Here is a 142,000-nt window from a genome sequence, read left to right on the forward strand (position 1 = left end):
AGATAGATGTAGGAGATAGATAGATAGATAGATAGATAGATAGATAGATAGATAGATAGATAGATAGATAGATAGATAGATAGATAGACAGACAGATAGACAGATAGATAGACAGATAGACAGATAGACAGATAATCAGACAGACAGACAGACAGACAGACAGACAGATAGACAGATAGATAGACAGATAGACAGATAGACAGATAATCAGACAGACAGACAGACAGACAGACAGACAGACAGACAGACAGACACGACAGACAGACAGACAGACAGACAGACAGACAGATAGATAGATAGATAGATAGATAGATAGATAGATAGATAGATATACAGATAGATATACAGATAGATAGATAGATAGATAGATAGATAGATAGATAGATAGATAGATAGATAGATAGATAGATAGATAGATAGATAGATAGATAGATAGATAGATAGATAGATAGATAGATAGATATAGGTAGGTAGGTAGGATAGATAGATAGATAGATAGATAGATGATAGATAGATAGATAGATAGATAGATAGATAGATAGATAGATAGATAGATAGATAGATAGACAGATAGACAGATAGATAGATAGACAGACAGACAGACAGACAGACAGACACAGACAGACAGACAGACAGACAGACAGACAGACAGACAGACACAGACAGACAGAGACAGACAGACAGACAGACAGACAGACAGACAACAGACAGACAGACAGACAGACAGACAGCCAGACAGACAGACAGACAGACAGACAGACAGACAGACAGACAGACAGACAGACAGACAGACAGACAGACAGACAGACAGACAGACAGACAGACAGACAGATAGATAGATAGATAGATAGATAGATAGATAGATAGATAGATAGATAGATAGATAGATAGATAGATAGATAGATAGATAGATAGATAGATAGATAGATAGACAGACAGACAGACAGACAGACAGACAGACAGACAGACAGATAGATAGATAGATAGATAGATAGATAGATAGATAGATAGATAGATAGATAGATAGATAGATAGATAGATAGATAGATAGATAGATAGATAGATAGATAGATAGATAGATAGATAGATAGATAGATATAGGTAGGTAGATAGATAGATAGATAGATAGATAGATAGATAGATAGATAGATAGATAGATAGATAGATAGATAGATAGATAGATAGATAGATAGACAGATAGACAGATAGATAGACAGATAGACAGATAGACAGATAATCAGACAGACAGACAGACAGACAGACAGACAGACAGACAGACAGACAGACAGACAGACAGACAGACAGACAGACAGACAGACAGACAGACAGACAGACAGACAGACAGACAGACAGACAGACAGACAGACAGATAGATAGATAGATAGATAGATAGATAGATAGATAGATAGATAGATAGATAGATAGATAGATAGATAGATATACAGATAGATATACAGATAGATATACAGATAGATAGATAGATAGATAGATAGATAGATAGATAGATAGATAGATAGATAGATAGATAGATAGATAGATAGATAGATAGATAGATAGATAGATAGATAGATAGATAGATAGATAGATAGATGTAGGTAGGTAGATAGATAGATAGATAGATGTAGGTAGGTAGGTAGATAGATAGATAGATAGATAGATAGATAGATAGATAGATAGATAGATAGATAGATAGATAGATAGATAGATAGATAGATAGATAGATAGATAGATAGATAGATAGATAGATAGACAGATAATCAGACAGACAGACAGACAGACAGACAGACAGACAGACAGACAGACAGACAGACAGACAGACAGACAGACAGACAGACAGACAGACAGACAGACAGACAGACAGACAGACAGACAGACAGACAGACAGACAGATAGATAGATAGATAGATAGATAGATAGACAGACAGACAGACAGACAGACAGACAGACAGACAGACAGACAGACAGACAGACAGACAGACAGACAGACAGACAGACAGACAGACAGATAGATAGATAGATAGATAGATAGATAGATAGATAGATAGATAGATAGATAGATAGATAGATAGATAGATAGATAGATAGATAGATAGATAGATAGATAGATAGATAGATAGATAGATAGATAGATATAGGTAGGTAGGTAGATAGATAGATAGATAGATAGATAGATAGATAGATAGATAGATAGATAGATAGATAGATAGATAGATAGATAGATAGATAGATAGATAGACAGATAGATAGACAGATAGACAGATAATCAGACAGACAGACAGACAGACAGACAGACAGACAGACAGACAGACAGACAGACAGACAGACAGACAGACAGACAGACAGACAGACAGACAGACAGACAGACAGACAGACAGACAGACAGACAGACAGACAGACAGACAGACAGACAGACAGATAGATAGATAGATAGATAGATAGATAGATAGATAGATAGATAGATAGATAGATAGATAGAGATAGATAGATAGATAGATAGATAGATAGATAGATAGATAGATAGATAGATAGATAGATAGATAGATAGATAGATAGATAGATAGATAGATAGAGTAGATAGATAGATAGATAGATAGATAGATAGACAGACAGACAGACAGACAGACAGACAGACAGACAGACAGACAGACAGACTGACTGACTGACTCTGTCTCCATGGTTTCTTCCCAGGCTTCTCTAAGCTCCAGAGTAAGGAGGTCATCCCGGTGGTGGTGGTGAGTTTGGTTCCTCCTGTCCTGGTGGCTCTGGTTGCCACCGCCACCTTCTACCTCTACCGCACCCGACGCTCCGGCAAACCTGGCCCTCCGGCACGACCCGACTGGCCTACCAAACGCACCCCGGGACACTACCAGGCGCTGGAACTACCGGGTGGAGGGGGGCTGGGGGTGGGAGGAGAGGGGGGCACTCTGACAGGACGGGGGCGGGGTGTGGATGAGTCAAATGCCAAGCTGCCGTCCCTCGGTGATGACATGATCGGAGACATGGCAGGGGGGCGGGGCCAAATGGCTGAACCGCTGTCCATCAAGTTGGAGACACTGGTGGGGAAGGGGCGCTTCGCTGAGGTCTGGATGGGGCGTGTGCTGCAGGGGGAGAGGGGCGGAGTCAGCAGCTATGAAACGGTGGCGGTGAAGGTGTTCCCTGCCGTGGAGTACGCCTCATGGAGAAACGAATGCTCCATCTTCTTGGACCCCAAACTAGAGCACAGTAACGTGGTTCAGTTCCTGTCTGCGGAGGAGAGGGGCCCGTTTGGCCACACCCACACCAAGTACTGGCTGGTGCTGGCCTATCACAGCCTGGGGAACCTGCAGGACTTCCTGTTGACCAACATTCTGAGTTGGGAGGAGATGCTTGCCATGGCTGGCAGTGTTGCTAGGGGCCTGGCTCATCTCCACAGCGACACCACGCCCAATGGGGTGCCAAAGGTCAACATATATGATACCTCTACCTAACCATGTCCATGTCATTTATTGCATTTTATCAATATTTTCTCTGTAATATGGAGCTGTTCTTAGCCAGTTCATAGGTACTATGGAAACTATTGCTGGATGCTCTAGGTGCCAGTGGCATGGTAAATGTGTTTCTGGCGCTCTAGGTGCCAGTGGCATGGTAAATGTGTGTGTTTCTGGTGCTCTAGGTGCCAGTGGCATGGTAAATGTGTGTGTTTCTGGAGCTCTAGGTGCCAGTGGCATGGTAAATGTGTTTGTTTCTGGTGCTCTAGGTGCCAGTGGCATGGTAAATGTGTTTGTTCCTGGTGCTCTAGGTGCCAGTGGCATGGTAAATGTGTTCATGGTGCTCTATGTGCCAGTGGCATGGTAAATGTGTTTCTGGTGCTCTAGGTGCCAGTGACATGGTAAATGTGTTCCTGGTGCTCTAGGTGCCAGTGTCATGGTAAATGTGTTCCTGGTGCTCTAGGTGCCAGTGGCATGGTAAATGTGTTTCTGGTGCTCTAGGTGCCAGTGGCATGGTAAATGTGTGTGTTTCTGGTGCTCTAGGTGCCAGTGGCATGGTAAATGTGTTCCTGGTGCTCTAGGTGCCAGTGGCATGGTAAATGTGTTCCTGGTGCTCTAGGTGCCAGTGGCATGGTAAATGTGTGTGTTTCTGGTGCTCTAGGTGCCAGTGGCATGGTAAATGTGTTTCTGGTGCTCTAGGTACCAGTGGCATGGTAAATGTGTTCCTGGTGCTCTAGGTGCAAGTGGCATGGTAAATGTGTTTCTGGTGCTCTAGGTGCCAGTGGCATGGTAAATGTGTGTGTTTCTGGTGCTCTAGGTGCCAGTGGCATGGTAAATGTGTTCCTGGTGCTCTAGGTGCCAGTGGCATGGTAAATGTGTTCCTGGTGCTCTAGGTGCCAGTGGCATGGTAAATGTGTTCCTGGTGCTCTAGGTGCCAGTGGCATGGTAAATGTGTTTCTGGTGCTCTAGGTAACAGTGGCATGGTAAATGTGTTCCTGGTGCTCTAGGTGCCAGTGGCATGGTAATGTGTGTGTTTCTGGTGCTCTAGGTGCCAGTGGCATGGTAAATGTGTGTGTTCCTGGTGCTCTAGGTGCCAGTGGCATGGTAAATGTGTTTCTGGTGCTCTAGGTGCCAGTGGCATGGTAAATGTGTGTGTTTCTGGTGCTCTAGATGCCAGTGGCATGGTAAATGTGTTTCTGGTGCTCTAGGTGCCAGTGGAATGGTAAATGTGTTTCTGGTGCTCTAGGTGCCAGTGGCATGGTACATGTGTGTGTTTCTGGTGCTCTAGGTGCCAGTGGCATGGTAAATGTGTTCCTGGTGCTCTAGGTGCCAGTGGCATGGTAAATGTGTTCATGGTGCTCTAGGTGCCAGTGGCATGGTAAATGTGTTCCTGGTGCTCTAGGTGCCAGTGGCATGGTAAATGTGTTCCTGGTGCTCTAGGTGCCAGTGGCATGGTAAATGTGTTCCTGGTGCTCTAGGTGCCAGTGGCATGGTAAATGTGTTCCTGGTGCTCTAGGTGCCAGTGGCATGGTAAATGTGTTCATGGTGCTCTAGGTGCCAGTGGCATGGTAAATGTGTTCCTGGTGCTCTAGGTGCCAGTGGCATGGTAAATGTGTTCCTGGTGCTCTAGGTGCCAGTGGCATGGTAAATGTGTGTGTTCCTGGTGCTCTAGGTGCCAGTGGCATGGTAAATGTGTGTGTTTCTGGTGCTCTAGGTGCCAGTGGCATGGTAAATGTGTTCCTGGTGCTCTAGGTGCCAGTGGCATGGTAAATGTGTGTGTTCCTGGTGCTCTAGGTGCCAGTGGCATGGTAAATGTGTTTCTGGTGCTCTAGGTGCCAGTGGCATGGTAAATGTGTTTCTGGTGCTCTAGGTGCCAGTGGCATGGTAAATGTGTTTCTGGTGCTCTAGGTGCCAGTGGCATGGTAAATGTGTGTTTCTGGTGCTCTAGGTGCCAGTGGCATGGTAAATGTGTGTGTTTCTGGTGCTCTAGATGCCAGTGGCATGGTAAATGTGTTTCTGGTGCTCTAGGTGCCAGTGGAATGGTAAATGTGTTTCTGGTGCTCTAGGTGCCAGTGGCATGGTAAATGTGTGTGTTTCTGGTGCTCTAGGTGCCAGTGGCATGGTAAATGTGTTCCTGGTGCTCTAGGTGCCAGTGGCATGGTAAATGTGTGTGTTCCTGGTGCTCTAGGTGCCAGTGGCATGGTACATGTGTGTGTTTCTGGTGCTCTAGGTGCCAGTGGCATGGTAAATGTGTTCCTGGTGCTCTAGGTGCCAGTGGCATGGTAAATGTGTGTTTCTGGTGCTCTAGGTGCCAGTGGCATGGTAAATGTGTTCCTGGTGCTCTAGGTGCCAGTGGCATGGTAAATGTGTTCCTGGTGCTCTAGGTGCCAGTGGCATGGTAAATGTGTGTGTTTCTGGTGCTCTAGGTGCCAGTGGCATGGTAAATGTGTGTGTTCCTGGTGCTCTAGGTGCCAGTGGCATGGTAAATGTGTGTGTTTCTGGTGCTCTAGATGCCAGTGGCATGGTAAATGTGTTTCTGGTGCTCTAGGTGCCAGTGGAATGGTAAATGTGTTTCTGGTGCTCTAGGTGCCAGTGGCATGGTAAATGTGTGTGTTTCTGGTGCTCTAGGTGCCAGTGGCATGGTAAATGTGTTCCTGGTGCTCTAGGTGCCAGTGGCATGGTAAATGTGTGTGTTCCTGGTGCTCTAGGTGCCAGTGGCATGGTAAATGTGTGTGTTTCTGGTGCTCTAGGTGCCAGTGGCATGGTAAATGTGTTCCTGGTGCTCTAGGTGCCAGTGGCATGGTAAATGTGTGTTTCTGGTGCTCTAGGTGCCAGTGGCATGGTAAATGTGTTCCTGGTGCTCTAGGTGCCAGTGGCATGGTAAATGTGTTCCTGGTGCTCTAGGTGCCAGTGGCATGGTAAATGTGTTCCTGGTGCTCTAGGTGCCAGTGGCATGGTAAATGTGTTCCTGGTGCTCTAGGTGCCAGTGGCATGGTAAATGTGTTTCTGGTGCTCTAGGTGCCAGTGGCATGGTAAATGTGTGTGTTTCTGGTGCTCTAGGTGCCAGTAGCATGGTAAATGTGTGTGTTTCTGGTGCTCTAGGTGCCAGTGGCATGGTAAATGTGTGTGTTCCTGGTGCTCTAGGTGCCAGTGGCATGGTAAATGTGTGTTTCTGGTGCTCTAGGTGCCAGTGGCATGGTAAATGTGTTTCTGGTGCTCTAGGTGCCAGTGGCATGGTAAATGTGTTCCTGGTGCTCTAGGTGCCAGTGGCATGGTAAATGTGTTGCTGGTGCTCTAGGTGCCAGTGGCATGGTAAATGTGTGTGTTCCTGGTGCTCTAGGTGCCAGTGGCATGGTAAATGTGTTTCTGGTGCTCTAGGTGCCAGTGGCATGGTAAATGTGTGTGTTTCTGGTGCTCTAGATGCCAGTGGCATGGTAAATGTGTTTCTGGTGCTCTAGGTGCCAGTGGCATGGTAAATGTGTTCCTGGTGCTCTAGGTGCCAGTGGCATGGTAAATGTGTGTGTTTCTGGTGCTCTAGGTGCCAGTGGCATGGTAAATGTGTGTGTTTCTGGTGCTCTAGGTGCCAGTGGCATGGTAAATGTGTGTGTTCCTGGTGCTCTAGGTGCCAGTGGCATGGTAAATGTGTGTTTCTGGTGCTCTAGGTGCCAGTGGCATGGTAAATGTGTGTGTTTCTGGTGCTCTAGGTGTCAGTGGCATGGTAAATGTGTTTCTGGTGCTCTAGGTGCCAGTGGCATGGTAAATGTGTTTCTGGTGCTCTAGGTGCCAGTGGCATGGTAAATGTGTTTCTGGCGCTCTAGGTGCCAGTGGCATGGTAAATGTGTTCCTGGTGCTCTAGGTGCCAGTGGCATGTAAATGTGTTTGTTTCTGGTGCTCTAGGTGCCAGTGGCATAGTAAATGTGTGTGTTCCTGGTGCTCTAGGTGCCAGTGGCATGGTAAATGTGTTCCTGGTGCTCTAGGTGCCAGTGGCATGGTAAATGTGTGTGTTTCTAGTGCACTAGGTGCCAGTGGCATGGTAAATGTTTTTCTGGTGCTCTAGGTGCCAGTGGCATGGTAAATGTGTTTCTGGCGCTCTAGGTGCCAGTGGCATGGTAAATGTGTGTGTTTCTGGTTCTCTAGGTGCCAGTGGCATGGTAAATGTGTTTCTGGTGCTCTAGGTGCCAGTGGCATGGTAAATGTGTGTGTTTCTGGTGCTCTAGGTGCCAGTGGCATGGTAAATGTGTTTGTTCCTGGTGCTAAGGTGCCAGTGGCATGGTAAATGTGTGTGTTTCTGGTGCTCTAGGTGCCAGTGGCATGGTAAATGTGTTTCTGGTGCTCTAGGTGCCAGTGGCATGGTAAATGTGTTTCTGGCGCTCTAGGTTCCAGTGGCATGGTAAATATGTTTCTGGTGCTCTAGGTGCCAGTGGCATGGTAAATGTGTTCCTGGTGCTCTAGGTGCCAGTGGCATGGTAAATGTGTTCCTGGTGCTCTAGGTGCCAGTGGCATGGTAAATGTGTTCCTGGTACTCTAGGTGCCAGTGGCATGGTAAATGTGTTTGTTTCTGGTGCTCTAGGTGCCAGTGGCATGGTAAATGTGTGTTCCTGGTGCTCTAGGTGCCAGTGGCATGGTAAATGTGTTCCTGGCGCTCTAGGTGCCAGTGGCATGGTAAATGTGTTTGTTTCTGGTGCTCTAGGTGCCAGTGGCATGGTAAATGTGTGTTCCTGGTGCTCTAGGTGCCAGTGGCATGGTAAATGTGTGTGTTCCTGGTGCTCTAGGTGCCAGTGGCATGGTAAATGTGTTTGTTTCTGGTGCTCTAGGTGCCAGTGGCATGGTAAATGTGTTTGTTTCTGGTGCTCTAGGTGCCAGTGGCATGGTACATTTGTTTGTTCCTGGTGCTCTAGGTGCCAGTGGCATGGTAAATGTGTTTCTGGTGCTCTAGGTGCCAGTGGCATGGTAAATGTGTGTTCCTGGTGCTCTATGTGCCAGTGGCATGGTAAATGTGTGTGTTTCTGGTGCTCTAGGTGCCAGTGGCATGGTAAATGTGTTTCTGGTGCTCTAGGTGCCAGTGGCATGGTAAATGTGTTCCTGGTGCTCTAGGTGCCATTGGCATGGTAAATGTGTTTCTGGTGCTCTAGGTGCCAGTGGCATGGTAAATGTGTGTGTTCCTGGTGCTCTAGGTGCCAGTGGCATGGTACATGTGTTTCTGGTGCTCTAGGTGCCAGTGGCATGGTAAATGTGTGTGTTTCTGGTGCTCTAGATGCCAGTGGCATGGTAAATGTGTTTCTGGTGCTCTAGGTGCCAGTGGCATGGTAAATGTGTTTCTGGTGCTCTAGGTGCCAGTGGCATGGTAAATGTGTGTGTTTCTGGTGCTCTAGGTGCCAGTGGCATGGTAAATGTGTTCCTGGTGCTCTAGGTGCCAGTGGCATGGTAAATGTGTGTGTTCCTGGTGCTCTAGGTGCCAGTGGCATGGTAAATGTGTGTGTTTCTGGTGCTCTAGGTGCCAGTGGCATGGTAAATGTGTTCCTGGTGCTCTAGGTGCCAGTGGCATGGTAAATGTGTGTTTCTGGTGCTCTAGGTGCCAGTGGCATGGTAAATGTGTTTCTGGTGCTCTAGGTGCCAGTGGCATGGTAAATGTGTTCCTGGTGCTCTAGGTGCCAGTGGCATGGTAAATGTGTTGCTGGTGCTCTAGGTGCCAGTGGCATGGTAAATGTGTGTGTTCCTGGTGCTCTAGGTGCCAGTGGCATGGTAAATGTGTTTCTGGTGCTCTAGGTGCCAGTGGCATGGTAAATGTGTGTGTTTCTGGTGCTCTAGATGCCAGTGGCATGGTAAATGTGTTTCTGGTGCTCTAGGTGCCAGTGGCATGGTAAATGTGTTCCTGGTGCTCTAGGTGCCAGTGGCATGGTAAATGTGTGTGTTTCTGGTGCTCTAGGTGCCAGTGGCATGGTACATGTGTGTGTTTCTGGTGCTCTAGGTGCCAGTGGCATGGTAAATGTGTGTGTTCCTGGTGCTCTAGGTGCCAGTGGCATGGTAAATGTGTGTTTCTGGTGCTCTAGGTGCCAGTGGCATGGTAAATGTGTGTGTTTCTGGTGCTCTAGGTGTCAGTGGCATGGTAAATGTGTTTCTGGTGCTCTAGGTGCCAGTGGCATGGTAAATGTGTTTCTGGTGCTATAGGTGCCAGTGGCATGGTAAATGTGTTTCTGGCGCTCTAGGTGCCAGTGGCATGGTAAATGTGTTCCTGGTGCTCTAGGTGCCAGTGGCATGTAAATGTGTTTGTTTCTGGTGCTCTAGGTGCCAGTGGCATAGTAAATGTGTGTGTTCCTGGTGCTCTAGGTGCCAGTGGCATGGTAAATGTGTTCCTGGTGCTCTAGGTGCCAGTGGCATGGTAAATGTGTGTGTTTCTAGTGCACTAGGTGCCAGTGGCATGGTAAATGTTTTTCTGGTGCTCTAGGTGCCAGTGGCATGGTAAATGTGTTTCTGGCGCTCTAGGTGCCAGTGGCATGGTAAATGTGTGTGTTTCTGGTTCTCTAGGTGCCAGTGGCATGGTAAATGTGTTTCTGGTGCTCTAGGTGCCAGTGGCATGGTAAATGTGTGTGTTTCTGGTGCTCTAGGTGCCAGTGGCATGGTAAATGTGTTTGTTCCTGGTGCTAAGGTGCCAGTGGCATGGTAAATGTGTGTGTTTCTGGTGCTCTAGGTGCCAGTGGCATGGTAAATGTGTTTCTGGTGCTCTAGGTGCCAGTGGCATGGTAAATGTGTTTCTGGCGCTCTAGGTTCCAGTGGCATGGTAAATATGTTTCTGGTGCTCTAGGTGCCAGTGGCATGGTAAATGTGTTCCTGGTGCTCTAGGTGCCAGTGGCATGGTAAATGTGTTCCTGGTGCTCTAGGTGCCAGTGGCATGGTAAATGTGTTCCTGGTACTCTAGGTGCCAGTGGCATGGTAAATGTGTTTGTTTCTGGTGCTCTAGGTGCCAGTGGCATGGTAAATGTGTGTTCCTGGTGCTCTAGGTGCCAGTGGCATGGTAAATGTGTTCCTGGCGCTCTAGGTGCCAGTGGCATGGTAAATGTGTTTGTTTCTGGTGCTCTAGGTGCCAGTGGCATGGTAAATGTGTGTTCCTGGTGCTCTAGGTGCCAGTGGCATGGTAAATGTGTGTGTTCCTGGTGCTCTAGGTGCCAGTGGCATGGTAAATGTGTTTGTTTCTGGTGCTCTAGGTGCCAGTGGCATGGTAAATGTGTTTGTTTCTGGTGCTCTAGGTGCCAGTGGCATGGTACATTTGTTTGTTCCTGGTGCTCTAGGTGCCAGTGGCATGGTAAATGTGTTTCTGGTGCTCTAGGTGCCAGTGGCATGGTAAATGTGTGTTCCTGGTGCTCTATGTGCCAGTGGCATGGTAAATGTGTGTGTTTCTGGTGCTCTAGGTGCCAGTGGCATGGTAAATGTGTTTCTGGTGCTCTAGGTGCCAGTGGCATGGTAAATGTGTTCCTGGTGCTCTAGGTGCCATTGGCATGGTAAATGTGTTTCTGGTGCTCTAGGTGCCAGTGGCATGGTAAATGTGTGTGTTCCTGGTGCTCTAGGTGCCAGTGGCATGGTAAATGTGTTTCTGGTGCTCTAGGTGCCAGTGGCATGGTAAATGTGTGTGTTTCTGGTGCTCTAGATGCCAGTGGCATGGTAAATGTGTTTCTGGTGCTCTAGGTGCCAGTGGCATGGTAAATGTGTTTCTGGTGCTCTAGGTGCCAGTGGCATGGTAAATGTGTGTGTTTCTGGTGCTCTAGGTGCCAGTGGCATGGTAAATGTGTTCCTGGTGCTCTAGGTGCCAGTGGCATGGTAAATGTGTGTGTTCCTGGTGCTCTAGGTGCCAGTGGCATGGTAAATGTGTGTGTTTCTGGTGCTCTAGGTGCCAGTGGCATGGTAAATGTGTTCCTGGTGCTCTAGGTGCCAGTGGCATGGTAAATGTGTGTTTCTGGTGCTCTAGGTGCCAGTGGCATGGTAAATGTGTTCCTGGTGCTCTAGGTGCCAGTGGCATGGTAAATGTGTTCCTGGTGCTCTAGGTGCCAGTGGCATGGTAAATGTGTTCCTGGTGCTCTAGGTGCCAGTGGCATGGTAAATGTGTTTCTGGTGCTCTAGGTGCCAGTGGCATGGTAAGCCAGTGGCATGGTAAATGTGTTCCTGGTGCTCTAGGTGCCAGTGGCATGGTAAATGTGTGTGTTTCTGGTGCTCTAGGTGCCAGTGGCATGGTAAATGTGTTCCTGGTGCTCTAGGTGCCAGTGGCATGGTAAATGTGTTCCTGGTGCTCTAGGTGCCAGTGGCATGGTAAATGTGTGTGTTTCTGGTGCTCTAGGTGCCAGTGGCATGGTAAATGTGTGTGTTTCTGGTGCTCTAGGTGCCAGTGGCATGGTAAATGTGTGTGTTCCTGGTGCTCTAGGTGCCAGTGGCATGGTAAATGTGTGTTTCTGGTGCTCTAGGTGCCAGTGGCATGGTGAATGTGTGTGTTTCTGGTGCTCTAGGTGCCAGTGGCATGGTAAATGTGTGTGTTTCTGGTGCTCTAGGTGCCAGTGGCATGGTAAATGTGTTTCTGGTGCTCTAGGTGCCAGTGGCATGGTAAATGTGTGTGTTTCTGGTGCTCTAGGTGCCAGTGGCATGGTAAATGTGTTTCTGGTAATCTAGGTGCCAGTGGCATGGTAAATGTGTTTCTGGTGCTCTAGGTGCCAGTGGCATGGTAAATGTGTTCCTGGTGCTCTAGGTGCCAGTGGCATGGTAAATGTGTTCCTGGTTCTCTAGGTGCCAGTGGCATGGTAAATGTGTGTGTTTCTGGTGCTCCAGGTGCCAGTGGCATGGTAAATGTGTTCCTGGTGCTCTAGGTGCCAGTGGCATGGTAAATGTGTGTGTTTCTGGTGCTCTAGGTGCCAGTGGCATGGTAAATGTGTTCCTGGTGCTCTAGGTGCCAGTGGCATGGTAAATGTGTGTGTTTCTGGTGCTCTAGGTGCCAGTTGCATGGTAAATGTGTTTCTGGTGCTCTAGGTGCCAGTGGCATGGTAAATGTGTTCCTGGTGCTCTAGGTGCCAGTGGCATGGTACATGTGTGTGTTCCTGGTGCTCTAGGTGCCAGTGGCATGGTAAATGTGTTCCTGGTGCTCTAGGTGCCAGTGGCATGGTAAATGTGTGTGTTTCTGGTGCTCTAGGTGCCAGTGGCATGGTAAATGTGTTTCTGGTGCTCTATGTGCCAGTGGCATAGTAAATGTGTTCCTGGTGCTCTAGGTGCCAGTGGCATGGTAAATGTGTTTCTGGTGCTCTAGGTGCCAGTGGCATGGTAAATGTGTTTCTGGTGCTCTAGGTGCCAGTGGCATGGTAAATGTGTTTCTGGTGCTCTAGGTTACAGTGGCATGGTAAATGTGTGTGTTTCTGGTGCTCTAGGTGCCAGTGGCATGGTAAATGTGTGTGTGTTTCTGGTGCTCTAGGTGCCAGTGGCATGGTAAATGTGTTCCTGGTGCTCTAGGTGCCAGTGGCATGGTAAATGTGTGTTTCTGGTGCTCTATGTGCCAGTGCTCTAGGTGCCAGTGGCATGGTAAATGTGTTCCTGGTGCTCTAGGTGCCAGTGGCATGGTAAATGTGTTCCTGGTGCTCTAGGTGCCAGTGGCATGGCAAATGTGTTCCTGGTGCTCTAGGTGCCAGTGGCATGGTAAATGTGTTTCTGGTGCTCTAGGTGCCAGTGGCATGGTAAATGTGTGTGTTCCTGGTGCTCTAGGTGCCAGTGGCATGGTAAATGTGCTCCTGGTGCTCTAGGTGCCAGTGGCATGGTAAATGTGTTCCTGGTGCTCTAGGTGCCAGTGGCATGGTAAATGTGTGTGTTTCTGGTGCTCTAGGTGCCAGTGGCATGGTAAATGTGTTTCTGGTGCTCTAGGTGCCAGTGGCATGGTAAATGTGTGTGTTTCTGGTGCTCTAGATGCCAGTGGCATGGTTAATGTGTTTCTGGTGCTCTAGGTGCCAGTGGCATGGTAAATGTGTTCCTGGTGCTCTAGGTGCCAGTGGCATGGTAAATGTGTGTGTTTCTGGTGCTCTAGGTGCCAGTGGCATGGTAAATGTGTGTTTCTGGTGCTCTAGGTGCCAGTGGCATGGTAAATGTGTTCCTGGTGCTCTAGGTGCCAGTGGCATGGTAAATGTGTGTTTCTGGTGCTCTAGGTGCCAGTGGCATGGTAAATGTGTTCCTGGTGCTCTAGGTGCCAGTGGCATGGTAAATGTGTTCCTGGTGCTCTAGGTGCCAGTGGCATGGTAAATGTGTTCCTGGTGCTCTAGGTGCCAGTGGCCTGGTAAATGTGTGTGTTTCTGGTGCTCTAGGTGCCAGTGGCATGGTAAATGTGTGTGTTCCTGGTGCTCTAGGTGCCAGTGGCATGGTAAATGTGTTTCTGGTGCTCTAGGTGCCAGTGGCATGGTAAATGTGTGTGTTTCTGGTGCTCTAGATGCCAGTGGCATGGTAAATGTGTTTCTGGTGCTCTAGGTGCCAGTGGAATGGTAAATGTGTTTCTGGTGCTCTAGGTGCCAGTGGCATGGTAAATGTGTGTGTTTCTGGTGCTCTAGATGCCAGTGGCATGGTAAATGTGTTCCTGGTGCTCTAGGTGCCAGTGGCATGGTAAATGTGTGTGTTCCTGGTGCTCTAGGTGCCAGTGGCATGGTAAATGTGTGTGTTTCTGGTGCTCTAGGTGCCAGTGGCATGGTAAATGTGTTCCTGGTGCTCTAGGTGCCAGTGGCATGGTAAATGTGTGTTTCTGGTGCTCTAGGTGCCAGTGGCATGGTAAATGTGTTCCTGGTGCTCTAGGTGCCAGTGGCATGGTAAATGTGTGTGTTTCTGGTGCTCTAGGTGCCAGTGGCATGGTAAATGTGTGTGTTTCTGGTGCTCTAGGTGCCAGTGGCATGGTAAATGTGTGTGTTCCTGGTGCTCTAGGTGCCAGTGGCATGGTAAATGTGTGTTTCTGGTGCTCTAGGTGCCAGTGGCATGGTAAATGTGTTTCTGGTGCTCTAGGTGCCAGTGGCATGGTAAATGTGTTCCTGGTGCTCTAGGTGCCAGTGGCATGGTAAATGTGTTGCTGGTGCTCTAGGTGCCAGTGGCATGGTAAATGTGTGTGTTCCTGGTGCTCTAGGTGCCAGTGGCATGGTAAATGTGTTTCTGGTGCTCTAGGTGCCAGTGGCATGGTAAATGTGTGTGTTTATGGTGCTCTAGATGCCAGTGGCATGGTAAATGTGTTTCTGGTGCTCTAGGTGCCAGTGGCATGGTAAATGTGTTCCTGGTGCTCTAGGTGCCAGTGGCATGGTAAATGTGTGTGTTTCTGGTGCTCTAGGTGCCAGTGGCATGGTAAATGTGTGTGTTTCTGGTGCTCTAGGTGCCAGTGGCATGGTAAATGTGTGTGTTCCTGGTGCTCTAGGTGCCAGTGGCATGGTAAATGTGTGTTTCTGGTGCTCTAGGTGCCAGTGGCATGGCAAATGTGTGTGTTTCTGGTGCTCTAGGTGCCAGTGGCATGGTAAATGTGTTTCTGGTGCTCTAGGTGCCAGTGGCATGGTAAATGTGTTTCTTGTGCTCTAGGTGCCAGTGGCATGGTAAATGTGTTTCTGGCGCTCTAGGTGCCAGTGGCATGGTAAATGTGTTCCTGGTGCTCTAGGTGCCAGTGGCATGTAAATGTGTTTGTTTCTGGTGCTCTAGGTGCCAGTGGCATAGTAAATGTGTGTGTTCCTGGTGCTCTAGGTGCCAGTGGCATGGTAAATGTGTGTGTTTCTGGTGATCTAGGTGCCAGTGGCATGGTAAATGTGTTCCTGGTGCTCTAGGTGCCAGTGGCATGGTAAATGTGTGTGTTTCTAGTGCACTAGGTGCCAGTGGCATGGTAAATGTTTTTCTGGTGCTCTAGGTGCCAGTGGCATGGGAAATGTGTTTCTGGCGCTCTAGGTGCCAGTGGCATGGTAAATGTGTGTGTTTCTGGTTCTCTAGGTGCCAGTGGCATGGTAAATGTGTTTCTGGTGCTCTAGGTGCCAGTGGCATGGTAAATGTGTGTGTTTCTGGTGCTCTAGGTGCCAGTGGCATGGTAAATGTGTTTGTTCCTGGTGCTCTAGGTGCCAGTGGCATGGTAAATGTGTTTCTGGTGCTCTAGGTGCCAGTGGCATGGTAAATGTGTGTGTTTCTGGTGCTCTAGATGCCAGTGGCATGGTAAATGTGTTTCTGGTGCTCTAGGTGCCAGTGGCATGGTAAATGTGTTCCTGGTGCTCTAGGTGCCAGTGGCATGGTAAATGTGTGTGTTTCTGGTGCTCTAGGTGCCAGTGGCATGGTAAATGTGTGTGTTTCTGGTGCTCTAGGTGCCAGTGGCATGGTAAATGTGTGTGTTCCTGGTGCTCTAGGTGCCAGTGGCATGGTAAATGTGTGTTTCTGGTGCTCTAGGTGCCAGTGGCATGGTAAATGTGTGTGTTTCTGGTGCTCTAGGTGTCAGTGGCATGGTAAATGTGTTTCTGGTGCTCTAGGTGCCAGTGGCATGGTAAATGTGTTTCTGGTGCTATAGGTGCCAGTGGCATGGTAAATGTGTTTCTGGCGCTCTAGGTGCCAGTGGCATGGTAAATGTGTTCCTGGTGCTCTAGGTGCCAGTGGCATGTAAATGTGTTTGTTTCTGGTGCTCTAGGTGCCAGTGGCATAGTAAATGTGTGTGTTCCTGGTGCTCTAGGTGCCAGTGGCATGGTAAATGTGTTCCTGGTGCTCTAGGTGCCAGTGGCATGGTAAATGTGTGTGTTTCTAGTGCACTAGGTGCCAGTGGCATGGTAAATGTTTTTCTGGTGCTCTAGGTGCCAGTGGCATGGTAAATGTGTTTCTGGCGCTCTAGGTGCCAGTGGCATGGTAAATGTGTGTGTTTCTGGTTCTCTAGGTGCCAGTGGCATGGTAAATGTGTTTCTGGTGCTCTAGGTGCCAGTGGCATGGTAAATGTGTGTGTTTCTGGTGCTCTAGGTGCCAGTGGCATGGTAAATGTGTTTGTTCCTGGTGCTAAGGTGCCAGTGGCATGGTAAATGTGTGTGTTTCTGGTGCTCTAGGTGCCAGTGGCATGGTAAATGTGTTTCTGGTGCTCTAGGTGCCAGTGGCATGGTAAATGTGTTTCTGGCGCTCTAGGTTCCAGTGGCATGGTAAATATGTTTCTGGTGCTCTAGGTGCCAGTGGCATGGTAAATGTGTTCCTGGTGCTCTAGGTGCCAGTGGCATGGTAAATGTGTTCCTGGTGCTCTAGGTGCCAGTGGCATGGTAAATGTGTTCCTGGTACTCTAGGTGCCAGTGGCATGGTAAATGTGTTTGTTTCTGGTGCTCTAGGTGCCAGTGGCATGGTAAATGTGTGTTCCTGGTGCTCTAGGTGCCAGTGGCATGGTAAATGTGTTCCTGGCGCTCTAGGTGCCAGTGGCATGGTAAATGTGTTTGTTTCTGGTGCTCTAGGTGCCAGTGGCATGGTAAATGTGTGTTCCTGGTGCTCTAGGTGCCAGTGGCATGGTAAATGTGTGTGTTCCTGGTGCTCTAGGTGCCAGTGGCATGGTAAATGTGTTTGTTTCTGGTGCTCTATGTGCCAGTGGCATGGTAAATGTGTTTGTTTCTGGTGCTCTAGGTGCCAGTGGCATGGTACATTTGTTTGTTCCTGGTGCTCTAGGTGCCAGTGGCATGGTAAATGTGTTTCTGGTGCTCTAGGTGCCAGTGGCATGGTAAATGTGTGTTCCTGGTGCTCTATGTGCCAGTGGCATGGTAAATGTGTGTGTTTCTGGTGCTCTAGGTGCCAGTGGCATGGTAAATGTGTTTCTGGTGCTCTAGGTGCCAGTGGCATGGTAAATGTGTTCCTGGTGCTCTAGGTGCCATTGGCATGGTAAATGTGTTTCTGGTGCTCTAGGTGCCAGTGGCATGGTAAATGTGTGTGTTCCTGGTGCTCTAGGTGCCAGTGGCATGGTAAATGTGTTTCTGGTGCTCTAGGTGCCAGTGGCATGGTAAATGTGTGTGTTTCTGGTGCTCTAGATGCCAGTGGCATGGTAAATGTGTTTCTGGTGCTCTAGGTGCCAGTGGCATGGTAAATGTGTTTCTGGTGCTCTAGGTGCCAGTGGCATGGTAAATGTGTGTGTTTCTGGTGCTCTAGGTGCCAGTGGCATGGTAAATGTGTTCCTGGTGCTCTAGGTGCCAGTGGCATGGTAAATGTGTGTGTTCCTGGTGCTCTAGGTGCCAGTGGCATGGTAAATGTGTGTGTTTCTGGTGCTCTAGGTGCCAGTGGCATGGTAAATGTGTTCCTGGTGCTCTAGGTGCCAGTGGCATGGTAAATGTGTGTTTCTGGTGCTCTAGGTGCCAGTGGCATGGTAAATGTGTTCCTGGTGCTCTAGGTGCCAGTGGCATGGTAAATGTGTTCCTGGTGCTCTAGGTGCCAGTGGCATGGTAAATGTGTTCCTGGTGCTCTAGGTGCCAGTGGCATGGTAAATGTGTTTCTGGTGCTCTAGGTGCCAGTGGCATGGTAAGCCAGTGGCATGGTAAATGTGTTCCTGGTGCTCTAGGTGCCAGTGGCATGGTAAATGTGTGTGTTTCTGGTGCTCTAGGTGCCAGTGGCATGGTAAATGTGTTCCTGGTGCTCTAGGTGCCAGTGGCATGGTAAATGTGTTCCTGGTGCTCTAGGTGCCAGTGGCATGGTAAATGTGTGTGTTTCTGGTGCTCTAGGTGCCAGTGGCATGGTAAATGTGTGTGTTTCTGGTGCTCTAGGTGCCAGTGGCATGGTAAATGTGTGTGTTCCTGGTGCTCTAGGTGCCAGTGGCATGGTAAATGTGTGTTTCTGGTGCTCTAGGTGCCAGTGGCATGGTGAATGTGTGTGTTTCTGGTGCTCTAGGTGCCAGTGGCATGGTAAATGTGTGTGTTTCTGGTGCTCTAGGTGCCAGTGGCATGGTAAATGTGTTTCTGGTGCTCTAGGTGCCAGTGGCATGGTAAATGTGTGTGTTTCTGGTGCTCTAGGTGCCAGTGGCATGGTAAATGTGTTTCTGGTAATCTAGGTGCCAGTGGCATGGTAAATGTGTTTCTGGTGCTCTAGGTGCCAGTGGCATGGTAAATGTGTTCCTGGTGCTCTAGGTGCCAGTGGCATGGTAAATGTGTTCGTGGTTCTCTAGGTGCCAGTGGCATGGTAAATGTGTGTGTTTCTGGTGCTCCAGGTGCCAGTGGCATGGTAAATGTGTTCCTGGTGCTCTAGGTGCCAGTGGCATGGTAAATGTGTGTGTTTCTGGTGCTCTAGGTGCCAGTGGCATGGTAAATGTGTTCCTGGTGCTCTAGGTGCCAGTGGCATGGTAAATGTGTGTGTTTCTGGTGCTCTAGGTGCCAGTTGCATGGTAAATGTGTTTCTGGTGCTCTAGGTGCCAGTGGCATGGTAAATGTGTTCCTGGTGCTCTAGGTGCCAGTGGCATGGTACATGTGTGTGTTCCTGGTGCTCTAGGTGCCAGTGGCATGGTAAATGTGTTCCTGGTGCTCTAGGTGCCAGTGGCATGGTAAATGTGTGTGTTTCTGGTGCTCTAGGTGCCAGTGGCATGGTAAATGTGTTTCTGGTGCTCTATGTGCCAGTGGCATAGTAAATGTGTTCCTGGTGCTCTAGGTGCCAGTGGCATGGTAAATGTGTTTCTGGTGCTCTAGGTGCCAGTGGCATGGTAAATGTGTTTCTGGTGCTCTAGGTGCCAGTGGCATGGTAAATGTGTTTCTGGTGCTCTAGGTTACAGTGGCATGGTAAATGTGTGTGTTTCTGGTGCTCTAGGTGCCAGTGGCATGGTAAATGTGTGTGTGTTTCTGGTGCTCTAGGTGCCAGTGGCATGGTAAATGTGTTCCTGGTGCTCTAGGTGCCAGTGGCATGGTAAATGTGTGTTTCTGGTGCTCTATGTGCCAGTGCTCTAGGTGCCAGTGGCATGGTAAATGTGTTCCTGGTGCTCTAGGTGCCAGTGGCATGGTAAATGTGTTCCTGGTGCTCTAGGTGCCAGTGGCATGGCAAATGTGTTCCTGGTGCTCTAGGTGCCAGTGGCATGGTAAATGTGTTTCTGGTGCTCTAGGTGCCAGTGGCATGGTAAATGTGTGTGTTCCTGGTGCTCTAGGTGCCAGTGGCATGGTAAATGTGCTCCTGGTGCTCTAGGTGCCAGTGGCATGGTAAATGTGTTCCTGGTGCTCTAGGTGCCAGTGGCATGGTAAATGTGTGTGTTTCTGGTGCTCTAGGTGCCAGTGGCATGGTAAATGTGTTTCTGGTGCTCTAGGTGCCAGTGGCATGGTAAATGTGTGTGTTTCTGGTGCTCTAGATGCCAGTGGCATGGTTAATGTGTTTCTGGTGCTCTAGGTGCCAGTGGCATGGTAAATGTGTTCCTGGTGCTCTAGGTGCCAGTGGCATGGTAAATGTGTGTGTTTCTGGTGCTCTAGGTGCCAGTGGCATGGTAAATGTGTGTTTCTGGTGCTCTAGGTGCCAGTGGCATGGTAAATGTGTTCCTGGTGCTCTAGGTGCCAGTGGCATGGTAAATGTGTGTTTCTGGTGCTCTAGGTGCCAGTGGCATGGTAAATGTGTTCCTGGTGCTCTAGGTGCCAGTGGCATGGTAAATGTGTTCCTGGTGCTCTAGGTGCCAGTGGCATGGTAAATGTGTTCCTGGTGCTCTAGGTGCCAGTGGCCTGGTAAATGTGTGTGTTTCTGGTGCTCTAGGTGCCAGTGGCATGGTAAATGTGTGTGTTCCTGGTGCTCTAGGTGCCAGTGGCATGGTAAATGTGTTTCTGGTGCTCTAGGTGCCAGTGGCATGGTAAATGTGTGTGTTTCTGGTGCTCTAGATGCCAGTGGCATGGTAAATGTGTTTCTGGTGCTCTAGGTGCCAGTGGAATGGTAAATGTGTTTCTGGTGCTCTAGGTGCCAGTGGCATGGTAAATGTGTGTGTTTCTGGTGCTCTAGATGCCAGTGGCATGGTAAATGTGTTCCTGGTGCTCTAGGTGCCAGTGGCATGGTAAATGTGTGTGTTCCTGGTGCTCTAGGTGCCAGTGGCATGGTAAATGTGTGTGTTTCTGGTGCTCTAGGTGCCAGTGGCATGGTAAATGTGTTCCTGGTGCTCTAGGTGCCAGTGGCATGGTAAATGTGTGTTTCTGGTGCTCTAGGTGCCAGTGGCATGGTAAATGTGTTCCTGGTGCTCTAGGTGCCAGTGGCATGGTAAATGTGTGTGTTTCTGGTGCTCTAGGTGCCAGTGGCATGGTAAATGTGTGTGTTTCTGGTGCTCTAGGTGCCAGTGGCATGGTAAATGTGTGTGTTCCTGGTGCTCTAGGTGCCAGTGGCATGGTAAATGTGTTTCTGGTGCTCTAGGTGCCAGTGGCATGGTAAATGTGTTCCTGGTGCTCTAGGTGCCAGTGGCATGGTAAATGTGTTGCTGGTGCTCTAGGTGCCAGTGGCATGGTAAATGTGTGTGTTCCTGGTGCTCTAGGTGCCAGTGGCATGGTAAATGTGTTTCTGGTGCTCTAGGTGCCAGTGGCATGGTAAATGTGTGTGTTTATGGTGCTCTAGATGCCAGTGGCATGGTAAATGTGTTTCTGGTGCTCTAGGTGCCAGTGGCATGGTAAATGTGTTCCTGGTGCTCTAGGTGCCAGTGGCATGGTAAATGTGTGTGTTTCTGGTGCTCTAGGTGCCAGTGGCATGGTAAATGTGTGTGTTTCTGGTGCTCTAGGTGCCAGTGGCATGGTAAATGTGTGTGTTCCTGGTGCTCTAGGTGCCAGTGGCATGGTAAATGTGTGTTTCTGGTGCTCTAGGTGCCAGTGGCATGGCAAATGTGTGTGTTTCTGGTGCTCTAGGTGCCAGTGGCATGGTAAATGTGTTTCTGGTGCTCTAGGTGCCAGTGGCATGGTAAATGTGTTTCTGGTGCTCTAGGTGCCAGTGGCATGGTAAATGTGTTTCTGGCGCTCTAGGTGCCAGTGGCATGGTAAATGTGTTCCTGGTGCTCTAGGTGCCAGTGGCATGTAAATGTGTTTGTTTCTGGTGCTCTAGGTGCCAGTGGCATAGTAAATGTGTGTGTTCCTGGTGCTCTAGGTGCCAGTGGCATGGTAAATGTGTGTGTTTCTGGTGATCTAGGTGCCAGTGGCATGGTAAATGTGTTCCTGGTGCTCTAGGTGCCAGTGGCATGGTAAATGTGTGTGTTTCTAGTGCACTAGGTGCCAGTGGCATGGTAAATGTTTTTCTGGTGCTCTAGGTGCCAGTGGCATGGGAAATGTGTTTCTGGCGCTCTAGGTGCCAGTGGCATGGTAAATGTGTGTGTTTCTGGTTCTCTAGGTGCCAGTGGCATGGTAAATGTGTTTCTGGTGCTCTAGGTGCCAGTGGCATGGTAAATGTGTGTGTTTCTGGTGCTCTAGGTGCCAGTGGCATGGTAAATGTGTTTGTTCCTGGTGCTAAGGTGCCAGTGGCATGGTAAATGTGTGTGTTTCTGGTGCTCTAGGTGCCAGTGGCATGGTAAATGTGTTCCTGGTGCTCTAGGTGCCAGTGGCATGGTAAATGTGTTTCTGGCGCTCTAGGTTCCAGTGGCATGGTAAATATGTTTCTGGTGCTCTAGGTGCCAGTGGCATGGTAAATGTGTTCCTGGTGCTCTAGGTGCCAGTGGCATGGTAAATGTGTTCCTGGTGCTCTAGGTGCCAGTGGCATGGTAAATGTGTTCCTGGTACTCTAGGTGCCAGTGGCATGGTAAATGTGTTTGTTTCTGGTGCTCTAGGTGCCAGTGGCATGGTAAATGTGTGTTCCTGGTGCTCTAGGTGCCAGTGGCATGGTAAATGTGTTTCTGGTGCTCTAGGTGCCAGTGGCATGGTAAATGTGTTTCTGGTGCTCTAGGTGCCAGTGGCATGGTAAATGTGTTTCTGGTGCTCTAGGTGCCAGTGGCATGGTAAATGTGTTCCTGGTGCTCTAGGTGCCAGTGGCATGGTATATGTGTGTGTTCCTGGTGCTCTAGGTGCCAGTGGCATGGTAAATGTGTGTGTTTCTGGTGCTCTAGGTGCCAGTGGCATGGTAAATGTGTTCCTGGTGCTCTAGGTGCCAGTGGCATGGTAAATGTGTGTGTTCCTGGTGCTCTAGGTGCCAGTGGCATGGTAAATGTGTTTCTGGTGCTCTAGGTGCCAGTGGCATGGTAAATGTGTGTGTTTTCTGGTGCTCTAGGTGCCAGTGGCATGGTAAATGTGTTCCTGGTGTTCTAGGTGCCAGTGGCATGGTAAATGTGTTCCTGGTGCTCTAGGTGCCAGTGGCATGGTAAATGTGTTCCTGGTGCTCTAGGTGCCAGTGGCATGGTAAATGTGTGTGTTTCTGGTGCTCTAGGTGCCAGTGGCATGGTAAATATGTGTGTTTCTGGTGCTCTAGGTGCCAGTGGCATGGTAAATGTGTTTCTGGTGCTCTAGGTGCCAGTGGCATGGTAAATGTGTTCATGGTGCTCTAGGTGCCAGTGGCATGGTAAATGTGTTCCTGGTGCTCTAGGTGCCAGTGGCATGGTAAATGTGTTTCTGGTGCTCTAGGTGCCAGTGGCATGGTAAATGTGTGTGTTTATGGTGCTCTAGATGCCAGTGGCATGGTAAATGTGTTTCTGGTGCTCTAGGTGCCAGTGGCATGGTAAATGTGTTCCTGGTGCTCTAGGTGCCAGTGGCATGGTAAATGTGTGTGTTTCTGGTGCTCTAGGTGCCAGTGGCATGGTAAATGTGTGTGTTTCTGGTGCTCTAGGTGCCAGTGGCATGGTAAATGTGTGTGTTCCTGGTGCTCTAGGTGCCAGTGGCATGGTAAATGTGTGTTTCTGGTGCTCTAGGTGCCAGTGGCATGGCAAATGTGTGTGTTTCTGGTGCTCTAGGTGCCAGTGGCATGGTAAATGTGTTTCTGGTGCTCTAGGTGCCAGTGGCATGGTAAATGTGTTTCTGGTGCTCTAGGTGCCAGTGGCATGGTAAATGTGTTTCTGGCGCTCTAGGTGCCAGTGGCATGGTAAATGTGTTCCTGGTGCTCTAGGTGCCAGTGGCATGTAAATGTGTTTGTTTCTGGTGCTCTAGGTGCCAGTGGCATAGTAAATGTGTGTGTTCCTGGTGCTCTAGGTGCCAGTGGCATGGTAAATGTGTGTGTTTCTGGTGATCTAGGTGCCAGTGGCATGGTAAATGTGTTCCTGGTGCTCTAGGTGCCAGTGGCATGGTAAATGTGTGTGTTTCTAGTGCACTAGGTGCCAGTGGCATGGTAAATGTTTTTCTGGTGCTCTAGGTGCCAGTGGCATGGGAAATGTGTTTCTGGCGCTCTAGGTGCCAGTGGCATGGTAAATGTGTGTGTTTCTGGTTCTCTAGGTGCCAGTGGCATGGTAAATGTGTTTCTGGTGCTCTAGGTGCCAGTGGCATGGTAAATGTGTGTGTTTCTGGTGCTCTAGGTGCCAGTGGCATGGTAAATGTGTTTGTTCCTGGTGCTAAGGTGCCAGTGGCATGGTAAATGTGTGTGTTTCTGGTGCTCTAGGTGCCAGTGGCATGGTAAATGTGTTCCTGGTGCTCTAGGTGCCAGTGGCATGGTAAATGTGTTTCTGGCGCTCTAGGTTCCAGTGGCATGGTAAATATGTTTCTGGTGCTCTAGGTGCCAGTGGCATGGTAAATGTGTTCCTGGTGCTCTAGGTGCCAGTGGCATGGTAAATGTGTTCCTGGTGCTCTAGGTGCCAGTGGCATGGTAAATGTGTTCCTGGTACTCTAGGTGCCAGTGGCATGGTAAATGTGTTTGTTTCTGGTGCTCTAGGTGCCAGTGGCATGGTAAATGTGTGTTCCTGGTGCTCTAGGTGCCAGTGGCATGGTAAATGTGTTTCTGGTGCTCTAGGTGCCAGTGGCATGGTAAATGTGTTTCTGGTGCTCTAGGTGCCAGTGGCATGGTAAATGTGTTTCTGGTGCTCTAGGTGCCAGTGGCATGGTAAATGTGTTCCTGGTGCTCTAGGTGCCAGTGGCATGGTATATGTGTGTGTTCCTGGTGCTCTAGGTGCCAGTGGCATGGTAAATGTGTGTGTTTCTGGTGCTCTAGGTGCCAGTGGCATGGTAAATGTGTTCCTGGTGCTCTAGGTGCCAGTGGCATGGTAAATGTGTGTGTTCCTGGTGCTCTAGGTGCCAGTGGCATGGTAAATGTGTTTCTGGTGCTCTAGGTGCCAGTGGCATGGTAAATGTGTGTGTTTTCTGGTGCTCTAGGTGCCAGTGGCATGGTAAATGTGTTCCTGGTGTTCTAGGTGCCAGTGGCATGGTAAATGTGTTCCTGGTGCTCTAGGTGCCAGTGGCATGGTAAATGTGTTCCTGGTGCTCTAGGTGCCAGTGGCATGGTAAATGTGTGTGTTTCTGGTGCTCTAGGTGCCAGTGGCATGGTAAATATGTGTGTTTCTGGTGCTCTAGGTGCCAGTGGCATGGTAAATGTGTTTCTGGTGCTCTAGGTGCCAGTGGCATGGTAAATGTGTTCATGGTGCTCTAGGTGCCAGTGGCATGGTAAATGTGTTCCTGGTGCTCTAGGTGCCAGTGGCATGGTAAATGTGTTCCTGGTGCTCTAGGTGCCAGTGGCATGGTAAATGTGTGTGTTTCTGGTGCTCTAGGTGCCAGTGGCATGGTAAATGTGTGTGTTTCTGGTGCTCTAGGTGCCAGTGGCATGGTAAATGTGTGTGTTCCTGGTGCTCTAGGTGCCAGTGGCATGGTAATGTGTGTTTCTGGTGCTCTATGTGCCAGTGGCATGGTAAATGTGTGTGTTTCTGGTGCTCTAGGTGCCAGTGGCATGGTAAATGTGTTTCTGGTGCTCTAGGTGCCAGTGGCATGGTAAATGTGTTTCTGGTGCTATAGGTGCCAGTGGCATGGTAAATGTGTTCCTGGTGCTCTAGGTGCCAGTGGCATGGTAAATGTGTTTGTTTCTGGTGCTCTAGGTGCCAGTGGCATAGTAAATGTGTGTGTTCCTGGTGCTCTAGGTGCCAGTGGCATGGTAAATGTGTGTGTTTCTGGTGATCTAGGTGCCAGTGGCATGGTAAATGTGTTCCTGGTGCTCTAGGTGCCAGTGGCATGGTAAATGTGTTTCTGGCGCTCTAGGTGCCAGTGGCATGGTAAATGTGTGTGTTTCTGGTTCTCTAGGTGCCAGTGGCATGGTAAATGTGTTTCTGGTGCTCTAGGTGCCAGTGGCATGGTAAATGTGTGTGTTTCTGGTGCTCTAGGTGCCAGTGGCATGGTAAATGTGTTTGTTCCTGGTGCTCTAGGTGCCAGTGGCATGGTAAATGTGTGTGTTTCTGGTGCTCTAGGTGCCAGTGGCATGGTAAATGTGTTTCTGGTGCTCTAGGTGCCAGTGGCATGGTAAATGTGTTTCTGGCGCTCTAGGTTCCAGTGGCATGGTAAATATGTTTCTGGTGCTCTAGGTGCCAGTGGCATGGTAAATGTGTTCCTGGTGCTCTAGGTGCCAGTGGCATGGTAAATGTGTTCCTGGTGCTCTAGGTGCCAGTGGCATGGTAAATGTGTTCCTGGTACTCTAGGTGCCAGTGGCATGGTAAATGTGTTTGTTTCTGGTGCTCTAGGTGCCAGTGGAATGGTAAATGTGTGTTCCTGGTGCTCTAGGTGCCAGTGGCATGGTAAATGTTTTCCTGGCGCTCTAGGTGCCAGTGGCATGGTAAATGTGTTTGTTTCTGGTGCTCTAGGTGCCAGTGGCATGGTAAATGTGTGTTCCTGGTGCTCTAGTTGCCAGTGGCATGGTAAATGTGTGTGTTCCTGGTGCTCTAGGTGCCAGTGGCATGGTAAATGTGTTTGTTTCTGGTGCTCTAGGTGCCAGTGGCATGGTAAATGTGTGTTCCTGGTGCTCTAGTTGCCAGTGGCATGGTAAATGTGTGTGTTCCTGGTGCTCTAGGTGCCAGTGGCATGGTAAATGTGTTTGTTTCTGGTGCTCTAGGTGCCAGTGGCATGGTAAATGTGTTTGTTTCTGGTGCTCAAGGTGCCAGTGGCATGGTAAATGTGTTTGTTCCTGGTGCTCTAGGTGCCAGTGGCATGGTAAATGTGTTTCTGGTGCTCTAGGTGCCAGTGGCATGGTAAATGTGTTCCTGGTGCTCTAGGTGCCAGTGGCATGGTAAATGTGTTTCTGGTGCTCTAGGTGCCAGTGGCATGGTAAATGTGTGTGTTCCTGGTGCTCTAGGTGCCAGTGGCATGGTAAATGTGTTTCTGGTGCTCTAGGTGCCAGTGGCATGGTAAATGTGTGTGTTTCTGGTGCTCTAGATGCCAGTGGCATGGCAAATGTGTTTCTGGTGCTCTAGGTGCCAGTGGCATGGTAAATGTGTTTCTGGTGCTCTAGGTGCCAGTGGCATGGTAAATGTGTGTGTTTCTGGTGCTCTAGGTGCCAGTGGCATGGTAAATGTGTTCCTGGTGCTCTAGGTGCCAGTGGCATGGTAAATGTGTGTGTTCCTGGTGCTCTAGGTGCCAGTGGCATGGTAAATGTGTGTGTTTCTGGTGCTCTAGGTGCCAGTGGCATGGTAAATGTGTTCCTGGTGCTCTAGGTGCCAGTGGCATGGTAAATGTGTGTTTCTGGTGCTCTAGGTGCCAGTGGCATGGTAAATGTGTTCCTGGTGCTCTAGGTGCCAGTGTCATGGTAAATGTGTTCCTGGTGCTCTAGGTGCCAGTGGCATGGTAAATGTGTTCCTGGTGCTCTAGGTGCCAGTGGCATGGTAAATGTGTTCCTGGTGCTCTAGGTGCCAGTGGCATGGTAAATGTGTTTCTGGTGCTCTAGGTGCCAGTGGCATGGTAAATGTGTGTGTTCCTTGTGCTCTAGGTGCCAGTGGCATGGTAAATGTGTTCCTGGTGCTCTAGGTGCCAGTGGCATGGTAAATGTGTTCCTGGTGCTCTAGGTGCCAGTGGCATGGTAAATGTGTGTGTTTCTGGTGCTCTAGGTGCCAGTGGCATGGTAAGTGTGTTTCTGGTGCTCTAGGTGCCAGTGGAATGGTAAATGTGTGTGTTTCTGGTGCTCTAGATGCCAGTGGCATGGTAAATGTGTTTCTGGTGCTCTAGGTGCCAGTGGCATGGTAAATGTGTGTGTTTCTGGTGCTCTAGGTGCCAGTGGCATGGTAAATGTGTGTGTTTCTGGTGCTCTAGGTGCCAGTGGCATGGTACATGTGTTTCTGGTGCTCTAGGTGCCAGTGGCATGGTACATGTGTTTCTGGTGCTCTAGGTGCCAGTGGCATGGTAAATGTGTTTCTGGTGCTCTAGGTGCCAGTGGCATGGTAAATGTGTTTCTGGTGCTCTAGGTGCCAGTGTTTCTGGTGCTCTAGGTGCCAGTGGCATGGTAAATGTGTTTCTGGTGCTCTAGGTGCCAGTGGCATGGTAAATGTGTGTGTTTCTGGTGCTCTAGGTGCCAGTGGCATGGTAAATGTGTTCCTGGTGCTCTAGGTGCCAGTGGCATGGTAAATGTGTTCCTGGTGCTCTAGGTGCCAGTGGCATGGTAAATGTGTGTGTTCCTGGTGCTCTAGGTGCCAGTGGCATGGTAAATGTGTTTCTGGTGCTCTAGGTGCCAGTGGCATGGTAAATGTGTGTGTTTTCTGGTGCTCTAGGTGCCAGTGGCATGGTAAATGTGTTCCTGGTGTTCTAGGTGCCAGTGGCATGGTAAATGTGTTCCTGGTGCTCTAGGTGCCAGTGGCATGGTAAATGTGTTCCTGGTGCTCTAGGTGCCAGTGGCATGGTAAATGTGTGTGTTTCTGGTGCTCTAGGTGCCAGTGGCATGGTAAATATGTGTGTTTCTGGTGCTCTAGGTGCCAGTGGCATGGTAAATGTGTTTCTGGTGCTCTAGGTGCCAGTGGCATGGTAAATGTGTTCATGGTGCTCTAGGTGCCAGTGGCATGGTAAATGTGTTCCTGGTGCTCTAGGTGCCAGTGGCATGGTAAATGTGTTCCTGGTGCTCTAGGTGCCAGTGGCATGGTAAATGTGTGTGTTTCTGGTGCTCTAGGTGCCAGTGGCATGGTAAATGTGTGTGTTTCTGGTGCTCTAGGTGCCAGTGGCATGGTAAATGTGTGTGTTCCTGGTGCTCTAGGTGCCAGTGGCATGGTAATGTGTGTTTCTGGTGCTCTATGTGCCAGTGGCATGGTAAATGTGTGTGTTTCTGGTGCTCTAGGTGCCAGTGGCATGGTAAATGTGTTTCTGGTGCTCTAGGTGCCAGTGGCATGGTAAATGTGTTTCTGGTGCTCTAGGTGCCAGTGGCATGGTAAATGTGTTCCTGGTGCTCTAGGTGCCAGTGGCATGGTAAATGTGTTTGTTTCTGGTGCTCTAGGTGCCAGTGGCATAGTAAATGTGTGTGTTCCTGGTGCTCTAGGTGCCAGTGGCATGGTAAATGTGTGTGTTTCTGGTGATCTAGGTGCCAGTGGCATGGTAAATGTGTTCCTGGTGCTCTAGGTGCCAGTGGCATGGTAAATGTGTTTCTGGCGCTCTAGGTGCCAGTGGCATGGTAAATGTGTGTGTTTCTGGTTCTCTAGGTGCCAGTGGCATGGTAAATGTGTTTCTGGTGCTCTAGGTGCCAGTGGCATGGTAAATGTGTGTGTTTCTGGTGCTCTAGGTGCCAGTGGCATGGTAAATGTGTTTGTTCCTGGTGCTCTAGGTGCCAGTGGCATGGTAAATGTGTGTGTTTCTGGTGCTCTAGGTGCCAGTGGCATGGTAAATGTGTTTCTGGTGCTCTAGGTGCCAGTGGCATGGTAAATGTGTTTCTGGCGCTCTAGGTTCCAGTGGCATGGTAAATATGTTTCTGGTGCTCTAGGTGCCAGTGGCATGGTAAATGTGTTCCTGGTGCTCTAGGTGCCAGTGGCATGGTAAATGTGTTCCTGGTGCTCTAGGTGCCAGTGGCATGGTAAATGTGTTCCTGGTACTCTAGGTGCCAGTGGCATGGTAAATGTGTTTGTTTCTGGTGCTCTAGGTGCCAGTGGAATGGTAAATGTGTGTTCCTGGTGCTCTAGGTGCCAGTGGCATGGTAAATGTTTTCCTGGCGCTCTAGGTGCCAGTGGCATGGTAAATGTGTTTGTTTCTGGTGCTCTAGGTGCCAGTGGCATGGTAAATGTGTGTTCCTGGTGCTCTAGTTGCCAGTGGCATGGTAAATGTGTGTGTTCCTGGTGCTCTAGGTGCCAGTGGCATGGTAAATGTGTTTGTTTCTGGTGCTCTAGGTGCCAGTGGCATGGTAAATGTGTGTTCCTGGTGCTCTAGTTGCCAGTGGCATGGTAAATGTGTGTGTTCCTGGTGCTCTAGGTGCCAGTGGCATGGTAAATGTGTTTGTTTCTGGTGCTCTAGGTGCCAGTGGCATGGTAAATGTGTTTGTTTCTGGTGCTCAAGGTGCCAGTGGCATGGTAAATGTGTTTGTTCCTGGTGCTCTAGGTGCCAGTGGCATGGTAAATGTGTTTCTGGTGCTCTAGGTGCCAGTGGCATGGTAAATGTGTTCCTGGTGCTCTAGGTGCCAGTGGCATGGTAAATGTGTTTCTGGTGCTCTAGGTGCCAGTGGCATGGTAAATGTGTGTGTTCCTGGTGCTCTAGGTGCCAGTGGCATGGTAAATGTGTTTCTGGTGCTCTAGGTGCCAGTGGCATGGTAAATGTGTGTGTTTCTGGTGCTCTAGATGCCAGTGGCATGGCAAATGTGTTTCTGGTGCTCTAGGTGCCAGTGGCATGGTAAATGTGTTTCTGGTGCTCTAGGTGCCAGTGGCATGGTAAATGTGTGTGTTTCTGGTGCTCTAGGTGCCAGTGGCATGGTAAATGTGTTCCTGGTGCTCTAGGTGCCAGTGGCATGGTAAATGTGTGTGTTCCTGGTGCTCTAGGTGCCAGTGGCATGGTAAATGTGTGTGTTTCTGGTGCTCTAGGTGCCAGTGGCATGGTAAATGTGTTCCTGGTGCTCTAGGTGCCAGTGGCATGGTAAATGTGTGTTTCTGGTGCTCTAGGTGCCAGTGGCATGGTAAATGTGTTCCTGGTGCTCTAGGTGCCAGTGTCATGGTAAATGTGTTCCTGGTGCTCTAGGTGCCAGTGGCATGGTAAATGTGTTCCTGGTGCTCTAGGTGCCAGTGGCATGGTAAATGTGTTCCTGGTGCTCTAGGTGCCAGTGGCATGGTAAATGTGTTTCTGGTGCTCTAGGTGCCAGTGGCATGGTAAATGTGTGTGTTCCTTGTGCTCTAGGTGCCAGTGGCATGGTAAATGTGTTCCTGGTGCTCTAGGTGCCAGTGGCATGGTAAATGTGTTCCTGGTGCTCTAGGTGCCAGTGGCATGGTAAATGTGTGTGTTTCTGGTGCTCTAGGTGCCAGTGGCATGGTAAGTGTGTTTCTGGTGCTCTAGGTGCCAGTGGAATGGTAAATGTGTGTGTTTCTGGTGCTCTAGATGCCAGTGGCATGGTAAATGTGTTTCTGGTGCTCTAGGTGCCAGTGGCATGGTAAATGTGTGTGTTTCTGGTGCTCTAGGTGCCAGTGGCATGGTAAATGTGTTCCTGGTGCTCAAGGTGCCAGTGGCATGGTATATGTGTGTGTTCCTGGTGCTCTAGGTGCCAGTGGCATGGTAAATGTGTGTGTTTCTGGTGCTCTAGGTGCCAGTGGCATGGTAAATGTGTTCCTGGTGCTCTAGGTGCCAGTGGCATGGTAAATGTGTGTGTTCCTGGTGCTCTAGGTGCCAGTGGCATGGTAAATGTGTTTCTGGTGCTCTAGGTGCCAGTGGCATGGTAAATGTGTGTGTTTGTGGTGCTCTAGGTACCAGTGGCATGGTAAATGTGTTTCTGGTGCTCTAGGTGCCAGTGGCATGGTAAATGTGTTTCTGGTGCTCTAGGTGCCAGTGGCATGGTAAATGTGTTTCTGGTGCTCTAGGTGCCAGTGGCATGGTAAATGTGTTTCTGGTGCTCTAGGTGCCAGTGGCATGGTAAATGTGTTTCTGGTGCTCTAGGTGCCAGTGGCATGGTACATGTGTTTCTGGTGCTCTAGGTGCCAGTGGCATGGTAAATGTGTTTCTGGTGCTCTAGGTGCCAGTGGCATGGTAAATGTGTTTCTGGTGCTCTAGGTGCCAGTGTTTCTGGTGCTCTAGGTGCCAGTGGCATGGTAAATGTGTTTCTGGTGCTCTAGGTGCCAGTGGCATGGTAAATGTGTGTGTTTCTGGTGCTCTAGGTGCCAGTGGCATGGTAAATGTGTTTCTGATGCTCTATGTGCCAGTGCCATGGTAAATGTGTGTGTTTCTGGTGCTCTAGGTGCCAGTGGCATGGTAAATGTGTTTCTGGTGCTCTAGGTGCCAGTGGCATGGTAAATGTGTTACTGGTGCTCTAGGTGCCAGTGGCATGGTAAATGTGTTCCTGGTGCTCTAGGTGCCAGTGGCATGGTAAATGTGTTTCTGGTGCTCTAGGTGCCAGTGGCATGGTAATGTGTTTCTGGTGCTCTAGGTGCCAGTGGCATGGTAAATGTGTTCCTGGTGCTCTAGGTGCCAGTGGCATGGTAAATGTGTTCCTGGTGCTCTAGGTGCCAGTGGCATGGTACATGTGTTCCTGGTGCTCTAGGTGCCAGTGGCATGGTAAATGTGTTCCTGGTGCTCTAGGTGCCAGTCACATGGTAAATGTGTGTGTTTCTGGTGCTCTAGGTGCCAGTGGCATGGTAAATGTGTTCCTGGTGCTCTAGGTGCCAGTGGCATGGTAAATGTGTTTGTTTCTGGTGCTCTAGGTGCCAGTGGCATAGTAAATGTGTGTGTTCCTGGTGCTCTAGGTGCCAGTGGCATGGTAAATGTGTGTGTTTCTGGTGATCTAGGTGTCAGTGGCATGGTAAATGTGTTCCTGGTGCTCTAGGTGCCAGTGGCATGGTAAATGTGTGTGTTTCTAGTGCTCTAGGTGCCAGTGGCATGGTAAATGTGTTTCTGGTGCTCTAGGTGCCAGTGGCATGGTAAATGTGTTTCTGGTGCTCTAGGTGCCAGTGGCATGGTAGATGTGTGTGTTTCTGGTTCTCTAGGTGCCAGTGGCATGGTAAATGTGTTTCTGGTGCTCTAGGTGCCAGTGGCATGGTAAATGTGTGTGTTTCTGGTGCTCTAGGTGCCAGTGGCATGGTAAATGTGTTTGTTCCTGGTGCTCTAGGTGCCAGTGGCATGGTAAATGTGTGTGTTTCTGGTGCTCTAGGTGCCAGTGGCATGGTAAATGTGTTTCTGGTGCTCTAGGTGCCAGTGGCATGGTAAATGTGTGGCTGGCGCTCTAGGTTCCAGTGGCATGGTAAATATGTTTCTGGTGCTCTAGGTGCCAGTGGCATGGTAAATGTGTTCCTGGTGCTCTAGGTGCCAGTGGCATGGTAAATGTGTTCCTGGTGCTCTAGGTGCCAGTGGCATGGTAAATGTGTTCCTGGTGCTCTAGGTGCCAGTGGCATGGTAAATGTGCTCCTGGTACTCTAGGTGCCAGTGGCATGGTAAATGTGTTTGTTTCTGGTGCTCTAGGTGCCAGTGGCATGGTAAATGTGTGTTCCTGGTGCTCTAGGTGCCAGTGGCATGGTAAATGTGTTCCTGGCGCTCTAGGTGCCAGTGGCATGGTAAATGTGTTTGTTTCTGGTGCTCTAGGTGCCAGTGGCATGGTAAATGTGTGTTCCTGGTGCTCTAGGTGCCAGTGGCATGGTAAATGTGTGTGTTCCTGGTGCTCTAGGTGCCAGTGGCATGGTAAATGTGTTTGTTTCTGGTGCTCTAGGTGCCAGTGACATGGTAAATGTGTTTGTTTCTGGTGCTCTAGGTGCCAGTGGCATGGTAAATGTGTTTGTTCCTGGTGCTCTAGGTGCCAGTGGCATGGTAAATGTGTTTCTGGTGCTCTAGGTGCCAGTGGCATGGTAAATGTGTGTTCCTGGTGCTCTATGTGCCAGTGGCATGGTAAATGTGTGTGTTTCTGGTGCTCTAGGTGCCAGTGGCATGGTAAATGTGTTTCTGGTGCTCTAGGTGCCAGTGGCATGGTAAATGTGTTCCTGGTGCTCTAGGTGCCAGTGGCATGGTAAATGTGTTTTTGGTGCTCTAGGTGCCAGTGGCATGGTAAATGTGTGTTTCTGGTGCTCTAGGTGCCAGTGGCATGGTAAATGTGTTCCTGGTGCTCTAGGTGCCAGTGGCATGGTAAATGTGTTCCTTGTGCTCTAGGTGCCAGTGGCATGGTAATGTGTTCCTGGTGCTCTAGGTGCCAGTGGCATGGTAAATGTGTGTGTTTCTGGTGCTCTAGGTGCCAGTGGCATGGTAAATGTGTGTGTTTCTGGTGCTCTAGGTGCCAGTGGCATGGTACATGTGTTCCTGGTGCTCTAGGTGCCAGTGGCATGGTAATGTGTTCCTGGTTCTCTAGGTGCCAGTGGCATGGTAAATGTGTGTGTTTCTGGTGCTCTAGGTGCCAGTGGCATGGTAAATGTGTTCCTGGTGCTCTAGGTGCCAGTGGCATGGTAATGTGTTCCTGGTTCTCTAGGTGCCAGTGGCATGGTAAATGTGTGTGTTTCTGGTGCTCTAGGTGCCAGTGGCATGGTAAATGTGTTTCTGGTGCTCTAGGTGCCAGTGGCATGGTAAATGTGTTTCTGGTGCTCTAGGTGCCAGTGGCATGGTAAATGTGTGTTTCTGGTGCTCTAGGTACCAGTGGCATGGTAAATGTGTTTCTGGTGCTCTAGGTGCCAGTGGCATGGTAACTGTGTGTGTTTCTGGTGCTCTAAGTGCCAGTGGCATGGTAAATGTGTTCCTGGTGCTCTAGGTGCCAGTGGCATGGTAAATGTGTGTTTCTGGTGCTCTAGGTACCAGTGGCATGGTAAATGTGTTTCTGGTGCTCTAGGTGCCAGTGGAATGGTAAATGTGTTTCTGGTGCTCTAGGTGCCAGTGGCATGGTAAATGTGTTTCTGGTGCTCTACGTGCCAGTGGCATGGTAAATGTGTGTGTTTCTGGTGCTCTAGGTGCCAGTGGCTCATCGGGATCTGAAGAGCAGTAACATCGTGATGAAGAGCAGGAGGGAGTGTGCTCTGTGTGACTTTGGTCTGGCTCTGAGACTGGACCTCTCACTCACTGTAGACGACTACGCCAACTGTGGGCAGGTACACAGAACAGAAGAGACGTTTCAACCATGAAGTCACTAGCCTTTATATTAGTCTAAATAGCAACACATTAAGCATTATTCTTCACAAGAAAGACCTCATGGTTAGGAGAGAGAGACCTCATGGTTAGACTGGAGAGAGAGATACCTCATGGTTAGACAGGAGAGAGAGAGAGACCTTGTGGTTAGACAGGAAACAGAGATATACCTCATGGTTAGACAGGAGAGAGATAGAGAGAGAGAGAGAGAGAGAGAGAGAGAGAGAGAGAGAGAGAGAGAGAGAGAGAGAGAGAGAGAGAGAGAGAGAGAGAGAGAGAGAGAGAGAGAGAGAGAGAGAGAGACTTCTGGCAGTAGAACACTAGCATGTGGCTACATGGTCGTCTTCCAGTGGGTGTGAAACATTAAGGAGGAGTCTGATGGTTGTAATTACTCTTCTCTGTCAAAGCTAACAGCCAGTAGGGCTGCATGATTATTACAAAAATAATAATTGCAATTTTGTTTGATATTGTAACTATTAATTATGATTATTTGAATGACATACCTGCCAACATTTACATCGCTCCTCACATATATTTTTATTAGGAACGTACGATTTGGCTCACAGCAATGACGTGGCTGATTAATGAAAACCTCAGAACCATATAAGTCTGTTGTATGGAACAACGTTGTCAAACTTTATTATCACTCATAGTTAAAGACAGTAGAGGTTGAGTACTTTATTACCTAAATATGGTACGTTAGAGCGTTGTGTTCATTCATAGTTAAAGACAGTAGAGGTTGAGTACTTTATTATCTAAAGATGGTACGTTAGATCGTTGTGTTCATTCATAGTTAAAGACAGTAGAGGTTGAGTACTTTATTATCTAAAAATGGTGAGTTAGTGTTGTGCTCAATCATAGTTAAAGACAGTAAAGGTTGAGTACTTTATTACCTAAATATGGTACGTTAGAGAGTTGTGTTCATTCATAGTTAAAGACAGTAGAGGTTGAGTACTTTATTATCTAAAGATGGTACGTTAGAGCGTTGTGTTCATTCATAGTTAAAGACAGTAGATGTTGAGTCGTAGTACTACTACTACTACTACTACTACTACTAGTTCTTGTGATATATCACATTCACACACCAAGTGATTTAGATTAACTTCACAACTGTAAATACATGGGGTGTCCAAATTTCAAAACAGATGTTTATGGTTCTTCAGTGCAAGGGTTCAATTATGCATACAATGAATGCTATACATAGTGATACAGGTATACATATATTAGCCATGCTGACGAGTGATAACTATTAAGAGTAGGCATGGGATATATACAGATATACAGTAGATATAACATACTGTATACAGGTATATATATTTGGTTCCATTTATAAAGCATAGTAGTGTATCATCAGCTGTATCTGTGGTTCTGGTATCCAGGTTGGGACGGCACGCTATATGGCACCAGAGGTGTTGGAGTCCAGGGTGAATCTAGAAGACCTGGAGGCTTTCAAACAGATGGATGTTTATTCTATGGCCTTGGTCCTCTGGGAAATGGCCTCCCGCTGCCAAGCCATTGGGGGTAGGTGTGTGTGTGTGTGTGTGTGTGTGTGTGTGTGTGTGTGTGTGTGTGTGTGTGTGTGTGTGTGTGTGTGTGTGTGTGTGTGTGTGTGTTTACGCAGCTTGCTATGTGCGTGTTGTGAAACATTTATGAAATCTGACAGACATAAGAGAACTATAACCTGAAAATCCCATTTCTAATTCTGTTTGGTTTCTCCCTGTTCAAACTGCCCAGCTCGGGGCTTGTATTTATCAAGCATCTTGTATGAGTGCTGATCTGAGATACGATTGGCTCATAAGTCATAGTGAGGTGTGTATGGTCATGTGACCCGAGCACTGATCTTAGATGTATATGTATACTCCCTTATGCTCCCTATGGAAAAATAGGGGCCCTGATCTGTGCCCGTGTAAAAGTTAAGATGTGTGTGTGTGTGTGTGTGTGTGTGTGTGTTAAGACTCTGTCTCAATCCTTCTCTGTAGAGGTGAAGAGTTATGAGCCGGCCTTTGGCTCCAGGGTGTGTGAGCAGCCCTGTGTGGACAGCATGAGAGACCTGGTCCTGAGAGACAGAGGAAGACCAGACATCCCCTCAGCCTGGACACAAGACCAGGTCATCACACTCTCCTCCTCTCCTCTTCTCACCCTCTCTCCAATAATAATAATAATAATAATAATAATAATAATAATAATAATAATAATAATAATAATAATAATAATAATAATAATAATAATAATAATAAATTGTATTTGTATTGCACTTTTTGTTCACTAGGATCCCAAAGTGCTACAGGGTTAAAACATAACAGTCCTCTCTCTTCTATTCTCTCACCCTCTCCAGTCCCCTCTCCTCTTCTCTCACTCTCTCCAGTCCTCTCTTCTATTCTCACCATCTCTCCAGTCCTCTCTTCTATTCTCTCACCCTCTTTCCAGTCCTCCCCTCTCCTCCTCTCTCCAGTCCTCTTCTATTATCTCACCCTCTCCAGTCCCCTCTCCTCTTCTCTCACCCTCTCCAGTCCCCTCTCCTCTTCTCTCACCCTCTCCAGTCCCCTCTCTTCTATTCTCACCCTCTCCAGTCCCCTCTCTTCTATTCTCAGCCTCTCTCCAGTCCTCTCCTCCTCTCTCCAGTCCCGCCCCCCCCCCCCCCCCCCCCCCCCCATCTACCCTAACGCTGAATTATGACAGAGTGTTGAACAGTGTCAAAGCGGGGAGATTAGACTGATTGGACCTCATTCCTGAAAGCAGTTAACAAAAAGTTTTCTTAGATCCTATATCTATATCTGTACATGTATCCCTTACCAACTCTTACTAGTTACACTGCTGGCCAGTTTGAATTACTACCATAGTATCTTTATGCCTGTATCACTGTACATATTAATACTACAACTCTGATTTGCACTATTACTCAGTAGTACTCATTTGTTACGATAGGTGGGTAGTGAGGGTAGATGAAGCGAACACAGGTAGCGGACCGGAATGGAGGAGGCAGAGACGGCAGGATACGTGTAAACAGACTTTACTGAACACGACTTGTACGTTACCAAAAAAAGCATAAACGGCACAGCCGAGCTGGCGCTGGAGAAAGAGAACTGATTTGTAAACAAGGAAAATAAAACAACAACAAAACAAAAGACTAAACTACTCACAAGCGCATATTTACAAACAGCAAGGCACAGGGGTACACAGGAGAAACGACGAGAAGGGTAACACTGAGGACTTGGAGGAAATGGCACCACAAGGAAGTGAGGACAGACAGAACCTAAATACCCAAACTAATTAACAATCAAGAACACCTGGCCAACACAGAATCACAACACAACCTAGACAATAAAGCAATGACAAACTAAACACAACTAGACACTACGACAATGATACACAACAACACAACAGGGGGGTGACATCACACATAGACAGGGGTGGCCCAGGACAACAGAACATTACAAATTAAATCCACAATGTGTAACCAAACTGTGATAGCAGCCCGTACCATAGGGCTTAGATCCCTAGAGGGAGGCAGAGAGCCAATGTTAGGCAGAGAGCCAATGTTAGGTGGAGGGCACTGCCCAATGTTAGGTGGAGGGCACTGCCCAATGTTACCATCCTGCCCAGTCCAGCCAGGACCGGGCCTAGGATCGTGACACTCATATATATATATCGTATACCCAATTTAATCACCTGTACATTGTGCTGTATAATACATTTGAATATAATCTAAACAAATCTAATCTAATTGTGTTTATTTCTTCAGATTAATATGGTTATTCTTTCAGATCACTGTTTAACCAATATGTCTCATCATTCTAAACACTCCCTGCTTCTGGGAACAGAGGACAGCCGAGGTCTCTCTCTCTCTCTCCTGTCTAACCTGAGGTCTCTCTCTCCTGTCTAACCCTGATTATTATTATTATAGTTATATAATATAGTTATTGGTGTAAAGTGGTGTTTATCAATTAAAAAAAAAGTATGAAAATCAAATGTGATCTGAATAGTGAGATCTTTTCTTTTTTTCTTCTTCTTCTCTTTCTTTTATTCTTTATTATTATTATTATTATTATTATTATTATTATTATTATTATTATTATTATTATTATTATTATTATTATTATTATTATTATTATTATTATTATTATTATTATTATTATTAAATTTGTTCTTGTTTAACTGTGGATTGTGTGTTTCTTGTATAATGGTATAAATGATTATTTGTGTAAATTAGGTTGTACGCCGACCATTAAGTAAATACTTGTTTAGTTTAGGAATAAGATGTATTCTTCTTCCTGCTCCTTTTGTCCATGGAATGATATTTATGATTGTGTAATGAAGAAACTCTGATTGTATGATTCCATGTGGGAAATAAAAACTCTGAACTGAACTGAACTGAGGTCTCTCTCTCTCTAACCTGAGGTCTCTCTCTCTCCTGTCTAACCCTGAGGTCTCTCTATCTCCTGTCTAACCTGAGGTCTGTCTCTCCTGTCTAACCTGAGGTCTCTCTCTCCTGTCTAACCTGAGGTCTCTCTCTCCTGTCTAACCTGAGGTATCTCTCTCTCTCTCTCTCTCCTGTCTAACCTGAGGTATCTCTCTCTTGTCTAACCTGAGGTCTCTCTCTCTCCTGTCTAACCCTGAGGTGTCTCTCCCTCTCTCTCTCCTGTCCAACCCTGAGGTCTCTCTCTCTTGTCCAACCCTGAGGTGTCTCTCCCTCTCTCTCTCTCTCCTGTCCAACCCTGAGGTCTCTCTCTCCTGTCCAACCCTGAGGTGTCTCTCCCTCTCTCTCTCCTGTCCAACCCTGAGGTCTCTCTCCCTCTCTCTCTCCTGTCCAACCCTGAGGTCTCTCTCTCCTGTCCAACCCTGATGTGTATCTCCCTCTCTCTATCCTGTCCAACCCTGAGGTCTCTCTCTCCTGTCTAACCCTGAGGTATCTCTCCCTCTCTCTCTCCTGTCTAACCCTGAGGTCTCTCTCTCTCCTGTCTAACCTGAGGTCTCTCTCTATCCTGTCTAACCTGAGGTCTCTCTCTCTCCTGTCTAACCTGAGGTATCTCTCTCTCCTGTCTAACCTGAGGTCTCTCTCTATCCTGTCTAACCTGAGGTCTCTCTCTCCTGTCTAACCCTGAGGTCTCTCTCTCTCCTGTCTAACCTGAGGTCTCTCTCTATCCTGTCTAACCTGAGGTCTCTCTCTCTCCTGTCTAACCTGAGGTATCTCTCTCTCCTGTCTAACCTGAGGTATCTCTCTCTCCTGTCTAACCTGAGGTCTCTCTCTCTCCTGTCTAACCTGAGGTATCTCTCTCTCTCCTGTCTAACCTGAGGTATCTCTCTCCTGTCTAACCTGAGGTCTCTCTCTCTCCTGTCTAACCTGAGGTCTCTCTCTCTCCTGTCTAACCTGAGGTCTCTCTATCTCCTGTCTAACCTGAGGTCTCTCTCTCTCCTGTCTAACCTGAGGTCTCTCTATCTCCTGTCTAACCTGAGGTCTCTCTCTCTCCTGTCTAACCTGAGGTCTCTCTCTCTCCTGTCTAACCTGAGGTCTCTCTCTCTCCTGTCTAACCTGAGGTAACTCTATATCCTGTCTAACCTGAGGTCCCTCTCTCTCTCCTGTCTAACCTGAGGTATCTCTCTCCTGTCTAACCTGAAGTATCTCTCTCTCTCTCCTGTCTAACCTGAGGTATCTCTCCTGTCTAACCTGAGGTCTCTCTCTCTCCTGTGTAACCTGAGGTATCTCTCTCCTGTCTAACCTGAGGTCTCTCTCTCTCCTGTCTAACCTGAGGTCTCTCTCTCTCCTGTATAACCTGAGGTCTCTCTCCTGTCTAACCTGAGGTCTCTCTATCTCCTGTCTAACCTGAGGTCTCTCTCTCTCTTGTCTAACCTGAGGTATATATCTATCTCTTGTCTAACCTGAGGTATCTCTCTCCTGTCTAACCTGAGGTCTCTCTACCTCTCTCTCCTGTCTAACCTGAGGTATCTCTCTCATGTCTAACCTGAGGTCTCTCTCTCTTGTCTAACATGAGGTCTCTCTCTATCTTGTCTAACATGAGGTATCTCTCTCTCCTGTCTAACCTGAGGTATCTCTCTCTCCTGTCTAACCTGATGTCTCTCTCTCTCTCTCCTGTCTAACCTGAGGTATCTCTCTCTCTTGTCTAACCTGAGGTCTCTCTCGCTATCCTGTCTAACATGAGGTCTCTCTCTCCTGTCTAACCTGAGGTATCTCTCTCTCCTGTCTAACATGAGGTCTCTCTCTATCCTGTCTAACCTGAGGTCTCTCTCTCTCCTGTCTAACCTGAGGTCTCTCTATCTCCTGTCTAACCTGAGGTCTCTCTCTCTCCTGTCTAACCTGAGGTATCTCTCATGTCTAACCTGAGGTCTCTCTCTCTCCTGTCTAACATGAGGTATCTCTCTCTCCTGTCTAACCTGAGGTCTCTCTCTCTCTCTTGTCTAACCTGAGGTATCTCTCTCTCCTGTCTAACCCTGAGGTCTCTCTCTCTCTCCTGTATAACCTGAGGTCTCTCACCCTCTCTCTCTCCTGTCTAACCTGAGGTATCTCTATCTCCTGTCTAACCTGAGGTATCTCTCTCTCATGTCTAACCCTGAGGTCTCTCTCTCTCCTGTCTAACCCTGAGGTATCTCTCTCCTGTCTAACCCTGAGGTATCTCTCTCTCCTGTCTAACCTGAGGTATCTCTCTCCTGTCTAACATGAGGTCTCTCTCTCCTGTCTAACCTGAGGTATCTATCTCTCCTGTCTAACCTGAGGTATCTCTCTCTCCTGTCTAACCTGAGGTCTCTCTCTATCCTGTCTAACCTGAGGTCTCTCTCTCTCTCCTGTCTAACCTGAGGTCTCTCTCTCTCTTGTCTAACCTGAGGTCTCTCTATCCTGTCTAACCTGAGGTATCTCTCTCTCCTGTCTAACCTGAGGTCTCTCTCTCTCCTGTCTAACCTGAGGTATCTCTCTCTCCTGTCTAACCTGAGGTATCTCTCTCCTGTCTAACCTGAGGTCCATCTCTCTCTCCTGTCTAACCTGAGGTCTCTCTCTATCCTGTCTAACCTGAGGTCTCTCTCTCTCCTGTCTAACCTGAGGTCTCTCTCTCTCTCCTGTCTAACCTGAGGTCTCTCTATCTCCTGTCTAACCTGAGGTTTCTCTCTCTCCTGTCTAACCTGAGGTATCTCTCTCCTGTCTAACCTGAGGTCTCTCTCTCCTGTCTAACCTGAGGTATCTCTCTCCTGTCTAACCTGAGGTATCTCTATCCTGTCTAACCTGAGGTCTCTCTATCTCCTGTCTAACCTGAGGTATCTCTCTCCTGTATAACCTGAGGTATCTCTCTCATGTCTAACCTGAGGTCTCTCTCTCTCCTGTCTAACATGAGGTATCTCTCTCTCCTGTCTAACCTGAGGTCTCTCTCTATCTTGTCTAACCTGAGGTCTCTCTCTCTCCTGTCTAACCTGAGGTCTCTCTCTATCCTGTCTAACCTGAGGTCTCTCTCTCTCCTGTCTAACCCTGAGGTATCTCTCTCTCCTGTCTAACCCTGAGGTATCTCTCTCTCCTGTCGAACCCTGAGGTATCTCTCTCCTGTCTAACCTGAGGTATCTCTCTCTCCTGTCTAACCATGAGGTATCTCTCTCCTGTCTAACCTGAGGTATCTCTCCCTCTCTCTCTCCTGTCTAACCTGAGGTCTCTCTCACTCCTGTCTAACCTGAGGTCTCTCTCTCCTGTCTAACCTGAGGTATCTATCTCTCCTGTCTAACTTGAGGTCTCTCTCTCTCCTGTCTAACCTGAGGTCTCTCTCTATCCTGTCTAACCTGAGGTCTCTCTCTCTCCTGTCTAACCTGAGGTATCTCTCTCCTGTCTAACCTGAGGTCTCTCTCTCTCCTGTCTAACCTGAGGTCTCTCTCTCTCTCCTGTCTAACCTGAGGTCTCTCTCTCTCTCTCCTGTCTAACCTGAGGTCTCTCTCTCCTGTCTAACCCTGAGGTCTCTCTCTCCTGTCTAACCTGAGGTATCTCTCTCCTGTCTAACCTGAGGTATCTATCTCTCCTGTCTAACCTGAGGTCTCTCTCTCTCTCTCTCCTGTCTAACCCTGAGGTCTCTCTCTCTCCTGTCTAACCTGAGGTCTCTCTCTATCCCTCCTGTCTAACCTGAGGTCTCTCTCTCTCTTGTCTAACCTGAGGTATCTCTCTCTCCTGTCTAACCTGAGGTCTCTCTATCTCCTGTCTAACCTGAGGTCTCTCTCTATCCTGTCTAACCTGAGGTATCTCTCTCTCCTGTCTAACCCTGAGGTATCTCTCTCTCTCTCTCCTGTATAACCTGAGGTCTCTCTCCCTCTCTCTCTCCTGTCTAACCTGAGGTATCTCTATCTCCTGTCTAACCTGAGGTATCTCTCTCCTGTCTAACCCTGAGGTCTCTCTCTCTCCTGTCTAACCCTGAGGTATCTCTCTCCTGTCTAACCCTGAGGTATCTCTCTCTCCTGTCTAACCTGAGGTATCTCTCTCCTGTCTAACCATGAGGTATATCTCTCCTGTCTAACCTGAGGTATCTCTCCCTCTCTCTCTCCTGTCTAACCTGAGGTCTCTCTCTCTCCTGTCTAACCTGAGGTCTCTCTCTCCTGTCTAACCTGAGGTATCTCTCTCCTGTCTAACATGAGGTCTCTCTCTCCTGTCTAACCTGAGGTATCTATCTCTCCTGTCTAACCTGAGGTATCTCTCTCTCCTGTCTAACATGAGGTCTCTCTCTATCCTGTCTAACCTGAGGTCTCTCTCTCTCTCCTGTCTAACCTGAGGTCTCTCTCTCTCTTGTCTAACCTGAGGTCTCTCTATCCTGTCTAACCTGAGGTATCTCTCTCTCCTGTCTAACCTGAGGTCTCTCTCTCTCCTGTCTAACCTGAGGTATCTCTCTCTCCTGTCTAACCTGAGGTATCTCTCTCCTGTCTAACCTGAGGTCCATCTCTCTCTCCTGTCTAACCTGAGGTCTCTCTCTATCCTGTCTAACCTGAGGTCTCTCTCTCTCCTGTCTAACCTGAGGTCTCTCTCTCTCTCCTGTCTAACCTGAGGTCTCTCTATCTCCTGTCTAACCTGAGGTTTCTCTCTCTCCTGTCTAACCTGAGGTATCTCTCTCCTGTCTAACCTGAGGTCTCTCTCTCCTGTCTAACCTGAGGTATCTCTCTCCTGTCTAACCTGAGGTATCTCTATCCTGTCTAACCTGAGGTCTCTCTATCTCCTGTCTAACCTGAGGTATCTCTCTCCTGTATAACCTGAGGTATCTCTCTCATGTCTAACCTGAGGTCTCTCTCTCTCCTGTCTAACATGAGGTATCTCTCTCTCCTGTCTAACCTGAGGTCTCTCTCTATCTTGTCTAACCTGAGGTCTCTCTCTCTCCTGTCTAACCTGAGGTCTCTCTCTATCCTGTCTAACCTGAGGTCTCTCTCTCTCCTGTCTAACCCTGAGGTATCTCTCTCCTGTCTAACCCTGAGGTATCTCTCTCTCCTGTCTAACCCTGAGGTATCTCTCTCCTGTCTAACCTGAGGTATCTCTCTCTCCTGTCTAACCATGCGGTATCTCTCTCCTGTCTAACCTGAGGTATCTCTCCCTCTCTCTCTCCTGTCTAACCTGAGGTCTCTCTCACTCCTGTCTAACCTGAGGTCTCTCTCTCCTGTCTAACCTGAGGTATCTATCTCTCCTGTCTAACTTGAGGTCTCTCTCTCTCCTGTCTAACCTGAGGTCTCTCTCTATCCTGTCTAACCTGAGGTCTCTCTCTCTCCTGTCTAACCTGAGGTATCTCTCTCCTGTCTAACCTGAGGTCTCTCTCTCTCCTGTCTAACCTGAGGTCTCTCTCTCTCTCCTGTCTAACCTGAGGTCTCTCTCTCTCTCTCCTGTCTAACCTGAGGTCTCTCTCTCCTGTCTAACCCTGAGGTCTCTCTCTCCTGTCTAACCTGAGGTATCTCTCTCCTGTCTAACCTGAGGTATCTATCTCTCCTGTCTAATCTGAGGTCTCTCTCTCTCTCTCCTGTCTAACCCTGAGGTCTCTCTCTCTCCTGTCTAACCTGAGGTCTCTCTCTATCCCTCCTGTCTAACCTGAGGTCTCTCTCTCTCTTGTCTAACCTGAGGTATCTCTCTCTCCTGTCTAACCTGAGGTCTCTCTATCTCCTGTCTAACCTGAGGTCTCTCTCTATCCTGTCTAACCTGAGGTATCTCTCTCTCCTGTCTAACCCTGAGGTATCTCTCTCTCTCTCTCTCCTGTATAACCTGAGGTCTCTCTCCCTCTCTCTCTCTCCTGTCTAACCTGAGGTATCTCTATCTCCTGTCTAACCTGAGGTATCTCTCTCTCCTGTCTAACCCTGAGGTCTCTCTCTCTCCTGTCTAACCCTGAGGTATCTCTCTCCTGTCTAACCCTGAGGTATCTCTCTCTCCTGTCTAACCTGAGGTATCTCTCTCCTGTCTAACCATGAGGTATATCTCTCCTGTCTAACCTGAGGTATCTCTCCCTCTCTCTCTCCTGTCTAACCTGAGGTCTCTCTCTCTCCTGTCTAACCTGAGGTCTCTCTCTCCTGTCTAACCTGAGGTATCTATCTCTCCTGTCTAACCTGAGGTCTCTCTCTCTCCTGTCTAACCTGAGGTCTCTCTCTATCCTGTCTAACTTGAGGTATCTCTCTCTTTCCTGTCTAACCTGAGGTCTCTCTCTATCTTGTCTAACCTGAGGTCTCTCTATCCTGTCTAACCTGAGGTATCTCTCTCCTGTCTAACCTGAGGTCTCTCTCTCTCCTGTCTAACCTGAGGTATCTCTCTCTCCTGTCTAACCTGAGGTATCTCTCTCCTGTCTAACCTGAGGTCTCTCTCTATCCTGTCTAACCTGAGGTCTCTCTCTCTCATGTCTAACCTGAGGTCTCTCTCTCTCCTGTCTAACCTGAGGTATCTCTCTCCTGTCTAACCTGAGGTCTCTCTCTCCTGTCTAACCTGAGGTATCTCTCTCCTGTCTAACCTGAGGTATCTCTCTCCTGTCTAACCTGAGGTCTCTCTATCTCCTGTCTAACCTGAGGTCTCTCTCTCCTGTATAACCTGAGGTATCTCTCTCATGTCTAACCTGAGGTCTCTCTCTCTCCTGTCTAACATGAGGTATCTCTCTCTCCTGTCTAACCCTGAGGTATCTCTCTCTCTCTCCTGTATAACCTGAGGTCTCTCTCCCTCTCTCTCTCATGTCTAACCCTGAGGTCTCTCTCTCTCCTGTCTAACCCTGAGGTATCTCTCTCCTGTCTAACCCTGAGGTATCTCTCTCTCCTGTCTAACCTGAGGTATCTCTCTCCTGTCTAACCATGAGGTATCTCTCTCTCCTGTCTAACCTGAGGTCTCTCTCCCTCTCTCTCTCCTGTCTAACCTGAGGTCTCTCTCTCTCCTGTCTAACATGAGGTCTCTCTCTCCTGTCTAACCTGAGGTATCTATCTCTCCTGTCTAACCTGAGGTATCTCTCTCTCCTGTCTAACCTGAGGTCTCTCTCTATCCTGTCTAACCTGAGGTCTCTCTCTCTCTCCTGTCTAACCTGAGGTCTCTCTCTCTCTTGTCTAACCTGAGGTCTCTCTATCCTGTCTAACCTGAGGTATCTCTCTCCTGTCTAACCTGAGGTCTCTCTCTCTCTCTCTCCTGTCTAACCTGAGGTATCTCTCTCTCCTGTCTAACCTGAGGTCTCTCTCTCCTGTCTAACCTGAGGTCTCTCTCTCTCCTGTCTACCCTGAGGTATCTCTCTCTCTCTCTCTCTTGTCTAACCTGCGGTATCTCTATCTCTCTCTTGTCTAACCTGAGGTCTCTCTCTCTCCTGTCTAACCTGAGGTATCTCTCTCCTGTCTAACCTGAGGTATCTCTCTCCTGTCTAACCTGAGGTCTCTCTCTCTCCTGTCTAACCTGAGGTCTCTCTCTCCTGTCTAACCTGAGGTCTCTCTCTCTCCTGTCTAACCTGATGTATCTCTCTCCTGTCTAACCTGAGGTCTCTCTATCTCCTGTCTAACCTGAGGTCTCTCTCTCTCCTGTCTAACCTGAGGTATCTCTCATGTCTAACCTGAGGTCTCTCTCTCTCCTGTCTAACATGAGGTATCTCTCTCTCCTGTCTAACCTGAGGTCTCTCTCTCTCTTGTCTAACCTGAGGTATCTCTCTCTCCTGTCTAACCCTGAGGTCTCTCTCTCTCTCTCCTGTATAACCTGAGGTCTCTCTCCCTCTCTCTCTCCTGTCTAACCTGAGGTATCTCTATCTCCTGTCTAACCTGAGGTATCTCTCTCTCATGTCTAACCCTGAGGTCTCTCTCTCTCCTGTCTAACCCTGAGGTATCTCTCTCCTGTCTAACCCTGAGGTATCTCTCTCCTGTCTAACCTGAGGTATCTCTCTCCTGTCTAACCATGAGGTATCTCTCTCTCCTGTCTAACCTGAGGTCTCTCTCCCTCTCTCTCTCCTGTCTAACCTGAGGTCTCTCTCTCTCCTGTCTAACATGAGGTCTCTCTCTCCTGTCTAACCTGAGGTATCTATCTCTCCTGTCTAACCTGAGGTATCTCTCTCTCCTGTCTAACCTGAGGTCTCTCTCTATCCTGTCTAACCTGAGGTCTCTCTCTCTCTCCTGTCTAACCTGAGGTCTCTCTCTCTCTCTTGTCTAACCTGAGGTCTCTCGATCCTGTCTAACCTGAGGTATCTCTCTCTCCTGTCTAACCTGAGGTCTCTCTCTCTCCTGTCTAACCTGAGGTATCTCTCTCTCCTGTCTAACCTGAGGTATCTCTTTCCTGTCTAACCTGAGGTCCATCTCTCTCTCCTGTCTAACCTGAGGTCTCTCTCTCCTGTCTAACCTGAGGTCTCTCTCTATCCTGTCTAACCTGAGGTCTATCTCTCTCCTGTCTAACCTGAGGTCTCTCTCTCTCTCCTGTCTAACCTGAGGTCTCTCTATCTCCTGTCTAACCTGAGGTCTCTCTCTCTCCTGTCTAACCTGAGGTATCTCTCTCCTGTCTAACCTGAGGTCTCTCTCTCCTGTCTAACCTGAGGTATCTCTCTCTCCTGTCTAACCTGAGGTATCTCTCTCTCCTGTCTAACCTGAGGTATCTCTATCTCCTGTCTAACCTGAGGTATCTCTCTCCTGTATAACCTGAGGTATCTCTCTCATGTCTAACCTGAGGTATCTCTCTCTCCTGTCTAACATGAGGTATCTCTCTCTCCTGTCTAATGAGGTATCTCTCATGTCTAACCTGAGGTCTCTCTCTCTCCTGTCTAACATGAGGTATCTCTCTCTCCTGTCTAACCTGAGGTCTCTCTCTCTCTTGTCTAACCTGAGGTATCTCTCTCTCCTGTCTAACCCTGAGGTCTCTCTCTCTCTCTCCTGTATAACCTGAGGTCTCTCTCCCTCTCTCTCTCCTGTCTAACCTGAGGTATCTCTATCTCCTGTCTAACCTGAGATATCTCTCTCTCATGTCTAACCCTGAGGTCTCTCTCTCTCCTGTCTAACCTGAGGTCTCTCTCACTCCTGTCTAACCTGAGGTCTCTCTCTCCTGTCTAACCTGAGGTATCTATCTCTCCTGTCTAACCTGAGGTCTCTCTCTCTCCTGTCTAACCTGAGGTCTCTCTCTATCCTGTCTAACCTGAGGTCTCTCTCTCTCTCCTGTCTAACCTGAGGTCTCTCTCTCCTGTCTAACCTGAGGTCTCTCTCTCTCCTGTCTAACCTGAGGTCTCTCTCTCTCTCCTGTCTAACCTGAGGTCTCTCTATCTCTCCTGTCTAACCTGAGGTCTCTCTCTCCTGTCTAACCCTGAGGTCTCTCTCTCCTGTCTAACCTGAGGTATCTCTCTCCTGTCTAACCTGAGGTATCTATCTCTCCTGTCTAACCTGAGGTCTCTCTCTCTCTCTCCTGTCTAACCCTGAGGTCTCTCTCTCCTGTCTAACCTGAGGTCTCTCTCTCTCCCTCCTGTCTAACCTGAGGTCTCTCTCTCTCTTGTCTAACCTGAGGTATCTCTCTCTCCTGTCTAACCTGAGGTCTCTCTATCTCCTGTCTAACCTGAGGTCTCTCTCTATCCTGTCTAACCTGAGGTATCTCTCTCTCCTGTCTAACCCTGAGGTATCTCTCTCTCTCTCTCCTGTATAACCTGAGGTCTCTCTCCCTCTCTCTCTCCTGTCTAACCTGAGGTATCTCTATCTCCTGTCTAACCTGAGGTATCTCTCTCTCCTGTCTAACCCTGAGGTCTCTCTCTCTCCTGTCTAACCCTGAGGTATCTCTCTCCTGTCTAACCCTGAGGTATCTCTCTCTCCTGTCTAACCTGAGGTATCTCTCTCCTGTCTAACCATGAGGTATCTCTCTCCTGTCTAACCTGAGGTATCTCTCCCTCTCTCTCTCCTGTCTAACCTGAGGTCTCTCTCTCTCCTGTCTAACCTGAGGTCTCTCTCTCCTGTCTAACCTGAGGTATCTATCTCTCCTGTCTAACCTGAGGTCTCTCTCTCTCCTGTCTAACCTGAGGTCTCTCTCTATCCTGTCTAACCTGAGGTCTCTCTCTCTCTTTCCTGTCTAACCTGAGGTCTCTCTCTCTCTTGTCTAACCTGAGGTCTCTCTATCCTGTCTAACCTGAGGTATCTCTCTCCTGTCTAACCTGAGGTCTCTCTCTCTCCTGTCTAACCTGAGGTATCTCGCTCTCCTGTCTAACCTGAGGTATCTCTCTCCTGTCTAACCTGAGGTCCATCTCTCTCTCCTGTCTAACCTGAGGTCTCTCTCTCCTGTCTAACCTGAGGTCTCTCTCTATCCTGTCTAACCTGAGGTCTCTCTCTCTCATGTCTAACCTGAGGTCTCTCTCTCTCTCCTGTCTAACCTGAGGTCTCTCTATCTCCTTTCTAACATGAGGTCTCTCTCTCTCCTGTCTAACCTGAGGTATCTCTCTCCTGTCTAACCCGAGGTCTCTCTCTCCTGTCTAACCTGAGGTATCTCTCTCTCCTGTCTAACCTGAGGTATCTCTCTCTCCTGTCTAACCTGAGGTCTCTCTATCTCCTGTCTAACCTGAGGTCTCTCTCTCCTGTATAACCTGAGGTATCTCTCTCATGTCTAACCTGAGGTCTCTCTCTCTCCTGTCTAACATGAGGTATCTCTCTCTCCTGTCTAACCTGAGGTCTCTCTCTCTCTTGTCTAACCTGAGGTCTCTCTCTCTCCTGTCTAACCTGAGGTCTCTCTCTATCCTGTCTAACCTGAGGTATCTCTCTCTCCTGTCTAACCCTGAGGTATCTCTCTCTCCTGTCTAACCCTGAGGTATCTCTCTCCTGTCTAACCCTGAGGTATCTCTCTCTCCTGTCTAACCTGAGGTATCTCTCTCTCCTGTCTAACCATGAGGTCTCTCTCTCTCCTGTCTAACCGGAGGTATCTCTCCCTCTCTCTCTCCTGTCTAACCTGAGGTCTCTCTCACTCCTGTCTAACCTGAGGTCTCTCTCTCCTGTCAAACCTGAGGTATCTATCTCTCCTGTCTAACCTGAGGTCTCTCTCTCTCCTGTCTAACCTGAGGTCTCTCTATCCTGTCTAACCTGAGGTCTCTCTCTATCCTGTCTAACCTGATGTCTCTCTCTCTCCTGTCTAACCTGATGTCTCTCTCTCTCCTGTCTAACCTGAGGTCTCTCTATCTCCTGTCTAACCTGAGGTCTCTCTCTCTCCTGTCTAACCTGAGGTATCTCTCTCCTGTCTAACCTGAGGTCTCTCTCTCCTGTCTAACCTGAGGTATCTCTCCTGTCTAACCTGAGGTATCTATCTCTCTTGTCTAACCTGAGGTCTCTATCTCTCTATTGTCTAACCTGAGGTCTCTCTCTCTCCTGTCTAACCTGAGGTCTCTCTCTCTCTCTCCTGTCTAACCTGAGGTCTCTCTCTCTCCTGTCTAACCTGAGGTATCTCTCTCCTGTCTAACATGAGGTCCCTCTCTCTCTCCTGTCTAACCTGAGGTCTCTCTATCCTGTCTAACCTGAGGTCTCTCTCTATCCTGTCTAACCTGATGTCTCTCTCTCTCCTGTCTAACCTGATGTCTCTCTCTCTCCTGTCTAACCTGAGGTCTCTCTATCTCCTGTCTAACCTGAGGTCTCTCTCTCTCCTGTCTAACCTGAGGTATCTCTCTCCTGTCTAACCTGAGGTCTCTCTCTCCTGTCTAACCTGAGGTATCTCTCCTGTCTAACCTGAGGTATCTATCTCTCTTGTCTAACCTGAGGTCTCTATCTCTCTATTGTCTAACCTGAGGTCTCTCTCTCTCCTGTCTAACCTGAGGTCTCTCTCTCTCTCTCCTGTCTAACCTGAGGTCTCTCTCTCTCCTGTCTAACCTGAGGTCTCTCTTGTCTAACCTGAGGTCTCTCTCTCTTGTATAACCTGAGGTCTCTCTCTCCTGTCTAACCTGAGGTCTCTCTCTCTCCTGTCTAACCCGAGGTCTCTCTCTCTTGTCTAACCTGAGGTCTCTCTCTCTCTCTCTCTCTCTCTCTCTCTCTCTCTCTCTCTCTCTCTCTCTCTCTCTCTCGCTCTCTCTCTCTCTCTCTCTCTCTCCTGTCTAACATGAGGTATCTCTCTCTCCTGTCTAACCTGAGGTCTCTCTCTCCTGTCTAACCTGAGGTCTCTCTCTATCCTGTCTAACCTGAGGTCTCTCTCTCTCTCCTGTCTAACCTGAGGTATCTCTCTCTCTTGTCTAACCTGAGGTCTCTCTCTCCTGTCTAACATGAGGTCTCTCTCTCTCCTGTCTAACCCGTGGTATCTCTCTCTCCTGTCTAACCTGAGGTCTCTCTCTCTCCTGTCTAACCTGAGGTATCTCTCTCTCCTGTCTAACCTGAGGTCCCTCTCTCTCCTGTCTAACCTGAGGTCTCTCTCTCCTGTCTAACCTGAGGTATCTCTCCTGTCTAACCTGAGGTCTCTCTCTATCCTGTCTAACCTGAGGTCTCTCTCTCTCCTGTCTAACCTGAGGTCTCTCTCTCTCCTGTGTAACCTGAGGTATCTCTCTCTCCTGTCTAACCTGAGGTCTATCTCTCTCCTGTCTAACCTGAGGTATCTCTCTCTCCTGTCTAACCTGAGGTCTCTCTATCTCTCCTGTCTAACCTGAGGTCTCTCTCTCTCTCCTGTCTAACCTGAGGTCTCTCTCTCTCCTGTCTAACCTGAGGTCTCTCTCTCTCTCTCCTGTCTAACCTGAGGTCTCTCTCTCTCCTGTATAACCTGAGGTATCTATATCTCCTGTCTAACCTGAGGTCTCTCTCTCCTGTCTAACATGAGGTCTCTCTCTCTCTTGTCTAACCTGAGGTATCTCTCTCTCCTGTCCAACCCTGAGGTATCTCTCTCCTGTCCAACCCTGAGGTATATCTCCCTCTCTCTCTCCTGTCCAACCCTGAGGTCTCTCTCCCTCTCTCTCTCCTGTCCAACCCTGAGGTCTCTCTCTCCTGTCTAACATGAGGTCTCTCTCTCCTGTCTAACCTGAGGTATCTCTCTCTATATTGTCTAACCTGAGGTCTCTCTCTCTCTCCTGTCTAACCTGAGGTCTCTCTCTCTCCTGTCTAACCTGAGGTCTCTCTCTCTCCTGTCTAACCTGAGGTATCTTTATCTCCTGTCTAACCTGAGGTCTCTCTCTCCTGTCTAACCTGAGGTCTCTCTCTCTCCTGTCTAACCTGAGGTCTATCTCTCTCCTGTATAACCTGAGGTATCTCTCTCCTGTCTAACCTGAGGTCTCTCTCTCGCTCCTGTCTAACCTGAGGTATCTCTCTCCTGTCTAACCTGAGGTCTCTCTCTCCTGTCTAACCTGAGGTCTCTCTCTCTCCTGTCTACCCTGAGGTATCTCTCTCTCTCTCTCTCTCTCTCTCTCTCTCTCTTGTCTAACCTGCGGTATCTCTATCTCTCTCTTGTCTAACCTGAGGTCTCTCTCTCTCCTGTCTAACCTGAGGTATCTCTCTCCTGTCTAACCTGAGGTATCTCTCTCCTGTCTAACCTGAGGTCTCTCTCTCTCCTGTCTAACCTGAGGTCTCTCTCTCCTGTCTAACCTGAGGTCTCTCTCTCTCCTGTCTAACCTGAGGTATCTCTCTCCTGTCTAACCTGAGGTCTCTCTATCTCCTGTCTAACCTGAGGTCTCTCTCTCTCCTGTCTAACCTGAGGTATCTCTCATGTCTAACCTGAGGTCTCTCTCTCTCCTGTCTAACATGAGGTATCTCTCTCCTGTCTAACCTGAGGTCTCTCTCTCTCTTGTCTAACCTGAGGTATCTCTCTCTCCTGTCTAACCCTGAGGTCTCTCTCTCTCTCTCCTGTATAACCTGAGGTCTCTCTCCCTCTCTCTCTCTCCTGTCTAACCTGAGGTATCTCTATCTCCTGTCTAACCTGAGATATCTCTCTCTCATGTCTAACCCTGAGGTCTCTCTCTCTCCTGTCTAACCCTGAGGTATCTCTCTCCTGTCTAACCCTGAGGTATCTCTCTCTCCTGTCTAACCTGAGGTATCTCTCTCCTGTCTAACCATGAAGTATCTCTCTCTCCTGTCTAACCTGAGGTCTCTCTCCCTCTCTCTCTCCTGTCTAACCTGAGGTCTCTCTCTCTCCTGTCTAACATGAGGTCTCTCTCTCCTGTCTAACCTGAGGTATCTATCTCTCCTGTCTAACCTGAGGTATCTCTCTCTCCTGTCTAACCTGAGGTCTCTCTCTATCCTGTCTAACCTGAGGTCTCTCTCTCTCTCCTGTCTAACCTGAGGTCTCTCTCTCTCTTGTCTAACCTGAGGTCTCTCTATCCTGTCTAACCTGAGGTATCTCTCTCTCCTGTCTAACCTGATGTCTCTCTCTCCTGTCTAACCTGAGGTATCTCTCTCTCCTGTCTAACCTGAGGTATCTCTCTCCTGTCTAACCTGAGGTCCATCTCTCTCTCCTGTCTAACCTGAGGTCTCTCTCTCCTGTCTAACCTGAGGTCTCTCTCTATCCTGTCTAACCTGAGGTCTCTCTCTCTCCTGTCTAACCTGAGGTCTCTCTCTCTCTCCTGTCTAACCTGAGGTCTCTCTATCTCCTGTCTAACCTGAGGTCTCTCTCTCTCCTGTCTAACCTGAGGTATCTCTCTCCTGTCTAACCTGAGGTCTCTCTCTCCTGTCTAACCTGAGGTATCTCTATCTCCTGTCTAACCTGAGGTATCTCTCTCTCCTGTCTAACCTGAGGTCTCTCTATCTCCTGTCTAACCTGAGGTATCTCTCTCCTGTATAACCTGAGGTATCTCTCTCATGTCTAACCTGAGGTCTCTCTCTCTCCTGTCTAACATGAGGTATCTCTCTCCTGTCTAACCTGAGGTCTCTCTCTCTCTTGTCTAACCTGAGGTATCTCTCTCCTGTCTAACCTGAGGTCTCTCTCTATCCTGTCTAACCTGAGGTCTCTCTCTCTCCTGTCTAACCCTGAGGTATCTCTCTCTCCTGTCTAACCCTGAGGTATCTCTCTCTCCTGTCTAACCTGAGGTATCTCTCTCTCCTGTCTAACCATGAGGTATCTCTCTCCTGTCTAACCTGAGGTATCTCTCCCTCTCTCTCTCCTGTCTAACCTGAGGTCTCTCTCACTCCTGTCTAACCTGAGGTCTCTCTCTCCTGTCTAACCTGAGGTATCTATCTCTCTTGTCTAACCTGAGGTCTCTCTCTCTCCTGTCTAACCTGAGGTCTCTCTCTATCCTGTCTAACCTGAGGTCTCTCTCTCTCTCCTGTCTAACCTGAGGTCTCTCTCTCCTGTCTAACCTGAGGTCTCTCTCTCTCCTGTCTAACCTGAGGTCTCTCTCTCTCTCATGTCTAACCTGAGGTCTCTCTCTCTCTCCTGTCTAACCTGAGGTATCTCTCTCCTGTCTAACCCTGAGGTCTCTCTCTCCTGTCTAACCTGAGGTATCTCTCTCCTGTCTAACCTGAGGTATCTATCTCTCCTGTCTAACCTGAGGTATCTCTCTCTCTCCTGTCTAACCCTGAGGTCTCTCTCTCTCCTGTCTAACCTGAGGTCTCTCTCTCTCCCTCCTGTCTAACCTGAGGTCTCTCTCTCTCTTGTCTAACCTGAGGTATCTCTCTCCTGTCTAACCTGAGGTCTCTCTATCTCCTGTCTAACCTGAGGTCTCTCTCTATCCTGTCTAACCTGAGGTATCTCTCTCCTGTCTAACCCTGAGGTATCTCTCTCTCTCTCTCTCTCCTGTATAACCTGAGGTCTCTCTCCCTCTCTCTCTCCTGTCTAACCTGAGGTATCTCTATCTCCTGTCTAACCTGAGGTATCTCTCTCTCCTGTCTAACCCTGAGGTCTCTCTCTCTCCTGTCTAACCCTGAGGTATCTCTCTCCTGTCTAACCCTGAGGTATCTCTCTCTCCTGTCTAACCTGAGGTATCTCTCTCCTGTCTAACCATGAGGTATCTCTCTCCTGTCTAACCTGAGGTATCTCTCCCTCTCTCTCTCCTGTCTAACCTGAGGTCTCTCTCTCTCCTGTCTAACCTGAGGTCTCTCTCTCCTGTCTAACCTGAGGTATCTATCTCTCCTGTCTAACCTGAGGTATCTCTCTCTCCTGTCTAACCTGAGGTCTCTCTCTATCCTGTCTAACCTGAGGTCTCTCTCTCTTTCCTGTCTAACCTGAGGTCTCTCTCTCTCTTGTCTAACCTGAGGTCTCTCTATCCTGTCTAACCTGAGGTATCTCTCTCTCCTATCTAACCTGAGGTCTCTCTCTCTCCTGTCTAACCTGAGGTATCTCTCTCTCCTGTCTAACCTGAGGTATCTCTCTCCTGTCTAACCTGAGGTCCATCTCTCTCTCCTGTCTAACCTGAGGTCTCTCTCTCCTGTCTAACCTGAGGTCTCTCTCTATCCTGTCTAACCTGAGGTCTCTCTCTCTCTCCTGTCTAACCTGAGGTCTCTCTCTCTCTTGTCTAACCTGAGGTCTCTCTATCCTGTCTAACCTGAGGTCTCTCTCTCTCCTGTCTAACCTGAGGTATCTCTCTCCTGTCTAACCTGAGGTCTCTCTCTCCTGTCTAACCTGAGGTATCTCTATCTCCTGTCTAACCTGAGGTATCTCTCTCTCCTGTCTAACCTGAGGTCTCTCTATCTCCTGTCTAACCTGAGGTATCTCTCTCCTGTATAACCTGAGGTATCTCTCTCATGTCTAACCTGAGGTCTCTCTCTCTCCTGTCTAACATGAGGTATCTCTCTCCTGTCTAACCTGAGGTCTCTCTCTCTCTTGTCTAACCTGAGGTATCTCTCTCCTGTCTAACCTGAGGTCTCTCTCTATCCTGTCTAACCTGAGGTCTCTCTCTCTCCTGTCTAACCCTGAGGTATCTCTCTCTCCTGTCTAACCCTGAGGTATCTCTCTCTCCTGTCTAACCCTGAGGTATCTCTCTCTCCTGTCTAACCTGAGGTATCTCTCTCTCCTGTCTAACCATGAGGTATCTCTCTCCTGTCTAACCTGAGGTATCTCTCCCTCTCTCTCTCCTGTCTAACCTGAGGTCTCTCTCACTCCTGTCTAACCTGAGGTCTCTCTCTCCTGTCTAACCTGAGGTATCTATCTCTCCTGTCTAACCTGAGGTCTCTCTCTCTCCTGTCTAACCTGAGGTCTCTCTCTATCCTGTCTAACCTGAGGTCTCTCTCTCTCTCCTGTCTAACCTGAGGTCTCTCTCTCCTGTCTAACCTGAGGTCTCTCTCTCTCCTGTCTAACCTGAGGTCTCTCTCTCTCATGTCTAACCTGAGGTCTCTCTCTCTCTCCTGTCTAACCTGAGGTATCTCTCTCCTGTCTAACCCTGAGGTCTCTCTCTCCTGTCTAACCTGAGGTATCTCTCTCCTGTCTAACCTGAGGTATCTATCTCTCCTGTCTAACCTGAGGTATCTCTCTCTCTCCTGTCTAACCCTGAGGTCTCTCTCTCTCCTGTCTAACCTGAGGTCTCTCTCTCTCCCTCCTGTCTAACCTGAGGTCTCTCTCTCTCTTGTCTAACCTGAGGTATCTCTCTCCTGTCTAACCTGAGGTCTCTCTATCTCCTGTCTAACCTGAGGTCTCTCTCTATCCTGTCTAACCTGAGGTATCTCTCTCCTGTCTAACCCTGAGGTATCTCTCTCTCTCTCTCTCCTGTATAACCTGAGGTCTCTCTCCCTCTCTCTCTCCTGTCTAACCTGAGGTATCTCTATCTCCTGTCTAACCTGAGGTATCTCTCTCTCCTGTCTAACCCTGAGGTCTCTCTCTCTCCTGTCTAACCCTGAGGTATCTCTCTCCTGTCTAACCCTGAGGTATCTCTCTCTCCTGTCTAACCTGAGGTATCTCTCTCCTGTCTAACCATGAGGTATCTCTCTCCTGTCTAACCTGAGGTATCTCTCCCTCTCTCTCTCCTGTCTAACCTGAGGTCTCTCTCTCTCCTGTCTAACCTGAGGTCTCTCTCTCCTGTCTAACCTGAGGTATCTATCTCTCCTGTCTAACCTGAGGTATCTCTCTCTCCTGTCTAACCTGAGGTCTCTCTCTATCCTGTCTAACCTGAGGTCTCTCTCTCTTTCCTGTCTAACCTGAGGTCTCTCTCTCTCTTGTCTAACCTGAGGTCTCTCTATCCTGTCTAACCTGAGGTATCTCTCTCCTGTCTAACCTGAGGTCTCTCTCTCTCCTGTCTAACCTGAGGTATCTCTCTCTCCTGTCTAACCTGAGGTATCTCTCTCCTGTCTAACCTGAGGTCCATCTCTCTCTCCTGTCTAACCTGAGGTCTCTCTCTCCTGTCTAACCGGAGGTCTCTCTCTATCCTGTCTAACCTGAGGTCTCTCTCTCTCATGTCTAACCTGAGGTCTCTCTCTCTCCTGTATAACCTGAGGTCTCTCTATCTCCTGTCTAACCTGAGGTCTCTCTCTCTCCTGTCTAACCTGAGGTATCTCTCTCCTGTCTAACCTGAGGTCTCTCTCTCCTGTCTAACCTGAGGTATCTCTCTCTCCTGTCTAACCTGAGGTATCTCTCTCTCCTGTCTAACCTGAGGTCTCTCTATCTCCTTTCTAACCTGAGGTCTCTCTCTCCTGTATAACCTGAGGTATCTCTCTCATGTCTAACCTGAGGTCTCTCTCTCTCCTGTCTAACATGAGGTATATCTCTCTCCTGTCTAACCTGAGGTCTCTCTCTCTCTTGTCTAACCTGAGGTCTCTCTCTCTCCTGTCTAACCTGAGGTCTCTCTCTATCCTGTCTAACCTGAGGTCTCTCTCTCTCCTGTCTAACCCTGAGGTATCTCTCTCTCCTGTCTAACCCTGAGGTATCTCTCTCCTGTCTAACCCTGAGGTATCTCTCTCTCCTGTCTAACCTGAGGTATCTCTCTCTCCTGTCTAACCATGAGGTCTCTCTCTCTCCTGTCTAACCGGATGTATCTCTCCCTCTCTCTCTCCTGTCTAACCTGAGGTCTCTCTCACTCCTGTCTAACCTGAGGTCTCTCTCTCCTGTCTAACCTGAGGTATCTATCTCTCCTGTCTAACCTGAGGTCTCTCTCTCTCCTGTCTAACCTGAGGTCTCTCTCTATCCTGTCTAACCTGAGGTCTCTCTCTCTCTCTCCTGTCTAACCTGAGGTCTCTCTCTCTCTTGTCTAAACTGAGGTCTCTCTCTCCTGCCTAACCTGAGGTCTCTCTCTCTCCTGTCTAACCTGAGGTCTCTCTCTCTCCTGTCTAACCTGAGGTCTCTCTCTCTCCTGTCTAACCTGAGGTATCTCTCTCCTGTCTAACCTGAGGTCCCTCTCTCTCCTGTCTAACCTGAGGTCTCTCTATCCTGTCTAACCTGAGGTCTCTCTCTATCCTGTCTAACCTGATGTCTCTCTCTCTCCTGTCTAACCTGATGTCTCTCTCTCTCCTGTCTAACCTGAGGTCTCTCTATCTCCTGTCTAACCTGAGGTATCTCTCTCTCCTGTCTAACCTGAGGTATCTCTCTCTCCTGTCTAACCTGAGGTCTCTCTCTCCTGTCTAACCTGAGGTATCTCTCCTGTCTAACCTGAGGTATCTATCTCTCTTGTCTAACCTGAGGTCTCTATCTCTCTATTGTCTACCCTGAGGTCTCTCTCTCTCCTGTCTAACCTGAGGTCTCTCTCTCTCTCTCCTGTCTAACCTGAGGTCTCTCTCTCTCCTGTCTAACCTGAGGTCTCTCTTGTCTAACCTGAGGTCTCTCTCTCTTGTATAACCTGAGGTCTCTCTCTCCTGTCTAACCTGAGGTCTCTCTCTCTCCTGTCTAACCTGAGGTCTCTCTCTCTCCTGTCTAACCCGAGGTCTCTCTCTCTTGTCTAACCTGAGGTCTCTCTCTCTCTCACTCTCTCTCTCTCTCTCTCTCTCTCTCTCTCTCTCTCTCTCTCTCTCTCTCTCTCTCTCTCTCTCTCTCTCCTGTCTAACATGAGGTATCTCTCTCTCCTGTCTAACCTGAGGTCTCTCTCTCCTGTCTAACCTGAGGTCTCTCTCTATCCTGTCTAACCTGAGGTCTCTCTCTCTCTCCTGTCTAACCTGAGGTATCTCTCTCTCTTGTCTAACCTGAGGTCTCTCTCTCCTGTCTAACATGAGGTCTCTCTCTCTCCTGTCTAACCCGTGGTATCTCTATCTCCTGTCTAACCTGAGGTCTCTCTCTCTCCTGTCTAACCTGAGGTATCTCTCTCTCCTGTCTAACCTGAGGTCCCTCTCTCTCTCCTGTCTAACCTGAGGTCTCTCTCTCCTGTCTAACCTGAGGTATCTCTCCTGTCTAACCTGAGGTCTCTCTCTATCCTGTCTAACCTGAGGTCTCTCTCTCTCCTGTCTAACCTGAGGTCTCTCTCTCTCCTGTCTAACCTGAGGTATCTCTCTCCTGTCTAACCTGAGGTCTATCTCTCTCCTGTCTAACCTGAGGTATCTCTCTCTCCTGTCTAACCTGAGGTCTCTCTATCTCTCCTGTCTAACCTGAGGTCTCTCTCTCTCCTGTCTAATCTGAGGTCTCTCTCTCTCCTGTCTAACCTGAGGTCTCTCTCTCTCTCTCTCCTGTCTAACCTGAGGTCTCTCTCTCTCCTGTATAACCTGAGGTATCTATATCTCCTGTCTAACCTGAGGTCTCTCTCTCCTGTCTAACATGAGGTCTCTCTCTCTCTTGTCTAACCTGAGGTATCTCTCTCTCCTGTCCAACCCTGAGGTATCTCTCTCCTGTCCAACCCTGAGGTATCTCTCCCTCTCTCTCTCCTGTCCAACCCTGAGGTCTCTCTCCCTCTCTCTCTCCTGTCCAACCCTGAGGTCTCTCTCTCCTGTCTAACATGAGGTCTCTCTCTCTCCTGTCTAACCTGAGGTATCTCTCTCTATATTGTCTAACCTGAGGTATCTCTCTCTCTCCTGTCTAACCAGAGGTCTCTCTCTCTCCTGTCTAACCTGAGGTCTCTCTCTCTCCTGTCTAACCTGAGGTCTCTCTCTCTCATGTCTAACCTGAGGTCTATCTCTCTCCTGTATAACCTGAGGTATCTCTCTCCTGTCTAACCTGAGGTCTCTCTCTCGCTCCTGTCTAACCTGAGGTATCTCTCTCCTGTCTAACCTGAGGTCTCTCTCTATCCTGTCTAACCTGAGGTCTCTCTCTCTCCTGTCTAACCTGAGGTATCTCTCTCTCCTGTCTAACCTGAGGTCTCTCTCTCCTGTCTAACCTGAGGTCTCTCTCTCTCCTGTCTACCCTGAGGTATCTCTCTCTCTCTCTCTCTTGTCTAACCTGCGGTATCTCTATCTCTCTCTTGTCTAACCTGAGGTCTCTCTCTCTCCTGTCTAACCTGAGGTATCTCTCTCCTGTCTAACCTGAGGTATCTCTCTCCTGTCTAACCTGAGGTCTCTCTCTCTCCTGTCTAACCTGAGGTATCTCTCTCCTGTCTAACCTGAGGTCTCTCTCTCCTGTCTAACCTGAGGTCTCTCTCTCTCCTGTCTACCCTGAGGTATCTCTCTCTCTCTCTCTCTTGTCTAACCTGCGGTATCTCTATCTCTCTCTTGTCTAACCTGAGGTCTCTCTCTCTCCTGTCTAACCTGAGGTATCTCTCTCCTGTCTAACCTGAGGTATCTCTCTCCTGTCTAACCTGAGGTCTCTCTCTCTCCTGTCTAACCTGAGGTCTCTCTCTCTCCTGTCTAACCTGAGGTCTCTCTCTCCTGTCTAACCTGAGGTCTCTCTCTCTCCTGTCTAACCTGAGGTATCTCTCTCCTGTCTAACCTGAGGTCTCTCTCTCTCTCTTGTCTAACCTGAGGTCCCTCTCTCTCTCCTGTCCAACCCTGAGGTATCTCTCCCTTTCTCTCTCCTGTCCAACCCTGAGGTATCTCTCCCTCTCTCTCTCCTGTCCAACCCCGAGGTCTCTCTCTCCTGTCTAACCCTGAGGTATCTCTCCCTCTCTCTCTCCTGTCTAACCTGAGGTCTCTCTCTCTCTCTCCTGTCTAACCTGAGGTCTCTCTCTCTTGTATAACCTGAGGTCTCTCTCTCCTGTCTAACCTGAGGTCTCTCTCTCTCCTGTCTAACCTGAGGTCTCTCTCTCTCCTGTCTAACCCGAGGTCTCTCTCTCTTGTCTAACCTGAGGTCTCTCTCTCTCTCTCTCTCTCTCTCTCTCTCTCTCTCTCTCTCTCTCTCTCTCTCTCTCTCTCTCTCTCTCTCTCTCTCTCTCTCTCTCCTGTCTAACATGAGGTATCTCTCTCTCCTGTCTAACCTGAGGTCTCTCTCTCTCCTGTCTAACCTGAGGTATCTCTCTCCTGTCTAACCTGAGGTCTCTCTCTCTCCTGTCTAACCTGAGGTATCTCTCTCCTGTCTAACCTGAGGTCTCTCTATATCCTGTCTAACCTGAGGTCTCTCTCTCTCCTGTCTAACCTGAGGTCTCTCTCTCTCCTGTCTAACCTGAGGTCTCTCTCTCTCCTGTCTAACCTGAGGTCTCTCTCTCTCCTGTCTAACCTGAGGTATCTCTCTCCTGTCTAACATGAGGTCTCTCTCTCCTGTCTATCCTGAGGTCTCTCTCTCTATCCTGTCTAACCTGAGGTATCTCTCTCTCTTGTCTAACCTGCGGTCTCTCTCTCTCTCTTGTCTAACCTGAGGTCTCTCTATCTCTCCTGTCTAACCTGAGGTATCTCTCTCTCCTATCTAACCTGAGGTCTCTCTCTCTCCTGTCTAACATGAGGTCTCTCTCTCTCTCTCTCCTGTCTAACCTGAGGTCTCTCTCTCTCCTGTCCAACCCTGAGGTCTCTCTCCATCTCTCTCTCCTGTCTAACCCTGAGGTCTCTCTCTCTCCTGTCTAACCTGAGGTCTCTCTCTCTTGTCTAACCTGAGGTATCTCTCTCCTGTCTAACCCTGAGGTCTCTCTCTCTCCTGTCTACCTGAGGTCTCTCTCTCCTGTCTAACCCTGAGGTCTCTCTCTCCTGTCTAACCTGAGGTATCTATCTCTCCTGTCTAACCTGAAGTCTCTCTCTCTCCTGTCTAACCTGAGGTCTCTCTCTATCCTGTCTAACCTGAGGTCTCTCTCTCTCCTGTCTAACCTGAGGTATCTCTCTCTCCTGTCTAACCTGAGGTCTCTCTCTCCTGTCTAACCTGAGGTCTCTCTCTCTCCTGTCTAACCTGAGGTATCTCTCTCTCCTGTCTAACCTGAGGTCTCTCTCTCCTGTCTAACCTGAGGTATCTCTCTCTCCTGTCTACCCTGAGGTCTCTCTCTCTCTCTTGTCTAACCTGCGGTATCTCTATCTCTCTCTTGTCTAACCTGAGGTATCTCTCTCTCCTGTCTAACCTGAGGTCTCTCTCTCTCCTGTCTAACCTGAGGTATCTCTCTCCTGTCTAACCTGAGGTCTCTCTCTTTCCTGTCTAACCTGAGGCCTCTCTCTCCTGTCTAACCTGAGGTATCTCTCTCTCCTGTCTAACCTGAGGTCTCTCTCTCTCCTGTCTAACCTGAGGTCTCTCTATCTCCTGTCTAACCTGAGGTCTCTCTCTCTCTTGTCTAACCTGAGGTCCCTCTCTCTCTCCTGTCCAAACCTGAGGTATCTCTCCCTCTCTCTCTCCTGTCCAACCCTGAGGTCTCTCTCTCCTGTCTAACCCTGAGGTCTCTCTCCCTCTCTCTCTCCTGTCTAACCCTGAGGTATCTCTCTCTCCTGTCTAACCTGAGGTCTCTCTCTCTCCTGTCTAACCTGAGGTCTCTCTCTCTCTCCTGTCTAACCCTGAGGTCTCTCTCTCCTGTCTAACATTAGGTCTCTCTCTCTCTCTCCTGTCTAACCTGAGGTCTCTCTCTCTCCTGTCTAACCTGAGGTCTCTCTCTCTCTCTCCTGTCTAACCCTGAGGTCTCTCTCTCCTGTCTAACATTAGGTCTCTCTCTCTCTCTCTCCTGTCTAACCTGAGGTCTCTCTCTCTCTCTCTCTCTTGTCTAACCTGAGGTCTCTCTCTCTCTCTCTTGTCTAACCTGAGGTCCCTCTCTCTCTCCTGTCCAACCCTGAGGTCTCTCTCCCTCTCTCTCTCCTGTCTAACCTGAGGTCTCTCTCTCTCTTGTCTAACCTGAGGTCTCTCTATCTCTCATGTCTAACCTGAGGTCTCTCTCTCTCATGTCTAACCTGAGGTATCTCTCTCTCCTGTCTAACCTGAGGTCTCTCTCTCTCCTGTCTAACCTGAGGTCTCTCTCTCCTGTCTAACCTGAGGTCTCTCTCTCTCCTGTCTAACCTGAGGTCTCTCTCTCTCATGTCTAACCTGAGGTATCTCTCTCTCCTGTCTAACCTGAGGTCTCTCTCTCTCTCCTGTCTAACCCTGAGGTCTCTCTCTATCTCCTGTCTAACCCTGAGGTCTCTCTCTCTCCTGTCTAACCTGAGGTCTCTCTCTCTCATGTCTAACCTGAGGTATCTCTCTCCTGTCTAACCTGAGGTATCTCTCTCTCCTGTCTAACCCTGAGGTCTCTCTCTCTCCTGTCTAACCTGAGGTCTCTCTCTCTCTCCTGTCTAACCTGAGGTCTCTCTCTCTCTCTCCTGTCTAACCTGAGGTCTCTCTCTCTCTTGTCTAACCTGAGGTCTCTCTCTCTCCTGTCTAACCTGAGGTCTCTCTCTCCTGTCTAACCTGAGGTCTCTCTCTCTCCTGTCTAACCTGAGGTCTCTCTCTCTCCTGTCTAACCTGAGGTCTCTCTCTCTCTCCTGTCTAACCTGAGGTCTCTCTCTCCTGTCTAACCTGAGGTCTCTCTCTCTCTCCTGTCAAACCTGAGGTCTCTCTCTCCTGTCTAACCTGAGGTCTCTCTCTCCTGTCTAATCTGAGGTCTCTCTCTCTCCTGTCTAACCTGAGGTCTCTCTCTCTCTCCTGTCTACCTGAGGTCTCTTTCTCCTGTCTAACCTGAGGTCTCTCTCTCTCTCCTGTCTAACCTGAGGTCTCTCTCTCTCTCCTGTCTAACCTGAGGTCTCTCTCTCTCCTGTCTAACCTGAGGTCTCTCTCTCCTGTCTAACCTGAGGTCTCTCTCTCTCTCTCCCAGGGGATGAGTATCCTGTGTGCAACCATCACAGAGTGCTGGGACCACGACCCAGAGGCCAGACTGACGGCTCACTGCGTGGTGGAGCGCTTCAACTCCCTGGAACAGGAGGAGGTAGAGGGGGAGAGAGGGGAGGGAGAGGAGGGGAGAGGAGGAGACAAGGAGGGGAGAGGGAGGGAGAATCGGGAGGAAGTGGAGTAGGGCGAAAAGGAGTCGGAGATGACAAACAGCGACAGCACTCAGCAGGAGTCTTCTCCTCTCTCCTCCTCCTCCTCCACCACCCAGAGCCAGACACAGACTGAAGAGGTGCCCATGGGCGGAGCCCCCCCCCCTGCCTTCGAGGAGCCACGCTGTCCCATGAGTCACCTCCCTAGTGCTGTAGGAGGAGGAGTCAGCTCCTGTTGAGAGGAGGCTTGTTTGGACCAATCACAGACGAGTGAGGGACAGGCTCAATTTCAAATTCACTCAATTTAAGTGAAGCAAATAAAACGTTGAAGTGATTGCAGATCGCAAGCTTTGTGAGACACGGCTTAACTTTGAGGGACAATGCTTGAGGTGGTCAAATTAATACTGTTGAAAAGGTCGTCCGTTGGCAGCAGAAAGAGCCGCTCCGTCCCCATAGCAACCAAACATTACCATCGTACTGTAAACAACCAAACATTACCATCGTACTGTAAACAACCAAACATTACCATCGTACTGTAAACAACCAAACATTACCATCGTACTTTAAACAACCAAACATTACCATCGTACTGAGAGCGTCTTTCTCACGGCAACCATATTACCAGTGATGTTCCTCTTGTAAGCAACCACATTATTACCAACACTTTTGTCCACTGGAGGGCGCTAATCATGCCCAGATTTCTTCAATGAATGTCCTCCTTCAGTTTGCCTCTGTGCTGTGGACCACATTCCTCTGTCAGGTCTGCAAGTCTTGTTATGTTTGCTGTGTATCAATGTCTCCCTTTACAGCCCGCTGTCTGCTCAAAGAGGAGATTCTCGCCCTCGCAATATGGATTTACACAAGATCACATGTTAAAAACATGTTTACATTTACATTTAGTCATTTAGCTGACGCTTTTATCCAAATCGACTTACAAGTTCTGTACGACAAGTCATCAGGAAGGGCACAACTCTATCAGCTGAGTAACAATGTTCATCAAAGTGTTGAGTGCATGACAGTAAGGTTAGTTAGGGTTAGATTGCTTTTTGATAATGGTTGAAGAAGTGCGTCTTTAGTCGACGGCAAAAGATTGGACAGGTTTCGGCTGTCCTAACTGTGGTGGGCAGTTCGTTTCACCATTGTGGGGCAAGGACTGAGAATAGGCTGCTTCTCCTTGATGACCTTCCCGGAGCTCGGATAGGAGTGGGTCTGAGACGGCCAGAAGATGCAGAGCGTAGGGGTCTTGAGGGTGTGTGTAGTTAGAGACCATTGACCGGAGGTAGGGGGGAACGGTTCCCTTTGCCGCATGGTATGCCAGGTCGAGGGCCTTGAAGCGGATTTGTGCGGCAATGGGGAGCCTGTGCAGGTCCCTAAAAAGTGGGGTGACATGGGCCGACTTCGGTAGGTTTGAGATCAGGCGGGCCGCTGCGTTCTGAATGAGTTGAGAAGGCTTGGTGGCAGTGGCCGGGAGGCCAGCAAGCAGTGCGTTGCAGTAGTCGAGGCGGGAGATGACTGTTGATTGGACGAGGAGTTGGGTAGCTTCTTTTGCCAGGAACACATTTTAAAAACATTTTAAAAACACATCTTAAAAACACCCCAGGACACATGAGGAAAGTCAGCCATATTTGTTTAACATGTGAAAAGGAAACATTTCAGCTAAAATCTAAATGTGTGAAATTTTATATTTCAGCAAAAATTTAAACATATACATTTTTTTTAAAACAATTTAACATGTAACCTTTATCTGAGTTGGACCAAAGATTGTGTTTTTTCTTTGCGAAATTCCAACTTCATTATAATTAGTACACGGTTCAAACTCGGCCAGGTTGTATTTGTCTTCTTATTATTTTAAGGTGTTACGTTTTGAAAGTTAGAAAAGGTTTATTTTCCATTTACAAGTCAGATTGAGTATGCTAACTGGCAAGTTAACAGACGGTCTCCGCATGATACTCATGTTACGGTATCTGTTGTGGATGAGAAGTTAGTGATTTAGGAATAAGAAGAAAACACAACCTACTATATGTAAAAAGGTACGTAATGTATTTTATGTTATAGCCATACATAATATAATTACGTATTGTATCGAAAATGTAACATGTGTAGTACGTATTACAAATAAGTACATATTTTACATTTTCAGAAAACCTTTAAGTTCCCCTGCTGGGGATGGAACCCTCACCTTAACCTGAACTTTATGTCTTAACCATAACCGTTGAGTGAATGTTAAACTAACCTCAACTCTAACTATAATCATAGTTAGATAGTGGTGAGAGCACTCGCCCTGCAACTGCAATGGTTCAACTCCTGGTTGCGGCGTTTGTTCTGGACTTTTGCCCATGTAATACATACATATATTACTTATGGCTATAACATTATAGTTACATTATCTACCTCCTGTGGTGGATTAGTACTTTATTTACGCTTTCCAATGAGACCGTGCTGGACAGGGACATGTTAAGTGTTTGGGGTGTGACTATGGAATGTATTCTAATGGAATTTATACAATGCGATTCTGAACTCATTCCTTAAAGATCCCATAAAATGAAAAATGTTTTTCTCTCTTTTTAAATTTGTATTTGTTTAGGCGGCTGGGTGGCCCAGCGGACTAAGCGCTCGTCACCAACACAAGAGACACTGGTATCGAATCCGGCGGTCAGCGTTGCCTCCGGCTTGGCCGGCCGTCATACTGGCTCAATAGACCTATCTCAAACCCTGCCCTCTTTTCTTGATCCTCCAATCACAACTGTCCGGCTGTCGACAACTTTGTTTGTCCGAGGTAAGTGACAGTTGTGATTGGAGGATCAAGAAAAGGGGGCAGGGTTTGAGATAGGTCCATTGGCAGAGTCAGCGGGAGGGAAGCCGGTGAGTGGTAATCTGATCGTTGTAAACAGCGACTCCTACAGGTCGGTCAGGGCGCCTGCACAGCGAGGACAGGAGATGGCGAGGGTAGTGTGAGCCTCCCACACGTTACACCTCGCCAATGAGAGTCCGCGCTGGCAGGTGAAAAGAAGTGGCTGGCTGACTCTGCATGTATTGGAGGGGACATGCGATAGTATCTATCAACCCTCCCTAGACCGACCAGTGGGGGGCACATGCGAGCAACGATCAAGACAGGGGAGGGGGGAATTGGCACGACTTAATTGGGATGGGAGAAAAACACAGAAAAAGGAGGAGAAAAAGTTGATACATTTTTTTTTACATTTGTTTTCCCCCTTCTGCCTGCATCTAGTTCTCATCTAGTCATCACTATGGCCAAAAAAGATTCACAAAAATTATCTTTATTGATTATTTTTATTTTCTGAACTGAAGAAATCGAAGGTTATCCTATAACCCTAGTTATATGAATACTGGCGGAGCGTCTCGCTCTGCCATATTGAGATATCATCTCCATGCACATATTGTGCATGTGAAAAAGTTGACACATGCACGTCACTTGCTCGTGACCACGCCTACTCCTGTGTGTCCCTACAAAACACAGGAAGTGGTCACGCTTACACCCTTCCAAGTCTGAATTCCATGCGTGAAAAACATCCAAGGGTCCTCAGGGCGCTGAAGAGCGAGATGCTCCGCCAGTATTCATATAACTAGGGTTATAGGATAACCTTCGTTATATTACATCTGGCTCGCGTCTCGCTCTGCCATATTGAGATCAAAAGGGGCAGAGCGGACGCGTGGCCACGTCAAATGCACCCCCTGAGAGCCCATAAGCCCCTGACCAGGGAGGAGGGGAGTCCCGTCCACCCGCCCGTCCTAACGAGGGGGGGGAGGCAGTCAACTACAACCAACGTGCGAAAAAGGGACCAGTCACCCTAGAACGCACAGTGCAAGTGGGACGGCGTGTGACAGAGCACTCCGCAGTCCACATCCACACAGACCTGCTAGTCCACCTGATGGCGGGGTGCAGGAGAGGTCCCGGCTCTCAGGACTGCCTGGGAGACACAGCCCCCAGTCATGTCCATGAGGTAAAACCAAACAAAAGGTCCCAGGGAGGACCAGGAGGCCGCAGCGCAGATGTCCTCCACCGAGGCCCCCCCAAGCAGGGCAGTGGAGGCCACCACTCCACGAGTGGAGTGTGCCCTGACACTTGCAGGGGGAACCTGTCCGGCCAAAGTGTAGCAGAGGGCAATGCCCTCGCATAACCAATGTGACAGGCGTTGCTTGGACAGCGCCTTACCCGTGTGAGAGCCACCGTAACAAACAAACAGTTGATCGGTAGCCCTGAGATCCTGCGTGCGACTAAGGTAAACCATCAGCGCACGGACAGGACACAACAGGTGAAGGCTCGCCTTCAACTCACTAGTGTGAGGAGGAGGGTGAAACGCCTGGAGCACAATATCCCTGGAGCGATAAGAGCTCCGGATATTCTTTGGCACAAAGGCCGGATTAGGCCTCAGAGTCGCACTGTTATCAGCCTGAATAGACAGGCACTCGGACCGCACCGAGAGAGCACACAGCTCACCCGCGCGTTTAGCGGAGGTGATGGCCAGAAGGAACGCGGTCTTGAAAGACAGTCGATCCAATGGCGCCTGCTCAAGAGGCTCAAACGGGGCCCCCAACAGCCTTTCCAGGACCAGTTGGAGGTCCCAGCTCGGAGACAGAGCACGTTCCACAGGCTTGAGACGCCGTGTGCCAAGCAGGAAACGTCTCACAAGAGGGTGGCCGTGGCTGAACAGCGTTCTGCCCTCAAAGCCCGCATGACAAGACGATATAGCTGCGGCGTATACCTTCACTGTCGAGGCCAACAGCCTATCCAGGATAGACTGGAGGAAGGACCGAACTGAGTCCAGGGGGCACAACACCAAGTCCAGGCCCCCAACCTCACACCACTCTCGAAACATACGCCACTTCCCTGCGTAAACCGCGGTAGTGGACGGAGCGCGTGCAATCTGGATGGTGTTAACCACAGTAGAGTTAAGACGCATCCCCTCCAGATTCACCCTTTCAGCAGCCAAGCCATTAGAGGCTGCCCCAGAACAGGAGGCAGAAAGTGTTCCGTGTGCCTGAGAGAGAGACCGCGGAACAGGCCACGGCGGGGCCACCAAGAGCTGAATCAGGGCCGGGAACCACACAGCTGTGCCCCGGTCCGGCGCGACCAGGATCAAAGTCCTGCGCTCCTGACGTACACGCTCCAACAGCTGAGCTATCAGGTGTATGGGGGGGAACGCGTACAGAATCCCGGGCGGCCACGGGTACATCGAGAAGGCATCCACTCCCAGAGAGGGGTTGTCCTTCCGACTGACTGAGAACAACAAAGGGCACTGGTAGGACTGACTGCTTGCAAACAGGTCCACTGCAGCCTCCCTGAATCGGTCCCAGACCTGTCTGACTATGTCTGGACGTAGTCCCCACTCGTCTGGGTGGGGACCGCCCCGCGACATCACGTCTGCACCCACATTCTCCCTGCCGGAGAATCAGGCTGCGCAGATTGAGAGACGCTCATAGCCAGAGTTCGACCGCCGCCCGGTGGAGACGGGGGGAGTGTACTCCTCCCTGTCTGTTGATATACGACGCCGACGTCGTGCTGTCCATCCTGATCAGAACATGCTCGCCCATCACACAATGGCCGAGCTGTTTGAGGACTAGAAGCACTGCCTTCAATTCCAACACATTGATATGTAGTGCAGACCGGGCAGCTTGGTCTTGCCAGCTGCCCCCTACTGCGTCGGTCTGACACATCCCCCCCCATCCCGTGAGGGAGGCGTCGGTGAAGACCGTGACGTGTGATAGCCTGCTGCCCATGGGGACCCCGCTGGTGAGGGCCCCAGGCCCCCCCCCAGTGGGCGAGGTCCCCCAGTACTGACGTGGGAACCATCAGCCGCTTCCACTTGCCTCTCACAGGGTCTATTTTTATACTGAAAAACCACCTCTGTATCCTCCTCATGGCTCGTTGGCCAGAGCTGTCACTGCCGCGGACTCTGAAAATAGAGTCTGTATCAAACCCAAAAACAAAGGGTGGGGGTGTGCAAACTGTAACACAAGCCCCGCCCTCAGCGGTCTCTCCATCCACACCGACATATGGCACTTCTGTAGCCATACGCGGTAAAAATCCCAAAGCGTCCTCGCTGCCAACTGGCGCTGGCCCGCTAAGCATTGTAGATAGGTGGCCCGGTCCCTCCCGCTGTGCATTGCAAACCCCAGTTTCGCCAACCGCGTGAGCAAGGTATCTTGCGGAGTCGGGATTTCGCACCCTGACTCTATATAGTCGGGAGTTCGCACCCTGACTCTACCAACGAGGCAATTGCACCCAAGGGGGGACCCCGACAGAAAGGTGCGGTCTGACACGGGGGAACTCCTGGTGAATGAGGTAGTTCCCCCGCTGAGCATTGTCCCGTTTTTGCACAGAAATTAACTTTCTGGGGATGGCCTGCTCTGCGGCTGGACATGCATGGTGTGTGGTCCTCATGCTGTCTAGGGTGAGCCCCTACACACCGTAGCCCTGTAGTGATATTACTACCACCCAAATAACGTGCGCCTGACTCACTACCGCTGCTAGGATTGGAAGTCCGGACGGGGGAGGCACTAATGTAATACCCGCCCTGGCGAGGGCAGGCTGGGGGAACCCACGCTGCGACCTCCTGGGCCTAGGGTTCCCACTCTGACAAAAAAAATTAGATACAGGGAACCCTGCTCCGTCGTCACATACAACACCAGGCTCACCAGACACACACGCAGGACGTGTGGTGTGGGAGCCTCCTGACAGTTCAGCATTCTCATAGACAGACCCAGGCCTAGCTAGCAGCTGGATGTCAGCCTCTGTCTTCATGAGAAGCGATATGTGGGGCCGCTTGTGCTTCACTGGAAGAATGCGGCCCGCAGCCAGAGGGGACACAACAGAGCCCTGAATCCCGTAGTGTAGCGGGGGGGAATGAACGGAGAGCGTGCTAGACACAGCTAGATGGCGACGGTTACTCCTCGCAGAGGTGTGCCCATCTAATTCAGCTGTGATCCACCGTGATAGCCTGTCTCTTTGTTTCCAGGTTACCTCAGGCGGAGGACACATGGCCACCGGTCGGGGGTCTCTCAGCAGCCGCTGGCGAGACCGTGCTCTCACCTCTGGCTGTGCAGTGTGGGGCGGCGTGGGGCCCCAGTCAAAGGCCGCCCGCGCCTCCGTTGACAAACCAAAAACTCCATCCACGGAGAGGGGGGCCCTGAGGAGGAGAATTCTCCTCTCCTCCAGGGGAGACTGCTCCAACTACATATGTCTGTGAATAAGAGTCAACAGCATCCTAGCCCTCCCTGCGGTTATAGCTTGTGGCTGGGTCAAAAGCTGAATAACCTCAAAACCTTGCGCGATGGTTTTGACGTCGGCTGGCCCTAAGACCCCACCACCCGACACCATTTTCGACAGAAAAGCAGCCAATTGAGCAATGTTATTAGTTGCTGCTAAATTCTGTACTGCGGCGATATAAGCCTCATCAGCCCACTCAGCCACCTGCCGGGCCGACTCGCCCCTTGGCGTCGGCTTCCGGGCAGGATACTGCTCTACCATGTCAGGGCAAAGGGCCGATGCCACCTGCTTCTCTAAGCACGGCACACCTGTCCTGAGCCCGTCATCAGACCGTCCACCCGTGTAAAGGGTAGATAAGCCTCAGCCAAACCTGCAACATTAGACACCATTTGACCTTCAGTAATGTAATGGTTAAGCGGGGGGGAAACTGGACACAGTCCCGGCGGGACACATGGGAGCGGCGTCCCGAAAGCAATAGAATTAGTAGTAGCTGCGCGCGCCATGATAATTGGAAAAACATTTAACAACGTTTCATGTTGACCACATTCATCCAAATACACAGCCCCCCGCACTATCACACCGCCCGGTCGTCTCACGGGACAACGTCGAGCGGTAGTGAAAACGCTGGTACTAAGAATTGCCGATGACGGCCACGCGAAGTCCGATCGGCCCACTGTCAGGAATCGAGGAAAGTGCAGTATAGGGCCGCCGCTCCTTCTGGACGCGCCGAAGAGGATCCGGGGGCTGGGGAAACTCCGGCGAAAGTCCAACATTCTTCAATTTCTCCCTTCGCTTCATAATAACATTCCACTGGTTGAGAGTGCATATGAACAAGCTCACGCATGGAAAAAGATAGGGAAGGGTGTAAGCCTGACCACTTCCTGTGTTTTGTAGGGACACACGGGAGTAGTCGTGGTCACGTGCACAATATGTGCATGGAGATGATATCTCAATATGGCAGAGCGAGACGCGAGCCAGATGTAATATAACCATTGTTTACTCTTCCCGAAAAAAATAAAACTCTGCCACTCTGCACTTGAGGGTGATGACTCAATTCTTTATAAAAAGATTGTAAATGGGAGGGTACTTTAGGATGTCAATCAACCCTCAATCACATACATCAAACCGGCCAATCCAGGTCCTTTGGCTTTTTTGGAGGCCACGCCTACTTTAGAGGGAAACAGACACTAACCACTGGTTCGGTAGAACGCTGACATTGTTTAAAACGTTTGTTTTGTTACTGCATCATGTTAACCCTTTCACTGCCACACTACCAAAAGGGTTAACCCTTTCACTGCAACAATACAGAAGGTTAACCCTTTCACTGTCACATGACAAAGGGTTAACCCTTTCACAACCACAAAGAGGTAATGACTATTTCTGGGCCTTGGTAGTCTTTAGTGTGATGTACAGTATATCCTTGCGGTTTGTCCTAAAGTTGTCGTTTTATGAACAAACGTGGTCTAATCCCTGTTTATTCCTTGAGTTGTTTCCCCTTCATATAGAAGCATCGGCGATCAAAATTCAGTACGGATGACATTATTGCTGGTCGGATGTATCAACCCCCTGCCCCACCCACCACCTGTCTCCATGGATCTTTAAAGGGATATTTCACTTTAGTAGAACTCAAATCAGCAAATCAGCAGTCTTATCTCTATCTAAAGTAATCTACTAGTAAGCAAGTGATCACTGATGTCCCTGTCGTCTGCTGTTAAAACCACCATTCCACCCAGGTGTCAGGCTCCTCATTCACTTCCATTCATTTTGAGGACCAAGTCTAAATATTATACTTCTGAATTATAAACAAACTATACAGCAATATTATTCTGTGCAATATATTTTTCTGTGTCAAAGGTATTTCTTGTTTTGAGCTAATGTTTCAAATTGTCTAATTATAAGTAAAATAACTATTTCTCACTTGAGGTGCAAGCTTTTCACGGATTGTTTAGAATCTTTCCTCCAGCAAGGCAGCAGGTAACCATAGTAACCACTCCCCAGACATTCAATGCAGGGCAAAGATACACAGTACATTCAAACCTACAACAAACTGACCGGAGGTATTACATCAAATGCTGTACTGTACACGAACCTTTGACTCAGAATTGTCTGTGTTGACAGAGTTAGCTATGGGGCGACAATAACTTATCATGACGACAAGGTCCTGTCACTTCAGCCTTTAATCGGCGTAGTTTATTATCACATTGGTACACAGTACATGAGACCTTCTCTCTGTGAGAGGTAGGTGGGAAGAGACAGAGAGGGAGGGAAAAATCCCTTAAATACCCTCTTACCAGGCGCCAGCGTCAATAGCTCCGCCTATAGCACCCTCTTGTGGAAACAGTTAGACAGTTACATGCAATCGTATACATCACATAACTTTAACACTCCCACTTACGGCTGTCTTGTATACTGTACAACTTTTTTAACACTTTGACTGCCGGGAACCGTCTTTAGACGTCTTTGCTGGCCATGCTAAAGTTGCCGGAGGACGCGTTACGTCGTCCTTATATCAATATTTCAAAAATCTGCGATCGGATTCATATGTCCCCTCCGCTGGCCTGAGATCCACCAGCAGGACCCACTGAGCTCTCTGGCGGTTCAGGAGCGCCATCTGGTGGCCGATCGGCGCAATCGCCAAACAGGATGTTGCATAGAGGTTGTCCTAGACGTCCGTAGTACTTCCGGGCGCTCGCTATAGGTCATGGGACTCTGGCTCGTCACGCTACACGGTGATCGATTGGCAATAACTCGATAAACAACATGATTTGGACGTATATACCATTATACAAGCTGGAGATGGACCGGGTAAAAATATATCCCATAATGATAAGATTTCTACTCTACGATGATCGCCCAACGGCGCGCGGAGACTGGGGTGAGTTTCAGCGTGTAACGTTACCGTCTTCGATACTAACTGCTATTATCAACATTTGACCCACATTAGATGATTGGTATAACGCTGCCCACGGAATTATAAACGCCCCCTCGCCCATCCGGTCAACATCAGATGACGTGTAGTAACTTCTAGAAGTACGTCTAGTTGGAATTTTTTATATCGCGCTGATTGCCATCAAACTGTATTTCATCATCAATATAATGCATTTGGGGCTATATATCACGTTCTGGAGAAAGCTGCAGAAAGAGATGAAAACATACTTATACATTAGACCATACTTTACTATGAATATGTGAATGAAAAAGTTTAACGTTGCTACACAATGAACAATACATATAGGACTTTGAATGGGCCCTAATAATGGCAATGTAGCAATAGAATTTAAAAAGTTATAGCCCTGCAAAGAAGGGGACTTTCTCCATAGACAAATAGCGCTGGCAATCTATGGTATATCATGAATTTAACCTTAGGCAGCCAAAGTGTTAAAAACAATCTTCAAAGAAAATAATACAGTTCAGAGCATCAAAAAGGATATGGCAGTCAATACTACATAACAGGCAATATTTACACACCAAACATGACCTCTGCAAATCTTCTCAATTTCAGTTTGGAAACAGGCTTCGTCATAGCGTCTGCAACCATGTCATCTGTAGGACAATAAACAAGTGTCATCCTTTCTTCTCTGATGACAGATCTGATGAAATTATATTTTATATCCACATGTTTACACCTCTGTCGGCACACAGGGTTTCTCGCTATTGCAATGGTTCCTTGGTTGTCTTCATAAACAACAGTTTTCTTATATACATAGGTATCCATTCCTTCAAGCAGTTGTTCTAGATAAATACATTCCTGTATTGTCATAGCTAGAGCCATGTATTCGGCTTCACAAGTTGACAGTGCCACTGTGGGCTGCTTCTTTGTTTTCTACAAAACCAGTGAGCTGTTTGTGTTCAAACTCACACAATACCCTGTGGTACTTCTTCTGTCTGTGGTGTCTGCCGCCCAATCTGCATCACTGTAGGCTTTAAGCCCTAAGCCCTCGCTGCTCTTTCTGAAACAAAGCTGTTTATCTGCTGTACCTTTGAGATAACGAAAAACATGTTTTGCTGTAATCCAGTGCTCCTCTGTGGGATCAGCAAAATGCTGTGACAATTTACTCACTACAAAACATAGGTCAGGGCGAGTACATGTTGTCAAATAAATGAGGCTACCTACAGCTTCGCTGTACATTTTTACATCTGTCAACTTCTGAGCATCCTCTTGGTAGTCTAGTTTTTGATCACATGGTGTTTCCCTTGTCCTACATTCTTGCATGTCAAAACGTTTGAGGATCTTTTCCACATATCCCTTCTGGGATATTTTTACACAACTGGCAGACTGTTCGAAGTCCATGCCTAGAAAATGCTTTAACCTGCCTAGGTCTTTCATTTTGAATCTGATGGAGAGCATACTTTTCACCTGCTCTAGGTTTCTAGTGTTGTCTGCTGCGATGATCAAATCATCCACCCAAATGACAATTATCACTTTTCCTGACTCTTTTGACTCCCTTGAGTAAACACAGGGGTCTACTGGGTTCTGTAGGAAGTGATCTTCAATGAGACATGTATTTCGCCCAGACTGTTTCAGGCCGTAAATGGATTTCTCTAGCTTACACATTAGCTTCTCTCCTTTCTTCTTGTAACCTTCAGGTTGTTCCATATATATCTCCCTATCTATGGGTGCGTGCAGGTAGGCTGTCTTCACATCCATCTGGTGTAAAATCAAACTGTCCTCAGCTGCTTTCTGCATCACTACCCTTACACTGGTCAGATTGGCTGTGGGGGAGAATGTGTCACCATAGTCTATCCCCTCCCTCTGACTGTAACCTTTAGCTACAAACCTGGCTTTGTACTTGTCGTGGCCTTCAATACCCTCCTTATTGAGTACACCCATTTTCCTTCCACTGTCTGTCTGCCTGCCCTCTGGTAACTTGGTTAGAGTAAAGGTGTGGTTGTCCTCTAGGGACCTCATCTCCTCATCCATTGCTCTCTCCCATTTTATTGATTCAGGGGACACCATCGCCTCTTTAAAGGTCTGAGGTACTCCACTCACTACTCTGTAGCAGTAATCAATGCTGGTAAGTGTACTGTCATCCTCGTCACTTTCTCTCCGGGCATAGTCTTTCAGATACTTTGGTTTGTGTTCCCGTGAGGGATACCTCCCACTGCATGAGGCACGTGACGTCACCCTCGGGTGCTCCTCGTCATCATCCTCTTGGGGTTGCTGACTGTCTGTCTGCACGACTGTGCTAAGTACACTAGGCTGAGGTGTCTCTCTTTCTTCACACCTTACTCTGGAGTCCAGCTCTGGATCCTCTGTCTGTGTCTCGTTCTCACATGTTGTCTTTGTGACAAATTTGACTAGCCTGTGTTTTTGCACTTTTCCTTTACCGGGATAGTATACTAGAAAAGCGGGGCTTCCTTTGTCGTGCCCTACAAAGAGTCCTTTTTCACATCTGGACTCGAGCTTTCCTCTGTCCTGCTGGTAAGCATAACACACTGATCCAAATTTGTGCATTCTAGCTAGATTACACTTCTTTCCTGTCAGTGCTGTATACGGGGTGGTGCCCGTGTGCTTATTAAAACACCTGTTTCTGGTGTAAGCGGCTTCTTGTACCGCATAATGCCATAGACTCTTAGGTAAGTTACCAGCTATTAGCTTACACCTAGCCATTTCGAAAAGAGTACGTCCTTCCCTCTCTGCCACCCCGTCCTGGTTGTGGGGAGTATGGACATGACGTCTCGTGTCTTATCTTGTTCCTTCTCAACAGTGATTGGAACTCTCTATTTGTGAACTCGGTTCCGTTGTCGGACCTCAAGCATCTTATGTTGCCATAAGGGGCTACGTCTGCCAGGAATTTCTCCGTGGCCTGGAGTGTGTCACTCTTTGCTTTGAGAAAGTAAACAAACACTGCCCCTGTACACACATCTGTAAAAGACTGTACATATCTAAAGCCACCTATGCACTTGTTGCTTACTGGACCGGCTAGATCTGTGTTAACTAGCGCAAGTGGTACGTTTACTTTTTCTGTGGGACTTCTGTTTCTCGATTGAGTAAATTTCCCCTTTATGCACACTTCACATTCTTTGTCAGGTCTACGCTTTTCACCTTTAATGTGCATGCCTTCTGTCACTGCTTGCAGTTTCAGTAAATCCTCGTAATTACAATGACCCATGATCTCATGCCATGTCTGAATATCGTGACTGACAGTCACATTACACATATCATTATTATTACACTTATCGTCATCATTACACTCTGTTTGTAGATAATACATTCTCTTGTACACCTCTATGTTAAATCGCGTACCGTCAGGCTCTACAAGAACATCTTTACCTTCATTGAAGAACACTTTGGCACCGTTTGCAGTAGCAGATTTTACAGAGAATAGTTCTTGTGGGAACGAGGGTATGTAGAGAGCGTTCTTTAACGTCACTGTACACCGGCGCCCTTCACTGTCTATGAGGCATACCTGTGCGTCTCCTCTCCCTTGCGCCATCCCGTAAGTGCGCTTCCCGTCTGCCAGCTCCATGCTGTGTCTCTCCGGCTCGAAGGTGTTGTCAAAGTTCTTGAATCGATTCCTGTCGTTGATGACGTGGGACGACGCACCTGTGTCCACGATCAGTCCCTTCCTTCGGGCCTGCTGCTGCGTTGGCTGGGTGACGTACGCTGTCTGCGCCCCGAAGATGAAGTCCTCTCGTCCCGCTACTCTCCGGGCGTTGTCTCGACTTGTCTCACGTCCACCGGCGTCGCCATCTTGTCCACAGCCGCCATTTTGTCCATGCGCGTACCGTGCGCTCTGGTCGCGTTTCTTTCTACACACTTTGTCTGTGTGCCCCGTGGATTTGCAGAAGCTACACCAAACAGTCTTTGTGCAGTTATCTTTCCGGTGCCCCTTTTCTCCGCATCTCCAACACGCCAGCTCCGCCGTGGGTCTGGTCTTCTCTCTCGATGCCGCCCGGGCCTTCAGCACCCTCTCTCCCTCCTCCGCGGCGAATGGGTGTGTGTCTTCTGAGGCCTCAAAGTTCCGCAACTTGGCCTTGAACTCTCCCAGCGACATGTCGGCTGAACCGTGTGTCACCAGTAGTGTGAACGGTTTGTACAGCTCCGGTAGTCCTCTCATAACCATCGCCATCATTAGTCCATCGCTTGGTGCTTCTCCTGCACTCTTAAGCGCCGTAATGATCTGCTCAGCTCTGGTGACGTATTCGGTCACAGTCTCTGTGTGCTCCTTCTTCAGCGCGGTTAGTGTTATGTAGAGGGATACGATTCGGGGTTGTCCCCGTCCGATATAATGTTCTCTCAACACTTTCAGGCTCTCTCTGCCTTTGTCCTTAGTGTCACGGAATATCAGCCCCAAGCTTGTGTCGTCTAGCAGTGGTGCTAACTCACAGTATGCGTCTGCATTTTACATTTTGCATTTTGCTTGGTGTCCAGGGCTCGCGCGGCCGCCGTTACTTCTCCCGTGGGGGCCGTCAAGATCGCTGTCTTCAGTCCCACTCCGTGCATGCAGCACAACATTCGCTCTTCCCAGAGCTCATAGTCCTCTGCTCTTCTGTTGAACGAGCACCATTTGCTCTTCCCTTTGGTCGCCATCCCTTTTTGATGGTAGGCGTAGCTTTAGCTCCCGTTAGCTTAGCTTTAGCCACGCGGTGCTCCCGGTGCTAAACTAGCCTATACTTTAGTTAAACTTGCTACCCTTATTATTTCGCCCCTGCGTGATCTGGGCCCATAACCTGTTGACAGAGTTAGCTATGGGGCGACAATAACTTATCATGACGACAAGGTCCTCTCACTTCAGCCTTTAATCGGCGTAGTTTATTATCACATTGGTACACAGTACATGCAAGGACGCGAGAAGGGGGGGTGCGGCAGGGGCTGCAGCACCCCCTGCTGGATGGGAGTGTAACTGCAACTGCAAGGTTGTTTTGGATTTTATTCCAAATTTGTAACCAAGGCTACTCATGTCACAGAGCGGAACGGCACTGCAGATTTACCCTACTCTTGGAATTCATTCAGATCGTCATAGGGGCGCTGTCTCGATAATGCAGTGTTATTAACAGCATGTAGCCGACGCATGAACCGGTTGGGATTCGAATAGACGCGGCCTGGAAGCGTCAACGCGGAACTGGAAATCCGTTGGTAAAAAAAATAGACACAGCGGCTGCGCCCCCTGCCTGGGATAGTTAACTTTTGGGACGCTGAATTCGCAGTAAAGGAATATATGAACAAGCCAGCAGAACTATCCGAGCCCCCGGGAGGGTGATCGAAGACCTTTTGCATGCGGGGAACGAATTGCAGAGGGAGGGCGCAACAGCCAGGTGGGGTAAGCTGGGCTGTGAATGATGTGTGCATCAGAACAGTTACTACTTGTCTCGCACCGTCGCACGCTCAGAGCGCGGAGTTGGGCAGCAGTTTTGATTGAAAAGTTTGATTGAAAAGTTTATTAACAGATTGCAGAATGGGTACAGTACAGTACAGCTCAATACATACAATTGTTAAGGGGATGCAGACCAGAGAAAGACTTTCGTCTTGTTTACATCAGGGACCAAGGTCCCCCATTTTCAATTCATCATGGTATCCTCTAGTGAACGAGAGTGTTGGTTATGACGTGACAGACAGTGGAGCTGTTTGCAGATAGCGAGCATTTTGACGTGTTGCGTGGTGGCGATGTCTCGCAGACAATACAACTACAAGTATAATTATATAATATATATATTTTATATAAAAAAAATTATATAAAAAAAAATTAAAAAATAATCAAAAACGATCGATATCTCAGCACCCCCACTCCCCGCGGACTTCTCTTCTTCTCTTCTCTTCCCTGAGTACATGAGACCTTCTCTCTGTGAGAGGTAGGTGGGAAGAGACAAAGAGGGAGGGAACAATCCCTTAAATACCCTCTTACCAGGCGCCAGCATCAATAGCTCCGCCTATAGCGCCCTCTTGTGGAAACAGTTAGACAGTTATACATGCAATCGTATACATCACATAACTTTAACAGTCTGCTTTATTGAAGTCTGTACTGCAGTAGTTTGTTTATACTTCAGAAGTATGATATTTAGACATGGTCCTCAAAATGAATTGGAGTGAATGAGGAGCCTGACACACCTGGGAGGAATTGCAGCAGATGACAGGGACAGTGGTCCATAGTTTACTAGTAGGTGATTTTTGACATGTTCTAAAGTAAAATATCCCTTTAAGTCCTCTCTGTGTCCTCTTTGTTCAGACTCAGACAGGAGGACAGACAAACCATCTATATGTATAAACTGCCTACACATTGTCTTTGAACAAACTAGGCCATCTCCACTGTCTTCCATGAAATGCAGTGTGGCAGACAGTGTAATGTCGACACCTGGTGGGCGATCAGCTACACCACACCCCTCAGACGGGTTCTGCCAGGGGCCTGTACAGTAATACAGGTTTGTTGTGTGAAACATATTTTCATTTGAAGGAGCTGGTCTCCTATTTTAAAATGTCATATTATTCTTCAATATGCTACTGTGAGTTTTAACTATCTGTGTGAGTGGGTGCTTTTATGTACATTAAAGCTGCAATAACAATTTTCTGTTGTGTGTTTTTTCACATTTACAAAACTTCTTATGACCAATCCTGCTATCAGAATGTCTCATTGGGTCATGCTGTCCTACTTAAACAATCCTGCTATCAGAATGTCTCATTGAGTCATGGTGTCCTACTTAAACAACCCTGCTATCAGAAGGTCTCATTGGGTCATGGTGTCCTACTTTTAAACAACCCTGCTATCAGAAGGTCTCATTGGGTCATGGTGTCCTACTTTTAAACAACCCTGCTATCAGAAGGTCTCATTGAGTCATGGTGTCCTACTCAATCAACCCTACTATCAAAAGCTCTCATTGGGTCATGGTGTCCTACTCAATCAACCCTGACAAAACTTGGCCCATGCTTTAGCTCCTCCCATTTTATAAACCTATGCATCAATTACATCAATATTGTGGTGTCAGAACAGTATTATGTTTTAGGTGAAGTATTAATAATAATAATAATAATAATAATAATAATAATAATAAAATAATAATAATAATAATAATAATAATAATAATAATAATAATAATAATAATAATAATAATAATAATAATAATAATAATAATAATAATAATAATAATAATAATAATAATAAATAATAATAATAATAATAATAATAATAATACTAATAATAATAATAATAATAACTTTAATTATATATCCTTTCACAGCAAATAGCATAACATTAACATAGGCATACAATTAGCATACAGTTGACAGAATAAAAGCAATGCATATAATGCAGACATAAGAATAGGTATAAAAGACAATAAAAGTAGTGCAATGTAGAGCGTGCAGACATAAGATTAGGCATAAAATAAGTACAATAAGTACAGTGTTGTTCGAAAGCATGTGAACCCCCCTGGAACAGCCAGTCCCCCAAACAACCCACACATCAATCCTCATCACATCCCCATCCAAGACACACCCCCTGATAAAGCACGTTATGACCGAAGGAAAACACAAACAGCCTGTGCACCAGGGAGTGCCACCCCCGTGGGCCGTCCCATCTCCCCCGGTCCCGGCGGCGTATCGTTTTTTACCAACTATATGAGTTCTGCGATCTGATTGGCCACTGACATTTCTGGTCGTGTAACGCCTGTTTCTACACCTGTTAAGCTTAGGCGCTCTTTCGAAGTTGGTTAAGGTTAGAGTTTGTCTTAGAGCAGGGCGATAGAACACCAGCCCTGATTCCAAACTCTAACCTTAACCAACTTCGAAAGAGTCGCCTAAGCTTAACCAGTGATAAACTAGGCGTTAGGTAGTTTGCAGGCTGTGCGAGGCGGAAATGGGCAAAGACACAGGCGTCACGCGATTGGGCGCACATGTCACATGACCAGAAACGTCAGTGGCCAATCAGATCGCACCAGAAACGTCAGTGGCCAATCAGATTGCAGAACTCGAACGTTGGTAAAAAACTATACGCTTCCCAGCAACCTCTCCACCACGAGGAAACCAGCGAACTCCACGCCCCCACCCCCGCCACACGCCCCAGGACCTGCACTGCAGCCACGCCAGAGGAGCCACACAGCAAGGCAACAACTCCAAAAACTCAGAAGACTCACGGACGGTCCGAGACGACACCGGGACCCCCCGACCCCCCCACGCAAGGAGTCCCCAAAATGCCAGCGAACCGAGTGAGCCCAACGATGAAAACCAACCAAAATCCATCACCAGCACCCAACTTCAGGAAAGGTCCGGGAAAGGCCCAGCCAAACCCCCCCCAGAGTCGAACACCAGTCTCCTGCACGTGCCCGACGGACCCCAGCAAGTCCCCACCACTGAACTCCTGCAACCCACCGACACCCCAGGGACCCCCCCCATGAAGAACCGACCACAACCCCCACAGCATCCCAAAGGTCTCAGTGCCATCCCAGACCACCCACAATACCACAAGCCCCCCCATCCAACCACCACCATGTCCATCCAACCCCCACCATGTCCATCCAACCAACCATGTCCATCCAACCACCACCATGTCTGTCCAACCACCCCAACATCCAGAATTGTTGCTCCCCCAGTTAAAATATTGTAATCCATGCACAAAAACAATAGTCTCCGAGATCAAGATCTGCTCACTTTCCCATGTTTCAACTACAATGGAGAGATAAGAAATGGGTCTTATGTGCGTTTCTAAAACGTTTTGCTCTCCAAGACCAAGAATAGGTTTGAGTTCTCTAAGCTTAAGTTTGGTTCACTCTGCCTCAAAAAGATTTTGTTTTCATTCATGACATACTGTAAGACTCAATAATTCTTCAAATTTTCAAATCATTATTTGATCCCCAGAATCACAGTGCAGTCTCAAGCTAACATATCATCCCCTCGTCTGTCTGCCGTCAAGTCCTTAGTATGAATTCGACTACTGATTGAAATTATAATTATATATAAATAATTATATATATTGGGCGGCTAAGTGGCGCAGTGGGCAAGGCGCTCGCCACTAATGCAGGAGACGCTGGGTTCGAGCTCAGCTCTCGGCATTGCTACCAGCTTGGCTGGTCGTTTATAGTAATACAATTGGCAGTATTAGGGGGTGGGAAGCTGGTGGGTGGGGATCGGACGTTGTGGACAGCGACTCCTACAGGTCGGTTGGTGCGCCTGCGCAGCAGAATCAGGAAGCGACGAGGGCGGCGTGTCCCTCCCGCTGAGAGATCGCGCTGTTCAGGTGAAAAGATGCGACAGCTGCCTCCTCGTGTACCGGAGGGGACATGTGATGCAAGGCTTGGTCCACATTGCAGCCGACCTGTGGGAGGCATGGCCTAACAGCATTCGAGACAGGGGAGGGTAGAATTAGACTGGGAGAAAATTGGGATGGGAGAAAAATAGAAAATGGGAGAAAAAGTAGATAAAAAATAATATGTATATATATTGTTGATTAATAACTGTAAACCCATGATGAAGCAGACACAGTCAACATGAATTACATGGTACTGGTTTCAGCCCTAGTTGGACGTAAGTGCAGGTTCCCACAGTTCTCTTGTCTGACAGTCTTTCATTACATTACCTAGCAGACAGTCGGCCCAGATTAAATTAACCACTGACCTAAGTCACCCAGGCAGACAGACGACTCACTACTGTATTAGAGAATAATTTTTCTCTAATGTCTAATGTCTTTCAGAACAATCATCTATCGGATCTCAAGGTCCTTCCGGATTAAATTAGATTGACCCAAGTCACCCAGGCAGACAAGACCTCCACCGAGAGTCCATTCAATTTGACTCCCTTTAAAGTCAGTTAATCAATTCTTTGGTCTCTACAGTAGCTCTCAGCTAGTCTCACATAGCCAGACCTCTCTCCACACTATGTTAGCACTGTGCCAGCGGCAGAGAGAGATCTGGCTGAACCTATTATCATTCTGCTATAGGAGAAAAAACAATCTGGCTTGTTTGTATTTCTTTAAACCAATCACAATCATCCTGGGTGGCGGATACAGGATGCAGCGGCGGTGACCTTGTGAAATAGTGTCACAAATAACAGAAGGTGAGGAGAATTCCGACTGAAATAGTCGGCCAATGGCAGCTTATACCTACAGCTTATTCCTGCTCTATAGCTTCCAGATCTGGGACCGGTGAGGTTGGCTTTAGTTTATTTGCAACAGTCTCATCAGAAAACGTAAATTAAGTACTAATCGACCACAGGAAAGAAGGTATATGTTATATATAAGTAATCAGCAAAAGTCCAAAACAAACACTGCAACCAGGAGTTGAACCAACAATCATTGCAGTCACAGGCGGGTGCTCTCACCACTATCTAACTATGATCATAGATAGTTAAGGTTCGTTTTTAACTTAACAGTTATGGTTAAGACATAAGGTTATGGTCACATCCCCAGCAGTGGAATTTAACCCATTCTCTGCCGGGCATTGTACCCATCATTGTACCCTCTCTGCCAGCGCTATAAGTCTATGGAGATGTTCACCTTCTTTGCAGGGCTATAACTTTTTAAATTGTATTGCTAAATTGACATTACTATGGCCCATTCAACATCAATTATCTATCGTTCAGGATGTAGGAACGTTTTACTTTTTCAACAAGGGTTCCCAACCTTTTTCCCCCCAGGGACCCCCAAACATCTCTGATGAAATTCCTGGACCCCCCTCCTAATAAAATACCATAAAATACAATTTTTTTGTCATTTTAATACTTTTTTTTGTCATTTTAATAACAAACTGCTTATACACAGGCATATGCATCATAATTAGACCCACTATGCTTCTTTGACTTGTGCCTTCAATCAACAAATCTCATCTTGCACCATATGTATTTCAAAATGTTGGCCAATATTCAAATCCTGTATTCATCCTCTCAAATCAGGCCCTAATGGTGAACGGTTTGCATTTATGTTGAATGAAGTAAGAATCCACTGCAGTAAAAATATCCTCACCTCGAGTGGTGGTAGTAAGGTTGACTGACATGAGAATGTCCTGCTTCAGATCCTCATTTTCGATATACTGCACATAAACGATGAGCACAGCCTCGTCTGCGACAGTTGTAGTTTCATCAAGTTGTATGGCAAATGGACCCTTTCCAAGCTTTTCTGACAGCTGCTGCTCGCAATCACTTGACATCTTATCAATTCGGTCTTTCAATACATTGTTCGAGAGTGGTACTGATTTTAGTTTATCCGCCACCTGTGGGCCGCACAGTTTCTAAACCATTTTGATGCAGGCTGGTTTGATGAGCTGCTCGCCAATATTGTGCGGTTTCTTTGCTTTTGCAATTAAAAGCGAACACTCAAAGGAGGCTTCGGTAGCCTTCTGTAAATCACTGCCACCCCTGCTCCACGCTACTCTAACATCAACGGGCTTGTTCGCCTTGAGAGACTGTTCTTTCCTCCGAAAAAAGTCTGGATCCTTCCCAACGGTTTCTGGGTGCTTAGACGCCTGATGTCTCTTCAGCTTGCTGGGCTTCAGGCTCGAGTTTGCCAACTTTTCTCCACAAATCACACACTCAGGTCGTTTGTCTGGTCCCTCAGTGAAGCCCATGGTGATGTAATTTTCGCGATTGCTGTAGGTCCTAACTTTTTTTGCAGATGAGCTGCCGTCATCTCCTTTTCGTTTGTCACACATTTTCGCCTCTGGCGGCTGACTGCAGACGAGCCAAGAAAGTTAACTAGCGTGCTAGGCTAGCTACGGAAAGTGATACAGTCAACTGATTCACGTTTTAGCGGCTACCCGGTAGCATACTGTTAACGTTCAAAAATCATGTCTAGATGTTTATTTATTTATCTTTATTTTTTATTGTAGTGGAGAGACTATTCATGCTTCTGAGATAAAAAATATGCTAATTAAATATCTGCTGTATTTCATAGAACGTGAGATATAGGCATAAATGCATATAGATGATCAAATGCAGTTTGATACCGATCAACGTTATATTAAAAATGTCAACTGTACATGGTCCTAAACGTCATGACTGGTCATCTGCGGGTGAACGGAGGGGGGGGGGGGTCGTTTATAATTCAATGACCGACGTTAAATGATTCATGTAGTCTGGGTGATATATTGATCAGAGCAGTTTGTATCGAAAATGGTAAAGAAAAACGCTGAAACTCACCCCAGTCTCCTCGTAGCGTTGGGCGATGAGAGTGGAGCAAAAAGATCGCTATTATGGGATGTTGATCGATGCGATCCATTTCCGGTTTGTATATTACTAATACACGTCCAAATCATGTTGATTATTGAGTTATGGTAAAGATCAATATCCACGGTGTCTGTATTGAGCCCCGGGGACGATAAGCGAGTGGCCGGACGAAAATAGGGGACGGACCAAGCACTTCCGGTTTGGCAACTCGTCGATCGGCCACGAGGTGGCGGTATTGAAGCGTTGCAGAGTTGTGATGGCCCAGACAGCATCACCCAAGACTCCGTGGGTGAAATATGAATACCACAACGAAAAAATATGAAATATTGATCTCAAAAACGCCTTACGGAGTTATTGGCAGACAACGCATGATGGAGAAACCCGCCTTAACACATGAATGGCGGAGAATGGGTTAAGTTTTCTGAAAATGTAAAAAGTTAAAACATTTTGAATATCGTCACCTTCTTAAAACCTGTTAAGCCTTAAGGTTTTTTACCAATGTTTTATACGATTGACCAAAAATAAGAATTTATCAGGAAAATGCTAATTATATCTATTTTATCATAAAACCGCAAGGAAATGTCTAAATCCAGATTTAACCCTGCCATTGGAAAGAGGAGCCTTTTCCCTATCCATAGATGTATTATTTGGCCATAATAAGGTCAAGGTCAAGTTCAAATATGAATTTATAATTAAAATCGATTATCATTTATTACTGTATCTACAAATCATTTTGTTTAATCATCTTCCCTTTATTCATTTGCTTAGATTTCTTTTACACTTGATCTCAAGAAGGTGGTGAATGAGCTCAGTGAGCGAAATCAACATAACCTCAATGTCTTCATGGTGTTATTCACCGGCACAGATGCAAAAATAAATCATAATTTATATTCTTACATATATATTCATTGCAATTTACTCAAGCCTAGTAACAGACACAATATTTCTGACACTGGAAATACATACCCCCAGGTCCCTAGATGTTATACCAAGAACATGCAAATTGGGCTTGTAGAAGTGGAGCAATCTTCCATTTAATTAGGCATGTACCTTTAGGCGAAATTTCTGAAAATAGGGCTACAGCTTAATTAACAGGTTAAAATAATGGCCTACGTAACTTTTTATTTTGCCCAACTCAACTCCTCATGATGCTGGTCAGTGGTCACCTCTGGTACAATCGCCTACATCCTTAATTGAAAAGATCATGCTGTTCCTACCCTGGAAGTATAATGCCTACGTCAAGAGTGTGACTTAGGCAGTTTTATCTTTTGCCTAAGTCACAAGAAATGCGACTTAGGCAATTTTACAACTTTTCAAGATGGTAGCTGCTTCAAGAAGCAAGAAAAACTACAGTCTGGATAAAGTAATTTCCATGATTCAGGGCTCGTCCCCTATTGGCAAGTGATAAGGTTTACTATAATATAGGCTAGGCCAGTGGTTCTCAAACTTTTTACACCAAGTACCACCTGAGAATGTAGCTGGCTCTCCAAGTACCACCATATGACCGGCGTTAAAATACAGTCTATTCAGCTATGCACAGTTCATGCAGGAGGCAAATGTATTCCTAATACCATTATTTATTGTAAACTTTTGTCAGACACAGCCACAATGTACAAAGAGATATCACTAGAACTAGCAAACGCTTCCACACAACTCATACAATGCAAGGGGCATTGAGAACATAATAACTAACATTCTCACATACAGTAGCAAGTGAGAAAATGAAGAACAACTGTATTTGAGCAAATGTACTTAATTCTCTCTCTATCTCTCTCTCTCTCACACACAGCAAGCAATTGTCCGTCATTCTCTCTCACTCACACACACACACACAAATATTCAAACACATATTCAATACATTTTTGAATGTTTACCCTTTAAATGCCAGTTTGTGTGATGGCATCACAAATTATTGTTAAAAAAAACACACAAAAAGTAAAATATTTTCAATATATCAAATGCAAAGTAAATCTTTCTGGGGGGGATTATTACAGGCTAGGCATGTGTCAATGATTAGCAGCAACACAGATTTTTATGGATTTTTTGTAATGTCAGATTTAACACCAACTATTTTCAGAAAAGTGGGAGTATTTCATTTTTTATCTGACAAAAAAATCTAAAAATAAATGGTTATGATCAGGGCTGAAGTTGAATTAAAGATTTATGACTGTTTAGACTGCATTACTCTCTGCCACAGTGATCTCCTGGTTGTTCCCCACTTAGGTTATCTAACTATCGCGCCGCCGCAACCAGAAACACTGGCCTGGCCTGCTTCTAAGTTCAGTGGCCTGACTGCAAAAAAAAATATATATATATATTTGTGCTTTTTTGTAAATGTTTTCAAGTACCACCAGCAGTACCACCAAGTACCACTAGTGGTACGCGTACCACAGTTTGAGAACCACTAGGCTATATATGTTGTGTAGTTATTTAGTCATTTAATGTCACAAATTATAGTTTAATTACAAACACAAAATAGCTAGCTAGCTCTGTGAAGCTAGCAAGTTTTGCAAGTTATATTTCATATCTGACATCGCGTCTCGCTCTGCCATATTGAGATATCATCTCCATGCACATATTGTTCACGTGAAAAAGTTGACACATGCACATCACTTGCACGTGACCACGCCTACTCCTGTGTGTTCCTACAAAACACAGGAAGTGGCCACGTTTACACCCTTCTTTGTCTTTTTCCAAGCGTGAGACTGTTCATATGCACTTTCAACCAGTGGAACGTTATTATGAAGCGAAGAGAGAAATTACACAATGTTGGACTTTCGCCGGAGGTTCGCCAGCCCCCGGACCCTCCTCGGCGCGTCCAGACGGAACTGCGGCCCTATTCTGGTCTGTCCTCGATTCTTGACAGTGAACCTAGTGGTTCGGCGGTCGAGCCACGGCGCGCACAGGTAGGGCCGACACCGGCAGGTTTTGGTACTAGCGTTTTCACTACTGCTCGTTGTCCCGTGAGACGACCGGGCGGTGTGATGGCGCGGGGGGCTGTGTATTTGGATGAATGTGGTCAACATGACACATTGTTAAATGTTTTTCCAATTATAATGGCGCGCACAGCTACTGCTAATGCTTTCGGGACTCCGCTCGCATGCGTTCCGCAGGGACTGTGTCCAGTATTCCCCCCACTTAACCATTACATAACCTTTTTCTTTTTTTTTTCTTTTTTAATATTTTTATTGGTTTTTTAAAAGATTTTTCACATACAGTTACTTACATTACAAAAACACACATTGGGACAGAAGGGGGGGGGGGGGGGGGGGGTTCCTCCAGTTCATCTATGTCGTCATCCACACCATATGCAAGCAAAAACAAATCAAAAAGAAAAACAAGCTAAAAGGAAAGCTAACCCAGACAGGCACTGTACAGTATTGCACTTGCCTCGAGCCCATTCACATGTAGACATATATATATATATATATTATTTTTTTTCTATCCAAAGTCTGTCCATACAATGGGGCATTGGGCCTTTAGAAGGATCCGAGAAATTTCTGCAGGAAAGTAGTCTAATAGTGGGGCCCACACCTCCAAAAAGGAAGCGGCGTTGCCTCTATGCATTGCACGGAGTCTTTCATGGGGTAGCACACAGAAGATCTCTCTATACCACATTTGTATAGATGGAGGCTTATCCTTAATCCAGTTTATCAGAATGCATTTCCGGGCTGAAAGTAGAAGTTTATCAAATAGTTTGAATTGTAAGGGTGTCAAATGAATTTCCTTTGATGGCAGTCCCAGTAAAAAATCTCCCGGATCCTTCTTTATTTTCACCTTGAAAATGTCGCTCAACTCACGTGCCGCTTGGCCCCAGAACCTGGATAAACACTTACATTCCCAAAAGTAGTGATAGTAGGTGCCCAGATCTGTTTGACATTTCGAACATAAAAGAGATATTGAACGGTCCCTTTTGTTTAGTAACACAGGTGTGATGTGTAATCTGTGAAGAATTTTATATTGTGTTTCTCTTAGTCTGTTACAAGTATAAACCTTTTTAACTGAGTAAATGGCCTCGTGCCAGTCGTCTTCAATATATTCACTGTTCAAATCTCTTTCCCATTTGCGGAGGGATGGTAACTCCTGGGAGTCCAGTGAGTACAGCAGTGAGTAAAACGATGAGATGAAATGTGATACCTTACTACAGTTGCATAAGTAATTCTCTGTTTTACTGTTTACAACGCCCATTGAATTAATAAAATGTCGTATTTGCAAGAAACCAAAAAAATATTCTCTTGGGAGGTTAAATTGTGTTTGCAATTGCTGAAACGACATCAACACACCATCCCTAAACAGATCCCCCAATACACAAAGCCCTAGTGTATTGCCCTAGTGTGCCAGGTCTTAAAGATGGCCGAACTGCGCCCAGGTCCAAATTCATGGTTGCTAGAGATTGGTATTAGCAATGACCTTAGGTCTCCTCTCCCTGTGTAGATGGTAATCTGTCGCCACACTCTGATAGAGTTATAGATAATTGGATTGCCTCGTATCTCCCTATGAATCTTATCTTTATTACTGGTTACCAGTGCCCATAGTGAATTTGGTGAGCAGCTCCACGAGTCCACACAGTTCTTATTGTGTAGATAGGCTTGTAGCCATTCCCAGATGTAACGAGCGTGACAGGCCCAGTTATAGAAGAGTATATTTGGCATGGCAAGGCCTGCTTTACTGGTTGGTAGCTGCAAGATTTTTAATCTTTGCCTGGGTCTCTTTCCATGCCAAATGAACTTAGAAAATGCCTTCTCCAGATCTTTAACATCTTTTTTTGGATACCCATATGGGAAGCATTTGTAAGGGGTATAGGCGGGGTAGAATGTTCATTTTTATTAGACTAGCCCGTCCCATGACCGATAGTGGGAGGTCATGCCACCGTTCCAGATATCTCTTAACCGCTGTGGTGACTGGGGCCAGATTCAGACGTGCCATATCTTTTAAGTTGGGAGAGACTTTAATGCCAAGATATGTGAATCCTGACGTAGTCCATTTAAAGGGAAAATTATCTGGGATGTCTGATTGGGTCAGGGTTCCTAGTGGCATTGCCTCAGATTTACTGCCTGAGATAGCGCCGAAGTCTTTAACAAATGAGAGGACAGTAGGCACTGACCTCTTCGGGGAGGACAAAAACAGTATAATGTCATCTGCATATAGAGCTATTTTGTGGGGGGTGCCCCCTGTCGTGAGTGAGACCCCCTCAATTTCATGATGACACCGGATAGCCTCTGCTAGCGGTTCGAGTGCGACGGCAAACAGTAATGGGCTTAGGGGGTCCCCTTGTCTTGTGCCTCTTGCCAAGGGGAAAGGCTCAGAGCAGGTACCATTGGTAAGGACACAGGCCACGGGCGAGTGGTAGATGGTTTGAATCCACTTAAGGAAATCCCCTCCAAGTCCATATCTCTCCATGACGTCGAACAAATACCGCCATTCTACTCTATCAAAAGCTTTCTGCGCGTCGAGTGACACTACTAGCGCTTTGTGTTTCAGCTGATTAAAGTACTGTATAACATTCAATAACCGCCTCACGTTTGCAATGGAGTGTCGGCCTTGTACAAAACCTGACTGGTCTGGGTTTATTATCAGAGGCAGCAGTCCCTCTATCCTCCTTGTTTATCTTTTTTAAGCATGAGAGATATATTAGCCAAGTTCAGAGTTTGGGGAAGACTGCCTCTTTGTAATGAGTCTGCATACATCTCTCTCAGAAGTCCGACTATAACCGTACAATTTTTTTTTATAGAATTCTGGGCCATAGCCGTCCGGGCCGCGTGAATATTTAAGGCAACCAACTTGCGTCTAGCCACGCCCCCGCGGCGACGCAGCAGCGGCAGAGCGGAGCGGCAGCTCCGCTCTGCCGCGGCAGCATTATGCAGCCGTAATTCCCCCTCTTTTAACATCGACGGTTTGCTCAACTGGTTCGCCGCCTTGCTGTGGATCCTGCGGTGCGTTGGTGACAAGTTCGAATCCCTTACATTTTTTTCTTTTCTTTTTTAACGTGCATTCTTTCGCCGGTTAAGTTTAGGCATTGTTTCAGAGTTGGTTGCGGTTAGGGTTAAGGTTAGGCATTGTTTCGGAGTTGGTTAAGGTTAGAAGGGTTAAGTTTAGGCGCTGTTTCGGAGTTGGTTAAGGTTAGAAGGGTTAAGTTTAGGCGCTGTTTCGGAGTTGGTTAAGGTTAGAGTTTGTCGCAGAGAATGGCAATAGAATGCAGCCTATTTCCGCACTGCCGCGGTCACATGGGCGTAGTGGCCAATCAGAGAAACGCTGAACACAAGTTGGTTGCCTAAAATATTCACGCGTCCGGGCATGGGGCCTTACCCCCTTTAAGGGTTTTTATCGTTTTGAGTATTTCTTCCTCTGTTATATCTTTACAGAGAGACTCTCTGTGTTCTTCAGATAGTGATGGAAATGTTATTTTATAAAGAAAGTTTTTCCTCTGCAGGTCAGAGGTGCCACACTCCGAAGAGTATAACTTTTGATAAAAGGATTTCATAATTCTGTTTATATCCTTAGAGGTGTGATGGCTAACTTCGTTGTCATCTTTGAGGGAGGTTATTGTGTTAGAATTCTGTTTACCTTTAGCCAGTCGAGCCAAAAGTCGACCGGGTTTGTTTCCCGATTCATAGAACTGGTGCTTTGCAGCGTAGATGGTGGACTTAGCTTGTTTTGTCAGAAGTTGGTCTAGAGCTGAACGGGCGGCATCTAGTTGTTTTGCCAAATTATTAGCCCAGGAACGTTTACATTCAGATTCCAGTTTTAAGATACATTTTTCAAGTTCCAATTGATTTTTGATGGCCTCTTTTCGTTGAGCCGAATTGTACGAGATAATACAGCCCCGGAGATATACGCCTTTGCTGCCTCCCATAATGTGGAGAGGCTCATCCCGGGGGTTTTGTTTACCGAGAAGAAAAACGTCCATTTGTTAGTAATATATTCCAAAAATGGGGGGCTGCTCATCAAAGAAGGATTCAAACACCATTGTCTACTGGCAGGGTCCCTATAGTATAGGGCATGTGGAGAGTCAGGCTAACTGGACAGTGATCCGAGAGCATCTGTGTGCCTATTATACACTCCTTAGTCCTATGCAATATCATTCTAGACGTCAGAAAAAAATCTATTCTAGAGTACACCTGGTGAGGTTGAGAGAAAAAAGTGAAGTCTCTTGTTCTTGGGTTGAGTACTCTCCAAACATCAAATAGCTCCAAATCATTACATAACTCTCCAAGTCTGACACTTTTTTACGAGACGGGGTAGGTCGTGGGGTTGACTGGTCGACATTTGCATTGGGAGCGGAGTTAAAATCTCCCCCAATGATGGTGTAGTTAATTGAGAATGCGGATATTGCAGACAGTAATTTAGAGAAAAAGGAGGCCTCAAATACATTAGGAGTGTATACACAGCCCAGAAGGATATGTTCACCATAAAGGAAACCTGATAGCAAGACATATCTCCCTTCATCGTCAGATACCGCCTTTTCTAGGGTAAATGGGAGATTCTTATGTACAAGAATAGCTACTCCGTGGCTTTTTGTATTGTAAGAGGAGTGATATACCTGGCCTACCCAGTTACGCTGTAATTTCATATGTTCTATGTCAGACAGGTGAGTTTCCTGTACAAAGGCTATTTGACATTTTTCTTTTTTCAAATAGGACAATATTTTTTTACGCTTGACCACATTATTTATACCATTCACATTGAGGGTTATAATTTTAAGATCACTCATGTCGAATACTAATACAATACATAATGTGCTGCATGATTGCGTATTGGGAGCCTATTGAAGCTAATGTGGGCAGGTCTCTAAATGGCTGGAATAAGGAGGAGATGAACAGAGGGGGGAGGGGGTGAAGTACATAAAACAAAATAACCCTACTGTATTGTACAGACGGGTTACACATACGGCTCATCCATAATGGATGGGCTAAAATGATTAACATCGTTCCAGTGAAGCTGAGAGGAGTCCCGCCGCGGGAGAGAAAAAGGCCAATCTACCGAGTGATAAAATCCCTACAGAGATCGGCCCCTCTCCGCACACCCCCCCCCCATCCCCACACCGCCAAATCAGTTGGTAGTAAATAGTTACAGAACCCAACAATACTGGAGCTTCACTCCTTGTCTGTAGGTGTAATTTCAGTCAGATATTTAAAGATAATATAGGCTACTCACATCCGATAATTTGACCAAAAATAGTATGACCATTTTCTTCACTCTATTTAATCCCTCTTATTTATTATTACCATTATTTTTGTCCACGTATTGTGGCCCTTGTGGAGTTAAAGGAAAAATTGCAAATCAGGAGAAGAGTTTGCAATGGAGTGTCGGCCTTGTACAAAACCTGACTGGTCTGGGTTTATTATAAGAGGCAGCAGTCCCTCTATCCTCCTTGTGTGACCGGTGTACTCTGACGGCGTTGTGTATTAAGGATGACAGACATGGATGACTGTTGATGGTCTTTATTTTCCTCCTGTTAATTACAATGCAACACAATGCACCAGCATTAGGAATCTGCCACCTGCACTTCACGTGAGCCCTCGGAGTTCCGGGAGGGACTCTCTCATAAGAATGACACATTTTAATACATATAATTACATTGGAAAAATATACACAATTGAATACAAAACGGACACATGGGAGCTACTGTACACACATACCTGTTAATTACAATGCAACACAATGCACCAGCATTAGGAATCTGCCACCTGCACTTCACGTGAGCTACAATTGGAAAAAGACGTGAATCAATTAACTCCATGTTACCAGCGCACGTGTGTGCAAATCTCCTTACATGCTAGGCTACTAAGTGCATTTATACAGTTCCCTAACCCAGTCAAACCTCCCACGAATCTACACAGGTACATATTAACAACAGTAGTTACATTACAAACTCGTTTCACAGTTTAGGAAAATTATATACAATATTTAACAACTTTTAGACCGAAGTCTATCACTGAACATAAGAATTAGTGCTCACCCCTCGGAGTTCCGGGAGGGACTAACTCACAACCAGGAATCAGGCAGGATGCGTGTCCCGGAGGACCGGAAAGTAAAGGTGTCGATTTCAAAATAAAAGCCTTAACTCCCAAAAGGCAATAAAACCAAACGAAAGGAATGAAATCAACTCAAATCAATAAAATAAAACGTTTAGGAGTATTAGTGGAATGTATTAAAGTGTATTTTGTGATGGGGTGTAATTATCTATACAAGGCAACAAGGCACTTGTTACATTCACCCCCCAGAATTACACCTACATCGAAGAAAAAAAAACTGTGCCTACCTCGCGTCACACTAGTCACAAGCTTACTATGAGAACCACACACTGCGGAACAATCCAACAATACCTGTCACCTAATAAAAGGCCAGGAGGGCACTAGGAGTGGCCAACTCCCACCATACCTCCAGGGATAACGACGGTGCCTTATACACGATCCAGCTACACTTGACCATACCATGACGAGGGCACATTCACATAAATAAAACTGTCACTCCTTATCACCACAAAGGACACTATCAGGCTGTAAGTGCTATACACAACACTGCAGCTAACCTCTACACATGTTCGAGGCTCGAAGCCCATCATACTCTCAAGTTGGACCATTGTCTCTATCAGCCGAAAGACTGGCTTGATGACCCTACCGAACCTGGACGTGTAGTGTTCAGTGGTCTGTGGACCCTGGCTCTGACCAGGCACACTGACACTCATTAGCTCAGGAGTATGCCCTGGTTGTGTGGACACAACACTGTCCTCATACTGGACTACAGCAGGGGGGGAACTCGGTGGAGCAAGCAACAGTGGGGGACTGGCGGCACTTGCCACTGGAAGCTCACTCAGAGCAGGGGACATCCCCTGGGGGGAATACGGACGTAACCCGTCATCCTCACTCTCCACTGAAGACTGCTCTTGCACCCATGATGCGGTGCGATCCCCATCAGGTCCATCTCCCATGGAAGGTTCTGGCGCCAAACTGTCCGCGTCTGAGGCGCTAGCTTCAGGCATGACTGAGAGGGAGGCTTCACCAGGCGCACAGGTGTCGCTGTCCGCGGCTAGACCCTCATCATCAAATGACCCGTCCAAGGGGAGGAAGTTGACCTGAAGCAGGAGGTTCCTGTGGACTGTCTTCTCCCGTCCAGTCCGGTCTCTGATCCGATATATGTGGCACTGTGGTCTGGAAGCGATGACGGTGTAGACGTCCGGCTCCCATTTGTCCGCCAGCTTCCGCTTCCCTCTGGCGCCCTTGTTCGCCACCAGGACCCGATCACCCACCGAGAGGGGCAAGCCCTTCATCTTTTTGTTGTACTGGTCAGCCTGATGCCCCTGTTCCACTGAAGTGTGCCTCTGGGCCAACAGCATAGCAGACCGGAGATCGGCCGCCAGGGACTTCACATAGGCATCATAGTCACAGACCACCTCGTCCTGGAGCACATTCTTGAACAGCAGATCAACTGGCAGACGCGGGACCCTCCCGAACATCAGGTAAAAGGGGGCAAAGCCAGTCGTCTCATGCTGTGTACAATTGTAGGGGAAAGTCAGGCTCTGGACCATCTGGGGCCATCTGTGCTTAGACTCCGATGGCAGGGAGCGCAGCATTCCACCCAAGGTCCGATTGAATCTCTCAGTGCCACCATTCCCCATAGGGTGATACGGAGTGGTCCGGGACTGCGTGACCCCTGTTAACTCCAGCAGCTCCGCCATCAACTCACTCTGGAAGTTCGCTCCTTGGTCCGAATGCAGGCGCTGTGGGAAGCCATACACACAGAAGTAGTTGTCCCACAGCTTTTTAGCAACCTTCTTCGCGGTTTGGTCTTTGCAGGAGAAGGCGTGGGCCAGCTTTGTAAAGTGGTCAGTTATGACATAACATCCACAGACTTGTTGTTATTATCTTCAGCTGACCAGAAGTCGATGCACACCAGCTCCAGTGGTGCAGAGGTTGTTATGCTCTCCAGAGGGGCTCTGGCCGCCGGCTCTGGAGTCTTGCTGAGTACGCATCTGGGACAGTTCCTCACATGGCCTCGCACATCCTTCTCCATGTCATACCAGTAGAAACGCTGACGTACGAGAGACAGCGTTCTAGGTTGACCTTGGTGACCAGCCAAGTCATGCACTCCAGACAGCGCCTCCGACTTCAAGGACTCAGGCAGAACATACTGGAACCTCTTGTGCCTGGTCATGTGGTCCTTCGTAACCCTGTACAAGATGCCGTTCTGCATAGCGAGCCTCTCCCACTGCTTCAGCATCCTCAAGGCGGGCTGATCTTCATAGCAGAGCTCGCGTCTGGAGGGTCTGCGGCCCCTTTCGACGTAAAAGATGACTCTGGAGACGGTGGCGTCTTTTCGCTGGCGGGCCTGCAGATCGGCCAACGACAAGGAGGAGACTGCGTCGTGGTCGGCAGTGACAACAGTGGACAGGTGACCCGCCATAGATACTGCCCTGTGTCTTGGCGCAGAGTCCCAGTCTTCCTGGGAGGAAAGCACCATGGAGGTCTCATCCGCCGACATGGACACATCAGCAACCGCACATCCAGAAGGGGTCACTAGAGCTTGGGGCTGGCATGTTAGACGGAAGATATCCTGCACCCCCCTGTTCTCCACATCACACACTTGCTCCAGAAGAGCGGAGTAAGGCTCGGTCAAGAGACGCCGGCTGAGCGGCCTCACGAAGGGATCTCTGCTCAGCGCATCGGCCACTGTATTCAGCCTCCCAGGCACATGCTTGATGTCGAAGCAGTAAGGGGCCAGCTTGGACACCCAGCGCTGCTCACATGCGTCAAGTTTAGGCTTGGTCATGATGTACATGAGTGGATTATTATCAGTCCACACAGTGAACTTGTGACCCTTGAGCCAGTGACTGAATTTGTCACACACTGACCATTTGAGGGCCAGGAACTCCAGTCTGTGGGCAGGATAGTTCGCTTGACTGCGGCTGAGCGACTTGCTCGCAAAGGCGATTGGTCTGGCCTTCTCCTCCCCGACAGGGACTTGAGAGAGCACTGCTCCAATACCGTCCAGCGACGCATCAGTGGAGAGGATGAACGGCCTCTTAAAGTCCGGTTGAGCCAGCACTACACAGTCGACGAGCGCCCTCTTGAGCTCCTCAAACGCAGTCTCACAGGCAGGAGTCCAGTCCTCAGGAGTCAGCTTCCGGAACGTACCGGCTCTTGTACGACCAGCACTGGTCTTCCCTTTCCTCTTCTGGCCAGCTGTCAAGGCGAAGAGGGGCTTGGCTATACTGGAGCAGCCATGTATGAAATTTTGGTAATACAACACCATGCCGAGGAAGGATCTCACTCTCTTCTGAGCGGGAGTGCGGCCATCCGACTCCATCAGATCCTCTCTCTGGAAGCCAGAGATGACGGAGACCTTCTCTTGGTCGACAGAGACTCCACTGGCATCGACCACATGACCCAGGAACCTGACCGACCTCTGTAAGAAGTTACATTTCTTCTGTGAGAGCTTGAGGTTGTTCACTCTGAGTCTGCAGAAGACCACCTCCAATCGCTTCAACGCCTCCTCCTCAGACGGCGCAAACACCAGCAGGTCGTCCAAGTAGCACAAGAGGTTGGAGTAGTTGAGGTCGCTAAAGATGCCGAGCATCATACGCATGAAAGATGCCGGACTGTTGCACAGGCCTTGCGGGAGTCTGTTGTACTCGTACAAGCCCAGTGGTGTTGTGAAGGCAGTGTACCGCCGGTCAGACACATGGAGAGGGACGTTGTAGAACCCTGAGGTCAGATCCATGGTGCTAAAGAAAGCGTTCCCACCAAGGGCAGCAAGGCAGTCGGACTGATGGGGCAACGGATGAGCATCTTTGACGGTCTTTGCGTTGAGCCAGCGGAAATCCGTACAGATCCTGAGGTCTCCATTTTTCATCCACACCATGACCAGAGGTGAGGCATACTCGCTCATCGACTTGGAGATTATCCCCTTCACCTCCATCTCAGTCAACACCTCTCTCAGTTTGTGATAGTCAGCTGGGGGGACACGCCTAAAGGGCAGGCGGAATGGACAGTCGTCTGAGAGGTGGATACGGTGCACAAAGTCTTTGACCTCTCCACAGTCCAGCTTGTCCATGGAGAAGACATCTTGATACGTCACCAGTAGGTCAGCCAGCCTCTTCTTCCCATCAGGAGACACCTCACATGACTTGATGTTCACGTCCTCCAGTCCACAGTCGGCCAACATCTGCTCAGCATCTAACGAGGAGCCAGGAGAGGCGGAGGAGCTGGAGACACCAGACTGCTGCTGACACAGGCCCTGAGTGATGGACAGATCTTCAGCAGCAAGACAAGGTGAGACATCAGCCAGTTTGGCATTACGATGGAGCGTGATGGGGCTCTGTGTCGGGTTCAAGACCTTCATGGGGACCCAGCGGTCACCCCACATGGGAGTCACCACTCTCCCCACTATGATGTTGCGAGGGGCCGACCTCGCTGAGGTGGGCTCCACAATGACCGTACTCCCAGGAGACACATGTGCACTGGCTGGTAGCTTCCCCCACACTAGATACTCCTGCTGAGGGAGGAGGGTAACCGCCTGGCATAGATTCACTGTGCCTATCACCCCGGGCGGGCCTGGGCCCGACCAGCGGGAGGTGCAGCTTAAGAGCTCAAGGAACTTCTCACACTCAGGGTCTCTGTTTCTGCAGGACCCAAGCTCCCAGTACTTGCCAATTATAAACTTGTCTCTCTGACCTGGCACAACCAACGTAGGAACCACAAATTTTGACCCACAAACTTCAATCTCCAAATCATAGACACACTTTGGTCGAGTAGTCAAGCCACCACAACCAACCAGCACCACATTCACAGGTGCCGGCTGGACACGAGGGAGAACACCAGCGGTTTGTAACTTTTGTTCACCCTCCTCACTGAGCGTGCATGACATACTACCAGAATCCAACATCCCCCTCAATGTGTACTTGTCACTGACTAATACTGGAGCATAAAACAGTTCACTAGCTCCGTTCACTCTCTGTGACCCAACAAAGATGGCTGTTTCGTTTTCTGGAAGTAATCTGCAGCTGTTTACATAGATGGCTTCTAAGTCTGGTTCTCTCTCGAGGGTTTCATTCACTTTGCCCATACTATCCCTCTCACTGCATGGGCTGGCTAGTTTAAAGGGGCAGCATTGACAGGATGGGTCTGAGCGGGTCTGTTGGAGGGAGATGCTGATCCAGCTGATGGCTGGGAGATGCCAGGGCATGAGTCCTCATAGTGACCAGGGCGGAAACAGCGGTGGCACAGCCGATAGAGCATACAGTGTTGATAAGTGTTATGCCTGCTGTCTTGACACACTTTGCATGGGTCGTGCTGGTTGTGCGGGTAACTCTGCTGATTCGGTCTGGCCTGGTTGCGCGAGTAACTCTGCTGACTCGGTCTGGCCTGGTTGCGCGAGTAACTCTGCTGACTCGGTCTGGCCTGGTTGCGTGAGTGGTACGTCTGCCCATTACTTGGCTGGATGTGGGAGCAAGACGGCTGACCAGGCTGAGCCTGTACTGCTGGGGCCAGCGAGGCCGAACACAGTGAGAGCACACGGTCTAACAAGTCAACCACCTGATGAAGGCCAGGGTCTACAGAGGAGGGACTCGCCGGGGCAGGAGTCATTAAGATGGGTGTAGGAGGGCTGAGGGCCTGCGCTGCGGCTAAGACCCTGTGGGGCTCACCAAGCCGTTCATGAGAAGAGCCAAAGGAGGGAGGCTGCTGTGACTGCACAACAGAAGACTGCTGGGCCCCACCATACAGGACAGGAGGGGATGGGCCACCAGCCATGGGGCTCTGACTGCATGCCGAGATGTTAACCTGCTGTGCCCGTGAACTGGATCTCCTTTGGTCTCTCTGGTAACCATCTAGACGCTCCTGGACCTCAGCTGCAGTCCACTGCTCCACAGGCTTCAGCTGGAAGGACATAGCTAGACTGGGATCTGGGCAGTGCGTGATCAACATCATCACGACCTCGGCGCTCGCATCATCAACACACCAACCCCGGCGACGTAGACACTCATCTGCAACATCGATTGCTTTATTCAGCCGGACCCAGTAATCCATCACTCCCTCACTAGGCCTGGGAACCATGGCATAGAAGTCGGCCATGGGCATACTGGAGTATGTCAGCTCGCTGAAGTTACGCTTTAAAATGTCAAACACAGCTGCAGGGTTCATATTGGCAGACAACTCAGGCCGGCTACGCAGTGACACCTTCACTATGTCTCTAGCTTTACCAGTCAACCTGCCCATCACTAGATCACACAATTCTCTGTCGGTTTTACAACTCGTTCGAGACAGATACACTAGCATCATGTCTTCCCACTCATGTATGGAGACTGGCTCAGTGCGATCACCTCTGAAGAACGGAGGTGGTTTAGTCTCCGCCTGCACTATTACTTTCATCCTTGACATGTCTGCACACCCAGAAAAACATTGTGACTGGGGTGCGGGGACCTTGGGCTCAGGGGCGGGGACCTGGGGCTCAGGGACGGGGACCTGGGGCTGATAACTGGTCTGGTGTATGGCATGCAGAGTAGATGCAATTTGTTCTCCTATCTGTATGGCAAGGTCTGTGACGAGGCTGCCTAAATCCTCTGACCTAGCGAGCTGCGGGGCTGTGTCACTGCCATGCGTGATCGGAGTAGATGTAGCCACTGGCCCCACTGCTTCTAACACTGACTGGCGAACTGTAGACTGACTCAGTTCGACAGGACCCACCGGTCTTCCCCTCCCATACATAAGAGCTGACTGACCCAGTTCTGTAGGACCCACTGATCTTCCCCTCCCATACATAAGAGCTGACTGCCCCAGTTCTACAGGACTCACTGGTCTACCCCTACCATACACAAAAGGTGACTGACCCCTGCCATATACAGGCATCATACCCACCATCTCCAGATCTGGTGCTACTGCCTCTGACATGTTCAAGAATTAAAAATAAAAATGCTTTAGAGGGCTATAAACAAAAGAAAAGTATGTGTGAATGTGTTAAATGGCCGCTCATTACTGCTCAGACTTTGAACACTAGACTACACACGAATACATGTAGGCTACTGTATGGCTATCCATTCACAATTGACCAGAACAGATGGGGGGGGGGGAAATAAAAAAAAATATATATATATATATATATATATATATCTCATTACCAGCCAACCACATAAACAAATTAGTTCCTAATTATATTTACAGTGGTCATGTGTTAGATAGCAACACGTGTTACTGCTCAAACTTTGAACATTAGACCATAGGCTATCTATTCACAATACATAACAGATGAAAGAAAAAGAAAAAAAATACAATGGTCTTGTACAACTAGTGTCGTTTCCAATTACTGTATCATTACAATAATATTTACAATTACAATCTATAGCATATTATTATCAAACAAAAACAACCAATATCACATGTGCGCTTATCCTATGCGCACACGTTAACGTTCGACGTTGTACTCAGCACAGCCAGTTGAATGAAGAAGCGGCGTGCAGACAGCGTCCCCGGTGGACAGACGAGCGTTGTCCGGTGTCCGAGGTCGAACGGCACCAAGTGTGACCGGTGTACTCTGACGGCGTTGTGTATTAAGGACGACAGACATGGATGACTGTTGATGGTCTTTATTTTCCTCCTGTTAATTACAATGCAACACAATGCACCAGCATTAGGAATCTGCCACCTGCACTTCACGTGAGCCCTCGGAGTTCCGGGAGGGACTCTCTCATAAGAATGACACATTTTAATACATATAATTACATTGGAAAAATATACACAATTGAATACAAAACGGACACATGGGAGCTACTGTACACACATACCTGTTAATTACAATGCAACACAATGCACCAGCATTAGGAATCTGCCATCTGCACTTCACGTGAGCTACAATTGGAAAAAGACATGAATCAATTAACTCCATGTTACCAGCGCACGTGTGTGCAAATCTCCTTACATGCTAGGCTACTAAGTGCATTTATACAGTTCCCTAACCCAGTCAAACCTCCCACAAATCTACACAGGTACATATTAACAACAGTAGTTACATTACAAACTCGTTTCACAGTTTAGGACAATTATATACAATATTTAACAACTTTTAGACCGAAGTCTATCACTGAACATAAGAATTAGTGCTCACCCCTTGGAGTTCCGGGAGGGACTAACTCACAACCAGGAATCAGGCAGGATGCGTGTCCCGGAGGACCGGAAAGTAAAGGTGTCGATTTCAAAATAAAAGCCTTAACTCCCAAAAGTGCAATAAAACAAAACGAAAGGAATGAAATCAACTCAAATCAATAAAATAAAACGTTTAGGAGTATTAGTGGAATGTATTAAAGTATATTTTGTGATGGGGTGTAATTATCTATACAGGGCAACAAGGCACTTGTTACACTTGCTAATAATTTGGAGAGTATTTTACTATCCACCGCTATCAAGCTAATGGGCCTATAAGAGCCACACATGTCGGCTGGTTTATCTTTTTTAAGTATGAGAGATATATTAGGCAAGCTCAGAGTTTGGGGAAGACTGCCTCTTTGTAATGAGTCTGCATACATCTCTCTCCGACTATAACCTTACTCATTTTTTTATAGAATTCTGGGCCATAGCCGTCCGGGCCTGGGGCCTTACCCCCTTTAAGGGTTTTTATCGTTTTGAGTATTTCTTCCTCTGTTATATCTTTACAGAGAGACTCTCTGTGTTCTTCAGATAGTGATGGAAATGTTATTTTATCAAGAACGTTTTTCCTCTGCAGGTCAGAGGTGCCACACTCCGAAGAGTATAACTTTTGATAAAAGGATTTCATAATTCTGTTTATATCCTTAGAGGTGTGATGGCTAACTTCGTTGTCATCTTTGAGGGAGGTTATTGTGTTAGAATTCTGTTTACCTTTAGCCAGTCGGGCCAAAAGTCGACCGGGTTTGTTTCCCGATTCATAGAACTGGTGCTTTGCAGCGTAGATGGTGGACTTAGCTTGTTTTGTCAGAAGTTGGTCTAGAGCTGAACGGGTGGCATCTAGTTGTTTTGCCAAATTATTAGCCCAGGAACGTTTACATTCAGATTCCAGTTTTAAGATTAAGATTAAGTATTGTGGCCCTTGTGGAGTTAAAGGAAAAATTGCAAATCAGGAGAAGAGGGGGAAAAAATATATAATAATAATAATAATAATAATAATAATAATAATAATAATAATAATAATAATAATAATAATAATAATAATAATAATAATAATAATAATAATAATAATAATAATAATAATAATAATAATAATAATAAAAATAAACTATGGGAATGAATCATATTTTTTGTGTATATATTGAAATTGGAGTTACATTGGTCTGTTTGTTTGTCTGAATTGCATGAATACTGTGTAATAAATAATAATAATAAGTAGGGATGTCCCGATCCGATCACGTGATCGGAATCGGCGTCGATCACGTGCTTTTCAGAGTATCGGGGATCGGGAAAACATAATAATAAAAATCGGCAGTCAAAAAAAGAAAAATGTTATTCAACAAACATGACCATGTCCACGTCTTAAACTCATACGGAGGCCTTAGTTTTGGTTTTAAATTACATATAATATATCATCATTAATGTATTTATTGTCACACAGAGCAGAATAATTTTCCACAACAAACACATTCCCCTTTAATTTTCACCGTTGCAACAAACACATTCCCTTTAAGCGCTACACGCTCGACCACAACAACAGTACAACACGTCGCTCCCGAAACACGGTTAATATCCACTGACTTGAGCAGCTAGACTTAATGTCAGAGGTTTGGAACTAAGCATTTTAAAATAGAAAGTCAAGCCAGTTGCAATGTTTGCAAGGAGGACATGCTGGAGGCGAAGTTTTCAGACTAACTTTTCACCTGGGCCCTATTCCCCATACCTGGTTCAACTAAGTCGATCAAGAGTCACATTATCCAGATTCAGTTAACCCGATGTTTGAAGCCGGGATTTTCCTGTTCCTCGAAGGTGGATTCAGTCTCGTTAACTCAAACCAGACTTGAGACCCAGGATAAGTGCGCACGGCCGCTTCAGTTGAAAAGCCAGCACGTATCGATAGCAGAGATCCTGATTCTCTAGCGGCATTGATTGATTAATTGATTTAAAACTTTATTAACATATTGCAGTACGGCTCAATCGCCTCGCCAACAAGTTAAATGCGTTATCTATAGGCTAATTTTAAGTCCCTCATTACCTCAATCAATCAGATTATATTTCTTTAAACTTGCCTGCTGGATTGAATAATCAAATGAGATCTTGCTAGCGAAAATAATTAGTTAAACTGTTATACAGAATAACGATACGGCTCTCTTACCCATTGATTGATGTATGGTCGATCTTTTACTTATCTCCACTGTGGTGTAACGGGTTCTTCTTTTGACTTTCACGCAGACGACCGGGGTTCGAAACCTAGTCTTTTCCTTCCTTTTGCAATGTAGGAATAATTCAATTTGGTGCACGTTGAGAGCTATATAAAGAATGACATCCTCAATGCATGTAGATTCATAATATTTTAACTTAAAACTAGGCTACCTTTGCGTATAATCATTAATATTATATTCCAAACAATTATATTGGAAACACGGGGTTTCGAACACCGGTCGCCGGGTTGCCAGGATTGAGCACTACCGCTGTGCCACTGTGCCAGATGGGATAAATTCATTGTTTATACATTAATGAACGAGAGACCCGTGTTTAGAATATTCTTTATTTTGAATGAAGTTTTATCTCTTTATTCTCATTCATTAATGTGACGTCAACGGCTCATTCAATTTCTCAAATCCGTCAAACAGCGCATCTCATCAGACATTTTAATCCCAGTTACAATATCACACAAGATCCACAATCCACGCATAGACACTTCAATTTTATGCTTGAATGAAACTAAATCCAGGCGCTCCTCTCCTTCCTCGCTCCTCATCCACAGCGGAGAATATGAAAGGAATCAGAGCCAAACGAGCGATAGGTTTCAATCATTAAGGATATCCCCGCGGGATTCACATTTGCAATGCTGCGCGTTGTTAAAATAACCACATAATGTGTACATCGCACCGAGCGAGCGCCACGGTATATAACGTGCATTATTTAGGACAAAGTGAATTTAGTATCAGCATTTTGGGTCTATTTTACATTTCAAAAGCCCCCTCTGGAAGAATGGAGCACAAAAACGTAATTCAGAATGGTATAATGCAGATCCTAGACTGTGGGAATAATTTCAGGAAACGCGCTGTCACTTCTTTGCGGGGGCGTGGCGATGGTTCATCCGGCTAACTTGAACTTAAACCCTGCTCTCGACCAGGCTCAAACTTTTTGATCTGTTGTCATGGTGATTTAGACAATCCAGCTTCGGGGAACGGGAAAGTCCGGCTTAAGTCAGACTTGACCGAAAGTTATCCGGCTAACTCAGTTATCCAGGTACGGGGAACGGGGCCCTGGAGGATAACGTTACGTGACTGAGGATTATCGTCGGCGTTTCAGACCAGAATGGACCATTACGTAAGTCGAACACTGAATGTATACTAATGTGCAAACATATATTGAAACTTTTAATATTTCTCATATGAAGCAGAAGCACATTTCTCAGGGTGAATGTAATAACAAACGCCTCCACGCTCGCGCCCCGGACTATTATAGGCAACAGATGGGCTTGTCTCGCTCTGCCAGTTTCTGACAAAAATGCGTCAAAATTGATTACTAATGTGAAAGATCGGATCGGAAACGATCGGATCGATAGATATTTAAAATCACATGATCGGGATCGGATCGGAAGCAAAAAAAGGCGATCGGGACATCCCTAATAATAAGACAAAAATTGTTGTACCACAGATCTATAATCATGATTTTAAATCCATTGTTTGATATCTGAAGGAGTTAAGAGTATTTAAACCATAAATCACGTGACTAAAGCATATTATGAAGCTGTAGCCTATATCAGATAAAATGATACAAATTAAATTAAAAGAAAAAAAAAGAAAGAAAAAAAAAGAAGAAAGGTGGGGAGAGCCCGTGAGATTAAGGTGACTGTTACGTATTACTTTCACATGGTGGAGGGATACTTACTGTCTGTGGTGCATATTCACATTGTGTTTAAGTGGGCTGTCACTAATTGGTGGTCTGTGATTGACACACTGTTTCTTCCTGTTTTTGTTTTCCATGTAATTAAAATGGCCGTTCTTCTAATTGACACAGGTGTGGTGATGAGGCACCACGCCCTACAAAGCAGAGCAGAGTGCAGGCTGCAGTGTCTCCCATTTCACAAGAGATGTCAGCTCACCAGAGTCTCACCTGCTCTCACTGCTTACCTGTCTATTTTTGCTGCTTGTTCTTTTGGCCTATGTGCATTAGTTTGGTTATTGAACTTTGGAGTCTGGAACACCCAGCTCCCACTCTTTTTTGTCCATTTAGATAGCTGTTCAAATAAATATTGTTATTTTTGATAAACTCTTGTCCAGTGTCCTGTGTCCACCATTTTACATTCAAGGCCTACACGTGCCATATTTTAGGCTTGAATGTAACAGTGACAATAAGTTAAAAAAAAAAAAAAAAAAAAAAAGCAAAAAACAAGCAACAAAACGGGATGCATAGAGAGAGAGAGAGAAAGAGAGAGAGAGAGAGATAGAGAGAGAGAGATCTTAGTCCGTTCTGCATAAGCGCATTCCATCAGTCTGATCCATGTGTAGGGTGGGCAGTACCTTTAACCCACGCCTTTCAGAAAGTCTTCCGCTTCTTCGCGCATCCTAAAAGAAGTACCTGACCCTGTCCTCCTCACATTATTACCCCTACTAAACGCCTGCCTCAGCACTGGATGTGTCCCGGCTGCCTTCAAGCATGCTGTGGTCCAGCCCCGGATAAAGAGCCCAACCTCGATCCCTCTGTCTTCGCCAATTTTAGACCCATCTCACAACTACCATTTTTATCAAAAATCCTGGAGCGCATAGTCTACATACAGCTACAATCATTCCTTGAACACAACAACATCCATGATAAATTCCAATCTGGCTTTAAACCACGACACAGCACTGAAACGGCCCTCCTCTGTGTCTTAAACGACCTGATTTCAGCTGCTGATGTAGGAAACTCATCCCTACTACTACTCCTTGACCTCTCAGCCGCCTTTGATACGGTAGATCACCACATCCTTTTAGCTCGCCTCAAGCATTACGTAGGCCTTAGGGGCCCCGTCTTAGACTGGTTCCGGTCCTACCTGAGTAATAGGACCTTCTCTGTCCAACTCGGTGACCTCACTTCCTCTGTGGCCCCCCTCACCTGCAGGGTGCCCCAAGGCTCGATATTGGGTCCCACTCTCTTCCTCCTATATATACTCCCCCTAGGCCAGATCTTGGCAAAACACAATATCTCATTCCATTGCTTCGCCGATGACGTGCAGGTTTACCTCCCCTTAAAACCCACCCAAGGGAAGACGTCAATAGAACCACTGCTTGACTGCCTGGCAGAAATCAAGTGCTGGATGTCCGAAAACTCCCTGACATTGAACAAAGGGAAAACCGAGGTCATTGTTTTTAATAGTGCCCCCCCGGCCCCCCTCGTTGACGCACTTGGTCCCCTGGGTCCAAACCTCTCCACCTCTGTCAGGAACCTCTGGGTCATTTTCGACAGCAATTTTAAATTCGACAAACAGGTCAGCGCCGTAGTTAAAAACAGTTTTTACCACCTTAGACTCCTGGCGAAGACAAAGGCATACCTCTCCCAAAGTAACCTAGAGACGGTGATACATGCCTTTGTCACCACTCGCCTCGACTACTGCAATGCTCTGTACACGGGCATCGACAAATCCCTCCTCCGCCGCCTACAACTGGTGCAGAACGCACCAGAACAAAAACAAGAAAACATGAACACATCAGCCCAGTTTTGGCCTCGCTCCACTGGCTGCCTGTTAGCTTTAGGATCGATTTTAAATTAGCCCTAAATGTTTTTAAATCATTAAATGGCACGGCTCCTCCCTATCTGTCCGAGCTCTTGCACCGCGACACCCCCCACCGATCCCTCAGATCAGCTGACCAGCTGCTATTGGTGGTGCCCAGAACCAGGCTCAAGACTAGGGGAGACAGTGCTTTCTCCACCGCAGCGCCTAGATTGTGGAACAGCCTCCCCCTCAGCGTACGGACCGCCCAGACCGTGCAGGCTTTTAAATCACTCTTGAAAACCTACCTGTTCTCCTTGGCCTTCCCCCCTACTTAATCACCACTAGACCCCTGGCCCTTCTATCCTCTTTGTTTTACTGTGTCCTACCAGCTTTTATTGCTTTCATTGCTTTATTATGTTTTTAATCTTATATCTTGCACCATATTGTTTTGTTTTTGTTGCTTTCATTGCTTTACTATGTTTTTAATCTTATACCTTGCATCACATTATTTTGTTTTTATCAACTTGCTTGTGAAGCACTTTGGTGCCAGCTGCCGCTGCCTGGAAATGTGCTATATAAATAAAACGGACTTGACTTGACTTCTTGTGGGGTCTTGAAAGAGTGGTCCTCGCCGTTGTGTGTAATAGTTAGTCTTGAAGGGAAGCGCATTTTAAATCGTATCCCTTTTTTGATGAGCTGGTCACACACAGCGTTGTATTTATGTCTTTTAATCCTGGTCTGATAGGAGATGTCCGGTCTGATAAGAAGTTTATTGCCCCCGTAGTTCAGTACGCCTTTCGCCCGTGCTGCGGTCGTAATTTGTTGTGCATCTCGCATAGTTTGAAATTTTATGACCACAGGTCTGGTTTTATTAGGCTGGATGTCTCCTGCAGCCCTGCGACACCTGTCAATCTTCACACTGCCTTTTTCTGTATCGATATTTAGCAGAGTTGGAAGCCAGGTCTCGAAGAATTTAACAGGTTGTGTGCCCTCTGTCCCCTCTTTCAGACCCATAATACAAACGCTTTCACGTCGGCTTTGATTGTCGGCATCTTCCGCCCGCTGTTGCAGAGTTGTCACTGTTTTTTCCAGCTTTTTCAGTCCGTTTTCTATTGTTGATGTGTTGTCCTCGGCCGCTGAGATGCGGGATTCCGCCTCTGTAATGCATTTGGTATTGTCCGACAGTCGGCTATTAAAGCCCTCCAGTGTTGCAGTCAGGGCAGTAAGCTTTAGGTCCATCAGGGCACTTATCTTTTCAGTCACATCGCGAACCACACGGGCAGCGATATTTTCCCATTGACTCGCCTCGTCGCGACCACCCGCAGCGCTAGGTTCAAGTTCAACTTCGGCATCTTCATGGTGCGGCTCGTCCTGTTTGTTTGTCGCTGAGCGAGTTTCAATTGCGGCGAGTCCTTGTACTTTCTTCTTCTTTTCCTCGTTGGTTGACATTATTAGGTTTACTTCAACTCTACCATGAATTAAAACTTTGTTGACTACTATAAGTAGTGTTTGAACTAACATTTTCTCGTGGGGTTTGGGGAGAACAGCAGAAGCGTCTCTCTCACACTGACGTCATCACCGGAAGATTCACAGAGACAAGTTAGGGTTAAGCACCATTACTGAAGGTCAATCGGTGTCTGATGTTGGGGGTTTGGCGCCGCAGTACAGAATTTAGCAGCCACTAATAACATTGCTCAATTGGCTGCGTTTCTGTTGAAAATGGTGTCGGGTGAGGGGGTCTTAGGGCCAGCCGACGTCAAAACCATCGCGCAAGGTTTTGAGGTTATACAGCTTTTGACCCAGCCACAAGCTATAACAGCAGGGAGGGCTAGGATGCTGTCGACTCTTATTGACAGACATCCGTGGTTGGAGCAGTCTCCCCTGGAGGAGGAGAGGAGAAGTCTCCTCCTCAGGGCCCCTCTCTCCGTGGATGGACTTTTTGGTTTGTCAACGGAAGCGCGGGCGGCTTTTGACCTGGGCCCCATGCCGCACCACACCGCGCAGCCAGGGATGAGAGCATGGTCTCGCCAGCGGCTGCTGCGAGACCGCCTACCAGAGGCCATGTGTCCCCTGCCTGGGATAACCTTGAAACAAAGAGAACAGGTTATCACGGTGCCGACAGTCTCGGCGGCCGAGGGATCGGCTGTATTAGATGGGCACGCCCTAAAAAAACCGTTGCCATCTAGCTGTGTCTAGTAGTGATGTGACGATTCATCGATTTGCATCGGTGCGCCGGCATACACGTTCACGATGCGCGTGCACCGGTGGAATACGTGCGCACCGGCTAGAACTCAGGTTGAACTAGCGATGCATCTTGTTGTAGCGTCTTTGCGTCGGTCAAAACCGATGCATTAATATAATTTCCTCTCATCCACTTCTGTCAGCAGTGCACTGTGACTGCACACAGCTGATACTACTAATACAGAAGGCGAGAGCCGCGTCACAGTTAACAACAACAAACAGTGGAAGTCGAGGACATGAATAGAATTGGGCTTCCTCTGGCTAACGCCAGTTAGCCGTTCAGCTAACGCTAAACTAAACTACAGTGTCTAACTAACTAACTAACGCAACACCAGTTCCATTAGTGAGGAGGGGGGGGGGGGGTATATTGAAGACGCTTGACAACAGGTTCAAAGATAACTTCACATTTATTGGTTTCTTTATATCGCTTCATGCAGCAGGCTATCCAGGCTGGCTCCGTGTGTGTTCTGTTGACATCCGATCCTAGCCTAGTGTGTGACATCATCAACTACGCAACTCAGACGGGCTCTCTCTCTCTCTCTCTCTCTCTCTCTCTCTCTCTCTCTCTCTCTCTCTCTGTTCAATGATTTAACGTGGCCAAACGTTACAATATAAATACTAATTGGATAGTTGATGATAAACATTTAATTTCATTATCTGAAATATTATAAAATCATTTAAGTCTGCTATAAGCCATTATCCCTTTGTGTATGATTATTATTGTCTCACAGTAGTACATTGTGTGTGTGTTTTTAGCTAAAGTGGATAGAAAAGACAGTTTATGCAAAAGTCTTCTTAGGCACCCAAGAGTTTTTATATAAATTGTCTTACAGTAGATTATTTAATTTTTAATAATAATATAAGCTGCATATAAGGAATACAACCAAATCCTCTGTCATACCATAAAATTGTATCATTATTTTGCATCGTGTTGAATCGCATTGTATCGCCCCGAATCGCATTATGTTGAATCAAATCGTATCGAATCGTATCGTATCTCAACAGGAGGTGAATCGTATCGCATTGCATCGCCCGGTGCTTCAAATGTATCGTTAATGTATCGTATCGTTGGCACCGTATCGAGATGCGCATTGCATCGGCCTCGTGATGGAGATGACATCCCTAGTGTCTAGCACGCTCTCCGTTCACTCCCCCCGCTACACTACGGGATTCAGGGCTCTGTTGTGTCCCCTCTGGCTGCGGGCCGCGTTCTTCCAGTGAAGCGCAAGCGGCCCCACATGTCGCTTCTCATGAAGACAGGGGCTGACACCCAGCTGCTGGCTAGGCCTGGGTCTGTCTATGAGAATGTTGTTCTGTCCGGAGGCTCCCGCACCACACGTCCTGCGTGTGAGTTTGGTGAGCCTGGTGTTGTATGTGACGACGGAGCAGGGTTCCCTGTATCTAAAAAAATTTGTTCGAGTGGGAACCCTAGGCCCAGGAGCTCACAGCGCGGGTTCCCCCAGCCCCGCCCTCGCCAGGCCGGGTATTACGTTAGTGCGGCCGTACTTCCGGCGGTGGTCAGTCAGGCATGCGTAATTTGGGTGGTAGTAATATCACTACAGGGCTACGGTGTGTAGGGACTCACCCTATCGGGCAGCGTGGGGACCACACACCATGCATAACCAACCGCAGAGCAGGCTATCCTCAGCAAGCTACGGGAAGATGCTCAGCGGGGGAACTACCTCCAGGGGTGATGACCGCTCCCCCCGTATCAGACCGCCCCTTTCTGTCGGGGTCCCCCCTTGGGTGCGATTGCCTCATTGGTAGAGTCAGGATGCGATATCCCGACTCCGCGAGACACCTTGCTCGCGCGGTTGGCGAAACCAGGGTTTGCAATGCACAGCGGGAGGGACCGGGTCACCTATCTACGATTCTTAGCAGACCAGCGCCGGTTGGCGGCGGGGGCGCTTTGGGATTTTTACCACTGTCATGAACCAAACTCAAGGTACAGACAAAACAAGGGAGACCACACATACTTGAGGTTTTTATGCTATTTAAACTATGTACAAACAAAATAAATTAAAGAATGAATGGATCAGTATATCAGTAATGTAGTGAGTGCATGAGTGAGTCAGTGTGTGGTGCGTGTAAATGATAATATGAGAAACAACCAAACCAAATTTAAACAAACAAAATGTCAGGACCAGCTTGGAGGAGAGACAGACAGACAAATGGAGAAGTCAGGCCTTTTACACAGGTGTGCCTCCTCCTCCTGACACACTTGCACAGGTGCATCTGATTGCCAGTCTGTGGATGACAGAGATATCCAGGTATATCCCTGAGTCAACCTGTAGGAGAGGGATGGGGTTGTCACACCACGTATGGCTACAGAAGTGCCATATGTCGGCGTGGATGGAGAGAACGCTGAGGGGGGGCTTGTGTTACAGTTTGCACACCCCCACCCTCCGTTTTTGGGTTTGGTACAGACTCTATTGTCAGAGTCCGCGGCAGTGACAGCTCTGGCCGAAGAGATTCGTTCTCTGGTGGCGAAGCAGGCCATCGTCGTGGTCCCATGGGAGGACGCGATGAGTGGCGCTTACTCCCGATATTTTCTGGTGCCCAAGAAATAGGGAGGTGTCAGACCCATACTGGACCTGTCTGCGTTCAATCGGTTGATTGTGGCGAGAAGGTTCAGAATGTTGACCGTCAAACACCTGTTAAGTGCTGTCAGAGTGGGAGACTGGTTCACCTCCATAGACCTGAAGGATGCGTATTTTCACATCCTGATCTTCCCTCCTCACAGGAAATACCTACGCGTCCTGTTTCAGGGCATAGTGTACGAGTACCAGAGGCTGCCGTTCGGCTATTCTCTGGCTCCTCGCACCTTCACCAAATGTGTGGAGACTGCGCTGGGGCCTCTGCGTCATCAGGGGATATGAATTTTATTCTACCTAGATGACATTCTGGTCCTCAGCCGGTCAGAGGAGATCGCCAGGTCTCATACCAGACAGGTGGTGGAATTTCTCACCAGCCTGGGTTTTGCTGTGAACTGAAAGAAGAGTACCCCTCTTCCCAGTCAACAGGTGGAGTACTTGGGCTTAATTCTAAGCTCAAGGTATATGAAGGCAACCCTCTCAGAGCGGCGGCGAGAGGATATTCTCGGCGCGCTCGGGAAGGTCCGTCCTGGCAGGACGGTTACGGCGCTGTCCGTGATGCGCCTGCTCGGTATGATGGTATCTGCTCAAGCTGTGGTCCCTCTTGGCCTCCTCTTCATGAGGAGGATACAGAGGTGGTTTTTCAGTATGAAAATAGACCCTGTGAGAGGCAAGTGGAACCAGCTGAAGGTTCCCATGTCAGTACTGGGGGACCTCGCCCACTGGGGGGGGACCTGGGGCCCTCACCAGCGGGGTCCCCATGGGCAGCAGGCTATCACACGTCATGGTCTTCACCGACGCCTCCCTCACGTGATGGGGGTGAACGTGTCGGACCGACGCAGTAGGGGGCGGCTGGCAAGACCATGCTGCCCGGTCTGCACTACATATCAATGTGTTGGAATTGAAGGCAGTGCTTCTAGTCCTCAAGCAGCTCGGCCACCGTGTGGTGGGCAAGCATATTTTGATCAGGACGGACAACACGACGTCGGCATCGTATATCAACAGACAGGGAGGTCTGCACCGGGCGGCGGTCGAACTCTGGCTATGGGCATCTCTCAATATGCGCAGCCTGAGGGCTCTCCACATCCCCGGCAGGGAGAATGTGGGCGCAGACGTGATGTCGTGGGGCGGTCCACCCCCGGACGAGTGGGGACTACGTCCAGACATAGTCAGACAGGTCTGGGACCGATTCGGGGAGGCCGCGGTGGACCTGTTTGCAAGCAGTCAGTCCTACCAGTGCCCTCTGTGGTTCTCGGTCAGTCGGAAGGACAACCCCTCTCTGGGAGTGGATGCCTTCTCGATGTATCCGTGGCCGCCCGGGATTCTGTACGCGTTCCCCCCCATACACCTGATAGCTCAGCTGTTGGAGCGGGTACGTCAGGAGCGCAGGACTTTGATCCTGGTCGCGCCGGACCGGGGCACAGCTGTGTGGTTCCCGGCCCTGATTCAGCTCTTCAGGCGCCATTGGATCGACTGTCTTTCAAGACCGCGTTCCTTCTGGCCATCACCTCCGCTAAACGCGTGGATGAGCTGTGTGCTCTCTCGGTGCGGTCCGAGTGCCTGTCTATTCGGGCCAATAGCAGTGCGATTCTGAGGCCTAATCCGGCCTTTGTGCCAAAGACTATCCGGAGCTCTTATCGCTCCAGGGATATTGTGCTTCAGGCGTTTCACCCTCCTCCTCACGCTAGTGAGTTGGAGGCGAGCCTTCACCTGTTGTGTCCTGAGGGTTAACCTTAGTCGCACGCAGGATCTCAGGGCTACCGATCAACTGTTTGTTTGTTACGGTGGCTCTCACGCGGGTAAGGCACTGTCCAAGCAACGCCTGTCACATTGGCTATGCGAGGGCATTGCCCTCTGCTACACTTTGGCCGGACAGGTTCCCCCCGCAGGCATCAGGGCACACTCCACTCGTGGAGTGGCGGCCTCCGCTGCCCTGTTTGGGGGGGCCTCGGTGGAGGACATCTGCACTGCGGCCTCCTGGTCCTCCCCTGGTCCTTTAGTTAGGTTTTTACCTCATGGACATGACTGGGGGCTCTGTCTCCCAGGCAGTCCTGAGGGCCGGGACCTCTCCTGCACCCCGCCATTAGGTGGGCTAGCAGGTGTGTGTGGGCCACAGAGTGCTCTGTCACACACGGTCCCGCTTGCACTGTGCATTCTAGGGTGACTGGTCCCTTTTTCGCACGTTGGTTGTAGTTGACTGCCCCCTCCCCCGTCGTTAGGACGGGCGGGTGGACGGGACTCCCCTCCCCCCCTGGTCAGGGGCCTATGGGCCCTCAGGGGGTGCATTTGTTGTGGCCACGCGTCCGCTCTGCCCCTTTTGATCTCAATATGGCAGAGCGAGACACGATGTCAGATATGAAATATAACAAAGGTTATTCTATAACCAGAGCGTCTCGCTCTTCAGCGCCCTGTGGACCCTTGGATGTTTTTCATGCATGAATTCAGACTTGGAAGGGTGTAAACGTGACCACTTCCTGTGTTTTGTAGGAACACACGAGAGTAGGCGTGGTCACGTGCAAGTGACGTGCATGTGTCAACTTTTTCACATGCACAATATGTGCATGGAGATGATATCTCAATATGGATATGAAACGCTCTGTCAGTATTCATATAACTAGGGTTATAGAATAACCTTCGTTACTGAAGATTTGATTAGATTCAAATGTAGTCATTATACAGTACAACAAAAATAAGTTTGGCATCAAACCAGAGTGCAAATGTAAAGTACAATTTGTGCAATAGTAATATACAATGTACAGGTGATTAAAGAGAGTATATAAATATATATATAATTAGTACTACCGAGTACAGTGTTAATTATACATATATGCAGATGTATAGTATGTACAGTGATACAGGTATAAGGACACTATGGTAGAAGGTCTATTTTCTATTTTCGGAGGTTGCCAGGAAATATGGGGTACTAAATATCACAGAAGTACCTTGTTGCAGGACACAAACAAATGGAGTGTGACAGCATGCATAGTGCCATTGAACGTAAAATGATTACGGGTATCATCACCCCGAGAGACTACGTGATCATACTTCAGACTGCAAGAATCAGACCATCACCCTACCATGTGAAGGTGGTCAAGCATGATCAAATCCTGAAATTGAATGGCTCTTACATCCTCAGCATCAGACCAGGCAAAAAAGCTGGAGATCCGACTGTACATAATTTGCGGGTTTTCTTCAGTTTAGCAGTGATGGCAAGGTCCATTACAAGCTATCCTTCTCGGAGAACTCATGGGAAGCACTGCCACAGAGGGTCCAGGTGCAAAACGAGCGGATGAGATGGATTAGAATGTTTCCACATGCTCTGCCAATCACAGAGAGGAAGTTTCAGGACCTTGATTGATTGATTGAAAACTTTAATTAACAGATTGCAGAATGGGTACAGTACAGTACGCTTGAAGCCTTTTTACAACGCATCCACGTTTCCGCGTTCCCGTTTTGCGCTCTGATTGGCCAGGTCATGTGACATGAGCGCCAATCGTGGGACGGCAAGTTTCTACACTGGTTAAGCTTAGGCACTCGTCGAAGTTGGTTAAGGTTAGAGTTTGTCTTAGAGCGTGACGGCAAGTTCTGTGACATAGTGGCTCCGCTCGGCGTCACTCATGCACTATCCTCGCATATGTGCACGCGCACTGAATAAAATTCCACAATGTACCTTTATCCCAGTATTCATCTGACCACACCCCTCGTTAGCTTACCTTCATAAGCAGGTGTGTGGTCACCTGCTCTCCTCCTTTCTCGCTTTCACCACAAGGAAGTGCCTCGGTAGATCCCCACTTGACGTGATGTGATAGTAGGAGAAGAGTTGGAAAACAAGAGATACGTTGACATCATATCTTTATTTTCTCTCTCACTATTTTCGAGAAAATACGGCGATATTGTCTTCGTCACTGGAGTGTCTGGAAGATGGTGATCATTCTAAAAACCTCCACCGGTTTTCGTATTGGGAGCACGCCGCTACATGTCTCCCAACTGCAGTCTTCCTTGCTGTGGCTGGTTGCGGTAAAACCTTTCAGCGACACAGCTGGACTGTAGTGACGCACCGTCTGTTGTGAGAAGCGGTGGGTTCCAGGTTGGTGAGTAATGTTTTGCTTGCGAGCTCCACTTGTCTGTTAGTGCTATGGGGGCTGGCTGACAATGTTTACGGAAACCGGCCCCAGATTAGGGTCTTTTGTTCAGCCTCTTAGGCAACAGCGGAGGACCTTGGTCTGAAGCCCATTATAGCAACTAGTGGGCCACGACCAGTAAACTGGTGATCCCAGGATCTCTGGATGCGTGGGTACTTCTCTGTCACTGTATAGGCCCCGTCTCTCATATGCAAATGAGAGTTTACCCTAAACGAGGAAATGTGAGCATGGATGTTCATTATCGGAAAATCCATGTTCAAGTCAGCTACAGCCCAGATGGGATTTGTGCTGGCGCCGCCGGATGTTGGTAAACTCACCGTTGTAAAACTGTGTTAACATCTCGTTTCTCTTCTCTCTTAAAAGGTGAGGAGGGTTTCAGAACGGCGGCCTGTCTGAGTGTGACTTGTTGTATCGTTGTGTACGAGTTCCGGTGGTAGCTAATTAGCTTGCGTGCTAGTTGTGGCCTACTGTGTTAGCCAGTCAGCTGTTAGCTGCGGCGCTAGCTCGCTGTGTTTACCAGGAGCCTGTTGTGTCACTAGGCTAGGTAAACGTTAGCTTGCTGCTATCGGCCGAGAGCGGCCGTTAGCTTAATGCTACACTGTTGAACGTGCTGTGACTATAACATGTTTTTAACACTCTTGACTACGACGTCATCTTTGACAGAGGATGTTCGTCGAACCTACCCTGGGGCCAGCCGGCGAGGATTGCGTCAACAAGGAGCACCGTAGCGGCGGGTTGGAGCAGCGAGCTGCCCGTGTCGTCAAACACAGGAGGCTGTGTTTACTTCGGTGCCATGTTAGAGACTGCAATTCGCTTGATCTGCGTTCCTGGTAGGCAAGGTCCTGACCAGACCTTGAACACTTCTTCTTGCTTTCCCTTCTAAATGTTTTGTAAATAACAATGTTTTCCAAAACGAGTGTTGCTGCACTACATTTAGGATACGACGCGAGTTATGTGTGAATTGTCTTGTCACTGGTCTCCATGCAAATCGGGTTATTGTTACAGATGTGAAATGATCTGGTTTGTTGTGTTGAGACACATTGTGTGTTCATGTATCGTGTACTCACAACTAAGGGGGTTAAACTAACCTATAAAGCTATGCTTAGTGACATATGAGTAAAGAATGATTCTTTTCTCAGCCTGTAATGACAATGAACAGTGTGTTCACATATTAACAGGTTTACCTGTTTAACTGGCCGTATTAAGGGTAAAGTAGGAGGGTTGTGTTTCCCCCCGGTTCCCTGGGGACTTCTTCATCCGCCTCTCAGACATGTTGTTACACTATATTGTGTCACTGTGTGGTAGGGAAACGATGTAACCCTTGGCTTAGTTGTTGGGGTAATGCTAACCGCTTGAGAAACTTTATTTTCCTAAAGAAAAGATTGTTTGGTCACTTTTTCGTGTGTGCTTAGCAAGGCCTGTGGCCGATACTAATCGAGAATTGTGTATTCTCTCATTATGAAAAACGGCGTTCCTCTGTAGAGTGTTTTTGCCATTTTTTGTAGGTGATAATGGGTTGTGTGTGTCGTGTGACCTACAACTGGGTTGGGCTGGCCACAGAAGCACATGTGTAAGTCTGGTACCGGGGCTCTTGCGAGGGCCCTCTCTGTTCTGTGTTTTTTCCTTAGTAAAAATCAGATAGCAGGTTGGCACATGCGCTGTGTGAAGCTGTTAGACGCTTCATGGGGCTGACTATGACTGCGTCATACTCTTTTTCGTCATTACATCGTATCATGGGTGTGGGGTCGTAAAGGGGTGAACTGGTAACCTTTTCTCCCCCTTTTTTCTGTTGGTCAGGGGTAAACCCACCTGTCCTTCAAGGTTCCTGTCACGTTGCGGTTCGGCACGTTACAGGGTGAGGGGGGGGGGGGGGGGGGGGGGAGTTTCCTGGTCCCACGACCTGGAATATTGGGCGTGTGCACCGCAGAAATTCCCCCGCCATAGAGTACGTCACTGTGCGCGTCTCTGTTGGTAGGACTTCCGTGTGCTGTTCAGGTCCATATGATGGATCTGTTTCGGGGGGTGGTCAGGGCTCCTCCTCACGAAGCTCCTATTCGGGCCTTCTGTGAGTTGGGACTCTCCTTCCATGTGAGGGAGCCTCCTCAGAGTACACAGCCTCCTCCTCAGATTGTCAAGGTGAGTGGAACCTCAAGAAGGAGTCCTACTCTATTGTGTGTGTATTCGATTCAATTCGATTATTGAGTGTGTATGGGTTCAGTGCCTCCTCCCCGGAGAGCCCTAAAACCAAACCTTTACATGGCTCAAGGTGCAATATGTTCTTTTCAATCTGTACAGCTCGCGTGGGAAGTCTCTCTGGGGATTTCCGTCTCCTCCCTATGGGAGGGTGGTGGGATGTAAAAATGTGAAAAAATTTTACCCCCGGCTGTGTAGACTGGGATACATACTGTTGGTGCTTCCTTCTTTTCTATTAAAAAGAGTTGGAGTTAGGAAGCATCACACCCCTCTTGTCGTTCCCCTGGGCGCCTTGGGGATTCAATGACAGGTCTAAATAGCCTGTTCATTGATGTGGTTGTGTCCCGACGCACGTATAGTGCTAGCTCGGGGTGTTCTGTAATCAGGCGACTGACTGGCACGCCTTGGTTGCTTGAGGTTAAAACGGCGTTTTTATAAAGCAACTGGGATGGAGGTTTTTCCTCTTCCGACGACCTGTTTTGGTTGTCGACGGATTCTCGTTCATATCTGGGGGATGATGACGGAATGGATCTGAACATATGTAGAGGGGTCTCACGCCCTGGGGGTGGGTCACCGGGCGCGGTTCGCACCGAACGTCTGGGTGGCGCCTTCTTTTCATGTTTAAGATCAACACGCATATCTGCCCCTTCTCCTGGAGTAGGCATGTCGGCGTGGTTAGGGCACGGGACTGGTTCTGGTCACGCTGGTCCAGATCAGTTAAACCCGTTGTCCGCCGGGGATGCAGATCTGCTGTTCTGGTACCCTGAGGGACTTGGGCTTTTTCAGGGGGAAAATGCCAGGTCGGTCCGGGTGTCACAGGGTTAAGCGCTATGGAGACCCTGGTTGGGTACATTTTGTACTCTGCACTGTCGTAATGGCTTATGGCCATGCCAACCTGTACACGCTCGATCTTGTCAGATCTCGGCCGCTACGCAGGTTGGTCCTGGTTAGTACTTGGTTGGGAGACCGTCTGGGAATACCAAGTACGGTGTGCTTGGGGCTGGTTCTCCATTCTTTTCGCTCCTCTCTCACGCATGGCGAAGAGGGGCCTGTTGGGGTGGTCTTTGACCTCCTCTGGTGACCCTGTGCTTCCCGTATCGCCGGGCCCGGTCCGAAGTAATGTTTCGTCGACCCGTAGGCCTGGGTTAACCCTTTTTTGAAAACTGAAACACTTGTACTGCGGTATAGCCGGTGTATACCCGCAGGTGTGTTTTGGAGTTTTTTCTTGAGGGGTTATAGGAAAACCACCGCATTGGGTAACACCAAGGTGGTTGATTCCCTGGTGTGTTGGAGCAGTGTCAACTCCCGGGTTACCCGGTTGAGGGTGCCCCTGCACGTTCATGACGTCTGCCAATCGTGTCAGCCTTCTCTGCCTCAACCCCTCTGGGTGGGTTTTTTTTTAAATGGAGGCTTGGTCATGTAACAACGCCAGCATACGCACCTTCCGCCGGGGCGGCTGTGTTCAGCTGTCCCCTCTGGCGCCTGTCTCGTCCGCAGTCTCCAGGCTCGGGTTAACAGCCTGTTGCCTGGTTTTTCCCCGGTGCGCTGCCTGCTTCCGTTGGTTAACCTTTTTTGTGTGCTTACGGCCATGCTGACTGCCTGTTCTGCAGGGTCAGTGTGCCAGGCGGTGTACTATTGGGGGGACAGGGCCTGCTCGTCTAAGGGGCCTTTGTCCGAATACGCTGGCGATGTGGGGGGCGGGGTCACTAAGTGCCCACCTGGTGGGGTCTTGATGCTGGCATCATGGACTTCTCCGGGCCCCCATTCCAGGGGGTTCAGTCCCTTTGGTGGGTCTGGGCCTTCCTTCGCGCTCCGCTGCTGGGGGCAGTAACGAGGTTGTTCCCTCCGTTCGTTCCCGGGTGGCATGCGGGTTGTGCGTCTGTGTAGTCGTGGGGTCAGGCCACGGTCTGCTCACCATGTGCGTTGAGTTGCTTGAGTGCCTCTTCGCACGGTCGGGTCCGTCGCCCTCCCGGGAAACCTCCAATAGGGGGGGTGCCCTCCATTAGGGGGGGTCGGGGGGGCTCGGCCCTCCCTGATCTGATGGTTGTGGGGGGCCTTCAGCGGGGTGTATTTGTCGGCCGGTGGCTCCCGCTCGGCCTCCCTTGTGCATGAGTGACGCCGAGCGGAGCCACTATGTCACAGAACAATAGGTTATAACTATAACCATGTTCTGTTAATAGTGGTGACGCTCGGCGTCCGACGCCGCTGCAGCCCTTGATCTCGCCTTGTGGTGAAAGCTTGGGAAGGAGGAGAGCAGGTGACCACACACCTGCTTATGAAGGTAAGCTAACGAGGGGTGTGGTCAGATGAATACTGGGATAAAGGTACATTGTGGATAGTGCATGAGTGACGCCGAGCGTCACCACTATTAACAGAACATGGTTATAGTTATAACCTATTGTTCTTTCGCCGGTTAAGCTTAGGCACTCTTTCGAAGTTGGTTAAGGTTAGAGTTTGGCTTAGAGCAGCGGTTCCCAAACTTTTTTGGCCGTGCACCCCCTGTCACCTCCCGACCTAGCTGACGCACCCCCCAATGGGTTTCTGTTAGAAAAAATTGTTGCTGGTCTCCGTGCACAGATTTGATTTTATTTTATCTCTTCCCATGGGAATTTCTTTATTTAATTAAAATGTTCACAACAACATGGATGCATGTACTCTGCCAGCGTGTTTAATATCCATAATACTAATGGTTTGACAAAGATTTTTATGAAATTTTATTGTAAAAAATAAAAATAATAATAAAAAAGTTTTATTTATTTATTTTCCACCATTAGCCTTTTCATGTCACGCACCACCTAGAGGGCGCTCGCGCACCACGAGGGGTGCGCGCACCACAGTTTGGAAACCACTGGCTTAGAGCATGGCGATAGAACGCCAGGTAGTTTGCAGGCTGTTCGATGCGGAAATGGGCAAACACGCTATTGGGCCCACATGTCACATGACCTGGCCAATTAGAGCGCCGGAAACGCGGATGCGTTGTAAAAAGGCTACACGCGTAAAGTACAGCTCAATACACACAATTGTTAATGCAGACCAGAGAAAGACTTTCGTCTTGTTTACATCAGGGTCACCCATTTTCAACTCATAATGACATTTATGACATACACAACATACAGATGTAATAATCTAATCTAGTCATGACATTTATGACATAGAGATATACAGTACTGTTACATTTGTGACATACAAGATATGCAAATATACAGTACTGTTAAACAGATCCTAACAGTAAATATATACGAGGGGGAGGGAACACATTAGGAGGGGGTGGGAGGGGGGTTCAGACATTTACGGGGGCCAGTTTCGAATTGCAGCCTCCCGTCGGCAAGACCTTAAAGTGAGGAAGGCGCTTGCGTGGAGGGCTCTGAACGGCATGACCAGTGTGTGGAAATCCAACCTCCCCCGTCAAATCAAGCTCAACTTCTTTCATGCAACAGTTGAGTCTGTCCTTTTGTATGGCAGTGAATGCTGGACCTTGAAGCCCACCCTGCAGAAGTCCTTGGATGGGTACTACACCAGAATGATGCGTGTGGTGCTCAACATCAACAGGGATGAGCATGTCACTAATGCAAACTTGTATGGGGGGGGTGCTAAAGGTGAGCGAGAAAGTGGCAGTCAGGAGAATGAGGCTGGCAGGTCACTGCCAGAGACATCATGAGATGCCAACCAGCAAACTTGTGCTGTGGGAACCAACACACGGGCATCGATCATGAGGACGTCCCACATTAACCTACGTGGACGTACTCAGGAGAGATGCGGGAACAGAATGCACCGGCGAGCTAGCCAGATGCATGGAGGATCGGGATGACTGGAAGCACCGATGGAGGGCCCGTCCGAGGACGACCTAGATAGATATGCCCACCAACTGTCATCACTTCTTCGATAATTTGCCACATAGGCACATTATAATTTGTCACACAGGCACCAATCAATAGCTCTGCTGACTCTGAGCTTCTTCCCCTCAGCCGCGGGGCTGATCAATGCCTCAGGTCCCCCCCCCCCCCCCCCCTCGGTACCCCCCCCCCCCCCCCTCTGCCCCCAAGTGACACTGGCACAATGACATTGACTGCACTGCACTAGTCCGTACTGGATCTCTGCACACTTCACTTTATATATATATATATATATATATATGTATTTTATTTATTGATTAATCCCCCACTGCACTGTTTTCGTTTCTTGTCTGTGTTGGTGTTTGTTTACTGTGAAAAAAGAAAGAATGCATACACTGTATTGCTGCAACAATTACCAATGTGTTTTACACAAATGGCTCAATAAAGGAATCTGAATCTGAATCTGAATCTAGAGGTATGTGGCAGGGCCTCAGAACAATGACAGACTACAAAGGCACCTCCCTCAAACTGAACAGTGACATCTCCTTAGCAAATGATCTCAATTCCTTCTATGCAAGGTTTGAGGCTGTGAATAACAACACCAGCCTACAAACCACGGCAATGGGGGGGGGGTCTGCTGATGGAGACTCAGTGTTCAGGGTAACAGAGCATGAGGTGAGGCGGACCTTTAAAAAAGTGAATATCAGGAAGGCAGCAGGACCGGACGGCATCCCCGGCCGCGTCCTAAAAGTCTGTGCTGACCAACTGGCCCCGGTATTCACTGACATCTTCAACCTGTCCTTGGAACAGGCTGTCATCCCCACCTGTCTGAAGAAGTCCACCATCATCCCTGTACCCAATAAATCTACGCCCGCTTGCCTCAACGACTACCGCCCTGTAGCCCTCACCTCCATAGCCATGAAGTGCTTTGAGAAGCTAGTGAAGGGCTACATCTGTTCCTCCCTCCCCATCAACCTGGACCCCCTGCCATAGCCCATGTGCTGCACACAGCAGCATCACACCTGGACAAGAGGCAGGGGAACTATGTGAGAATGCTGTCATCGACTACAGCGCAGCATTCAATACAATAGTCCCCTCCAAACTCATAGCCAAGCTCAGGGACCTGGGCCTGAACTATGACCTCTGCCAGTGGGTCTTGGACTTCCTGACGGGCAGACCCCAGGTGGTAAGAGCCGGCAACTGCACCTCCTCATCCATCACGCTCAACATAGGGGCCCCCCAGGGCTGTGTTCTGAGCCCCCTCCTCTACTCCCTGTACACACATGACTGCGTAGCACAGCGGAACAACAACACCATCATCAAATTTGCTGATGACACAGTAGTGGTGGGCCTGATCTCTGCCAACGACGAAAGGGCCTACCTGGAAGAGGTAGAGAACCTGTCACAGTGGTGTCAGGAGAACTGCCTCTCCCTGAACGTCAGCAAAACAAAAGAGATGATTGTGGACTTCAGGAGGTCGGGGGTCAAGGACTACAGCCCCCTCAGCATCGACGGGGCACCGGTTGAGAGAGTGAACAGTTTCAAGTACCTCGGAGCCCACATATCCGAGGACTTGACATGGACCACACACATTGACAGTGTTGTGAAGAAGGCACGACAACGCCTCTACTTCCTCAGGCGCCTAAGGAAGTTCCAAGTCAGTCAGAAGATCCTTAGGAACTTCTACTCATGTACAATAGAGAGCATCATGACCGGCAACATCACCTCCTGGTTTGGGAATAGCACTGCATAAGACCGTAGCAGACTACAAAGAGTGACACGTTCAGCCGAACGCACAATTGGAGGGGGGCTTCCCACCCTCCAGAACATTTACAACAAGCGGTGCAAGGGGAAGGCTAAGAGAATTATTAAGGACTCGAGCCACCCGAACAACTGCCTCTTTGAACTGCTGCGGTCAGGCAAGCGATACCGGAGTCTTAAGGCGAGCACAGAAAGACTCAGAAGAAGCTTCTATCCCCAGGCCATCAGGCTGCTAAACGAACAATAATCACTATGCGGCAACCATCAAATGCACACATGCACACAGCACACACACCCTCACGCACACACTCACTCAAACAAACAACACACTGCAGCACCCACTCTCCACACTTTAGATCACACAAACACACTTACACTTTATATTTATTGATGGGGGATTTGCACTACAACTCGTACACCTACTGTGAATTGTACCTAAATTGCACCTCGTCCCATTCTCCATTTCTGCCTTGCACTATATAGTATTGTATATTAGTACACTGCACAGTATTGTATATTGTATGGTAACTACGTCTATTCTGCATCGAACATTGTACATATGTCTAAACTGAACAATGTGACCTCATCTTTTTTTGCTTCTAATTTTGCTATGTTATTTTATTTCATACTTATCTTGTCTTGCACAGTCTCTGGAGCGCAACAGTAAGAAGCATTTTGTATAAAAGTATTCTGTACTTCTGTATGACAACTATTAAAGAAACTTGAACTTGAAACATGAGCAGAAACGTCAGTGGCCAATCAGAGTGTCTCCGCAAACATAGGCTACGGAAAAGAATCACGCAGGTAGGTAATTTCATCTTTCCTTGTGACAATATTGTCACCCACTGACTAACTGAGAAGCCGTCGGTCTTGCTGAGTTTGTTATTTGAACCGAAGAGAATAGACTGTTTTGCCCATGTGTAATGATAGTTTGTTATCAGCGAGCCATATGCAGATTTTGCCCGAGACAGCAGGTGCCTGGCTGTTGCCACGTGGTGGCTCGCTTGTTTTAATCTTAACAGGTGAGGTACCGCGTCGGGCCCGTGCGCTGAACACACACAAGTCGTGGCACTTTGCGAGCGTCTAGAGGCTCGGGTTGCATTTTTCGCCCAACATGTAATACTGTTTGAAAGATCTATTTTTTGCCGTTCTAATGCAACCTCACTCGACCTCCGTGCCTCGGTTCTCGAGTTACATGACGATATGTCAGGCGAGCATCTTTTTAGCAAGAACTGGTTGGCTAGTATAGGCTAGCTAGCAAGCATCCGAGCCGTGTAGACCGCAGGTGCCTGACCTGGCGCGTGGTAGTAGCTCCTTGCTAGCTATAGTGCATTAGCCAACCAAGATAGTGAAGAGTCAGAATAATTACATGCACTCTCCTACAACACCAGTCGGAAAAACGTTTTTCTCCTGAAATGTAAAACTTAATGTTGTGTTACATGAATACAAATAGTGGTACTGCATTAACTTGAGAACAGGCAACAGATTAAATGTACTCGTAATTATGACTCACCTGAGGTCCGTGTGCCACCAGGCCCCTGCTGCGCCACACGCGCTGTCTGTGGAGATATGACAATGGCGTGATCCTTGCATGTGATTGGCTGCATCATCCACGTGGTGTCAAAATAAAGTCCCATTAGTTGGGCGAAAGTGCCAGGTGATTAAACCAAAGACCTCTTATTAATGAGTGAAATCTATCAATTTTCTGCATCTCTGACATTGCTGATAAAATATAATTAAAAATGTGTAAAATGCAATTCATAAATGGTTCAAATTCGTTGAATTCAGCCCAATTCGATTGAATGAATGAAAACTTTATTTAACAGATTGCAGAATGGGTACAATACAATACACACAATTGTTAAGGGATGCAGACCAGAGAAAGACGTTTGTCTTGTTTACATCAGGGTCCCCCATTTTCAATTCATAGTGACATTTATGACGTACACAACATACATGACATCATGACATTTATGGCATAGCCATAGGGACATACATGACATACAGGTATATACTGTTACATTTGTGACATACGATATGCAAATAGATCCTACCAGAGAATATATACACAAATAGTAGAAAGTCAATCAAAAACTATGAGTTTAATTTACTCAAAACAGAAGAACAAGTCACACAAACTCAACATATTTAAGTTAGTACTTTTCATAGAATATTGAGTATACCCTACTACTCAATCTATTTTTCAAGCCACATTCCTGTCTGTAATTGACTATGGTGACATAATATATATGCATGCTGCCTCTTCAATGCTAAAAAAGCTAGACAGTGTGTACCAATGCCATGCTTATCTGCGCTTCATCACTAGTGCCAAAGGGCTTACTCACCCTTGTGTGCTTTACCAAATGGTAGGATGGACCTCTCTGTACGTACAGAGGAAATCCCACATGTTTGTTTTTATACATAAGGCCGTCCTATGGAAGCTTCCCCTATATCTTTCCAATCTAATTAGCTTTGCCTCTAGCAGCTACTATACCAGGTCCACAAGATGGATATTCATGAGCTGGGTATTTAAGCATTACATCACGCGCAGGAGTGGTTTGTGAACAATAAACCATGCCTAGGGGTGGTTGTTAGGCCCGAGGCGCAGCCGAGGGTCGTTAGACCCCCCTAAGCATGGTTTATTGTTCACAAATCACGACTGCAAGTGGTGTAAAGCTTTTATACAACTGCCACATTCATCCAACCTTATTGCTATACAATAAACACACATTAATCGAAGATTTATTGAAAAAACCATCCGCCAGAAAAAGTAGTTCCCACAACTACAAAAAAGACAATTTGCCTCCATGTGGAAGCAGCTCAGAAGTGCATCCAACCAACTAACACATCCAACTGTGTATTATTGGAATGATTGAGAGAAGTTGCCTCATGTGGAAGCAGCTCGGAAGTGCATCCAACCAACTAACACATCCAACTGTGTATTATTGGAATGATTGATTGAACATTTTATTACCAGATGCAGAATGGGTACAATACAGTACGGCTCAATACACACAATTGTTAAGGGGATGCAGACCTACTTTCTATAGAACTTCATTCTTAGATGCTTCTATAGAAAGTAGGTAAAACAAATTAAAAAGTTTTCTTTGCCCTATAGGAAAAAAAAGTTTTCGCCCTATTTTTTTTTTTTTTTTTAAACCTACTGTAGAGGGCCTAAACTTAACCAGTTGGAAACAAAGCGTACAGTAATAAAATTAGCAATCAATCAATCAATCAACTCAATAGGCCATGCTCACTTAGAACAGCGCAGCACCCAGCTCTCTCTCAGTCTGACTATCCCCCGCGTTGCAGACAGGAGTGTGTGTGTGTGTGTGTGTGTGTGGGGGTGGGGGGGGGGGGGGGGTGGGGGTGGAGACTGAGCCAGCGTCGGACAGTGTGAGAGTGAGGGCTGCAGTCAGAGAGAAGGAAAAAGAAATTGAAAAAAATATCGCAAATTAATCAATCAATCCGCGATTTTTCTTTTGTTCTGTATTGACTCATGACCCATCAATTACATCATCCAACATTGTTTAAAGGACTAAGACATTCACTGTGACAGAATCGCTTCATATTTAGTCGTTAGGACGCTATCATTGTTAAATATTATTGTGCGCCATCTTGTGATCCGGCGGATTGATGTGATGTGATTCGGTTGTGGGCGGGTCCTGGGCCAGCAAGCGTGGACTGTTCGCAATACATACGTGTAAATGGACTGTTTCAGCCAATCAGAATCGAGAAATTTGCATGCCGTTGTATAAAGACTCACTATTGTCAGTTGGCAGAGTGGTAAAGTAAACATTTATTTACATGAAATGTTCAAGATTATTACTTTAAGTCCAGCCCAAGAGGAGGTAATGTCAATCTTCCCAGGAAAGAGATACGTTTTCTATTTCAAACATTTATTCCCAGGGTACTTGAATGAAGACTTCTCAATGAATGAGTTTTTATAGTGGTTGGTGTTTTTTATGATGTATTATTTTATTATGTATCGTGTTGCTCTTCCTACTCTTTCAATACACTGTATATGTAACTGCCCCCCGGCTTGGTGTTGAAATAAAGATGCGGTTATGTTTCGTACAGATGCTTTTATTTATTTTCTCTTTTTTCTCTTGCATTTCAGCTTAGCAGTACTGTAGCTTTTCTTTGGTAGTTGTGTCGTTGCACCGTGTTTGTACAGGTAGTGACGGTTGCATCATTTTGCTCCGTTTGCACCCCGTTTGCACCGTGAAAACTGCATAGGACAGTCAAACACAAACATACAATTAGTTATATATTTCACATTTCAATATTGTTCACATGTTGTTCATTATTATACCAAAGTGTTCAAACAAACAATTGCATTCAAAGATATTTAAAAGGTGAACTCGTCTTCCATAACCATAGGCGGAGTTTGAACTTGACGCCTGGGGGTGCGAGTCATTGACGAATGATATCCGCGCGCCCGCGCACGATTTTTTTGACCTTTATTTTATTATTTTAGCGTTTTTACAATGCCCTAACCCCTAATTTTTAATTTTATTTAGGTAGTACAGCAGCACACACACACACTCACACACACAGCACTACGGGGGATCATTTTTAACTGACTTGAAAAATGGAGGCTCTAATTATTATTATTCATAGAGACTCTCGAGCAATAATAATTATTACAGCCTCCATTTTTCGTGGACGAAAAATATACCAGACTATAGATATCAATTTTCCCGAAATAACGCTACCTGCCTCGACAAAATCCGTGCATTGGTTATGCAGATACATTAATTATCATCTCAGAATAAGTGGCTTAAGTACAAGTGTTACAATCTATCGCGCGGGGCATTCTGCTGCTGCTGCTTGGTGCTTGGCCGCGCGTTAACCCTTTCACTGCCACACTACAGAAGGTTCGCCTTATAATGTGACATGATTACTACTATAAAATGAATGTATTGTAAAACAAAACATAATAGAATTCAGATTTGTTTCTCACAATTATTATAATTTTATTAAAATAAAAATAATCTTGATTTTTTATTTTTTTTTAAGCAATTTCACCCCCGGCCACCAGGGGGTGCAATGCACCCCCTGCACCCCCATAAACTCCGCCCATGTCCATAACAAAGGCACTCAGGGAAAAACAATGATATATAATAACGTTACTTGTCCGGCAGCAGGTGCCTTTGATTAGAATCTACTTCGTTAGTGCACCACTTTATATGTTTATAAATGTTTGGCGGTTACACACATAAATATACAACATATCTTCAACAACAGTAATAATAATAATACATTTGAGTGTTCGACATACCTTATTCCGCTTTACCAAGGGTAGTTAATTTAACTGGAGTAAGGTCCTTCTATCATACATATTCGCTGCCTGCTCCGTCGTTATCTCTGAATTACTTCCGCCTTGGTCACACAGGAAGCTGTGACTTTATACTAAAGGAAGACGAGCTCTGCCCCCATGTGGACACTAAATGAAAGTGCACAAGTGGCTCAGAAATATTATTTTCTTAAATAGATAAATAGAGGGCTCAGTATTCTGAGCCAATACAGAGAAATTGATCATCTAGACCAACGCAAATCAAAGCTTACTGACAGTAAAGATGATAGGCATCTTTACCCTTGGCGGTCAGTTACACTCCCACCAAATCCTGCTATGACGGATAAGCACAAAACAATTAATTTAGTCATACAGGATTTCCTTTTAGATTTCACATAGCATAAAAATAATACAATTCAAGCGTTTCTATACTAATTACTCTCGAGGAGGAGTACCAATTTCTGGATCGGTCGCTCGAGGACTGAAGGTCTGGTAGAGTGATCTTTTCGCTCCCCAGTCTGTATTTTTACTCGACGTACTAGACCGTCGCTCTCTTGAGTGGCTTCGACGACCCGACATAGTTGCCACTGGCTTCTTGGCAGGTTACTGTCCTTGAGGATGACTATGTCGTTCACCTTGAGGTTACGCCGTGGTACGTGCCACTTCTGGCGTGTAGAAATGTTCAGGAGGTATTCCTTCTTCCAGCGGCTCCAGAATTGTTCGATTAGGTACTGGACTCTGCGCCATCTCTTGGTTGCATACATGTCCTCTTTAACAAATCTCCCAGGGGGTGGAAGAGCAATTTTAGACTTCATCATGACTAGATGGTTTGGTGTTAAGGGTTCTAGCGCCATAGGATCGTTGATACCATCTACTGTCAGTGGTCGGCTGTTTACAATAGCTGTAGCTTCATAGAAGAGTGTTCTAAGAGAGGCGTCATCAAGTCTGCCTGGACACAGAGCGATAGTGGCGTTCAGCACATTTCTTACTGTCCTGATTTGACGTTCCCAGACACCACCTGCATGGCTGGCGGATGGAGCGTTGAAGACAAATTCACACTGTTTCTCTGCTAGAAAGATCTCCAGTAAACTGGCGTCACATTGTTTGAGTGCTTCTTTAAACTGGTTTCTAGCTCCCACGAAGTTAGTACCGTGGTCGCAATGAAGTTGCCGAACAGCTCCTCTGAGGCTGATGAAGCATCTCAAGGCGTTAATGAATGAGTCTGTTGATAAGTCTTCAAGCATCTCGATGTGGACAGCTCGTGAAGCTAGACAAGTTAGTATCAGGCCATACCTTTTGTACTCCTTTCGAGCCTTTTTAATCAGGAAGGGGCCGAAGCAGTCCATGCCACTGTATGAGAAAGGCGGTGAGTCTTCCACACGCTCTTTAGGGAGTTCAGCCATTTGCTGCTCTTCAGTAGGTCGTCGGAGTTTCCTGCATCGTACACAGTTGTGAATCAGTTTGGCTACTAATTTGCTCCCACCAATGACCCAGAATCCATTTGCTCTCAGTTCCATTTGGGTTTGACTTCGGCCTTGGTGACAAACTTGAGCGTGGTGATGAGCTGTAATTAGCTTGGTGATAGGGCTGTCTTTTGGCAAAATGATGGGATGTTTCATTTCTTGACTGAGGGATGAGCGTCTCAATCTTCCACCCACACAGAGAAGTTCTTGATGCAGAATTGGATCAAGGGAATGGAGAGCACTTGCACTTGGGAGAGCATCTCCTTCCTGGCATCTCTTAATTTCCTGAGAGAAGGCTTGCTGCTGGACAAGCTTGATCACTATTTTGGCAGTTCTTTCTCGTTCTTCGACTGTCACCAGTTCGGTGTTGTGTACTTTTCCTGATCCCAGCCTCTTGATTCTTGCGACTACTTTCAGGATCTTTGACCATGAAGAGATCTGATTTAGGCGACTTAGAATGGCTGTACAACTGTTAACTTTGGTTGTGAAAGCTTGGACAGCCTTAACCTCAGGATCGCCTACGAGTAGGTCTGCGAAGGGATTCAGTTTGGGATGTACTTCTTGCTCCCAGAGAAATGTAGGCCCTGACATCCAGTTTGTTGAAGGAATGTGAGATGCCTGAAGGCCTCTGGAGGCATGATCTGCCGGGTTCTCTGCTGTTTCGATATAGTGCCATTTGCTTGGGTCAGTGTTTTCTCTTATCAGTTGGACTCTGTTCGCGACGAACACATGGAACCTTCTTGCCTCATTATTGATGTAGCCCAGAACTACTTGTGAATCTGTCCAGAAGAATTCTTCATCGATCTTCATCTGCAGTTCTCTTTTCAGCAACACACTTAATTTGGTTGCGACCACTGCCGCTGAGAGCTCTAGTCGTGGGATGCTTGAGACCTTGGTGGGTGCTACTCTTGCTTTGGCCATCACAAGACTGGAGTGTACTGTATTTTTGTCATTTTTGTACCTGAGGTAGGGACAAGCGCCATACCCCATGCTGCTGGCATCGGCAAAGTGATGCAGTTCCGTCTTGATGATGTTGCCGAAGTCATGTGGGTGATAACTTAAAGGAATTCACAATCCCTAGATGCTATGTAGCCCGATCTTCCATTCCTCCCACCGTGGCTTTAAGTCATCTGGCAGTAGATCGTCCCATCTTATGCCTCTGCGGCATAGTTCTTGGAGTATGCGTTTTCCGCTTAGGGTGAATGGGGCAACAAACCCGAGTGGGTCATAAAGAGAGGCGACGATGGAGAGGATTCCTCGACGGGTTGAAGGCTGGTCTTTCATGTTGACATTGAAGCTGAAGGTGTCGTTGTCTATAGACCACTGAAGGCCAAGTGCATGCTCAGTTGGGGTTGCTTCCAGCTTAAGTTCGAGAGGGTCAGTGATTGTTGCTCTTTCTGAGGGTTTCACACAGTCGAGGACGTCTTTGTGGTTAGAGTTGAATTTGTGGAGGCGTAGGCCTCCTCGTTTGCACAATTTTTGTGCCTCGATGATCAGTTTCTTGGCCTCTTCGACTGATGAAACGCTGGCTAACCCATCATCAACGTAGAAGTTCTTCTCAATGAAGGCTGAGGCTGCTGGGTAGTCTTCTCTATGTTGGTGTGCCATGTACCTTAGGCCAAAATTGGCACATCCAGGAGACGAAGCAGCTCCAAAGAGGTGAACTGCCATCCTGTATTCCTGTGGTTCCGTTTCCAAATCACCTTCTCTCCACCACAGGAACTTGAGGTATTTTCGAGAGTCAGGGTGGACGAAGAACTGGTGGAACATTCTTTCCACGTCGCAGATTATGGCCACGTCTTCCTTTCTGAAGCGGCATAGAACTCCTATTAGGGAGTTGATTAAGTCGGGACCGGTCAATAGACAGTCATTTAGGGAAACTGCACAGAATTTAGCTGAGCAGTCAAACACGACCCGTAGCCTGCCAGGCTTTTGAGGGTGGTAAATGCCGTAATGAGGAAGGTACCAAGCGGTCTCTCCATATGAAGTGGTATGGTCAAGTTCTGCGTCACCTTTCTCGATGATGTCTTTCATGAAAGCCTTATAGCGTTCGTGATACTCTTTCTCCGTCTTTAACTTCTTCTTTAGAGACTGGAGGCGGACTGTAGCTAGTCTCTTGTTGTTTGGTAGGGATGGTGGGCTGCTACCCTTGAAAGGTAGAGGCATCTCGTAGTGTCCATCTTCTTTCTGTCTGATGTTCTCGCTGAGGAATTGTATGAAGTGAACATCTTCTTGAGACACGTACTTGTCCTCGTAGTTCCTTTCAGAGAAGTCCGACTCAAGTACTTTAAGGACATCTGTTGTAGACGGGGCTGGTATTTCTTTTACTGACACTCTATGTACAAAGCTCTGGCTCCCTTGTCGGTCCAGATGAGGGTTAGATGAGCCTATTATGCTCCAGCCAAGCTCTGTCCTCTGTGCAAAAGGTTCGTTTTCACAGCCTGTGATGACTTCGAGTGGAGCTAGCGCTGAGGGAGAATCGCATCCTATTAACATACCCACTTCACAGTCTAGAAGTGATGGTAACTTGTTTACGAGATGCTTGAGGTGAGGCCACTGTAGCGCTGTTTTACCAGTAGGAATGTAGGATTTGTCTACTGGGATGAAGCTACGAGTGTAGGCTTGTGGCACTCTGATGTTGTTTGCAGAATGGAGTCCTCTGATTTGTAGGCCGCTGACACTCTTGCTGGTTATAACTGTATTTACAGCAGTCATTGTACTGAGTCTCAGCTTCACAGGTTGACTTTCCACACTTAACTCCTTAAGCAGGTCCTCTAAGATAAACGTTGTATCACTCTGTGTGTCGAGTAGTGCGTAAGTGAGCACCGTTATCTGTGGCTCTTGAACTGAAGACACAAGGACTGGGACAATGCTTGAGGTCGCAGAAGCACATCGGGTTGTAGTGTGAGACACGACTCTGCGGACTTCTTGGCCCCGGTAGTTTGCAGTAGATGTGCCACTCTGGGTTGTCTCTGGTGCTTGTGACCTCTCTTCGTGCACACACGTTGGATGACGACGGTTGCAGGTGTTGCAGGTATGTCGCCGTTTACAGTCCTTGCTGGAGTGTCCCTTCTTTAGACATCCAAAGCAGAGGTGATTTTGGTAGATTGGGCAAGGTGGTCTAGCTCTATAGGGTGAATACTGTGTCTCCACGATGTTGCTCTTTATGTGAGTGCTTGTATTCAACGCTCTGGCTCTCTTGGAAAACCTCTCGTCTGAGGCTCTGGAGTTCAACAGTAGTGGGGTAGCGATGGGGTTACAAGCTATTCGTGCTTCTTTGTTCAGAAACTTTGAAAAGTGTGCAAGACTTGGATAGCTTCCAGATTTATCTAGCTCTTCTACGATGATCCTGCTCCATCTTCGCACAATCCACTCAGGTAGTTTCTTGAGCAGTTTGTGGTTCTCTTCACAGTCGTTCAAGATGTCCAGCCCTCGGACATGTGGAATTGCCTCTGTGCATCCCTGTAGGAAGTCTGCAAACTCTCGGAGCGCCAGAGGATCGTTTGTGTTTATCTTAGGCCATCTCATTAGCTTGTCTCTGAACGCCCTTTGTATAATGAAGGGGTTTCCATACCTCTCTTCCAACATAATAATAATAATAATGGATTAGATTTGTACCGCGCTCCACATTCGCGAGAATCTCGGAGCGCTTACAGGAGACAAATACAAAAGTTAAATGAATAAAACAATTTAAAATGAATAAAAACAATTAAAAAGACTAACAACCAGTAAAATGGAAGAACCTAAGAGTAAAATAAAATAAAAATAATAGTAAAATGAATAGAAGTAAAAAAAATAAAATAAAAGTAAAAGAAAATTCAGGCAAAAGCCTTGTTAAAAAGAAATGTTTTTAGGCCCCTTTTTTACGTAAAATGGACTCATATAAACTTTTTTTTTTTTTTTATTAATAGTTTGAAACACAAAACAGCTCAACATAAATACAGTACCATACAGACAAAACTAAACTCACAAACAATAAACAATACAATACAGTACAATACAGACAAAACAAAACTCACAAACGGTACAATACAGACAAAACATACTAACAAAATGGGGGGGGGTGGGGGGGGTGCAGATCAAACACTCCTGCTTTCAGTCATAAGTATTCTCCAAATATGTCCTTATATAGATCCAGGGACCGTCCTCTCCATGGTCATGTTCAGCGAGCGTTGAGGCTGCTCGTTCCATTGTCAATAGGTCCATGAAATCCCTCATCCAGGTGTCCATGCAGAAACAATTTGGCTTTTGGATCTTCCAGTTCATCATGATAGTACGCTTAACTGACATATGTGCTAGTGTAATGATGCGTTGCGTAAGTGCTGATTGTATACCAACTACCCCTATGCCCAAGAGGCAGACTTTTGGACATAAGGGTATCTTAACACTGAGAATAGAGGATAGTCTTAAAATGACCTTGTGCCAAAAACTCTTCACTGTGGGGCAATGCCACAACATGTGGATGAGTGTTCCTACCTCCCCACATCCATGCCAGCACAAATCTGAGATGGCTTGATCCATTTTTTAAATTTTACATGGTGTAATATAAGCTCGATGAACTACCTTTAATTGTATCATTTTATATCTTACACATTTTGATGATGTTGTTGTATTTTTTAATTTTTTGGGGGCAGCACACTAGTAAATACTTCATGGCAGGGTAAAGGAATACATCAACTAGGACAGATTGTGAAGGATGGAGAGACGATACCTTTTAATGAATTGAAAGATCTGTATAATTTAAGAGATAGTGAATTCATGTTGTACTTTCAGTTGAGATCTGTAGTAAGATCAGTATCCATGAAAAATAGAGATATGGGGATACATAAGGATTTGGATGACAGACTAAGAAGGATCGCTTCAGAAAGGAGGTCAGTATCTAAGATCTATAGGTTACTCTCACTTAGCTCATCAGATGGCCTGGCCTCCATTAAACAGCAGTGGGAGAGGGATTTGAAGGTCTCCTTGACTGCTCCACAATGGGAGACGGTTTTAAAAAATACAACAACATCATCATATAAACTTCTTACTAAGTCACAACTTGCTTGAATGTCTTGTTTTAGTCTTTCAAGTTCTTCTGCTGGACAGAAGGTTCTTAGCTTCCCTCTTGCTTCCTTGGCTATCTTCTTCCACTTCTGATAAGCTTTGTTAAAAGCTTTCTCATTCCTCTTATCCTCCACTTCACGGTTTTCTTTTCCTTTCTCGGTTAGAGTTCTTTGGCGAGCACCCGTTCTGTTCTGTTCCAACTCCAAGAGGTTGCCAGCTTCGTCTTCTTGGGCCGACATTGTGCTTGATCACATACACTCAAAATATCAAATAACTAGATGGTATTTAAGAGTTCCACTTGCTGGGATGGATATCAGACAGCATAATATTCATTAAACATACAGGAGTTGCCACACGTCCGTGGTATTGCTGGGATGGATACCAGACAGCATGAGGGTAATTAGATATACAGAAGTTGCCACACATCCGTGGTATTGCTGGTATGGATACCAGACAGCATAGGGTTAATTAGATATACAGGAGTTGCCACACGTCCGTGGGTTTGCTGGGATGGATACCAGACAGCATAGGGTTAATTAGATATACAGGAGTTTCCACACGTCCGTGGGTTTGCTGGGATGGATACCAGACAGCATAGGGTTAACTCAGTAGGTTCATTCTTCCTTCTCTTCATACATGTATTTTCTTTAGTGTAGGGTCCTCAACATACATGTGTTCTCTTCGGAGTAAGATCTTCAACATACATGTATTTTCTTCAGAGTATGGTCTTCATTGTACATGTATTTTCTTCAGAGTGAGGTCTTCATTGTACATGCATTTTCTTCAGAGTATGGTCTTCATTGTACATGCATTTTCTTCAGAGTATGGTCTTCATTGTACATGCATTTTCTTCAGAGTGAGGTCTTCAACATACATGCATTTTCTTTGGAGTATGGTCTTCATTGTACATTTATCCACTTCAGAATAAAGTCTTCATAATACATCCATCTTCTTCAGAGTAAGGTCTATTTCACATTTATCCACTTCAGAATGAGGTTTCATAATACATTTATCCTTTTCAGAGTATGGGTTTTTACTCACTGTTTATCATCTTCAGAGTATGGGTTTTACTCACTGTTTATCATCTTCAGAGTATGGGTTTTACTCACTGTTTATCATCTTCAGAGTATGGGTTTTACTCACTGTTGATCATCTTCAGAGTACGGGTTTTACTCACTGTTTATCATCTTCAGAGTATGGGTAAGTCTTCGCTCACCACTGGTCGGTAAGTTTTCACTCACCACTGGTCGGTAAGTTTTCACTGTAACTGCCCCCCGGCTTGGTGTTGAAATAAAGATGCGGTTATGTTTCGTACAGATGCTTTTATTTATTTTCTCTTTTTTCTCTTGCATTTCAGCTTAGCAGTACTGTAGCTTTTCTTTGGTAGTTGTGTCGTTGCACCGTGTTTGTACAGGTAGTGACGGTTGCATCATTTTGCTCCGTTTGCACCCCGTTTGCACCGTGAAAACTGCATAGGACAGTCAAACACAAACATACAATTAGTTATATATTTCACATTTCAATATTGTTCACATGTTGTTCATTATTATACCAAAGTGTTCAAACAAACAATTGCATTCAAAGATATTTAAAAGGTGAACTCGTCTTCCATAACAAAGGCACTCAGGGAAAAACAATGATATATAATAACGTTACTTGTCCGGCAGCAGGTGCCTTTGATTAGAATCTACTTCGTTAGTGCACCACTTTATATGTTTATAAATGTTTGGCGGTTACACACATAAATATACAACAACATATCTTCAACAACAGTAATAATAATAATACATTTGAGTGTTCGACATACCTTATTCCGCTTTACCAAGGGTAGTTAATTTAACTGGAGTAAGGTCCTTCTATCATACATATTCGCTGCCTGCTCCGTCGTTATCTCTGAATTACTTCCGCCTTGGTCACACAGGAAGCTGTGACTTTATACTAAAGGAAGACGAGCTCTGCCCCCATGTGGACACTAAATGAAAGTGCACAAGTGGCTCAGAAATATTATTTTCTTAAATAGATAAATAGAGGGCTCAGTATTCTGAGCCAATACAGAGAAATTGATCATCTAGACCAACGCAAATCAAAGCTTACTGACAGTAAAGATGATAGGCATATTTACCCTTGGCGGTCAGTTACAGTATATATATAGTATTCCTTTTTAAAATATAAATTAAAGTATATTTATATAAGTATGCCACATCAAATAGGCACATTTTGGGTGAAGGCCTCTTCTGTACAAACTCAAATACCAACCCTTAGTTGCGGCACGGTGGTGTAGTGGTTAACACTGTTGCCTCACAGCAAGAAGGTCCAGGGTTCGATTCCCGCTTGGCGACCAGGTTTCCATGATGCCAGGTACTCAGGTGGGGTATCTCCCAGGCCTTTCTGTGTGGAGTTTGCATGTTCTCCCCGTGCTCGCAAGGGTTTCCCCCCCGATAAGATAAACCCAATGGAAAAACATGCACAACAGATCGCTAACGCCTTGACGAAGACGGACAGGAGCACTTGGATTGGTCCCCGCGGCGCGGCTCACGTTGACGACTTGACGCCCTATCTGCTCCCGGCTGCCCATGGGGGGAAGGACAACGGGATGGGAAAAGTGCAGAGACATTTCATCGGCGACTCAGTGCATGTGTGTGTGTGTTCCTGTGGGTCGCCCATCTCGCGTGTGTGTGTTAAAACTGCATGACAAATAAAGACTTCTAGTCTAACAATTATTATTATTATTATTATTCTAGTCTAACAATTATAGTTGCACTTTTCCAGATTATGGACCAAATATGACCCATGTCCCTTATTGGTCACTCTACCAGTCTGGAATAACGATTGTCCTTCTCTACATCAAGTTACAATCAGCTTTTATTTGTATGTACACAATGTCTTTAATTCCTCACGATTCTTTAAAAAGCTCCTACAAAATAAACACAATGAGAACCAAACAGCCACAAGGCAGTGTTTGTTTGTTTGAATGACTTGGTTGTGTTTGTAGCTCATTGTGTTTTTATATATAAAGCCATTCTGTCTAACTACCAGTAGTCATCTGTCGTCTGCTGTCACCACCACCATTCATCCCAGGTGTCAGGCTCCTCATTCACTTCCATTCATTTGGAGGAGCTAGTTTAATCTGTCAAAAGTACTTGTCTTAGCTAATGTTGCCATTTTTAAATGATCAGAAAAAGGAACCGTTTCTCACTTGAGGTGTAGTTTGACCAACTGTCAACTTTTCACAGAATGTTTAGAATCTTTCCTCCATCAAGGCAGCAGGTAACCATAGTAACCACTCCCGACATTCAATGCAGGGAATGTACCTTCGACTCAGAATGGTCTGTTTTATTGAAATCTGCACAGCAGTAGTTTGTTTATACTTGAGAAGTATGACTTGGTCCTCAAAATGAATGGAAGTGAATGAGGAGCCTGACACCTGGGAGGAATGGTGGTGTTGACCGCAGACGACAGGGACAGCAGTGGTCGCTAGATTACTAGTAGATGACTTGGATAGAGGTTAAGACTGAAAACCTGACAAGTTTTACTAAAGTGAAATATCCCTTTAATAAGATCACTAACCTGGATCAATCTCACTCATGTGTTGAGAAAATACATGGCAATACAAACATTTTCAGAATGATCAACTTTATCAAAAGTTTCAAATCTATGGTCAGATTTTCATCAGAAGATAAAATCAAACTTTAAAAAAGGTGTTTTGGCACAGATCTGGTCTTGGTGTGGCTGTGTAAACAGACTTTGGTATTTGGATCCAGTTTCAAGTCTGAAGTAGAGTACATCCACTTTCCTTTCCTCTAGGACTCGTCTTTGTCCTGGACGTTAACTAACCTTTTCTACTTTAGGAAAATCCTGGATATAACCCCCCACACACACCCCTGGACCTGGTTTTGGACTTGACTTGAACTGGACTGAGGTGGTCTTGACTACAGTTTAACAGACCCCTGTTTAAACGCACATGGCAGATCAGATCTGTACCAGGTTTCACATCACATGTCAACAGTTAGAGAAACAGTCAAAAGTGAAGGTCACACCGGTGATGGTTTCCAGGTGTACGGTGTACCTTACAATATTTATCATAGAAAGGTAAAGCAGTCATATAATCTGATAACATAACTATCATTGTATAAAAGATCTATTTAAACAAACTTCAAACTTCAGAATAAAATGTTAAAAATAATACAATTTAAATTTTGTTCGATTACACTCCTGGAATGTCCTCATAAAATAAATTATTATCATAAAAATGTTTAAATAAACATGACTATCACAAATAAACATTTTCAATATTTCAAGCATTCCAGTTCAAGCATCCTGG

At 47.4% G+C, this 142,000-nt stretch overlaps 1 protein-coding gene across 1 annotated transcript; it reads left to right on the forward strand.

Annotated features, from left to right (window-relative positions):
- Positions 1–2,688: 2,688 nt before the first annotated feature.
- Positions 2,689–63,993, forward strand: LOC311248207 (TGF-beta receptor type-2-like; the record flags this gene model as incomplete). Its single annotated transcript, XM_084339131.1, has 5 exons — positions 2,689–3,440; positions 34,306–34,443; positions 35,860–36,001; positions 36,460–36,587; positions 63,796–63,993. Coding segments are annotated over 5 exons (1,358 nt in total), but the record flags the coding sequence as incomplete, so codon positions are not given.
- Positions 63,994–142,000: the final 78,007 nt, after the last annotated feature.

This window comes from Notolepis coatsorum (assembly GCF_963971535.1).
Source record: "Notolepis coatsorum genome assembly, contig: SCAFFOLD_544, whole genome shotgun sequence".
NCBI classification, from domain to species: Eukaryota; Metazoa; Chordata; class Actinopteri; order Aulopiformes; family Paralepididae; genus Notolepis; species Notolepis coatsorum.